Genomic DNA, 144,179 nt, shown 5'->3' with positions numbered 1-144,179 from the left:
CCTCGCCAGAGACACTTCCTCCCCAGAGGCTCCTGTGTCTCACTGTGTGTGGGTCAGGGCTCAGGGCTCCCATGCACACATGTGGTCAGGGCTCAGGGCTCCCATGCACACCTGCAGGTCAGGGCTCAGGGCTCCCATGCACACCTGCGGGTCAGGGCTCAGGGCTCCCATGCACACCTGCGGGTCAGGGCTCAGGGCTCCCATGCACACCTGCGGGTCAGGGCTCAGGGCTCCCATGCACACCTGCGGGTCAGGGCTCAGGGCTTCCATGCACACCTGTGGGTCAGGGCTCAGGGCTCCCGTGCACACCTGTGGGTCAGGGATCAGGGCTCCCGTGCACATGTGCAGGGCTCCCAGAGTTGAAGTGCTTTCCCAGGACAGACGCTTCTGAGTGTGCATCACGGAAAGTGGCATCTGTGTTCCCTATTCAGCAAATATTTATTGAGCTCCTTTACTGCCGTTTCCTTTGGTAAATAATTGCTTCATATGTACTTTGCAGCTGGATCCACAGGAGATATGCATTTCCCACCAGGACCAACACATTCCTGAGCCTCACCCTGCTCTGCTGCCCGCTTTGTGGGCTGGAGGGAATGTCTGGATGAGGAGCACTGGTCAAGAGTGGAGTAGATGAAGCCACGGGCCACAGAGAGGTCGGGGTGGGGCGGGGGACCCCTACAGAAGAGGGACGTGATCCTGTGCTGAACGTGGAGCTGGGTGTCCCTCAGAGGCCCAAAGGTGACAGAGCTGCATCCTATGCAAAAGGAAGGCGCCGGGGAAGCTGGACCTAGGCTTGGGCAGCCCTCCGTGCAGAGAGCTAAGGAAGCAGAGGCGGCTGCGGGAGGAACAGCAGAAGGGGAGGCCCAGGGACAGACCAGGGCAGCAGGCACCCACCCTGCGTGTTGGAAACGTGCAGTGTCCTGGTTTTACACAGTTTTGTAGTTTCAGGGAGTTCGGGAGCTTGTCTGCTCACTCCGCAGCTGCAGAGGCTGAGCCTGAGCCAGACACAGGCCCACTGCTTCCTCAAGCTCAGCCGCATTCCCTGGGTCCTCACAATTTGGGGGAGGGGGAGGGTGCAGACGGGTGTCTCAGTGACTCTGGGGGGGGGGAGGGGGCGGGGTCTTTCAGGGGCCTGGCTTGCCTTGGTTCTCAGACCATGTGACTGGGTACGTCTGTCCAGCACCTCGTGGGGACTTGCTTGTGGAAGGAATCTCCACTTTTAACGCCTCCCAGCCTGGCCTCCCCAACCCAGACCCAGCGCAGCAGGCAGACAGGGAGGAAGGCCGTGCCAGCAAACAAGAGTGAGCACGGCCTACACGCGCACAGCCCACCGCATGGCACATCACGTCACACTCCGTACAGCCCTGCGGAGGGGGAGGGAGCCGGGACGGGCGCAGCCGGGCAGGGCCCCGGAGGGTTTTGATGGCCACACCGACGCTTACTCCCGGCCACTCTCGGCAGCACGGCAAAGAGGTCCAAGGAAGTGTGCCCTTCGCTGACCACAAAGGGAAGTGAACGAAAACCATTTTACGCCCCGACCCCTCTGATGGACACCGGCACTCACTGGCTGGCCTCAAGTGTGGCTGAATCTTCTGTCCAGTGCTGTCCTCACAAGAGTTTTCTAGAAACCAGCCCCAGTGACAGGGTGCCAGGCCTCTGCGCCCTCCTGCCAACGCCAGACGGGCTCAACCACGAGTACCTGCCGTCCTCCTACGAGACAGACAGCCGTGCAGGGTCCTGGGTGGGGCTGTGGCCCGTGGACTCAGACTGACTAGCATCAAATCAAACCCCTAACCCGCCACCTACTTACTGTGTGACCTCGGACAAGTTACTCAACCTTTCTGTGCCTTCGTTTCCTCATCCCACTGCCACAATGGGCACAGCGAGAAAGCCTCCCTCGCAGGATTATCGTCAGAATTGGATTAGTTAATCCACACAATGTCCCGAGTACACACTCAATCCATGTTGGGAATTATATGATTGCCTGGCTCGATGACGACAGACTCCAAGCCCCATAGTTCTCACCAGCACTGGCATTGTCCCAGCAGATGACCCCTGCTGATACGAGGGTGTCCGCAGGACTAGCCACTCCCTCTGGATTTATTACCTGCGACAATTAGGGCTCCGTGGGAAGGTGCCCGGGGATTTCCACGGGCCTATGGGACTGACTACTTCCAGTTCCTAGTTAACCTGTTTTCATGAGTGCCAGGCTGGGTCAGGTCCGTTTCAGGGGTCGTCCCCATGGATGAGAACAGGACGGAGGCCCTAGCGGCTCACTGTCCACCTCGGCGGGCGCGGCCCACACTGCTGCGGGGGGGAGGGGTGGGGGCTCGGCCTTTCTTTCCGGGAAACCCGCTTGACAACACACAGGAAGAACAGGAACGGGTTTACATCCTCTCACCCAGTAACGCCACTTCCAGAAATCTGCCTCCAGGAAATAAAATATGCAAAATGGGTAAGCTTGTCCATCATTGCGTTGTTCGTATTTTAAAGTAAAACAGGAACAAATGTCAACTGCTAGGGGCATAGCTAAAGGAGGAGCGTGCCCACGGCAATATTATGGCCGCCGACCATCTCTTCAGAGACCACTGAACAATGGGGTTAAAGTTCAATGGGGAGCGGGGGCAGAAATCAGGCCTAAAACAGCTGGCCGGAGTGCCTCCCTTTGCTCCTCTGTGAAAGGGGGTGGCCACAGGTAACGAGGCATCCCCTGAGCCGGAAAAGAGGTCGTGCCCCTGACCAAACAGTCAGGCGTCGCATGCTTTAAACATGCTTGCGGCACACCAGTTGAAAATCGCTGTCTTATCGTACGACTTCTCAGAACTTCTGATGTAACGTGCATGTTCCAAACTTCTGTGCCCAGGAAACCCTTTTTCCACGAAGCATGTCGGAAGGCTTTGGGAAGGTCTGATTCCGCCCAACCCTTCGCTTTGGGGAAACAGAGGCCCAGAAGCATTCAGCCACCTGCCAACCCAGGGCGGGCTGGGCCAGCACTGAGCGAGAGGTGGAGCTGTCGAGGGAAACCAGAGAAGCAAGGGCCGGTTTGAATGGTCAAGAACGTCTTACGCATAAAGGCCACGGAAGAAATCAGACAAAACGAAAGATAAACACGGCTGTTCCCATCAACGTTAACCTTCTGAACCTCATAAAGGCTTATTGAAAGATCAGTAAGAAAAAGTCCTGACTTCCATAGAAGAGTGGGCACCCCACACAGCTCAGGGACAGTGTGCCCACAGCCCCCACCCTGCCGGCCTGAGCCCCAGCAGTGAGCACCTCTCTGGGGTAACCAGGCAGGTGGCAGGTCCCCTGCTCCCCTCCCCCCCATTCGCTATGTCACCAAGGTGATCCTGAGTGTCAGTCTGTTGGAGTAGAAAGCAGGTGCCTGGCTCGCTTGGGAGTCGCCCTGCAGCCCGGAGCCCGAGGTGCAGGCCAACAACACAGGCCCTGGGGAGGGCAGGCCCCTCAGAGCAATCATGGGGCCACCATGTTCACTGGCCTGGGGCGGTCCCCACCCGCGCTGGCTGTCCCAGATCACGCGGAAGTGTCCGGCTTGCCCTGCGGGGGACATTGGGCTGGAAGACCCGCCCCACAGCTCCTGCAGCCGCTTCCGGAGACAGGGAACATGGTCTTCTGTGAGGTGGTCCCGTAGCCACTGCCCATCCCTAAACATCTCCCCACTTGCCAGCCCCGGGGTGTAGCATTCATTTTTTTCAATATATACAAGGTTCCAGGCACTGGGCTGGACCTCGGAGAGACCAAAGCAGTCCTCAGTCTAGCTGGGGCGCAGACAGGCAAAAAGGAAATCACGGTAGAGCATAACACAAGCATGACAGGAGTATGTGCAGGGGACGGGAGCATACCTGGGGTTGAAGCAAGGAGGATTCCTGGACGAGGGGGTGCCATCTTGGGTTGAGTGGTGGGGCTGCACTGAGGCCTGGGAGGCTGGCTCACACGGAGAAGGTCTTGATTGATTAGTGATGTCTGTTCCTGTTACAGAGGGAGGGTTAGAACAGGGATTGTGCCAAGTACTTACTGACCCTGTGTGAGGCCTCGAGTATGAACCAGTACATCAGATTCTTTCTAAGGAAATGACAGACGGAACTCAGATTATTTTGATTATAGCAAGCACTGATTGATTATTTCTTATATGTCAGGCATAACCCTGGATGATTTCACAACAGCCCTCTGAGGTAGGAACTATTGTAATCTCTATTTTCTAGATGAGGAAACTGATACCCCAGAGAGGTTGAATTAACTCGCCTGTAACCACGGACGTCAAGTGGCAGTGCTGGAAGAAACCTCAGTGATCCGTGGTCTGAAACTCTTCTTTTACAGACGAGGAAAAGGACGCCCAAGGTCATTCAGAGCTGGAGGGTGGCTGGCGATCCAGCTGGCGGGGGGCACGGAGGGCCTGTGAGGACAACTAGGCACTGTTCAGAGTGGGTGGGAGTAAGTCCGAGACCACTAACTGTCCCCAGTATCCATCCTCTCTTTTTCATTTGAATAATAAACCTTGCTGAGTTTAAGCTGGGCGTGTGGCTGCCCCACTAGTAACTACATTTCCCAGAGGTCTTTGTGGTGGGTGTGGCCACATGACAAAGTTTAGGCAGACAGATATGATCAAAAACACAAATGCTCCTGGGTCAGCTTCCTAAAGATCAGCTGCTGGTCCGCATGCCCTTTCTTCCCTGCCTGATGTCTGAGAGTTGGTGACAGAGGGGATGGTCGCCTTGGACACACCCTTATATGGAGGCCTCCTGTGGAGACTAGCGGAGCCCCCTACTACTGACCCCTGGGTGGCCCTATGGCCTTAGGGCACAGAACTGCCTGCTCAGGACAAGAGAGCGTCCTGGAGGGTCTCCTGGAGGTGATGAAATCGGCACTTGTGTGCCCAGCTCAGAGGGGTTTGCACCACCTCTGCCCTGAGCTAGCTCCATGCAAACACCCAGCACGGGGCCGGGAAAGTGCACCCTCCGGCGCCTGCAAGGTGGAGCGCCTTTGGTGTGCAGCAGTACTGAGCACCACTGTTTGCCCTGCAGTTCCGCCTGGGGCGGGTCCCGAGAGGGGCTGCCCTCCTCTCTAAGAAGTCCCGGAGCCTCAGCCCACAGAGGCCGGTGCAGACCAGTGCCTCTGGGTCCCTGGCCAGGATGCCCGTGTGCGCCAGAAGCTCCACACAGAATGCAGAGCGCGAGCTCCCCGCCTTCGCCTTCGCAGCACCCAGCCAGGGCCGACCCACCCAGAGGCTCAACCCCTCGCGATGGGTGGATGGAGGAGGACAAGGCTGAGCCTGCTCGAGCAGAGAAGGAACATGCCTCCCTCCCGGGCTCCTCAGCCTCCTCCCTGGTCCACACGCAGCCACATTTGCCCCTGGGTTTCTGCATCACGTGTCTTGCATTGTTCTAACTCAATTCCACAGACACTGAAGGTCTGCTAAACACCAGGCACTTTTCTAGGCTCTTTGAGGCAACAGGAATGGACCCAGCGCAGCCGCTGCTCTTGCTGGGGCTCTTGGTCTGGAAGGACTGAGAGACAAGGCCAGGAATGATGCACCCAGGTGCAGCAGCCTAAGAGCCACCAACGGGAACCAGCCTGTGCTTCAGCCAGGGCCGGGCCGAGTGGGGAGCAGCATTCCAAGGAGGTTATGGAAGGGAGCGATTCCAGGTAAGGGACCTGCTGGAGCAAAGGATGCAGGCGGGCGCGTCAGTGCAGCTTCGGGTCATGTGGGCAGAGCCGGAGGGCAGGGGCAGCATCTGCCTGCTTACTGCGACTGCCTCGTTTCCCGCTTCGTGGGAGAGGACCCTCCCTCTGCCTGAACAGAAGGTGAGGGGGGGGGGGGCCCCCGCTGTCCGCCTGCTGTTTACCTTACAGAGGCCCTGTTCTCTCTGGGCCTCAGGTTCCTCATCCCTGAACGAGGGGCCCCAGGCCGTGCTACACAGCAGAGAGCCACCCCAGGAGGAAGCTGTGTGGGGTGTGTCTGTTGTCCTTGGGGTTCAGCCCAGGTCCTGCTCTGTCCCAGGGGATTCTGACACCTGTCGGGCTGGCTGGCTGGTTCCCCAGGTCCCACCCCTGCAGGGGGGCTCCTCCTCCCCTAGAAAGGCGAAGTGGCCACGCCAGCCAGGCCCTGTGGACCTTTCCCACTCGCTCTTCCTCCTCTTCCCAGGGCGGTGACGGAGCTGGGCCCTGGCAGCCTGGAGAGGAAGGGCCTGTGCCCGGGGCGCCGGGAGGGGCTGGGTTTGATTTGTTGACTATAAAAATGTCAGCTCCTTTGGGCAGCTTCTTGAATCAATATTTGCTGTTCTGCGGCTGCGTTCAAATGCTCGCTGATTCCCGGGGCCTGGCGTCTTCCGCCCTCACCTGGGTGAGGACTCACGTCCGTCCGTCCGTCCTTCCATCCGCAGATACCTGGCCGGGCCCCTCACTGCCCAGGTGGGGAGCCGGCTCCTCCCTCCCGCCTCCCAGAGGGGCTACCCTGACCGCTCACGGGGAAGGAAGATTCTGGGAGGAAGGACGCTTCTGAGTTTCATTCTGAGAATCGTTGACATCGACTTGGCAGGGTGTCACAGTTCAAATAAAAGGAGGGATGTGCAGGGCTTTCATCGGCTGTGGAGCGTGCAGCCGAACCACAGCGACAGCCGTGACGAGGACAATGATGAAGCCCTTTGCCAGAGCCTCGCAGGCGCTGCTCTTGGCCCGAGCTGACCCCTAGCCCCGGGGCGGGGTGGGGGGCAGTGATCTGGGAGCAGACAGATTCTGGGACCCTTCTCCCTGGGAACCTCTGCACCAACTGCTAGTTCTCAGCATCCAGCACCACCACCTGGCCTGTTCCTGGAAGGGGGCCAGTGGGATGTTAGTGAGAAACACGGGGCTCTGGATGGATGGATGGATGGATCTCTGATCCCCCAGTTAGTGCTCTGTGCCTTTTGGCCAGTTACTTGACCTCTCTGAACGCCAGGTTCTCATCTCCAGGACAGAACAAGGCTTACAAAGCTGCAGAGTTGTTGTGGGGTTAGCGACCGTGCTCATAAAGGACCACGCGGGGCATCTGGTGCTGAGTGGTGCCTCCTTCCGGGCGAACACAACCCCCTCCCTCCCCGTGGGTCTGCGCCCTGGACAGCTCCAGCCACCAGCCCGGACATCACCGCCCTGGGAAACCGCGAGGCTTCTTGGCCGGCACAACAGAAGCTCCCACCGGAGAGAGTGCTTTCAAGCAGTTCCGGCCGCGGCCCTGGCTTCTGATCTGCTGCGGCTGCCAGAGCTGCCAGCAGCTGACTCCCGCCGGGGACAGGGCAGAGTCCACCCCGGGCAGGGGGAAGCCCCGTGTCTGATGCTCAGTGGCCTTGGAGTGAGGGTGCAGGCTGGGTCTGACTCACGCAGCGCCAGCCGGGGGCTCCTCGCCATCGCTGCAGGTGACACAGGCCCACTGCCGACTGCAGGAAGTTCTGACGAGACGGCCACTCCTTTGAGGAGCATCACAGGCAAATCTCCTGTGCTGGAGGATATAGAAAAAGGTACAATTACGTCAGAAAACTGGAAGTTTCCTTAGAAGTTAAACATGCATTTACCCTAATTCAATCTTAGAGTGAACAGCAACAAAACCACATTCTTGCCCTTTATCATAACTAGCACCGGAAATGCATTTTAAAATGTATCTTTTGAAGATGGGCAACAATGCAAAGCGGTGTGTCACCACGAGGAGCTGTAGCCGGTGGCATGACCAACTCTGCAGGTATGTTCATTTGCACCTGCAAGGTGAAACCACATCTTAGCATCCACCATGGAAGAGAAGAAGGAAAGGGAATTCATCTGTCTGCCTCCTTCCTGTCTCTGCTCTCTCATTTGGTAACGCTCTCTCACTGTGAATGTATTCCCAGGCATGTCCAGATTGTATTATCTGGTCTCTTCTTGGGCTGCCCACGTGAGATACCAGGTCCCACACCCCATGGCAAAGGGTCTCATCCAACACTGGACGTGATGGGAGGACACAAACTCTGGGGACTGCTGGTTGGCCCACTGTAGCAACAGCTAGAAGAGACTCATAGTGTGTCCGATACAATTTTCCTTAGCTAGCACTGACCTTAACCCTAACCCTAACCCTAACCTCAGCTCTCACCTATCCATCTAAACCCTTCCCCACTTCCCCTATCTTTCAGACACATCAGGTATTCTATCGAGTTCAACTTCCTGGAGCTCTATCTCTGGATCCTCTTGACCTGCTGGACTGGTTGCCAGCTACACCTGTTGCACAGCCGTGGACCCAAAGCCTCCTTTCACCATCAATTAGAGATTTGCTTCCTCCCTCCATTAAGTTGGACCTTGTGTTGCCTGAATGTCAAGCTTTCTTCTTTCTTGGTTTACACATTCATTTTGGTAGAAGACCTCCTAAGAAATGGGGCATAGCATGCATGGGCTGGGAACTGGTTTTGGCCTTGGTATTGAGCCTCAGACTTAAGAAGGCCAGAGAGCCACAGGCACACTTCAACGTCACTCCTGGCATCCATGAGTTTGTGACAGCCAACAATGGTGTGACCTTGAGAGTCACTGTCATATCTAATTAGCACAAAAATGTCAGTAATCATTAGAATATTTACCTTCAAGTATAAGTCATCATTTTAGATGTATTTTGGAGTATCTCCTTATGTATAGAATATGTTTTAATTCTATAAATAAGTTGAATATAAACGTATGTCTAATTCTTCAGCATTGAAATGCTGCCATAATTCATGAGTTATTTTATTTAAAAACTATTATGGAAAAAAAAACACATTTGAATAGTTGAATATATATAGGAAACAGATTATCAGTTGATATGAAGGGTAAGATAGGGTGGTTAGATAACTATTTGAAGAAATTTTTGAACTAAAAATATTCATCCAAAGCTAAGCTCCACAAAAAGGACAATAGAGGTTAAATTACAACATAATTTGAATCATCATAGAATGGTTTGATGTACCAGCATTCACAACACTAACAAAATAAACTTTAAGAACTACGTTTCGCTTTTTGTTATTTAATTCTATTTAGGCCACGGCTATTTCAAGACATTCTGCCATGACCTGCGAGGAGGTACTTCATCCCTTCAACATTTCATAAGGAGGAAAAAGCTTCAAACATCACCCATGATGAGTCACCTCCAATCCAGACATAATAAAAAATATATAAATAATGCATAAAAAAGGAAGATTTTAGGACAAAATGAGGCGAAGAAAACATTTTCTTCTCCCTTGGCTAGTGGTTCTTAAAGTGTTCTCTGTCCCTTTCCCTCTCCCCTCTCCTTCTGAGACACTAATAACATTCCTACGAGGCCCCTTCTCTGTTTCACGTGTATCGCCCACTCTTTGTCTGTTTTCCATCTTTTCTCTCTCTCTCTCCTCATTTCAGTATTTTCTACTAACCTGTCTTCCTCGTCATGAATTCTCTCTTCTGCTGTATAAGATGTGCAGCCCACGATGGGATGCTTAATTTCGGTTAATTTTTCAGTCCTGTAATTTCCATGTGACTCTGTTGATAGGTTTCAATTCTCTGGTGAAATTTCTGTCTTGTCCTCTGTTCCTAAAAATACCAATCAATTATTTTTTAGAATCATGTTTGATAATTTCAAAACCAGGATTATCCGTGAGGCTGATGATGCTGTACGTTTTCTCTCTTGGTGTTTAGTTGTGGTGCTCTAGCTGGGGAGGTCTCAGCAAGAGAACGATGAAACTGGTAGAAAACATATTCAGAGGACAGGAAACCAATCTTTAGGCTGCCAATAGGAAAATCATCGTGAAGAAAGTGATTTAGGAATCACACACACAAAAAATTCGTATACATCCTTAAGCTGTATGTTAAGAATGACATTATAACAGCATATTTGAACAGAATTACAGGCCGAAACAAAATAGTGGGCCATTTCCATCATTCTTCTTCTTTAGCCAAAGAGAAAGTACGTGACTCTGGAATTGTTTTGTCATTTATTTATGTAAGATAGTCAAACAAGATGAAAAAGCAGACTTGATTATTTTAAAAAATGACTTACTGTGTAGTAATACCAGCTGAGTGGGATTTGCTAACACCCACAAGCTGATTTGCAGAGAAACTAATTCATTTGCTAGAATCTGCTTAGAAGTAACCGGAACAATGAACCTTGACCGTGCCCCTTTTTCTTAAGTTATGCCTGTTAAAAAAAGACACACACACCCCTTTCTTTCTACTCTAGGGAAAATGCTGAATTTGGCGTGCGTGCAATAAAATCTTCGATGCAGATGGAAATTTCTAGATTCTGTTATTCTGAAAGCTAGTCTTGTTATTTTATTTCCATACCTGTTTATCCAAGGTTTCATAAAGTACAAATTTGTGTCAGAACAAAAATCTGAAGTTTCGTTATGAAGATATTCCAACAGTACAGAACTTCAGTTAAGTAGCATCTTCATCAGCAACCAAATCTCTAAGTAGGAGTTGAAAATGAAATAAACATTACCTTAGTTATGTGGAGAAAAGAAAAGAATAATTACTTGGGAGTACCCCTGGGGTCCCCAGTACTGGCAAGGAGACATTAGAAATACCTTTCTCTCCCCCCCGACCCTGCCCCCAAACCTCAGCGGGAAGTGGGTATCTGTGTGTGACAAACACAATGACCACAGGTGCCATCGAGCAGCCTCCAGTGCTGACAAATGATGGCTGCTGGTTCTAACTCCGAACTTCAAAAACCAACCTCTGAAACTTGGAATACTCAAAACATATTAAGTAGTCTTCTTTAAAAATAAAATTTCTGATGCAGTCACTTGTCTCAGGAGTTCATTGGATGATGGCGGCTTTGGGCTTCAGCCAAATATGGAGGTTTGCTGGCCATTCTCAGCATCTCTCATTAGGTGGCAAATACACTGAGTAGCCAGATTATTATGATCTCTGAACGCATAATAATCTGGCCACTCAGTGTATATCCTATATAATAAAAGGCTAACATGCAAATTGTCCCCTCGACCAGGAGTTCAACCAGCAGGCAGGCTGGCCAACCGCCCATGTCCCCTCCCCCTGGCCAGGCTGGCCGGATCCCACCCATGCACGAATTCATGCACTGGGCCTCTAATATATAGTATATAGTGTGTGTGTGTGTGTGTGTGTGTGTGTGTGTGTGTGTGTACTGAGTGGCCAGATTATTATACGCTCAGAGATCATAATAATCTGGCCACTCAGTGTATTTAAGACCTGGCTTGTCGGAAAATGTCCTTGCTTGAGAGTTGGACCAAATGTAAAATTCTAGGTTGAAAATGCTTTTTGCACAGAATATTGAAAGCAAGGGTCCATATGTTCTAGCTTCCAGGATTACTATTGAGAAACCCAGGTCCTCCTGATTCCTGCTCCTTTTTATAGGACCTTGAGCACCCTGCCCGTCTCTCTTTAGAAGCTTTTCAGACTGTTTTCTTTATCCACAGTGTTTAGAAACATCACCGTTCCAGATATGTAGCCTGTCACTTCTATGATGAGCACTCAGATAGTCCTTCCAACATGTAAACTGGTGTTTATTAGTTGGGGGGACATTCTCTGAAATAAGAAATACTTGGATGCTTTCCTCTTCTACTTTCTCTTTCACTAACTACTGTTGTGAGGATGTTGGTCTTTTTCTCAAGAACTGCCTTGTGACACTTGAGTTTGAGAAATCTGTAAAAATCGAAATGCAAGGTTCTATAGTCATCTCAGAATCTTCCTTATTTGTTGGAACAAAACCAAACCTCTTTACAGGGTGGGGGTGGATGGAAATACAGGCTTGAGTCGGCCGGTTTCTCTTCCGCTGCCTGCCTCTTAAAACCAAAACAGATTCACACCTGACAGCAGAGAGAGAAACTGGCCCCACCCCAGACAACTGGTTTCCATTCTCAGCGTGGCCGGCCGCTGACTGCTGCGGGACCGTGCGTGGGCAGGCCATATCCCCATCTGGGCCGCTGCCCCTCATCTGTAAATGGAAATGTGAAAAGTACTGCGTGCCTGACCTAATCCAACAATAGGATCTCCTCCCTCCTGCCGAGAGGTGTGAAGAACGAAGAGCAGGAGGTGGAGTCAGCCACGCTTCCTTCAAGTGGAAGGAATTTTTGTGGCAGTGACACCAGACTTGGTAGTTTTAAGGTAGTGCATGTGTTTCTCTCTCCTCCACCCAGTGTTTGTCCAGCTGCGAGGGAGGAGAGCTTCAAATGACAATTGCAGAGACAGGTTTTCAAGGCGACCATGGGACAGGCACCTCCCACAAGGGCAGGTTGCCTAGAGCATGGATGATGTCACCTGTGAGGGAAGACGGTCCGCCTCTCCCAGTTCCCGATGCCTTGATGTGGAGCCCAGAATCCAGACCTGGCTATGGGACGAGTGCTCCGGTCTCCTAATGTGAGATCAGAGGCCTGTGGCTGTCGTGTGTTTTGTGGTGTTTTTTTTTAATTTTTTAATTGATTTCAGAGAGGAAGGGAGAGGGAGAGAGATAGAAACATCAATGATGAGAGTGAATCATTGATGGGCTGCCTCCTGCATGACCCACAACTGCAACTCGGGCACATGCCCTGACCAGGAATCGAACTGTGACCTCCTGATTCATAGGTCAACGCTCAACCACTGAGCCACACCCCCGGCTGGGTGGTGGCTGCCATTTTGACTTGAAGAGCTTACCCATTAGGGGCTTTATCTCAGGATAACCAAGATGTCTTCCTCACCTCCCAGGCCTCTCTGCCTGCCCCCGCTGTCACTGACACAGCCTGGCCTAGACTGTGGTGAAGCGTCCTAACTCTCACTCAGCCTCCCGTCTGGCCCCTCTTGCACAGGTCTGACCAGTCACTCTCGTGTTGAACTCCTGATGGGGCAGGAGGCTTTTCCGTGTCCTTGTAATTCAGTCTTGCCTTGCATAAAGAGCAAAGCAGTTTTATTTTCACCTGGCGATTTCTGTCATCCCTCATCCTTGCCTGTTAAAACAATTGATCAAATACTTTCCTGTACTTCATTTTTTCCCTCTCTTCACAGTTGAAATGCTTGCAAGCTATTTTTATTCTTTTAGTGGTTGCCTTCGAAGTTTGTCACACATATTTAACCTAAAATCTTTTCTTTCTTTCCTTATTGATTAAGTTATTACATATGTGTCCTTATTTCCCCATTTCCTTCTCCCCCCCACCCCCCTCCCCCGCTCATGCCCTCACTTCCCTGGTATCTGTGTCCATTGTTTTGTTTTGAATTTATTTTATTGATTTTTTTTTTTTTTTTTTTTTTTTTTTTTTTACAGAGAGGAAAGAAGAGGGTGTTAGAATCATCAATGAGAGCGAAAAATCCATCAGCTGCCTCCTGCACATCCCCTACTGGGGATGGGCCCTTGACTGGAATTGAACCTGGGACCTATCAGTCCGCAGGCCTACGCTCTATCCACTGAGTCAAACCGGTTAGGGCAGTGGTTGGCAAACTCATTAGTCAACAGAGCGGCTAACCGAGGCTCTCGAGCCGCATGTGGCTCGTGAGCCACGGTTTGCCGGCCACTGGGTTAGGGCATCTGTGTCCATTGTTAACCTAAAATCTTAAAGTTGAACTATATTTTTCCTCCTCTCCTAGAATTTAGCTCAATTTCTCTCCCTCTGAACTCAGAGTGCTGTTTAGGATTTTTTTTTTAACTCAGTGAAAGATATTTTGAATTTACTGCTATAGTTACCATTTATTTGCTTACCATCATTTCTTGCAAATGACACCATACTGTTGGCATCATTTTCTTCCTTGAAGTTTATTTATTTTTTATCCTCACCTGAGAACTGTGCCACACTCAGCACGGCCAGGGGTGAACCTGAGGAGGGGCGGTGAAGGATTAAAGAAGACAGACAAGAGAATAAAGCTGGGGCTAGGTGGGACGCTGCTCTCAGATGGAGAGACAGTGCCACAGCCTACAAGCTGAGTCTTTATTTTATAGCCAGATTCCACAAGGCAAAGTAAGGGCGTGGTCAAGATGTTTACAATGTTCTCTCGGGTTTCGAATCTACTCAATTGCATGCACCTGAACTCTACCAAGCTTTGTTTTGGCAGCACTTGCTGCACCTCCTGCAGCCTATATCACTTAGCCACCTGGGACCACAGGTTCGGACCATAAGGTCAAGCTTACAACTATAGCCTTTGGCTATAATTGTGCTGGGAGGGCTTTGCCCTCCAAGCTGGGACTTGCATGTGGCTTTGCCATGAGAGGACCGCGCCATCTCATTAGTGCAAGGCTTGAACCTGTCCAAACGCTATAGCTGCTCTCTACAGAGAACACATTCATTGGTTTTTGAGAGAGAGAGAGAGAGAGAGAGAGAGAGAGAGAGAGAGAGAGAGAGAGAGAGAGAGAGAGATGTGAGAGAGAAACATCTATTGACTGCGCCTCCTACATGCACCCTAACCAAGGCTGGGGATCAAACCTGCAACCTAGGTATGTGCCCTCACTGGGAATTGAACCTCCCACCTCTTGGTGCACGGGACAATGCCCCAACCACCTGAGCCTCCCAGTCAGGGCCCTTGAAGTTTACTCTTTAGAATAGTTCTCTGGGTGGTATATGCTCTCTGTTTCACTTCCAGTCAGTTTGTTGCTCTTATTCATGAATGATACTTCTGCTGAGTACACAAGTCCAGGATGACAGCTATTTCCACTCAGTACTTCAGGGCTTGTCTTCTGGTTTCCATTGTTCTGTGGAGAAGTCAACTGTCATTCTAACTGTCCTTTTTAAGTCATCTGTCTTTTCTTTTTGGCTGCTTTCAAGGTCTTCTGTCTTTGACGTTTTGCCATTTCACTACAATGTGTCTAGGCATGGATTTGTTTTTAATTTATCCTCCTCAGGATAGTTTATCTTTCCTGGATCTGGGTTCATCTGCGTTTTTCATCATTTCTAGAATATCCTTACGCCTTGCCTCCATTCTCTCTATATTCTCTTTTTCAGAACTCCAATCAGATATATGAGGCCTTCTTATTCTTTCTTTGATGTAGAACTCTTTCATTTTGTACATATTTTTATATTTCTTTGCTGCATTCTAAATAAATTCTCTTTTGGTGTGTCTAATCTTCTGTTTTATCCATCAAATGTGATTTTCATTTCAGTGCTTCCATTTTTCATTGCCAGAATGTCCATTTGTTTGTTATTCAAATCTGTCAGTCATTTCTGTTGGTGTTCTGCAGTAAACTTATCTCTGTAATGGCATCCTTGTTGGAATAAGACAGAAGGCAGGTCAAAGAACAATTCAGGATGAAAATGTTAAATACTCAGAACTAAATGAGGGTGAAATCACCACATATCAAAGCCTGTGGAATGCAGCATATGCGATGTTTGGAAACTTTTATATCCTGAAACACTTCCATTAGAAGAGAAGAAACACTGAAAATTAATTAGGTAAGACTCTACCCTATGAGTTTAGAAAAAGAACAGAAAACCCAAAGATAGTAGAAAGAAGGAGACAAAAAAGAGTGGAAATTAATGAAATAGAAAACAAAGTAGAGAGTAAACAAAGCCAAAATTGTTGGCTCTTTTGAAAGAATAATCTCTACTCATTGTCTTCACACCCACAATTTGGCTTTTACCCTCATCATTCTACAGAGGTTTCTCTGAGAAAAGAAGTCGTAAAAATGTCCTGCATGCCAAATCTTAACGCCCTCTGTCAGGAGTCCCACCTCCCTTGCCTTCTGGGTGGCCGTGGGTATTTCTGACGCCTTCCTGAAGTTCAGACTCAACTATCCCGGCTGCCTGCTCAGTGTCTCCACTCAAACATCTAATGAGCATGTTAAACCGAGGTCCAAACTTGAGCCCTGAAGTCCCCCACCCCCAGCCTGAGTCCTCTTGTTATTTCCCTTCATCAGAAAGGTCAACTCTATTTATTTTTTCTCAAATTGAAAATATTTTACAAGGTGTCCTTGCTTCCTGTCTTGACCTTTTCATGCTTTTTCTCAACCCCACAGCCACAATCATCTATTAAAAACACATATCAGATCATTAAGCCCTCCAGGGGCTTCCATCACCCCTCGATACAATCCAAACTCCTCACCTGGCCCCCCCAGTCAGGCCCGCCTGCCTCTCCATCCAAGGTCTCTCACTATGCTTCGGCTCATCACGGTGCACCTGCCACCTGGCCATCAAACGTGTTTCTGCCTCAGGGCCTTCATACTTGCCGTCCCCTCTATCCTCTCCCCCCGGGGGCGCAGGCTCACTCTGCCTCTTCACTCGGGTCCTTGCTCAGATGTCTCCACCTCGGAGAAGCCTTCTCGAACACCGCGTGTAGAATGAATCACACGTGGCCTTCCCCATCCACACGCACTAGTTGTCTCCTTAGCCCTGTTCTATTTGTATTTGCAACATCCCTGACCTCTTATTTTACTCGTTTGTTGGTCTCTGTCATCCATCCCCACCCTACTGGAAGGGATGCAGATTGTTGGGACTTTATCTGTGTTACTCATCCTGTATCCCCATATTGCGAACAGCGCTGAGGACACCTTGGAGCTTAATCAATATTTAGTGAACGTCTGAATGAATGACTAAATGCATGAATAAACTGACTTGGCTGGGAAGAGCAAAGAGGCATAGGACCGATGGAGGCTGGGGAGGGTTGTTTTAACTCTTCATTGCCACCTTCTTCAGAAAGCATCTGGATTCCCAGCCACGTGGTCCTTCTCTCTCTGGCCACGGCAGGTCCTGCCTCTTCATGGCGCTTATTCCACTTGTATTCCGGATACGGTTAGACTGTGACCTTGAGGACAGGGACTATATTTCATTCACCTTTGCACCCCTGATGCCGGGCCCAGTACCTATCACACAGCAGATGCCCACTCAGCGCTGTTGAGGTGAGCTGAACTCATACTGGCTACACTAACTAACTTCAAATGCCTTCAGCCTAATTGTTAGCTGAGTCACTTCTGCCAAAGCAAACCAGATCTAAGAATTATGGACAAAAGCACTAGCTGGGATGAGGCCCTTTTGGGGGTCATTTTCCTGATAGGCCCCTGAGGGTAGGAACTAAATATAACTAATCTTTGTAAGCCTTCCAGTGACCCAGCACTAATGATTATAGAATGTACTTTGTAAATAAACAAATGTTGCTTGAATACATTTTTTTAAAAAAAAACCTCTTCCCTCTCTCCATTTTTTTTTTTCTTCTTTTGGGTTTCCTAATTTGCAAATTGTCTGTGAGGACAGTCTGTAGGATCCCTTCAAACTAGATTTGTTAAAAAATTCTAGCTTCTTTTAGGAGGATGCTGGTGGCTGTTCGGCCCCAGCTGGTGAGAGCCACAGACACTTCATTCTGTGGCTAGGGTGGCGGGTGGCTTTGCCCTGCGCATCCCCTACTCTGGGGACACGCTGCGAAACCAGGAAGCATGCCCACTGAGGTCTCTCTGACACCTACCGGCTCCGGAGAAGCCAAGGTGGACTTTTGCTTTTCGAGAAACTTTGCTGGCCCTTGAGGATGAGCTGCAGGCTCTGGTGGCAGCTGGGCGGCCCCTCTCCTTGGCGGTCTCCCTGGTCCTCCCACCGAGGGACACAGGCCCGGAGCTGAGTGTGCAGCTGACCTGGGCCCTCGGCCTGAGCCAGGCGGACAGGATCGTGGGTGGAGGAAGAAGGAAAGGACCAGAGTCGGGAAAGAGTACCGTGTGTCCTATAAATCACAGGCGTTTGCCAAGTGGAAAAATACCCAGTCCTCAGAAAGTTTCTTCTTGTGTTTCTTGGAAGCAGTTCCTCCAAGGGGTAAGATGAACCGAGCCATTCCTGCCCGAGCAGGTGCGAGCTGCTTCCCTCTGCCCTCCACGCACAGGGCTGCCACTTCAGGATCTGGTCTGAGGGGTGCTGGGTCCTGAGTGCCCAGAGGGAACTGCCCACCATCGTGTCACACTGGTGCCCCTTCAAGAGGATGTCCTCGCTCGGCCTGGAGGCTTCCAGGGGTCTAGCCTTCTCATTCTTGAGCGCTTCGGGGTCCCCCGTGGACAGCACAGCTCCTGTAAGCGGTAGCCCCAGCACAGACGACCCTCAGGCCCACGTGGGCCTCTCCCTGGGGCTGCTTCCTCTGAGAACCCCAGGGAGGGCTGAGGTTCTCCTGAGATCTCGTTAGGGGCAGACCCGTGGGGGCCGCCCAGAACTCCAGCCCTGGCACACGCTTGGACCCGGATGTGGAAGAACAGCCCCCCAACTGCAGGAAAGGCAGGATCCCCGTAACTTCTCAGGAAGGGTTGGCTTCCTGCTGTGAGCTGCATGGCCGGGGCCAGCTTGTGGGCGGGCTCAGTCAGCCATTGTCAGAGGTGGTGAGTCCCAGGGGTCAGGGGTGCGCTCATTTCACAGGACTGCGGGGAAGCAGCTTAGCCTCTCAGAGGCTGTCTGCTCACCTGAAAATGGGAGAGATCACAGTACCTGCCTCCCGCTGTCCCGAGGATGGCACGAGGCCGCTTGTGATGGGATGAGCCCGGTGCCTGGCATTTGAGAAGGGCTTGGAGTACAGGTGATTGCCGTTAAGGTGAAAGACAGGAACCTGAGTTGCCGAGGATTTATAGTCTCCGCACGATGTTCAGCAGCACCTTCCACGCGCAGGAGCCACAGTGGCGGGGGATTGAGCAAGGCTGCGGTTGAATGGCCGGTCTGTGAGCGAAGCCTGACCCTCAGCCGGGCTCCAGTCCACAGGACGGGGAAGGAAGCGAGGACGTCTGAGCCTCAGCTGGCCTGCCCTCGGGATGTGTATGGGGACACCACCTGTTAGAGGTGCGCTATCACCCCAGTTTCCGGTGAGAAAATTGAGGCTCAGACATGTTAGACTCGTGGCTCACGCTCACACGGCGAATGCGCACCAGGCCTGGGACTTGCATGGAGTGTTGGACTTCACGGGATTCCTGCCTCCTGGTGCTGCTGCTGCCAGCCCCTACCCTGACTTCTGAGTGTGAGAACCCACCCCGACCGGAGGAGTCTCAGTGAGCGGAAAGCGCCCTCACCCTGCTAGCCAGAGTGAGCAATCGAACCCCTCCTCCCTGTTCACCCCAAAACCCAAACTTCACACCCGCCACGCCAGGCCCCCTAAGAACAGGTCTGCGATGGTCCCAGGGTGAGGCTGTGCCTGGCAGCGGCCTCCTGCCTGGGGCTTTCTGGGGCCTGGTGTCCTGAACCCCTCGTTCCTGCCCCTTCTGCAAGCCTGTGCCTCCAGCTCTCTGCAGGGGCTGAGCCCCCGTGTCCTTCTCATGAGTCCCCTCTGCTTCCTGTCTGGAGGAGCCTGGTCCAAAGCCACGTGGGCTGCTCCTGCGTGCTGTGCTGGAGGCCCGGCTGGCCTGTGAGGACAGAGCCTCCGAGGTGCACTGTGGCATACCAGACCCTGAGGCGCTCCATCGGTGCCACACCCCCCCCCCGGGCCCTCCCGGTGCCCCACGCTGCTGTGGGCTCCTGAGGCAGATGAGAGGAAGGAGGGACCCACCTCCAGGTCACCTGCGCATTTACTCCTGGGCCTGAGCTGTCCCGAGCCCCTGGATTGTGGGCCAGAGGCCCTGCCCTGGTCCTTTCTGGCGGTGCCTCACAGAGTGCCACCCAGGGTGCCATTAATGCCTGGACACAGCCAGGGAATCCGGGTGGGGGACGGGCCTAATGCTCCCCTGGGCACAGCCGAGGAGCTCGCTGTCCCTCCCGGTCAGGCTTCCTGGTCACCATGTCCTCGGGTCAAAGGTAGCTGGGTCACTTCTTCCTTTGGGGTCACTCCTCCTCGAATCTGGTCTGACCAACCCCTCAATAGCCTGCAGCTCTTAAATGCCTTAAAAAATTAATTTTTCTTTTGTTTTTAAAATCTCATTTGGCTTTTTAAACTGTCCTCCACGCGAGGGTGCAGGTAACTTCAGTCCCAGGATAGTACCCCCCCCTCCCCCGCCTCCCCAGCTTCTCATCGCACAGACCTGTAGACGCTGGGATGGCTTCTCTCCCCTCTCTCCCCTTAGTGACCCAAGTCTCTAGGTCAGTGATGGCGAACCTATGACACACGTGTCAGCACTGACACGCGTAGCCATTTCTGAGGATACGCGGCCGCTGAGGTGGCCGCATGCCAAGGATGAAACATTTGCTGCTCCTGAGGATGAAACATTTGCGAAATAATGTTTTTTCCTCAAAGTGACACACTATCCGAGTTATGCTCAGTTTTTTGGCGAAGTTTGACACACCAAGCTCAAAAGGTTGCCCATCACTGCTCTAGGTGATCTCAACAAGTCCCAACTGCTACCTGCTGATCAACCAGATTCCTATCTGCAGCCCAGACTCCTGAACTCCAGGTTCATGCGACCAACAGTTTACGCTCCACACCGGTTCAGATGTCTGGTAGGAATTGCAAAATTAATATGCTGAAGGACAAATTCCCAATTGCGCCCCTCCTAAATCTTAAACGGGATGTTTCCATTTCCTAGAATGTCTTTGCCTTGTTTGTTACAGCCAATTCCTATCACAGCCGACAAACTTGTCATTCTTTGAATTTCAGTCAAGTTGCTTCTTCTCCAAACACGGGAATCAGGATGGTTGGGATTCTCCTGCTCTCTCTCGGCCACACCCTCCTGCCCCACCCTCAGCAGGTTCTTCTCCGAGTTCCAGTAGCTCTGGGAACATACCTTGACTAGGAAACATTTCTGGCTCACCCGTTGACCCTGGTCTAGCCCAGAGGACACTCAAGTATCATAGTTGGCTCTGTATCTCCCGTCTCCCGTCACCGGCGTCTTGCCACATACATGTTCAATGAATGTTTCAAGAAAAAAAAAAATGTCCAAAAGGACTCGAGCAGCATTGTATAAACAAGAATAGCTGTGAGTGGTGCTGGAAGGAGACTTGACTTGGGGAGGTGACGCACAACACAATATACAGATGATAGGTTACAGCATTGTATACCTGAAACCTATAAAATCTTAACCAAAGTCACCGCAATAAACTCCATAAAAATAAAAAAGTACTGTAATTACAATTTGATTTTTAAATTCCACTAAGTATGCTATTCCATAGCCTATCAGCTAAAATTATTTGTAGGGTTCAAATCAGACTTTTTTAGGTCTGGCTTCCGATACGAGATATTTTTCATCCTCTAATAACTTTTACCTATTAGTTCAAAGTCCTTTCAAAGGGGAGGTCATATTTGGAAAGAAATGGAAGTCTTTTTAAGGCAATATTTGTCTTCTGTCTGGCAAACATTTCATCACTGACTTGGTTTCAATGGGGCATGAGCCCGGGGTGGCGGAATCCTGTGCTGAGGTTACTGTAGGTCCCAGCAGGTCCTTAGTCACAGGCTTACCTGGCAGCCGAGCTGTGGCGTCCCTCTGTTAGTGAATGTCAGGGTGCAGCAAAATGTAAGCCAGAGATTTCACTGCATCTCTAAAATAAAGGGGGGGGGGGGGAGGGATGAAGGGGGGGAGGGAGGGCTGGAGAGGGAGTGGGAGAGGGAAAGGGAGGGAGAGAGAACAAGATTGATTGATTAGCGCCCTCTGGTGGCACACATTTCTTACTGCTAAACTTTCAAAACACTACCCATGCTAACTATTTCAGGGAGTCATCAAAGTTTTGATAAGTATTTTCAGGGAAGTCCCGTAACCTCTTCCAAAATGACACCCCCATCCCATTTTTTCTTGTAACTTATGGGCTATTTGGTAGATGTGGAACCCAGACTTTCCGAAGGGAGAGCCACTGCGGGGATCTGGGCGGGAGCCCCTGGGCCAAGGACACCGGGGTCTCAGGGCCTGAGGAGGACTGTGTGAGACTGCGTTTGTTGCAGGTCTCCGTGAAGTGGATGTCCCTTCTCGGGCTCAAGGCTAGTCTTCCCACCTTGCTTTGGACCTCATTCCCACTGCTTCTTCAGGTATCTGTGTCTTGTCAAATAGCTCCTTTCTCCCTTATCTTCAAACTCTCCCTCTTAAAATTCAGTTCACACGTCAGAATCTTGAAGAATCTACTCTCAGTGAGGAACCCATACTCTTAATATGAATGCTATTTGCATGTTGTTGACCGTCTTTTGTAACTCAGTGAAATAATAAAAACTTAAGCTACTGGCAGACAGAGAGAGGCCCAGATTTTATCAAATTACAGTCACTCAGGGATCCTTTTCTTTTATCTGTTTTAGTTGCTTCTGAAAAGGCAAGTCCACAATTAATTAGTCACAATGTCAAGTTCCTATTTAAAATTTTGATTAAGTTGAAATCCACTGTGCCAGGAAGAATTAGACCTGGAGGATATAAACTGGCTGGTATTTCAGGTTTTACCACTACTTTACTTGATGCTCCTCGAGTACAGGGTTTTAAATATCTGCATTTAGAGTATCTATAGATTATAAACCACTATCTACAGTCTAGCTGTTTCTATTCATTAAGCACAGTCAGGTCAGATTTTAATGTGAATGAGATCCAGTGAGTTCGGTATTGTTAAGCTTGATGATCTCAGAGGTTGGACTAGACTAGGTCTGAGGAGACAACAGGCACAGTAATACTCTAGTTTTCTTTGAGTAAGATGAAATAAAAATTACCTTTAAGCCCGGTCTTCACCTTTCTATAACATCAAGGAACGTGACACGATCAGCCGAACCAGAGGACATATTCTCTGAATGTGGGAGACGGAAGACTGTCAGTTATTGTAAGAGGCAAATGTGTTCTGTAATAGGAAGAAGATTGAACTGTGTTGTCATCACTGGGTACAAATGAAGGATAAACAAAGACTTTTCACTTAAAGAACATCTTTATTTGATCTTTAATATACAATATTACCTTTAATTTATAAAAATCACATACAGAGGACATGACTGGAAATCAGTTCAGGAGCGGTCAGTGGGTACTGATTCAAGAGATTACACTTACCCCACTTAAATAGTTTAAGGAAAATTCTATCAAGTGAATTTGAGACCAGTGGGATTGAGCCATGGCATTTCAACTTCCCAATCCAGTGATTAAAACGGGGGGTACTTTATTTAATTAATCCAACAAAAGCTAACTTCCAAATTTCCTAAAAAGTAACTTTCCCCGAGAGCTGAGCTTGTCTCCATGGAAGTTTCTGGTATGCGATCTGCAGTCCAATTCTGCAGTACTCCAATAGCCGCAAGACCTCTGCCGTTGTTTAAAATCCCGTGTGTGGGTTTGTGTGTCATCTCACTCACTCCCACCCTGAGCTGCGGTGGCCTGCAGTGTGTGGGACCTGAAGAGGCAGCTCATTTACAATGTGTGCTCCCTGTCCCTCTGACTACAGGCTTCTCCTCCTCTAGAATTTCCAAAAATGGTGAAATATTCGATGAACTTCTGAGAAATCTATTAGCTCAGGATGACCGGTGCATTGCAATGTGCCTACTGGGAATAGGGTGCTGTCATTTCATGAGTTCTGCTGGGCTCAAGCAAAGTTTAAAATGGACGGCTTGTTCAGCATCAAGTGTAAGGTTGAGATTGAGAGGTACCTGAACTTAAGTCTGATGCCTACTGGCACTGTGAAATAATGCTACTGAGTAGTGAAGGGCTTCAGGAGAGCGATGCAGAGGAGGAGGAAGGGGGCTATCCTTTGGCTACCACTTCTCAGATGTGGGCAGGTCTGGAGGGCGCAGGGGCAGGACCCTTCTGCAGTCTAAAAGGGCAACAGTGGCTGCCAAATGGCACATAACCCGTTTTCTGCTGCTGAAAATTTTTCGAGACTGGATTCTGCAGCACAAAGGTCAGCGGTCCAATCGTAGTTGGAGGGCTAGAAGCACTCAGGCGGAGGGGTTTCTGCGGCCCCAGTAATCCGGAGTCTTGGGCCAAAGGTCAATGAGCAGGCAGAACTGAGCGAGGAGGACTATTTCGACACCACAGAAACACTTCACTTTACCTGGGGACTCCGGAAGTGTGGCATTAAATGACAAGGCAAGGCCAGTGGCGTGGCTGACAGCACACCCCAGGAACAAAAAATGTGCCTCCCTCGTGAGAGCTGCATCATGAAACCTGAACAGACCCCAGAGGAGCATATCTATCTTCAAGACAACAAAATATATAGCCTTAGGTTACACAAATATATATAATCTTACACATACACATCTTTTCGCTTTAAAAATGAATTACAGAACTCAAATGCAAAGGAAAGATGCAATCAAATATTACAGGGTCTTACACAAATTAAACTTTGGGATCAACATTAACAACTGTGACCCGTGCGCAAAATCCAGCCCTCCACGTTTCTGTAAATAAAGTTTTATTGGAACACTGCTATGCCCCTTCATTTACATACTGCCTATATCTGCTTTCCTGTTTCAGCTGCAGAATTGAGTAGCAGAGACAGAGAGTGGATGGCTCACACATAAATATTTGTCTAGACCTTTACAGAAACGCTTGCTGAGCCATAAGCCAAAAGGAACATCCCCATCATGACCTAAATGAGCCAAAGCAACAGGAAATCACCACCACCAATGTTCTTGAACCAGAATAAGTGCATTAAAATACCTCCAGAACATACTGGGTTATTCCAATATTTTGCTTAGAAGTTGTGCAGCCAAACCCAGTTAACAATTGTGTTTATTAGTTAACAAATACACAGTATTAAAAATCCCTCTGTGTATACTTGTATTTGTGTATAAATCTATGTAAAGAGCAGATAAGATATGAGTTGGCCAATTTGAGGGGAAAGAAACCTAAGGAAAAATAAGATCTCAAAATACCATTTCTGGGAACTATTATTTGAAACTTAAAAATAGGTTAGTATATTTTTCTTTATATTTAACAGCATGGAACCACTAGTAGGACACACAACAGAGCAAAAACAATACACAACCGCAAGTTTTACCCATGAATTATGTGCCAAAATTTTTGAATAGAAAATAAGCAGCATTTCTAGAAAACATTAATTTTTAATTACCTAATTAAAGTGATTTAGCAAAATAAGAATGCTTATTTCCAAATATTTTAGTCAAAGTTGCATCAGAAATCAAATATTTCTTTGACATTTTCCAAGGGATGTTAGTTATTAACTACAATTATAGCTATTTGGATTATATAGTAACACATTGTTTAAAATATAAACAACTTCTATTACTCTCAATTTCAATGAGATATAAAATGCAGCATTTTGCAACGTGATTCATACTGGGAAACATTTGAAATGGTATGAACTCCTCACACAGAGAATGCCACTGGAACCACAAAGTGTTCTAATGCTGGAAATTGCCTAGCATGCTGCTGGCACGCAGTGGGCACTGCATGCTTGTTCATCATTCTCTCACTCACCCATGCATTCACTCAGAGAAATCCAGGCTTAAGGAGACACTGCCTAATGAGAACGGCAAGCACAATCTTTCACCGGCATACTTGTAGTTTTGACAAAGACTTTGGCAACAGAGAGTAACGAAGATGATCAAAATTTCAAACTGCTAGGTTAGAATCTACCCAACGAAGGCCTGGGTCGCCCTAGCTGACACCACAGAAAATCAGGGTCAACCTTCCACACAAGGAATACATTCCCTCAATACCCAGTTACATATCAGCATCTGCTCAGAAACAGGAATGAGCTGGTGTCAAGAGAGACACCAAACAACACATGCCCACCGGGAAGGAAGAACCCTCTGCCTCGGGACTTACTGTTCTGCACTGAGTCTTCTTTTTGGTCAGGTCCACATTCTCTTGGCCTTAACAACTTTACCCTGGTTTGAACAAAAGGTGTGATTCTAAGACTGTAAAAGAAATAAATGTAGACGGTAGAGGGGTGTTCCAACATGTTGTTGTTGTTTTTTCTTGGTGCCTACTCTTTGAGGAGACTCCTGGAAAACAGCATTTCTAGGTTCTTTGCAGAAGGTTCTATACATGTAATGAGTTATTTAACCTCAGAAATAGGCCTGCAAAATGCAAAGGACTATCAAGGACAGAAGGAAGTAAAGAATACTCTTGGAAACTAAGCAGAATATGGCATAAGGACTGATCTCGGAGGAAATGATTTTTAAAATCCATAACAAAAATCAAACATGACACTGGCAAGTCATTTGCAGCTGACTTTAATTTAATCGCCTTTGGTATCCAGAAGGAAAAACTGGACGCATTACCATAAGCTCACAAGGAGGGCAGGGGCGTGGTGAAGACCCTCCCACTGTCCCTCTCAGACTCTTTGCTTGTACACTTCTTTGCCTTCCTTTACGCTCAGTCGTTTGAGAAATACAACAGAGCACTTCGGGAGTGAGCGTTGTGTCTGATTCCTTGAGAGCTTCCTGGGGAACCCAGAAGGGCCCCTAACTCTGAATTCTTCTGAACTAAGCAAGGAAGGGTTCCTTGCCATCTACACAGCCATTCTGGGTCGTTGTCAACTCAAGTTTTTTATTTTTTAGAACCAAATACTTTCTTTCCTTTTCTCTTCTGAAGTAACAGTCATCTATCCTTCTCATTTAAAATCTTAATTTTCAAGTAGTAAAAGATATTACAATTTCAAAATATGAGCTAAAACCAAACTCTCTTAAAGACTTAAATAATATATCTGGCTCCACATCCTTATTTTCTATGTATACTGAAAAACTTGGGAGTGGTTATCATTATTGATCATTTGCTGAAATGTGAAGACTGACTATTTGTGGGATAAGATGATCACCCTTAGAAAATATTTATATGAATTTGTAAATTTTTTCCCAATTTAAATCTACATGCCCATGAAAGGTTAAAAAGAAGTATCAAAATAAGGGAATAGGCCTTCAGAATTCCAAGGTGGGCTTCTTGCACATTATTTCATGAAATCTGCAAATTCAGACTAGATATTAGACTAATTATACTACTCCCAACTTTTATTATCAATGGGAGCTGTTTGTATTAAATATAAAGAAGAAAAAGTGTCCTGCACTATGACATAAATTCAAGGGACAGAAAATGTATAAGCATTAGACATTTATCTTACAATATAGTTCTTGATAAAATTTAAGTTCTTCCCCCAAATATAAAGAAATAATTAATTTATTTAAAAAGAATTATCTTTGCAAAATCTATTGATGGCATGAGAAAATCCTTTAGCTCTATCCCAAATTCAGTGTAATATGATTAATTACATCTTACTTTTATTACTAAAATTTATTTTGCAGCTATTTTGGTTAACTCTTTGGATTCCTTTAAATATCCTTGGAGAAAATAAAAGTTAAGTTTATTTTTACATAAGAATATTTTTGAAAAGCTTAGTCATCTGATGAGATAATAAAGGATCCCGTGTCCCCATTTCAGATAGACTACGTAAGGACATTTTACTGTATGTATTTTGTTCTTGATTTAATAAGCTGTGAAAGTAATTTAGCTCACCAAGGAAATTCAGAGCTCCATAACAGTATAATGAATTTTTCCCAGCCACATAAATATAGTTGTAAGTTGAGGGATTCTACTAAGTTTATAATGAGGTTAAAATGTACTTGGTAGATTTGCTGGTTTGGAAAAATAGCCTCCTACCAAAAAAACCAACGCTTTCTCTTGGAACAGGTTTCAAGGCAACAAACTGGCATTTCCTCCACTTTTTGTCATGCTACCAACACTAGACTGAACGACATGCACCAAATCCCCAACCCAGGCTCACAAATAGTGGTCATGACAAACAGCTTCAATGACTCCATATGGAGACAAAGACTTGAGGAATAATTCTTTGTAAGATCACACCCCAGAGAAAATTAAATTTAACCAAGAAATTTCAATGGAATGGATTGGGACTTGAAATGGTTGCCAGTCTGGTCATCCAACGGGGAACTTGAAAATTCAGACAGGGGTATTTCTGTTTCTTTTCCGAGTCTTCTTGCTGCTGATCCAGTTACACTGTTTTTTGGTTCTTGTTTTAGTTCATTCCATTATTAAAAATGGAGAAAAGGGGGTTAAACAATGTGTAAATATTTGATTTGAAAGCTGCTCCACTTCGGGAGGAGACAAATGAAACTGGTGCCAAGGCCATCTCGGACTCCTGAAGACGCTCCACGCTCTGGCTTATTCTTAGAAGTCAAGCCTCCAGGTTCCTGGACTCGAAAAACAGTATCGGAGAGTAACTGGCCTAATTGCTCATGTGACCGTCTCGTTAAGAATCCAGGTCTCCGTATACCAGGTCTCCATCCTACACACACCGGAGTACGTTTTGGTCAGGTATAAAACGGAATTATTTCAAAGTTGAGATATCTACAAGTTGAAAGTCTGTGGGGAGCGAGTCATGTTTCACCCTGCCATGTTGACGTAGAGGTTCGGGTTTTCAGAAGCCCCTCTCCAGACTCCTCTGTAGGGTCCATGTAAACAAAACACAGGTGAGAATGGTCTTTCTGGAGCTGCTTTCATCGAACAGCAGGATTTCCTGAAAGTGTGGTGTTGGCTAAATGCAACACGGGCAGAGGGTGAGCCTCTGTATTGAACACCCAGTGGTCTAAAGGTAAAAGGTCATCACCGGAGAACAGCAGATACAAATACCTGCAAATAAAAGGAGCTCCAATTAGAATTCAACAAGAAGATCCCATGGTCCAATTAGAATGGCAGAGGACACCAGTAACTACTTTGAGCAGCTTTAATGAAAAGCACAACAGAGGACAAACCCCAGCCACTCAAATGATCTAAAACAAAAACACTGTGTTCCAGAATAGCACATAAGAAAACTCGTGAGCTACACAACCAGAGCTCTGAAATGAGAGGGTTAAGGAACAAGTTCACGTACCTGTTTGAAGCACATAAAACAATGCTGTAAAATGGCGTAAACAAACCACTTCATAATTTTCAGACATTCTTTTAAACATAACGTACATCAGTCATATGTTTTGGCAGCTTACACAGCATAACTAGAAGTCCATTAACTGACATTGGTAAATAAATACTGAAGTAAATAAGTACACTATTAGGACATAGCAAGAACTTTTATACACTAATATATTAATAGTTTTTGCAGGTGCTGCCAACTATTTAATAGAGGTTTCAGAAAGATGGATGTTTAGGAGGCTTAACAATTATTAATCTCCTTTCATGGGTAATAGAATTGTTTATAGGAAGGCAAGGATTCCTGACCTCTCCGTGAGAAGTGCAAGCCACAGTGGTCACTTAGAAATAAAAAATGATAGATCTGACACGCACAATGATTCTTACCTATTATGCTGGGCAAATTCCAATCTGAATTCTACTAGGGGGTCATGAAAGTGAGCATAGAAAACTAGTTATATAGAGTCAGGAAATCTGGGTTCTAACTCCTGACCTTAGTAGCAATTAGCTGGCCTTACAAGGCTTCAGTCAAGAATTCCTTTACAGTATTTTAGCTAAAATTTATTTTAAAAATCGGGACTTTAATATTTTTTCTGCTTACTGTTACAGTTCAGGATGACAGAGTAAAACACATAGCTGAGGTAAGTAGAGACTGCGTATCGACGTATAACTGGTAAAGCTGGAACGGGGAGTCAGAGGCTTCAATCCCACTCCGTGACCCGAGACCCGAGACCCGAGCCCTGCTTGACTGATTTGTTCCCTGGCTGCAGGCAGAGACATTAGAGCTGGAAAGGCAGCCCCAGAAGAGCCTCTGCTGGGTCTGCTCACTGTGTGGAGAACAGAAGCACGCTCTTGGGGTTCGTGTACACACGTCTGGGATGCTATGGACGTACTTCAGGTAAACATAAATGTTATAAAAATCAGTAAAATAACAAATGTGAAAGTTTTAGATAATAAAATATGCCATTATTTTAAAATATATTTTTATTGTTTTTTTTTTTTTTTTTTTTGAGAGGAAGGGAGAGGGAGAGAGAAACATCGATGTGAAAGTGAAACTTCCATGGGCTGCCTCCTGCACGCTCCCTGCCAGGTGCCCTGACCCAGAATTAAACTCGAAACCTTTCGGTGTATGGGACGATGATCAACCACCTGAACCACACCGGCCAGGGCAAGATGCTATTATTTTTTTAAAAGGACCTTCATATTACCATAATGGGTTGAATAGTGCACCCCCCCCCCCCCAATTCATTTCCACCTAGAGCTCAAAAATGTGATCTTATTTGGAAATAGGGCCTCAAGGATCTGGAAATGAAATCCTTCTAGACTTAGTTGGGCCCTAATTCCAAGGACTTACACCTTTACAAGAGAGAGGAGGGCGAGATTTGGAGCCAGAGACGCACAGGGAAGAGGTCACTTGAAGACAAAGATTGCAGCACTGCTGCCTGGTCCCAGGGTTTGGAGCAAGACTGACCCCTTCAGGCAGAGTCAAACAATGCATGGAGAGCTGGGGCTGACACAAGACTTAAATAACAAACAGTGTATACTTAAAAATTTATACCAAAGTCAATGTTTAAAATTAAAGTAATACAGCTAAACAACTCTTTTTAACTTCGGATTATAAATTCAGAAGAGGATGTCAAAGACGTGGTATACTATTACTGATTTAAATTTAAGATTTTTAACCCAGAGTTTAAAAATAGAACAATTGGAGAAGCATGATCTTTGCTGTGAAAATTGAGAAAAGTCTACAATCTAATTCAGCTACTAGACTAGATACTCTTTTCTTCTAATAAAGATTTTTTTGAAACTGTACTTCAAGGTTAGAGATAACACATTACGAATGACACTAACTGGAGCCTGTAGGTATATAAAAAGGTGCTATTAAGTACTTCAGTTTCACTGGGTGTCTTGGTTACATTCAGAGCTATTTTTAAATGCTGTTCACTTACATCTCTTTTAGTTTTCTCTTACATAAAGATGAGACACGCGCCCTAGCTGGTTTGGCTCAGGGATAGAGCATTGGCCTGCGGACTAAGGGGTCCCAGGTTCGATTCCAGTCAGGGCACATGCCCGGGTTGTGGGCTCAATCCCCAGTAGGGGGAGTGCAGGAGGCAGCCGATCAATGATTCTCTCATCATCATTGAAGTTTCAGTCTCTCTCTTCCTCCTCCCTTCCTCTCTGAAATCAATAAAAATATATATATTTTTAAAATGAGACACTCAAGGGAGGTGTTACCAAAAGTCATCAACACAGTGTTAACTGAACAGGAAACGTTTTCAGAAAGAGGTCAACCAAGTCTGAGGAGAAACATTTAAGTGTCTCTAGAGAAAAGGTAAGCCTGAAAGAACCCACCACCAAGTTAATGTACTCTTACTTAGTCCTGTTTATTTATCAAACAAGCCTTGATGACTCGTTTATTCTTTTTCACAACTACCAATGGCAATGTCTGGCATATTATGGAGAGATGTTACAACTCTAAAAAGGCTTGCATTAAGGACTACAAAGAACTCATAAGAAAATGAGTTTGAAAAATAACTTACTTAAAACTTCATTTATCCTTCTACTATTTAAATAATGTCTTTGGAATTGACTGACTAGGAATCAAATTAAATTGAAGATAATCAGTGGAAATTATATTCTAAAAGATGATGCAGTAAAACATAATTATTAATCTCTCCAAAAGATCAGCCCCTCTCCACCTTTCCCCACATCTTCTGTCACATCTTAAAGTTGTTTTCTGGGGGGGAGGGGGGAGGAAGAAAAAAGATGGGGAAAAACATGGGCATATTATGGATTCAAATGCAAAATACGCATGCAGTTTTTAAAGATTAACTGAAGAAGGCAGACATTTCTGGTATGCTGGGATGGATTAGGCTTGTCCTGAGATATCAGGGAGCTAAGGGGAATTCATGCCGCTCTGCTTTTAGGGGTCAAATAAGTTAGGATGATTTTGGCTATAAAAGACAGGATCTAAACCACACAAACAATTGGGGTTATCTGGCAAACAGCCCAGAGGCAGGTGGTAACAAAGGTTGGTTAAGTCAGCGGAACATTATCAGAGCTCCCCTGTTTTTTTTTTTTTGGAAGGGTTAATGACAATACATGAAACGCTTCCAGGTACCAAAAGACCTTATCTCTCTTTCAGTTTTTTGTGTGTTTTTTTTTCTGAGATCACAGCCTTGAGAAAACTTGTAATTATCCCTTTGATATGTACGTAAATCTTTTTACAAGCAAAATGAACCTCTTACCAGTTTTACAATCCAGAAAGGCCAGGGTGCTATGTCTTTGAAATGTAAACATTTAGGAAGCTAGCACCCCAATCACTTACTCACTATGGGAGGGTAGTTTAGATGTCTTTCTCAAAGCTGTAATTAAGATGGATTATTTTTCCTTTGGGTAAAGGTAATTAACTAACACGGATGACCACCCCAGTGACCATGTGAATTTAGAATAAGCTGTGTACAGCAAATGGTGCTGTGGAGAGAGTATTCTTATCACCTGCCTTCAGCACAGGTACCTAATGGATTGTACCTAACCTGGCTATGTGGAAAGGCCAGATTTCTTTCTGTCTTTGCAATGGGCCAGTGACGCAAATGGCAGTCTGGCTTAATGCTTATTCAACAGTAAAAATGTTTTCCTTCTCTGCTACATTTGTGGAAAGGGTTTTCTGAGTTGGCAGATTATGTTCTTTAATCCCCCCCTCCCCCTCAGTAATGAGGATCTTAGAAATATTCTTGACTTTTTCCTCAGAATTGTAAAATGCTCCATGCCTTACATCTCCACACAAAAAGGCCAGTCAGAAAGTAAAGGCAGACATCACTTCAGGTGTGGGTCTACTTTGACATCCTAATGGGAGTGTAGTGGCATCTCATTGTAGTGCTAATTGTACTAATGACACTGAGCACTTCTTTTTTATGAGCTCATTTGTCATCTTTATAATCTTCTTTAGTGAAGTAGACACTTCAACTCTTTTTCCCCATTTTAAATTGGATTTCATGTTACCTTATTATTGACATATAGTCTAGACACTTTTCATTGTTTCATTTAATTTTCTTTCATTCTTTTTCAAACATTTCTCAAAGAGATGTTTTTAATTTTTAGACCAATTGATCAATTCCTTTTTTTATGGTTTATGCTTTTGATGCAATATCTTAAAAAAAACTTTTGCCCACCATAAGGTCACAAAAATTTTCTCCTATGTTTTCTACTAAAAGTTGTATTTTTTTAGGTTTTAAATTTTGATCTATGATCCATTTTGAGCTGATTTTTGTATATATATATATATAGAGAGAGAGAAATGAAATTACTTCAGCACCTTTTCTTGAAAAGCCTTTCTTTTCTCACTTCATTGTCTTTGTACCTTTGTCAAAAATCAGTTGTCCATAAATGTATTGAGTTCTTCCCACCCAGGATTCTCTATTCTGTTCCACTGATATATATATATACACACTCTGATATTTGTATAATGATACCTATATCTATATCAGAATGCTTCAATCACTATAGCTTTATAGTAAGTCTTAAAATCAGGTAGTGTTAGGTTTTCAACTCGTTCTTTTTAAACTTGTTTTTGGTAATTCCAGGTTCTTTGCATTTCCATATGAAATTTAGAAATAGTTTATCAATTTTTACAAAAAGTCTCCCATGAATTTTTTGAGTTGTCTTTTTTTTTATTGAATCATTGGGGTGATGCTGGTTAATAAAATTATGTAAGTTTCAGGTGTACAATTCTATAACCATTATCTGTATATTGTATTGTGTGTTCACCACCCAAGTCAAGTCTCCATCCATCACCATTTATCCCCCTATACTCTCTTCTACCTCCCCCACCCCCTTTCCCTCTGGTAATTACCCTACTGTTGTCTGTGTCTATGAGGGTTTTCTTTAACCTTTTCACCTTTCATCACCCAGCCCCACAATCCCCACCCCCTCTGACAGCTGTCAGTCTGCTCTCTGTCCATGAGTCTGTTTCTGTTTTGTTTGTTAGTCCACTTTGTTCATTAGATTGAACCCTATATGAGTAAAATCATACGGTACTTGACCTTCTCTGACTTATTTCACTTCGCATAACCCTCTCCCGGTCCATCATGCTTCCTGTGATTTTGAGTGGAAATGCAATGAATCAACTATAAATCAACTTGGGCAGAATTAAGAAAGAACTGAAATACATATATCTAATACTTGTGTCAAAAATCTTTAAACTAAACCCGATCATAAGGAGACACAGATATATATCTGAGGGACATTCTTCAACGCCACTAGTCTAAATACTTTCGTCAATGTCACAAAAGATGAAAAGCAAGGAAACTTGTTCAAGGTTAAAGAAGACTAAGGAGACATGGCAACAAATGATCCTCTGGGGGTTAAAAAAAATTAGTTTTAAAGTACATTATTAGAACAATTGAGAAATTTGAAAATGGACTACATATTAAACAACAGTATTATATGAATGTTAAATTTTCCCAAGTGTGATAACTGTACTGTGATTACACAGGATTATGCCCTTTCCTTGAAACACTTGTGTAAGTATCAGAAATCTGGTAACTCTCAAACATTAAAAAAAAAAAATAGTAAAACTCTGTGTGTGTGTGTACATACATATATACAGGGGTGAGGAAATGTTAACAATAGGTAAATCTAGGTGATACACAAATACTCATTGTATTTTATTCTTACAATTTTTCTGGTCTTAAGAAAATAAAAGAAGAGCTCTTAAATAATTTGGGTCAAATTCCACAGTTTACAGATGCGATAACTGAAAGCAAAGAAATTTTATTTTGACATATTCATTCAGCAAGGTTGTATATAACTAAAGCTCCTGTGGTTTTATCTGCCAGTCCAGAGTTCTATCAACTACCTCAGAGTCTCAGGGCAATCACACAGGATAAATCAAAACAGAAATGACTGTTAGAAGTAGGGAACTGACTACCAAGCAGATGTTCTAAACCATCACAGCAGTAATAAGGGTGTGGCTTAGCATCAACTGCAGATATGGAAAGGAGAGGCAAAATAAAAAAGCAATATAACAGGAATTATAAATACTTAGTGATATATTAGAAGGAAAAAGGAAGTAACTCTATAATGCACAAACTGAAAAGATGGGAAAATTAGAGCAGTAGGAATAATAAAAATAGTTGAAATAAGATGGCCATTAGGATGACACTTTGTTTGACACATATAAATTTTAATAATATACCAAAATGTAAATTAGAAGTATACTAGCATGTAAACTTCAGGAGGGTAGGAATTTTTGTCCTTTTTGTCTACTGATTTATCCTCAAGTAACCTGAACAATATCTGAAAAATAAACATTTTTTTTAAACAAAGTGACACTTTATGGGGCATTCAGGTACAGAAAGACAGGAAATAGAAACATGAAGCAAAGAGAAAGTATCAAGAGCTATTTATTTTGTAGTGGACATATTTAAGGTCTCCACCTTCTTCCTGCATGAGGTTTAGAGTATAAGCCCAAATAATAAAGTTGTCCTTCTTGCTTTTTCATCGTTCTCTTTATATATATGTTTACGGGACTCTCCAATGAAAGGATGGGTGACTATGGTCAGTACTCTCTAGTACTATCAAAGCACCATGATCACTCCTAACAGATTTTACCAGCTAGAGCAACGAGTTCAGGTGTGGTTTCCAGACCAGCGTCATCCACATCGCCTAGGAGCATGTCAGAAATGCAAATTCTTAGGTTCTACCCTAGGCCTACTGAATCAGAAACTGCGAGGATGACCCAGTTATCTGTGTTTTAAGAAGTCTTCCAGGTGATTCTAATGCACACTAAAGAATTAGGAGGAAATAAAGGTACTAAACTCTTATTTGACTAAATATCTACCTCATAGTCTGCCATTCTTCTAGAGATGCAGCTAAATATTAAAGATGTAACATTTTTCAAAAGGCCTCCACTTACTTTAATGTTTCAGCGAGAAAGAAGCTCTGCTGCACATCGTCATGGGCAGGAGTCGAGGAATAAACATCCTTCACCCCAGAGAACCCCCCGCTGACTCGGCAATACTTCTCAATAGCCTGTGAAAGAGATCAGACAAAAGAATCAAGGACACAAATTTTAAGTTTGGAAGGTCAAGTTAAGGGACCCCGTCAAAAGTTCACAGAGCTCTATATGAGAATTTGACAGTTTAAGAATACAATGTATTATCAAATGAAAATAGTTCCTTCTGAAAAAACTGACTGAGGTATCCTGTTTCCTGTGGAATTTCTCCCTATTCAAAACTCTTCAATCTTTTTTAAGACATCTTGTACATTCCTTACTTAGGAGTCAAATTTAAGTCATTCACACTGGATTTGAGACCTGTCTGACAAAACAAAGTCTCACTAATTCTGACAAATCAAGAGGGAGGCCAATTTGAATTAAATTTTTAAAATGCAATTTTATACCTTCCAAGGATAAACAATAATCCAAACATGCTTTTAAAAAAGCATTACTTAGAAGCTCTACATAATAATAGCAATGAGATAATATTTACTGTTTGTGTCTCTGTCTATATGGGCTACGAAAGCAACATTCTAACGCCTGTTCATTCAAATTTGGACAGATATGGGTTCAAGTTTGAGTTTGTCAAACCTCTTTCTAATGGATAAGAGTAGGGCCATATGCTAAGAAGCTGTGTAGGGAAAAAGGACCTTAGAAACAGGACAAATTATCCTAGTGCTTCTCAATGAGGGGATACTTCTGTCCAAACCCTTCACCCCTAATTCAGATCTATCTTCCTTATTCCTCTAAATAAGAACCCTTAAATATTAGGGGACATTCAAGTCAGATACATTGCAGGATTACTTTACCTGTCTGTTGCCCCTATGGAAAATACTGTTAGATTTACATAAGCTTTAGTAAGCCACCGCTACCGACACAAGTGTGTGTCCCGTTCCTGAGCCACTGTGGCAACAGTCTGGCTATCTTCTCAACTGCAGCAGTTTCACTAGCAGCTACGTTCCCAACTCTGGACCCGGTGGAAAGACAGCACCAACAAATGCTGCCTCTGCTCCTGTTCTAGATACCCACCTTCCGTTACTATCCTCTGTCAAACTTCGTAAGGACTCTCCAGGTCTGGATGACCAATGACATGTGAGTGTCCTCACCTTAGTCCAAGTCTTTATCACATTATTCCCAGACTACTGCAGTGGCCTCCCAACCCACCAATCTGCAGGCTACAATCAGATCCTTGTGTTTTGTTACTTACAACTAAATGGCCTTCAATAGTCCTCCCACTTTGAAAAATCTTTAGTAGTCCTATAATGGATTCTTAAAGTTAGGGAATTCTGGTGGGTAGGAGATGGTGAAGAAAAAGAAGATATGATCGTTTTTTAGATAGGCAAAGGTCTTTCCATCCCCATATGAGAAACACCTATGTCATAACTGAGAGATGTGTGTGTGTGTGTGTGTGTGTGTGTGTGTGTGTGTGTTTGTGTGTGCACACACGCACGCGTCTTCTTCCTGAGTCACTGAGTAAAGTACATATCCCTTCACTGGCACATAAGGCCATCCTCACGATGGCTTCAAATTCCTCTCTCTCGTTGCCACTGTGAAACCTTTTTACATAAATTGGTCTATGTTCTGCCCTAGAATATATCTTGCATATTCTTGTCTGAGCAATTTACTGACATTACTTATCTCACCTAGAATTCTCTCATTCTATCTACACTACAGATTTAAGTCAAACAATTTAAATATGAATATTTATCATAGATAGTACTATTTATCATAATTAGTATATCTCAGAGAATAAAACACCCCCTCATTCCCAGGAATAGGCAATACTTCCACAAAAAGACTAGTGATTTTCTTCCTCCCTCGATACTGAGAGCCATGAGGTTCTCTCAAAGGCAAGTACTCTAAGAGTAAACCACTTGCTTTCTTTACTGACTAACCATTAAAAATTCCCCGTTTCCAAGTTATGTATTCGTCCATCAATCTGAAAAATTTGTAACAATGTACTGCTCTTTCTTATGGTGATCCACTAAGGAATTACTAAGAATACAAGCTAAAATGAAGAGGGGGTAATCCACCCAGGCTGTGAATCTGGGCAGTTTTACAATATTTTCCCTTTTTTTGGAGTTTGACCACTAGTAAGGAAGTACAGAAATTGTATAATCATAGTGAAAAATTGCCTTATAAATGACTCTGTAGTTACTCAGTAAGAATAATGAATAAACACTAATAGGAAAATACCTCTAATAGAAAACTAAACTGGATTCTAAGATTTACTTCTGCTGCTTAAGAAATGTAAATTGACTAACAGAGTTTTCCATTAGATAAACAGAGATAGTCCCACAGTTACTGAACATGAGGTAACAAGGAGGAGGATCCCAACACTAGAGAAGGACTTGAGGTAACACTCTGGCACATGAAATGAAAAATTAGTTTACCCACCAGAGCTGCTTCCCAGCCCCACTGCCTGTATCTTGGATCGTGAGTGAATCGCCACAGGTACCAGTAGGTTTCGATGACTTCTGGACGGAGGATGTAATACTTCTCAGCCTGCCGGACTGCCACCGCCTCTACTGCACCATCAAACTTGAAGGACTCAGGACCTAGCTTTAATGCTGTAACACGACCAAAGAAATAAATGAGCACAATAAGCCGTGTGTGTTTGTATGCTAGAGCGTTTTCTCCCCTGAAGGAATGGGGGGGGGGGGGGGGTGAAGTAAAGTTGTTTCTTGTTATTTGTTGTATTTTTACTGTTGCTGTTTTGCAAAATCAAGGACTTTAAAAGATCCACACTTGGCTTTCTTATAATAGACTTATAAATATTCCTATTATTCTGACATGAAGTCTCTCTCATAAATAATGTACACCAACATACTGCTAAATCTATTTATATCAATAAGAGTCCAGTCATCCTTTGGAAACAAATGCAAAGGTAGGCAGAAGCACATTACATATTCTGCTTTGGCCCAAAATAAAATGAGACAGAAAACTGTACTGCACAGAATTATTTTTTAAATAGTCAAGACAATTTTAAAGCCCTTTTAATGTAACACACAAGTAAGAAAACATGTTAGGTCTTTTATTTTTCAGTGACATTTTAAAGCTGAGACCTTGAATTAGATTTAGTTGTAGAGTACATAATTTTTAAAGCATATTAGAAAACTAAAACTTATAAAATACAGTATATGAAAATAATATATTTTAAAACTTAAATCAGTTTTTAAAATAAACTTTCTTCTCCTATATGATCAAAACACGCAGCAAGGAAGAGGTTGAAATTGCCAATCATCAAGAATTTCCCTAGTAATTTGCCCATTTGGTCCTAAAGTGAGGAATAACCAACAAATTATCAATTATTTTGTAAGAAAACTTCTATCCAGTTTGAATAAAACATGTCCATTTACACATATATTTCAGCATTACATACTATTCCTTGGATGATATGATTTCCATTCAGGCTGGAATATAGCACTACTTGAAAAGCTTTAAAAAACTTCTTTCTAATAACACTAGCACCCTAAACCTGGGCAATATAAAGTCTTATTTCCCTGGGATGTGGAAGTCGCACACATTACCACTCTTAGCGGCCACCTTTCTTTTCACAAGGCTACACTGGTGGCAAATAGTTTCAAGGTTTCTCACCTTTTTCTTTCTTTTTTTTTTTTTTTTTTAATTTCTTTTTTTTTTAAATATATTTTTATTGATTTTTTACAGAGAGGAAGAGAGAGGGATAGAGAGTTAGAAACATTGATGAGAGAGAGACATCGATCAGCTGCCTCCTGCACACCCCCTACCGGGGATGTGCCCGCAACCAAGGCACATGCCCTTGACCGGAACGAACCTGGGCCCTTGAGTCCACAGGCCGACGCTCTATCTGAGCCAAACCGGTTTCGGCCTCACCTTTTTCATGATAATGCTAAACATTTTTATATTTCCTTAGAAAAGAAAAGGCAGCACAAAAACTATAATGCTGGTGGACCATAAACAAAACCATGGCATCGATGTTGGCATGACGTGTTGCTGTGGCCCAATTTCAGGATTAAAAGGGTGACACCATAAGCTCCAAATAATTACAATTCAAAGGAGGTGAAAATAAAGCCTTTCTTACTATGCCCATCCCCCTAAAAAAATACAAAACTAAAAATACTGTTGTGATGGTGGATAGTTCTATTAAAAGCAAAACATGTAATCCAGAAGAGTTAACAGTTTGATACGGCTAAGTCTTGGAGAGCTGATGCAGAACTCAAGCAGGGGTTTTAACCTGAAGTTCACAAACTCTACGGGAGACTTAGGAAGAGGGAGACAGATTTGTGTCCAAAAGCCTCTGAAATTGTCGGCAAAACTTTATGGGGGTACAAAAAGCACTGACCAGATCCTCAATGGGATCTGAAGTTAGGAATAACCAACAAATTATCAATATTTTGTAAGAAAACAAATATCTAGCTATTGAAAGGTCTGACATACAATCAACTCTTATTTGGCATTTAATAAGTGCTTTTCAAATGATGATAAAAGTCAAACATCCTGAGTACTGATATGATGGTAAATCCAATAAAAATGTAAGGTAAGTTATTTTGTCTGGATTTCTTATGTTTTTCCTTTCTCAAAGACTATGATGCTAAGAAGTAATCGACTGGAGTTTTCAAATGTTAATCTTAAGGCTAACTTTAAATAACTTCTTAATTACAATGATAATATTGTCTGAATTGAAGGAGAAATTGGCTGCATGGAACTAATATTTTAAACTCACTAAAAATTGTATTTCATTTACTGGTCATTCATAATTCCACACATAAAACATACCAGAAAGATAACATAATTGTCCTGTGAGGAGTTGGTGAGTGTAAAGTGTATAAACTATCACATCTTTTGGCCAAATCATCAGTTTCATGTTTCTGAAGGCACTATTTCATAGGTGTTCTTTTATTTAAGAAACTAGAGGCCCAGTGCACAAGATTCAAGCACTGGGGGGAAAGGAAGGGGAGGGGGGAGAGGGGGGAAGGGGGCGTCCCTCAGCCTGGCGTGCACCCTCTAGCAGTCCAAGACCCCTACCTGCTTAGGCCCCATCCCAGGGCTCTAACAGTCCAGGACCCCTCGCTCCTTACTGCCCGTCTGCAGCGGAGGCCAGAGAGGCTCCTGCTGAGCTTCTGGCTCCCCCGGTGGGAGTGCACTGACCACCAGGGGGCAGCTCCTGTGTTGAGCATCTGCCCCCTTGGTGGTCAGTGTGCATCATAGCGACCAGTAGTTCCTCCATTTGGTCGATTTGCCTATTACACTTTTATTATATAGGATGTTGTAAAAAACAATTTCATTTACTTTCTATTCCCTATCTTAAACTTCCCACTTACATTTGATATTTCATTTCTAAAAAGAAAATAACTAATCCAACACTTAAAAATTGAATCAAAACCATAAACAATTTAGTGCCTGAGGATGTAAAAATCATATAATGTAGGTAAAGAGACATGCACAAATAAAAAAAAATTTAAGTAAAATATCAAATGTGATAAAAGTGAGTAGTAAGACAATAAAAGGTAAGTTTAAAGGAGACACATATTAGCTGGTAAAGTTACGGGGAAATGCAATTCATATGAGTACTCCAAGATAGGTAGGACCCATACAAATAGGAAAATAAGCACATTCAAGTCAACAAAAGAAATTCAACCAAAGATAAAAGCACAAAGAATATTCTAGGACAGGCAATTTGACTACAGTTTGAATGCGCTAATAATTAGGGAAGAACTTAAACTATTTTCCTGAATCCTTTCCTCTAAGGAAAAAATAGTTGTGGAAACTCTTCAAAGACATTCAGTACTCTATGTTCAAAGGGTCTTCTGTCCATTGGACGCTACATGCACCCAAACAGATTAAATTCTCCCAACCCCAACTGTGATAACACATGGTCTTGGGAAGACTTTATCCAGTTTCAACATGAAATAATTAAATTATATAACAGTCACTATTTTAATGATGCTCAGAATTTTTTTTTAATCTAAAATCTCAGAAAAACAATGTACTATATTTTGGAAGTCTTGGTACCAGTTTTGCATTATACCTCAGAATAAACTAAAACAACGTACCAATCTAGCTTTCCATGCAGCTAAGAAGTTTGAAACAACCACTAAATTACTGCTCAGTTTCATAAATAGAATTAGCAATGCTTCCTACAAACCCAGGTAAAAGGTAAGCAGTAGGCCATGCTCATCAATAAGGTGAAATATATGAAGATTACCAAATTTTGGACTAATGTTAACTCTAATTCCAACAACAAATGAAAGTGAAATTCCAAGGCAATAATTATCATATGAATTTAGCTAGAATAACTGCTAAGAAGTGAATGGATATTCTTAAACACAGTGGCCAAAAAATTATAGCATAGCTACAAGAAAACACAGCAGAAGATGTAATGACCTGGTAGGAAATGAAGAGAACTAGGATCGTACTTTTTAATTAATGTATCTAAATTGAGATTAAAGATAAGTAAAAAACAGTGGAAGACTTGAAAATATAGTACACAAATCCAACAGTAATCTTTTGCAGGATACCATGACAAAGAGGGTCACAGGTTCATTGACTGAATTTTTTTAAGTTAATTTATATTCACAACACAACTTTATGAAGAAGATAGGGTAGGTACTAATATCCCAATTTTTTGCAGATGGAGCAACTGAGGTTTGCCTAAGGCTCACAGATAATATATAGTAAAACAAGGGAATTTTGAACCCTAGTTCACAAGTTCTTTCCATAATCACAGTGTTTCATATCAACATTAGCAATGTCATTATGAAATGTGAAAATCAGAAATACAGAGAATTCTTTCATAACTCTAGTATTCTATGAATTTCTCAAAAGCAGGAAATACATCTTATTAATACTTTAACCTATAAGCATCCAGCATAATGCTTGGCATATAATAAGTGCTCCATGTTTAAAGGAGTGAATGATTAATTATAATAACTATGATATCATATTTTTACTATGTCTGCTGTATTATGAAATCTTATTATTCTTCATCTGTTATTTGATTTATGGTCCAAATCTGCATAACAAGCCTTATTATGGGTCCTAACATAAATAAACACTTAATGTTCATTCTGGTCCTCAATGTCTTACTGATCTGAGCTCTGTTTTATGTATATATTCTATATCAACATAATATAATTTAGCTTCTATTTGTATCTTAGATCACTGATTATACATGTATTATATACCAACACTTAAACTCCCTAAAGTAAGATCTGTTTCAATGTCCTTTTGACTTAGCTATATTTTGTTAAGAAATGAAATCCTTGATTTAGTTAATGAGGAAATTGCAGGGTCAATTTCATCATAAGTTCAATTCCTTATTATATCAAAATAACTTGGCAGATTTTGAACCATAATAAATTTTATGCCAATCGTATTTGTGTCATGGTACTTGATGGTAAATTATCCTTAAAAGAGAAATTCAGTTATTTAATATAAAAAACAATTCAACTTCTGAAATCACAAATAGAAATCACTGGTTTTTAGTCTTTCAGGGAATTCATCATCCATTATTTCATATAGAAACATGCACCTTTAAGCCAGAGAAAACCTTGGAAGGTCTAACCCAGTTTTTCTAACCATATTTTCAGGCTTTTTAAAAACCGATTTGCCTTCTCTTTTCATGAAATGTTAATAATACATACTGTTTACCTATCTATAACTATATGTATATCTATGCTTTATACATAAAAAATATATTTTTCATTCTCAATTATTGTCACCACTGAGAATCATCACATTTTCCAGGCAAGGACATGAAGCCCAGAAATATTACATATTTGCCTAAAGCAATGCTGGAGGATCTTTTAGTTAAAGGAACAAACAACTCAAAAATTATTGATGAACTGACTAAGAAACTACTGGTTACCTAGACACCAATTATATATTCAATACAACTACTATCATCTTTTTATTTTCACAAGAGGACAGGCAAGGCATATAACCTAAATTGGTCTATTTTGTGTCCTTTTATGTAACTTTTCATAGAAGCTGAAAAAAATGGCTAAATGGATTCTTACTATAGGAAAATAATGTTATCTCATACATCCCCAAAATGCCCTACCTCAACAAAAACAGTAGCAGAAAACAGTAGCAGATGCAGAACACATCTCCAGAACTAAAATTCAAATTCTTAAGAAAATAATTTACTCATTTATGGATAATAAAGAACATTATAAACTTGAACAAAAAGATAGATACAGAGGCAGTAAAGCATCAAACAGTCTGTCAAATTACAGCAGGAAGGTTAGGGAGAGGTGGGGAAGATAAGAGATCAATCAAAGGACTTGTATGCATGCATATAAGCATAACCAATGGACGCAAAACTCTGGGGGGTGAGGGCATGTATGGGAGTAGGGTGGAGGAGCAATGGTAAGATATGTACACATATAATACCTTAATAAAAAAATTGAAAAATAAAAATAATTTACTGTATTAGAATAACGATTTTGAAATAAAAATGCCTATATATTTTCCTTCTAATTTCTGGACATATTTTTAACTTGTAAGTTATTTTGGACTAAGTAGCCAGCATTATTAATATTCTTACCAGTTCTATCATATGACTCGTGGCATGTACGTGCAATTTCTGCCCCTAGCTCTAAATAATGACCAGCTTTGTTCCTGGAACCATCTGCTCCAAGTGCAAACATTCCCCCAGCAAAGCAGGCCAAATGCCCCATCTTCTTCTCCAGGTGCCCATTCTTCCATTCTCCAATAAAAGTAAGGCCTCCACGGGATTTCTTAATAAGATGTTTTTCTATAGCCTACAAGAAAGAGTAGATATTCAAAATTTCAGAAGCAAAATATTAGTGTTCAAACTTACTGCATCCTTCTGACTATAAAACCTTGTTAATATGAGACTCCATAAAGCAGTAACTTTTCCAAATTGGAAGGCTTAATTTACAATGAGTTTTGGAGTAATCAAGTTGTATATGAGCAAAGCAATACATGCCACATACTAGTTCAACTCCTGTGTATTTTTGTAAACAACTATAGAAAATTGATTCCCTAAAAGGTAAAGATATAAAATAGAAAATAATAACCTTTGTTTAATTTAAAAACAAACAACTGTAACTCTAGGTACTGATCAACGACTAGAGTCAGAATTATATATACTTTGTAGTATATACAAAATATACAACTTTTAAAAAGTGATTAAAATCATTAAAGGGGTAGGTTTACACTAGATCAGAAACCAAATAACATACTAAGTGGTTAACACACTATTTTATTTCACAGTTTTTGCTTGGAAATATCTTATGTAAGTGTTGCCAAGAATGAAACTTGCTCCAAATGTAAACTGCCACAATCCTGTGGTATGAGGTTATATAAACATAGAACCGTGGTTAAGAGCACAGGCTCTGGAGCCAGGCTGTTTAGTTCCAGGCTCCATCACTTACTGGTACAACCCTCATAAAGTTACTTCAACTCTCCGGGCCTTGAAGTCCTCGTGTGCAAAGTGTAGTAAAGATTAAATTACTTCACATATGTAAAACGGTTAGAACAGTGCCTGGCACATAGGAAGTACTATATACTGTTTTGCCCTTATTATTTACCCAGAGGCTCTCAATATACACCTTCAATGGGTCATCTGAAAGAAGAAATGTTAATGGAAATGCATGTAAAGTCAGAAGTTTTTCTAGTCTCAATAGGCAATAACTAAAAATAATTAAAATAAATTTTCATAAATATGCTACAGTAAATTTCTTCTATAATTTCTTTAAAATGCCACAATAAAGGAACACTTAATATTAAGACTTTTATATTAAAAAACTTAACAAACCCTACAATGAATGCATATAATAAAATGCATAGAAGATGTTCATCTGTCACTATCAAATACAATGTATATTCCTTATGTTAAATTGGTTAAGTGTTCTGAGCATAATTACCTCAATAGCATCATCATACATATTTCTTGCCTCAAGGTCTGTTTTATCTGACATCAACCATGCTTTCAGTAAGTATTCATAAAAACTGTCTCCCAGCCCGCCAACTGATGTATGATCTGTAACAAAGAGAAAAGAGAAGGATGGAGGTGAAGAAAAGAGAAGACAGAAGACAATTACATAATGTTTTTAAATTAAAATGACTATTTAAAAATTATGTTGACAGCTCTATTTCCAAAATACTTCAAATTTAGTCCAGTAAGAGCATAATGTAATCCCTCTCTTCTACATATACCCAATTTTCTAGATAAATCTTCTGCTGGATGTATTTCACATAGTAGTCTTTTTCTTCAGTCACACAATTTGCATAGTGTCACACATCCAAACATTTCCATTATGGAAAATAATTATCTTTCATATATTAATGGTTTTAACTATATAAGCTATAAGATTAAATGTGAGAGACATACTAAAATCTGATGTTAACCGAAAAGAGCTCATTTTTCTATAGAATAGTGAATGGTAAATTCTGTGCAGCAGGCAGTAAATTAAAAGAAATCTACAAAGAAAAAAGAAGCCCAAGAATTCCTTTGTAATATCACCTTGCACAATACATTAAGTTGTTGAATCAATATCCTTGATTACTATTTATATAGCTATTAGTACATATTTGTTTGCCCTAGGTATATTCTTATTTTTATTGATGACATATCATCCATACTTTTAATCTTATCCGATTTAACAATATAATTCCCAAGGCAACCATACTCTTTTATTCCTAATTTTCTATAAACCCTGCCCCACACCCTCAAGCTTTGTTTCAAAACTCACATCATCCCTGCTTGAAAAGAAAAATATCACATATTACATTAATATATTATTGGTTTTTCAAATTACTGAAGGAAAATGGACTATTCGGGTTTATGGAAACAACTGTCTATCTGTTTGGGAGAAAATGCATATTAATATTTATATCTTTAGCTCACAAAAATAAATTTGTGGTGGATTAATGATTTAAAAGTAAACAAAACTTAAGTATAACAGAAGGAAAACCAACATAGGGCACATACAATTAACAACAACAAAATGCAAGTTGATAATTAACCTAAGAAAGGAAACTCAACTCCACTAATGATCAGAGAAAAGCATATTAAAACAATGAGATTCCATTTTTGTCTATTTAATGGGCAATCATTTTAAAAGATTAATAACAATGTTGATAAGATATGGCTCATATTTGCTGGAATTTGAAAGGCAATTTTCTAGTAGCTATCAAAATGTAATCTAGGTTTCCTAGTTCTGGAATTACCCTACACTAACACTTACACAAATACACAACACCGATCTAAATGCATCACAGCACTATTTCCATTAGTAAAATAGTAAGATACCTCATATGTCTAAAAATGTGGCTAAATAAATTATGTATAAACATACATACATACTCTAGCAGACCATGAAATCATTAAAGAGAATCAGGCAAATCTGTAACCTGATATTGGAGGATATTTATTGTATGTTGTTGAGTAAGGGGCAAAAAAGCAAGTTTCAGAACAACATAGTTTGATACTACTAAAGAATTGTGTGTTTAAAGAATGCTATTGTACACATAGAAAAGGTTTGAAAAGATAACTGTCAACAATGATTACATCTAAAAAAAAGGAGCCCTTCGATTTTTACTTTATATGCTTACATTTTATCAAAATACATGTGTCTTATGTAATTAAGTCATCTTTTGTTATAGAAAGTAATAAATGGGGGAAAGTGCCCTCATTCACTTCAGGCAATATGTCTGCCTGTACTCTAATAATTCACTTACACCTTAAACAAGCCCATGTTCCCTATAATGATTTTGAACAAATACCTGCTTTTAGTTCTACTTTTCACTCATGTAATTCAAATACTTGTACCTATTGTTTATGAACCTCTGTAGTTACAACAGTTCCCCTTGGAGTATGTTCTCGGTCAGTGATGAGCAACCTTTTGAGCTTGGTGTGTCAAACTTCGCCAAAAAAACTGAGCATAACTCGGGGAGTGTGTCACTTTGAGGAAAAAACTAACTCCAAGACTCTAGTCGCAAATGTTTCAATCTCAAGAGCAGCAAATGTTTCATCCTCGGCATGCGGCCACGTGTGATCAGAAATGGCTACGCGTGTCAGTGCTGACACGCGTGTCATAGGTTCGCCATCACTGTTCTAGATTATACTGTTCTTAGATCTACTCACCCACTCCCAGCCAGAATGTGTTCTACGAGCTTGTTGAAATATCTTGTTCGTTATGATCTCTCAACTTGCCTCCAAATCTCTTTACTCTTATGTGATTACTAGAGGCCCGGTGCACAAAATCCGTGCACGGGGAGGGGAGGGTCCCTCAGCCCGGCCTACACCTTCCTCTCCCAATCCGGGACTGCTGGCTCCTAACCGCTCGCCTGCCTGCCTGATCACCCCTAACCACTCACCGCCTGCCTGATTGCCCCTAACCTCCTCTGCCTGCCTGCCTGATCATCCCTAACCGCTCGCCTGCCTGCCTGATCACCCCTAACCGCTTCTGCCTTGGCCCCCGCCACCGCAGCTTCGTCCAGAAGGACGTCCAGAAGGTCATTCAGCTGTCCGGTCTAATTAGCATATTACGCTTTTATTATTATAGATTCCTTTCTACATTTCTGTACTTTCATTTCATTGCAGTCTCAGAAAGGATGGTTGGCCACAGTGGTAGAGTTATAGCTCAATCTTCTACCATGAAGCAGAAGTCCTAATAAACCTTTCGTAAGTTTACTTCCTTTTGGATATCTCTGCAATTAGCTAATGTTATATATATTGAATTTCTCATTCCCTTGTCTCCTAATTTGTTCCCACTGCTCAATCATGAATAAAAACCAAAGCATGTGGGAGTCTAGAGAATCTTAGTTTACTCTAGTACTTCTTACTGGTGTTGGACTTTTAAGCTTGTAACCACTGTGTTATTCAAGATGATTTTAGGTGGTACAAAAAAAATCTTTTATAAATTGTAATAGTTTTATTAATTAACCTTATCAAGATGATCTTTTAACTGACTCTGATTTTGAAAGAAGCTCTACTGTGGATAAAATGCTATTACACAGCACCACATGGTACAGAGAAATCATTCATGAAAGGGAGATTCAATTGATGCAGCAAACTTCATTGTTATCTTATTTTAAGAAATTGCCACAGGCACCCCAACTTTCAGCAACCACCACTCTGATCAGTCAGCAGCCATCAATAAGAGGCCATTGTGGAGGATGTATAGATCAGGGGTGATATTAACTGTGGGAGAGAACTGAAGACCTAATTAACTGAAGGGAAGAAGAAATGAAGGCCAGACCCTCAAAGGAGTTTGAATTTTGGCATGTTGAGTTTGAGATGCCAGTTGGATATCTAAATTAATATGATAAACAGGCAATCAGATATGCAGAAATCCAGAGCAAGCACTAAGTTAGGGGTATACATTAGGGAGTCATCAATACATAAAATGGATTTGAGCCATGGGAGTTTACCCAGAGAGAATGGAGTGACTAAAGGATATAAATGGTACTCTGGCGTACAACACTTAGAGAAGAGTCATCAAAATAACATACAGGGTTTTGTAAAACTTTGTGCTCTGGCTATATTGTAGATCTATGAAAAGAACAAATGATCAGGAAAGTAAACAAGATTAAAAATATAACAGAATTAAAGGAGGTGAAATAGTGGGAGAAAACAGGGAAAAGCAAACATCATGTTTGCTTAGGAGAAATGTTTTTTGGATCTGTGAATTATTGCAAGAGTTTACGGTTTAGCTGTATGTTACTCAGGTTATAGGATGTAGTAACAGTCCTGCTCACAGGATCTCTCCAACTCCTTAAGCTATTGCTCCAGTGGAAGATCATCCTATATAATAAAAGCCTAATATGCAAATTGACCAAACAGCGGAATGACCAGTAGAGTGACTAGTTGCTATGACACACACTGACCACCAGGGGGCACTCAACACAGGAGCTGCCCCCAACCTGCAGGCCCCAGGCTAGCCAAGGCAGGTGCCAGCGGGGGGCCACCCCCCCATCGCCCTGCTGGTCGCCCTTCAGAGGGAGGCGACCGGCGGCAGCAGAGGAGAGTGGGGACGGCGAGTGGGCGGCGCCAGGCCTAGGGACCCTAACCATGCACGAATTTCATGCATCGGGCCTCTAGTATGCTTAATAAATGAACACATAGCAGAAGCCTGAGATCCATGATAACTATGGAATTTATCACCCAGTAGTCTGACTTCTTACTTAAACCACTGAACCATGCCTGCTAGGTGTTGAATTCAATGAAACATGACTCTCCAAGCTCCTCGATATTCAGAAATTGATAACACATTATAAAACACAAATAAATAACAATGATTCACATAATTTGTGTCAGCATGTCATGAAGTTAATGGCAGGTTTCTAACAGAAACTATTTACTCAAGTGTTTTATAAAAAATTCTAGATTAAAAACTAATATTTATATCATGTGCTTAAAGTTTATGAAGCATTTTCAGATATATTATCTTAAAAATATGATCCAAATGGCCATCCTATTAAATAAGTACAATTAGAACAGATGAAAAAACAAAGGCACAGAAAAGTTAAATAACATGTAAATTATTAAGTGGGAAATCCAGAATTAGTCTTCTAACTTCAAATATTTTACCCATTCTTGTTTTCCCACAGTTTTTAATTTATTAGTATAAAATTTAATAAGTTAGTAATGACCAATTTCCTATATTTTCTTCACTTCAATCATTAAATGGCATAGGCTAAGCATTGTACTTAGAAAACTAGCAAAAAAAAAATAAAGTAAAAAAAGAAAAAATACTAATGATGTGCCTTTAAATCTAGGTTTCTTACTATACTCTTCTATATCTGTTGCCAAGAACTTTTCCTGAAGGTAATTACCAGTAATTATTCTCTGTGATTGCTATGTGCATGTCACAAACATTATCATTATTCTAATTACAATATAGTTAGCCAAAGCTGAATTGTTAAATTTCAGTTCAATTCTCTGTTTTGCAGACTATTTATAGATATGACAGATGTATACTGCTCAAAGATAATAATGGAATTTGATGTACTTTTCAGAAGCTGATATAAAATATATGAAACATTAAAAGGAACAAATTGGACAATTTAGTAAGGGCTGCAGCTGCTAAAAAGGATATAAGAGCAACTCCCCTAGGATTTTAAAGACCCCTTGCCAATAACAATTGAATAGCTTTTTATAACATCCTCAAAATTAATACTGCTGAGAGTCAATGTATTCTGAAAAAGCAATTTCAATTTATTTGGGGGGATGAAAGGATTATTTTTATTGCAATTCTTTATTGTGATGAAATAAATATAATAAGAAAGTTGATATTTTAACCATTTTACAAGTAGAAAAACTGAAACTACAAGAGATTAGAAACCTGCCAAAGGTAACAGCACTCGTAAATGACAGGCTTAGACACTAACTGGGGCTTCTCGTTCTACATGTAGTATACTTACCACTACATCAAGCAAAAGTTCCCACACAAATAATCTTTTAACAAAGCATCAGCTGTACTAGAAATACTTACATTGACCCCAGCGACCTGTTCTTGGGTTCAAATAATTTGGATAAAGACCATTTGGACGATCCATTTTCTGAAGTAGCTTCCGAATGTGCATGACCTAAAGAGTGCAATTAACAAAAATAAATGGCTTTATATTTACCTAAGCTTTGTGTTTTGTCCTCACTCAGAACCTTCACCACCTCCTCCACCTTTTTTTGTGTGTGTAGTGGTCAAGTAAAGCTACTATTTTTAAAGTGCCTCATTTTTATGACGACATATGATCATTATATAAAATCAAGCAACAGTAAAAAGACAAAGCAAAAAGCCACTGGAGTTTTGATGACATTCAACTGATGGTGCAGTTAGAGATGAAAAAAATGTAAGTTCTCTGCAGATAAATCCACCAAAAGATACAGTTCAAAATTACTGATAGGCCCCAATCTGCTGGCCAGGGCGAGGGACCTCACCTGTGCACAAATTCATGCACCGGGACTGTAGTAACGTATGTTTTTGTAAAATGACACTTTCTTGCCTCTTGTAGCTGATGATGAGAAATGCTACTGATTTTTAATATCTATATTCAAAAATATATTAAGCTCTTATTTCTAATAATTTAAATGTAGACTGTCTTAATATTTTAGGTAGATAATCATGTAATTTGTGATTAATTACTGTTTTTTTCCTTCCTTTTCAAGTCAATTCCATTCTTGAACTTTTTGTTCATTTTGTTTTTCTTGCCTTACTATGCTGGCTAGGAATTTCAGCACAATGTTGAAAAGAGATGACAATGAGATTTTTAAAAAGCCTATCAGTCATTAAAACTTCTCAAATAACAGTAAATATTTTAAATATGTTCTAAAAAAAAAACACCCATCTCTTTAGGTAATTTAAAAAGAAAAAGAAGGCCAGAACTCTAATAAACATATTTCTAGAAAGGCAATCATTCTCTAAGCATCAGTCAAGTCTTTTTGTAATTGTTGAAGGACATTTTTTTTAAACTACGGAACTCTTCACGAATTTGCATGTCATCCTTGTGCAGGGGCCATGCTAATCTTCTCTGTATCATTCCAATGTTAGCATATGTGCTGCCAAAGCAACTCTTTTATAACAAAAGAAAGAGAGCTAACCTTTTTGTAGTAAACCGGATCCCCTGTCAAGTAGCTGAGGTGGACAAACTCCATATGCAGTGTCCCAAATTCAGCAAGAATGCTGCTACCCGCAGATGCCCAGCCCCAGTTCCGCCCGACTCCACTAAGTGAAAGCAAAGAGAAAAGGAGAATTGGAAAAAGACCAAAATAATTTTTAAATGAATACATAAACTTTAAATAAATATCTCAGAAATTATTGTATTTATAATACTGAATGTAAACTATAATTGAAAAATAAAAATTTAAAAATTATTGTATCTTTAGCTTATTTATATCTAAAATTTTATTTTTTTATTAAAATATTTTTTGGCCCTAGCTGGTTTGGCTCAGTGGATAAAGCATTGGTGTGCAGATTGAAGGGTCCCAGATTCGATTCCAGTCAAGGGCACATGCCCAGGTTGTGGGCCTGATCCTCGTAGAGAGCATGCAGAAGGCAGCCAATCAATGATATTTCTCTCTCATCGATGTTCTATCTCTCTATCCCTTTCCCTCTCTCTCTTGGGAAAAAAAAAGTTAGCAATACATGATCACTATCTCGCCTAACGTTCTTTAATTTTTTGGTGCAGTTTTTACACTATCTTTGAAAATAATATGGTACCAGTAACAGATTTTTGTGTGTGCTAGAAGTGAGAATCAAGGAAGAAATAAGGATACATATTAGTAACTATGTAGGACAAGTCATTTATTCCCAAATACTAAGTGCCTACTATTCTCCAGATGTGATAGTGAACCTGACACATACCATTCCTGATCCCAAAACAAATAAGACCATTTTATCTATCTATCTATCTATCTATCTATCTATCTATCTATCTATCTATCTATTTATTTTAGGGGGGTTGTTGCTATTAATCCTTACCTGAGGATATTTTTTCATTGATTTTTATGCAGAGTGAAGGGAGAGGGAAAGACAGAAAGAAACGTCGATGTGAGAGAAACACATCAATTGGTTGCCTCCTGCACATGCCCCACCAGGGCCCAAGCCAGGAGCCTGCAAACAAGGTACGTGTCCTTGATTGGAATTGAACCCGGGACCCTTTGGTCTGCAGGCCGATGCTCTACTGAGCCAAACTGGTTAGGCAATAAGACCATTTTAAATAGTGGTATTCGTTATGAAGAAAATTAAACAGAAAAACAGAATAGTGGGTACTACTGAAGGTGAGTTAGCAGGCAGGCTCTTTATGTATAATGTTCAGAGAAAGTGCTTCTGAAAAGACAATTTGACTGAGAACTGAATGATGTGAGAAGGAGCAAGTGATGACTAGATCTGATAGAAGATATTTCCCATCAGAGAAAGAGCAAATGCATAATTAAATAAAAACTCTAATAGATCAATTAACCTTTTGCACTCGGATGTCAAGTGTGACTCGACACGGTTATCATTAGAATAAAGGAATCGAGAAAAAGCAAGCGAGTGCAAAGGGTTAAAACAGAATTCTACAACAAGAATACCCAGATACAAATAGAATTTACCTTTTCAGATTCACCATTGCCCAGGGAATCCCAGTAGGTGTGTTAAAGGCAGGAAGGAGTTTCTCAGCCAATTGGACTGCTTTAATCTTGAATATCTTAGATAAAAACATGAATATTCATAAATTATAGTAATCAATTCATAAATTATAGCCATCACCATATGCTGGTCTCTCATACAATGCATACCTAAATGTACTGGATATATGCAAGTACAGGGTGAAAATGACATCTCTGTGGTACCATGTAGCATATATAGCAATCAGGGAAAATGTAAATTGGATACTGAGGAAAGCTACCCAATGTGCAATGGGCTGAAATTACAATTAATTGAAAGGTAAGAATATGGTTTTCGTGTTGATAGTATCTTTATTTTCAGCTGGCAAAGATCTAAGAGAAAACATTAGGCTATGAAATGTTCATCCATGGTATACAAGCTTAGTATAAATATCTAAACAAAAGAAAAAGACACAAACCTATTTGGATAAATACCTTTGAAGTACTATAAGTACATTTATGTCTCAACATTTTCCATCAAAGCTTAATCAATTTATTAAAGGAAAAGAAAACATTTGAGTTCACACTCCAAGTTTAATTTGAAATTTATAAATGCTTCATCCCTTGGTCCCAATTGCTGCTGTTTTTGGTACCTGAAACAATCAATTACCTAAATACCAGTGTTTCTAAACTTTTAAAATTGTGTACTATTACCAAGATATACATTGTAAGATTTCAAATATCCTTAGCATATCAAAATAGATAGGTTTGTGTACACTACTTTGTAACTATTGACTTACAGGCTCCAAACTGAGATTGGGTCATCATACCTCATTAGGAAAATGGCACGTTCTCCTATACGCCTCAAGTCTATCCTCTCAAATTGATGAGTTATTTACAGCATTCTAACTGACTGGATGTATGGAAAACACACACACACACACACACACACACACACACACACACACACACAGCAAGCACATTTTTCCTAGTTAAAATATATCAAACTTACGTTTATACTTGTACAGTATTCTATAGTAAGAGATGTATTAATTTATTCAACCATTCCCCCTTCATGGGCTTTTCAAATATTGGCTACTACAAACACACTACCGCAATGAAATATCCTTCTGAGTATACCTTACATATCCACATTGTTACTTTTAGGGAATATAATTCTAAGTAGATAAACTGGCTCAAAGAGAACTAAAAAATTTTTTGTTTTAATCCTCACCCAAGGATATTTTTCCATTGATATGAAGAGAGAGGGAAAGACAGAAATACTGATGTGAGAGAAACACATCTCTTGCACAAGTCCCGACCAGGGCACAGGCCAGGGAGGAGCCTGCAACCAAGGTATGTGCCCTTGACCCGGAATCGAACCCAGGACCCTTCAGAATGACAGGCCAATGCTCCATCCACTGAGCCAAACTGGCTAGGGAGAGAATTTTAAATTTTAAATGTTTACTTGACATTGCAAAATTATTTTTCAAATATCGTATCATGTGCATTCCCTCCAACAGCTTCTTTACATTTAAAGTGGGTGCATTTAATTGTATGTAAATTGACGTCAACAGAGATGCTTATAATAAGTAATCTGGGCCTTGAAGTTCTTCACCAGGCGGAAGTGGAAGGATAAGTGTTTACTTTAGGCAGAAAAAGTATGGCATAGCTCTGTAAAAATACAGGGAAATAAAGCAATGTGGTCTAAATACATAGTGTCACGTATACAGAACTGGGGGCTTCTCTCTTGCTCACTCCTTCCTGGATTTCACCCCTAAATTTCTAGCTCCTGTGATAGGTGACTCCAAACCCTTCTGATCTGTCAAACCAGTAATCATAACCATAGCCATCAACTATGAATTGGTATTAGTTCTGTGACTTTAAAGATGTAGAATGAGTACAAAAGTGTACATGAACTCTTACATTTAACAGGAAAACGTTGGAGAGTATATTTTAAAATGTTATCTGGGTCAGCAAAGCATAGTAGAATGTTTGTTCAAGTACCAGTACATCGGTAGAAAATGAAAGTGTCGAATTTTCAATGAAAATAGCAGCAATTTTTGGAGCAAAATCAGGTTTCCAAAAAGTAAAATGAGAATTAGTGCAGTCGGACAATAATGACTAATATTTAAACCAGGAAAAAATAATACTCTACATCTTTTTTTTTCTTTAACTCAGAATTTTCCTTAAAGGACTTTAGATTTTAAAAAATGATATTCTATTTGTCTTAGAAAACATCCCTGAACTTATTTAGAAATGACCTTACCCCATAGACAATACAGTACTATTTGTGTTTTGGTGGTGGTGTTTCTTTTATTTTGTTTTTATTATCTGTGAAATATGTATTAAACTCCACATAACCAATTTTCTACTCGTTCTGACAGATTTCAGATGCAGTTATCTACATAAATTATGTTATTACCTTATTCAGGAAAGAATGCCACTTTGATAACCATTAAATAATGAGAAGAGACAATCCTGAAAAAGGTACGCCATATATTTGAGGGTAGAAGTAAACATAATAAATCATCAAGATTTTTAAACTTGTGAATATGTAATATAAATAGCCTTGTTCTAAGAAAATAAAATGATAAAGTTTCACATTTATGAGATTAATAAATCAACAGGAGAGGAATGCTTTATCAGGATGACATATGACCCTCATTTGGTTCCTTATACCAGAACACAGAATGCATGTAAAATGTTCTATAAGAGAAGCATTTTGCCATTAAATGCATGTAAAATGTTCTATAAGAGAAGCATTTTATAAGTTATAGGTAATTTTCTGGCTTATATGAGACATAGGGATTTATTGTCTATCTGGTATTAGAATATTGTCATATCCAAATTATTTTTCTATGTTTTATTTCTTTTTAGCAGACCTCAGGGACTCATTGTTGGTTTCCTAAAACATATGGATTAGAGCTTTCCATGTAAAATGATCAAGGAGAAAAGTAAAATGGTCAGTAATTTTCTATTGTATGAGGAAGTCACAAAAGTAAAACATGTTCTCTTTATTTTATGAGTAGACTATATCCTAAAAAATTAATATATATCCATTTTTAAATAAATAAAAGGATTCCCTACTCATTAGAAACACAGAATACTTACCACACAGGAAAAAGTCGAAGGAGAAGATAGGCAAAGTAATATCTACTGAGTCAGGTACTATGCTAGGCACTGTCACGTAACTTAACCTCACAACTCTCAAGTGAACTCTCACATTGTCATAGATGAAGAAACTTCAATTATAGAAGGTAAATGCCTTGCCAAATATCACACGAAAGGGAGGCAGAGTAGGAATTCAACCTCTAACTCCAAATCATATGTACTTTCCTCCACAAAATGGCAAAAATAGAAATAATGGCAACATCATATGCCTTTCACCATGTTAGTGTTTTCCTATAACAGCAACCAAATTTCAACATTCTGCTTCGACTTTCAGTGTGAACAGCCAAGACTGATATTCCTCTTTCCTGTGCTGTTCATAATTAATTTTGAATCATATTGCCTTTTGGTAGGAAAATTAATCAAGTATGCCAATTACACAAATTATTTAGTACTTCTACATAATCAGATAGGCATAAAGGTAAAAAAGAAAAATGCGCTCCTTTCTCAAGGAAACTGAAAAAAGAATCTGATATTGAAGGCACCAAAATAGTTCATTTTCTTCCTCCCTTCATGGTTTAATATGTCACTCCAGAAGCTCCTGAAGTCAAGAGTCTGAGCCCAGAGGTATGACTAGAGTGGGCAGCAATGTCTGGGAGCGGGGTTGGAACCAACATGAGGAAAGACCTAGCAAAGGGAGTCAAGTCCCAGATCAGTCCACGTGAAGAAGATGCTCTCAACAAGGTAGCAGCCTGGCGAGGTCAGGAAAGTGTTTTCATACAGCAAGACTCAGCCAATAGGGAAATAAATGGATGTGTCTCTTTCTCTCCCTCCCTCCCTCTCTCTAAAAATATCCTCCGGTAAGGATTAAAATAAAAGAATAAATGTGAACTGAAGAAGTGGCTATAGAAAGATAAGTTGGCGGTGTAACAGAGTTACATAATAAAGTCTGACAGTAAATTAAATCAGTGTTATTTATCTAACATTTCTATTAAACACCGGCATCTTCAAACATATTGCTTCTAAAAGAATTGTAGTACAGGAATAGCTCACTCTTTACACAAGCATGCAACACAGATGAAATATTTAAATACAAGCATATGAAATCATAAAAATCCAGAAGGAAAATGGGAATTTTTGTTTTGTAATAACACAAACATGGGGTAGTCTTTCTAATAACATCTTGAAGCCATAAAGGTTCAAAAAATCTTAAAAATGATGACTTTAAAGTTCACCACAAAAAACTAAAGACAACACACACAAGAAATCCACTTTTTCAACACACATAACAAAAGATGAATTTTCTTAAATTTACAAAAAGCTCACAAACTAATTGAATATATGGGTGAAGTAGTTTCTCAGAAAACGAAATAGAAATTACTTATAGCTTCCTTCCCTTAGTTTTTCTTTCTCCCACTATCCAATCCCATTCTTTATTCCATCTGAGTGGTAGAATTTCCCACATCCATTTCTCTGTCACCATAGGACTCCAATGTGTCTGTGTGTATTACACCAAGACTTCCAGAAGGAGAACTCAGAGTTGTTGTATTTTAAGTTTAGAGCGAAAACTGCAGTCAATTTCCAGACAGTTTTAATAATTAATTTTTGGTCTTGGGAGGATCCATATTCAATCTTTATGATTCATTCCTTAATTATGGTCTTATTCATTCCCCCCCCCCCTTTGTTTCGACCATGTAATTAATTGTAGCAGCAACAACTGGAAGAAGGATCGTTCCTGCAAAGGAGACGTGGTGTATGTAAAGTTAAGATCTGAGATGAATTTATGTTCTCAAAATGAAAAACTCACTATTCCCAAGGAACAGTCCTACTTATACCCTCCAGTTCTTTCAGCAAGCCTTAATATTAGTTTAATATTTGACAATTAAGGAAACGTTATGCTGCTGGGGAAATCTTTCATTTTATTAAGTTCCATTCACAGCCCCTTCCCCAAAACAAACAACGTGTTACTTGATTTTGCTCACCTCCTCTCCTGAAAGGTAATATGCTGCGAGTAGGCCTCCAATAAATCGAATGTTGACTTCAAACACAGACACCTCTGAATTCTGTGAAAATATATTGAAAATATTCACATATACGTAAAACTTTATAGTTTTCAATACTTTATAAGTTTCTTGCAAACATCCTGTGGAGAATGTTTTTCCACTTTCTACATCTTCATCTCTCCCCTCCCATTTGGTAATGTTATTGTAGCTCCTCCACTACTGCCCCTGCTATTTCCTAATTGCCTAGAACAATGGGCCATTTTCCTGTCCCTTACATATTATTGTGAAATTATCAAAGTATTTGATACTGTTGACTATTCCCTCCTTGAAAGCTTCTGCTTCCTGTAATTAGCTACTTCTGGTCCTTTTCCTTGTTCTAATCACTACAGAATAATGCCCATTTTCACTCCTATCTCTCCTCATGAATTTTAAATATTTTCCCTAATATATAATAACTTAATAAATGTTAAAAGAGGGACACACACAAAAAAATAATGGTCGGGTGATGGATTATTCAATTAATAATGTTGAGAAAATGGCTCCTAAGTAAGAAATCAATGTGGATAACTATTTCACAAATATACAAAAATATCACAACAAAAAAGTAGAAGAAAATGTGACTATATGTAGATATCTTTGAAAAAGAAGGAACTTTATAAAAATAAAATCAATAGTATTGATAATAAATGATGACAGAAAGACTTGAATTTCCCCAAGATGCAAATTACTAATGAGAAAAAAATTATGAACAAAATTAATAAGGAGGAAATTTTGTACAAATATAGCAAATATTAATAACGTTACTATATAGAGTCTATATGTTTGCTATGAATATAGATACTGCTGAAAAAAATTCTAACATATGGAAAGAAAAGTAGAAATGGCAGAAAGCATGACCAATGAATTCACAGCATATATACAACTGACCAATATAAAGATAACGTTTATGATTTTTTAAATAAAAATTTAAAAGGAAATATTTATTACCTTAAAGTCCTCCAAATATTAATAGACAGAATACATACAGCATTTGATAACACAAGTGTGTTTCTCCAATATAGAATTTTCACAATACAATGTTATTTTTAATAACATAACTATCATCACACCTATCCTCAAAAGCAAAGTGCTTTATATATTCCCAATATATAGCACACTGCAATCAATACACATTCACAAATATATAGAGGAAGGGAAAGAGGAAGGAAGGCCTCTATCACCTTAGTAATCTTCTAACCAGTTTCCCTGATTTCATCCTTACCCTTCGGCTTATACTCTCTTTATACAGCATCCCATAGCTGGGTGAGCCTTTAAATCCTAAGTCAGTTTAGGCTACTATTCTGTGGCAAATCCTTATAATGACTTCTGACTACATTCAGAGTACAATGACTAGTAAGATCCAACATAATCAGATCCCCATTTCTCTGATAACATCTCCTTCCAATATTCCTTTGACTTGCTTTTTAATTACCAAACTAGAGGCCCGGTGCACGAAATTCATGCAGGGAGGGGGGGGTTGTCCCTCAGCCCAGCCTGCACCCTCTCCAATCTGGGACCCCTCAAGGGATGTCCGACTGCCCGTTTAGGCCCGATCCCAGTAGGATCGGGCCTAAACGGGCAGTCGGACATCCCTCTCACAATCCAGGACTGCTGGCTCCCAACTGCTCGCCTGCCTGCCTTCCTGATTGCCCCTAACTGCTTCTGCCTGCCAGCCTGATCACCCCCTAACCACTCCCCTGCCAGCCTGATTGATGACTAACAGCTCCCCTGCCAACCTGATTGCCCCTAACTGCCCTCCCCCTAACTGCCCTCCCCTGCAGGTCTGATCGCCCACAACTGCCCTCCCTTGCAGGCCTGGTCCCTCCCAACTCCCCTCCGCTGCTGGCCATCTTGTGGCAGCCATCTTGTGTCCACATGAGGCAGCCATCTTTGACCACTTGGGGGCAGCCATCTTGTGTGTTGGAGTGACAGTCAATTTGCATATTACGCTTTTATTATATAGGATGGGTGTACTTACTGTTCCAGAATTGCCAAACTCCTGTGTCAATCTTTACATTGTACTTTACCTGAAGTTCTTTCTGACAACACAATATAAAATAGTGACATAATCCCTCACCACTAATAGCTTTACCATCAGTTACCATCTGATTACTATATAATTCTTTATTTGCAAAATTTATACCTTCCCTCACAAGAAAGACAGAAGAGAAGTTCTAGAGAAGAATAGGGAGAGAATAGAAGATAGGCATTATTCAAAGGAATAATGACTGAGAATCTTCCAAAATTGATGAAAACATAAATCCTCAGGCTGATAAAACACTATGAGTCCTTTAAAGAATAACAGACACATGGTAATGGGAATTACACTACAACAAAGCCAAAAGTAAAATACTAAAACAAGGGGCAAAAAGACATTATCTTTGAAAAATTAGACACTTTTCAATAGCATAACAGAAACTGAAAGACAATGGAACTGTATCTTTAGAAGATGAAAAGAAAATAATCATCAACCTCTAATTCTATACTCAGCTATGATATCTATTAGGAGAGAGCCTTACTTATGTTCACACGGTTTCCCTTGGGTCTCCTCTCAGAAATGTCACCGTAAAAGTCCTTCAATAACCACCCCAGGTAAAACAGCACTATTACTCCAATCCTACTTACTCTTTATTGTTTTCCACAGCACTTATCACCAACTGATATACTATGTATAACTTAGAATATTTGTTTATTGTATGAAAGATGTTATAAATGGAGCCATTTCAAAATGGAGTCAGAGTTGTCATCCCAGAGGAACTACCTGGCATGTCTTACTCCTCAAACCTTTGGAATATTTTAACTGGACAAAAATAACCTCTGAACTGAGTTAAACCAACATTATATTCCAAACAGCTATTTGTAAAGCTAACAGGAAAGCAGAAATCCTGACTTCAAGGACTGAAAATTAAGGACATATTTTAGAATTAACACTACCATGTGTATATAGCTAGAGAATAACTCAGCTTTTTAGCACCAACATAAATTCCTTCCTTCCAATCATATAATTATTTTCCTTTCCTTTATCATAAAACCCCTTGCCTTCCCTTCTAATTGGAACATAACTTGGGTTTCTGCCTGAATTCTTTCTTATCTCAAGTAAACACTTGTTGCCTCTCACTTTAGCATTTTATTTTTAGGTTAACAACTGTTTTTCTCCCAAAACTAGAGTATAAATTCAAGAAAGAGATAAGACTATGTTTTGTTCATTAATTTTTTCATGAAATCTAGAACAGTGTCTTTTACAGAGGAGGCGTGGTAGGCAGTTAGACAGATGAGCAGAGCAAGGACGATGGGCTAGGTACAGAAGGTCTCCAAGGTAGAAAGCCCCAGGTGTCTAGCAAAGGACAAGTGTAGGGTGGGACCCTGCCCCCAGGGTGACCTTTCCTCCCCTAGCATATCACTGGTCATGCAGTTTGGGCCCCCTAACCTTTTGTCCCTAGAAATTATATCTAGGCCTCAGTTGTGTTTCAGCTCCAGGCCCAGAAAAGCAGCAAAACCAGACAAGCGATGCCACAGCTGATCTCAGGACCGGCTGCGTTGAATGACTCCCTGCCCTGGCACCGACCAGTCAATTAGTGGAGACCCTGACCCTGAAAGCACACACCTGGAAAGCTGATGAATATTCTACTGAGATCTTCCCCTGAGACCTCCCCTAAAATCTCTACCTTTAAGACCCTTAGGACAGAGCACCCAGCTTGCTCTCCCTCTCAAGCACACCTGAGCCTTTGCCCTCGTCTTCCTCCTCCCCTCATCTTCCTCCTCCCCTCATTTGCCAGCTGGCTGCCTTATAGGCTATGCCAATAGGAGGTTTACTAAGATAACACAAGGCTAGAGGAAAGAGAAGGGACTTGTTCCATCTTTAATTTCTGACGGTGTCTTCACCCAGGCAGTGGCCTTTAGTTCCAGGTTACAGTTCCCCTGCCATACATACACAATCTCCAAACCAGCCTCATTACAGCCCTTAGCAATACCAAACACTAGCTAAGTACCCCTCCTCAGAAGTCTGAGACCTAGCTCTGAGAAAGTCCTTCTAAGAGCTCCTAAGGTCCCACAAACAGAGTCCTTAACTACTAACTTTTAATTATCCTAATCTCTTCACACTGTTCTCAAAGTCCCAGGGGTAGCAGCTGTTTACTGTAGTTAATACTTCTTGTGATACCACAATGTCCTCTTTTTGCCTTTTCAGTTCCCCATAATTTGGTTAACAATACTAAGCAGTAAATTCTCTAATTAAAATAAATAGCATAGAGAGCCAAATGATAAAAACGATATGCTAGCAAATTATTGAGATTGCACCAATGTCAATTCTCCCCAAATTAATCTATAAATTGAATGCAATCATCACCAAAATTTCAACAGTATTCCAGAGCTGAAAAGAACAAAGAGCTGAGAATTAAGGTAATTTCATAGAGGAAAAAGATCAGCTATTAAGGTTCACATATAGATATCAAGCTTCTTACAAAAATACTGTAGTGAAGACAGTTTAATAATGGTATAGGGATAAAGAAAAAAGCCAATAGAAAACAAAAGACTAATATAACTAATGTGGCATGTATAAATAGTGGGGAAATAAATGGTACAAGGATCAACTGATAGCCTATCTCACCCTGCAAAAAAAAAAAAAAAAAATCAATTCCATATGAATTAAAGACCTAAATGCAAAAGCAAACATTAAATATATAGAATTAAATATAGTAATATATCTACATGACCCTGGAGTAGTGCCTTCTTAAACTACAATCTATAAGGGCTACATAGCCAAAAGAGGAAAAAAAAAAAAAAGTCTATTATTTCTCAGCCTCTCTTTACTAAGGTTGGGTCATATGTGTAAGAGCTACTCAATGGTATACAAGCAAAAACGGGGTGATCAACTCCCCAGAAGTGTTCTTAAAGAATGGTTGCATATCTTTCTCTATCCCTTTCCCTTTTCTGCAACTGGAAGGTTTATCTACCTTATCTTGAGGAGCCACCTTATACCATGAGTTTGAAGCTATATACTGAAGCTGACAGAGCAACAAGACAAAGAACCCCAGGACTTTGATGCTCAAGGAGCTACCCAAATCTGCCCTGAACAGCCCATCTCTGTACTTAATTTGACTGAAAGAGAAATGAACATTTATCTGTTTAAGCTATTTTATACTGGGTTTTCTGCCACTCATAGCCAAACCTAAACCTACCTGATAACAAAAATTGTTCTAACTAAAATATGTCTGAAATGCTAAAATAATATAAAAGAAAGTAATCAGTTTTTCTAGGTTAGTATCAGGAAAGGCATCAGAAAAAAAAATTTTTTTTTGGATTTAAATCACAACTGGAATAATGCAGGGTCTGCCAAAGAGAAAAACACAGAGAAAGAATGACTTCTGACTATAGTCAGAGAAACAGCAGACACAAATACATGGAAGATGATAATGAAGACAACAAAAAAGTCCACACTTCTTTGAGATGAAGAATGGTAATGAAAAAAATGCTACCATTTACTGAGCACATTATATGTACCAGATTATCTCAAATAATCCTCACAATATTGCAGTGGGATAGTACTTTATGATGGTTCAGAAAGAATAAGGAACTTTCCCAAGAAACACAGCTAGACTGTAGTTATGCTGGGCTTCAAACCTGAGCAGTACCATTTAACAACTGAGCCACCCCTACCAGGCATGTGCCCTGACTGGGAACAAACTGACAAGCCTTTGGTGCATGAGAAACGGCCCAACCAGCTGAGCCTCACTGGCCAGAGCCCAAAGAGTTAAATCTTTTAAAAAATAATAAAACACTTACTATTTACAGTTTATGCTTTCCTTGTATTTCTAGCTTAATATGTTTCCCCCCTAACTATTTATTGCCTTAACACAGTACCTCAAATGATAAGGGCAAGAAAAGTACAAGGAAGATGGTGAGAGTGTGTATTTTATGCAAAAATTAAATAACAACTGATAATCCCAAAAGAAAAAAAGGGGACTTTGGATTTTCTTAAACTGCTAATAAAGTGCTCAAAACTATTAGGGTTTGACACTGTGTCTTTTTAGTCAATCGAAGAAATGATCAACTGTGTACTCACCACACTGAAATCAAGACTGTCTTCAATCCATTTTTGCCCATCTCGGAATTCATCATGGAGTCCCATGATATAAAGGGTATCCAAAGCATCTACTATGGTAGCACCCATTTGTGAACTTCCTATATTTGGAGAGGAAAAACTGTCATTAAAAAGATGGCCTTCCCATAAGGCTTATTGTAATATTTTATACTAGAGGCCAAATGCACGAAAATTCGTGCAAGAGTAGGCCTTCCTTCCCCTGGATGCTGGCACCAGTTTCCTTCCAGCACCCGAGACCCAGGCTTCCCTTCTCCGGCCACCGGCAGGCACGGGGACCCAGGCTGGCTTCCCTCAGGCCGCCCGCAGGCACCCAGGATCCGGGCTGGCTTCCCTCCGGCCCCGGCTTCATCAGGAAGGACGTCCAGAATGATGTCCAGAAGATGTCTGGTCTAATTAGCATATTACCCTTTTATTATTATAGATATAAAAAGCCAATAAAAGTAGGAATTTAGGACCCAAAAGAATATCCAACATGGTTCACTTTCTCTAAGAATAGATAATATACATTGTTTAATATATCTTCCTGAAGATGGCACATTGACAACTAATGAGATTTTTAAAAAACCAAAATTATAATTATCCTTACTTTTCTTCTTGGTCATAATATGAGAGCTATCTATTTAAATAAATTAGGTTAAATAAAAAAGAGGATTAATTTAAGAAATGGGGAGGTTGATTCAAGATAACAAGGGATGAATGGGAGAGAGAAATCGTACAGTGGGGACTTGCTATAGTTCTAATAAATATTAATCATGCTATGTTAACCATGATTAAAGAAAGCACATTCTGACCTGTCTGGGAGTTGTAGGCCCCCCAAACCTGGGAGTTAACCTCAAAATGGGGTCTATTCTCCTTATCCAAGAACTGCCTATCATCATGAAAAGATTAGCAACCTTCTTGGGAAGCAATGGAATCCCAAGGCATCCCTCCCCCCACCCCCCTGCCTGTAATCTGTAACCATTTTACCCATTTTTATTCCATTTGGATACCCACTTATTCCTTTTGCCTACTTCCACACATAATCTTTGTCTTCCCAATATAAGTAGCAGGCTTATGGGGGAGGAGGGTAGAGCAGATTTCTGTGGATGACCCGCTGCTCTCCCATGCTGCCAGCAATATTAGAAAATAAATATTGGAAAATAAAAATGCTCATATATGATTCAACTCTATCTCTGCTTAACTGGCTTAAGTAGTGACAGGCAATCCAGACCTATTTGTTGTCCGGTTTCAAGACAACCGTGCTCTCCTGGTACAAATTCATAGAAAAGGTAAAATATCTTTTTAAAAATAATACAAGTACAACAAGGCTAGATAATCATGGAACAGAAATTGCAATAATCCTTAACAATCAAAAAGCAGGTTGATCATACTGAAAAAGGAAGTCATAAATCAAATGTGAGTGGAGAAAAACAAAATAATAAGATTTACCCATCTTCAGGAAAGAGATAATCCTAATCTTAAAGGAAATGTTTCCACGAGGGAGGAACTAATTCAAAAAAGCTAGCTGAGCCTGGCTGGCATGGCTCAGTGGTTGAGCATCGACCTATGGACCAGGTCATGGTTGGATTCCCAGTCAGAGCACATGCCCAGGTTGCAGACCCTATCCCCAGTAGGATGCATGCAGGAGGCAGCCAATCCGTGATTTCCTTTCATCCTTGATGTTTCTATCTCTCTCTCTACCTCTCCCTTCCTCTCCAAAATCAACAAAAATATATTTTTTTAAAAGTTAGTTGATACCAAAACTAGATATTAAAAACACGTTGTAAGAATCAAGCCAATCTTACTAATGAATATAACCACAAGATTCCTGAATAAAATATTAGCAAACATAGTAGCATAGAAAAAGAATAAATAAAAGGGAGTAACTGGGTCCTCCCCAACTCCAGGAATGCAATTATTATTTCTATCTTCTGAGAAGAAAAACCATCCACACAGCTTACTATCTACATTAACATGACTTTATTATTATACTGTCTTCATCAAGAGTTTACTGTTCCAGGAGTCTCTTGTTCAGAATGATGAAAGTTGCAAAATAATTTTATTGTTCACTCCAGGAACTTCCTGAAAGACCCATCAACTCTTCAACAGAAAGTATCACAAGATGGATTACATGCCAAAGCTCTGAACTCTTTGCCTCCAAATTTCCTGCTTACCAATCCTAAATTATTATATCATGATCCTTATCTGATCATCATAAACAAGCTTCCTCCAACTGAAAGGCCCATCTTAAAAAAACAGATTTTAAATCTCAATAAACATCTCAACTTTTTCCTTCCCCATCTGACAGGCTACTAAGGCTCTGCTGAGGTAGCTGAGGTAGTGATCTACTTTACAAAGTAAGCATTAAACAAAGATAAAGTTTTGTCTTAACAAGTTTTCTTGGTGATATTTTAGGAGTCAGCATTTGACATTACTTAATTTACTATTTTTTCTTTTCTTTCCTTTTTTCTTCTGGTCCTTTCTCTACTGGGTAAAGAGTGTTTTCTTCTGAAAGTTTATAGCTATACAACTGTAATAGAAAAAAATTTTTAGGAAATTAATTAAAGTATATCTGAAAATCTCAAAAAAAAAAAAAAGTGACAGGCTTGCATTTGAAAAAAATTAATGCTTTGATCTAGTAAAAAAAACAAAACTATACAAATTCATTCTTATAATGGTTGTCCTTCACTACACCACATTTTCTTATTCATGTGCTCCTAATACTTTCTTCAACTTATCAAGTATCCTATATAATAAAAGGCTAATATGCAAATTGACTGAACGGCGGAACCACCGGTCGCTATGACTCGCACTGACTACCAGGGGGCAGACGCTCAACGCAGGAGCTGCCCCCTGGTGGTCAGTGCACTCCCACAGGGGGAGCGCTGCTCAGTCAGAAGCTGGGCTCACAGCTGGTGAGCGCAGCAGTGGTGGCGGGAGCCTCTCCCACCTCCATGGCAGCAATAAGGATGTCTGACGGACAGCTTAGGCCCACTCCCCGTGGGCTCCTGGACTGCGAGAGGGCTCAGGCAGGGCTGAGGGACGCCCCCCCCCCAAGTGCACAAATTTCATGCACTGGGCCTCTAGTATCTTGATAACAAGACAAGTACTCCACCACATTCTGGTAAATTCCTTAGTCTTCTCCCAACTCCATGTTGATATTAACTAGAATGTTCTGGGTTATTACCGACATACTTTCCTTTTACTTTTCTTGTTCCTCAGCTTTTATTAAGATAATAAAACCTTTATTAAGTGATTTAATCACCCATATATCCCTATCTCTTCCATAATCACTTAAATATTTCTCTTTAGTATTTTGTCCAAAATATTTATCATGCTTATTTTAAATCCTTAAGAGTACTGTTTTTTTTCTTATTTCAAAGTTTATAGGTAGTTTTAGGTTTGTGCCATCGGCTAAAAGCCCCAAGGCACAGACAGGCAAAATTATTAAAAGATATACGCAGCTAATTTTGACTACTAAAACTTCTGCAGATTGCATTTTCAACTTTGTCTACCATTTCACTATCATTTTCTTCTCACACTGGATTTTTCCTGTGTGCCGATATTACCTTTTTCTATCTTGAAGGATTCCTGAAGCAGTATAGAATAGTGGTTATAAGCATGGATCTTAGCACTAGAATGTTTGGATTCAAATCCTGGCCCCATTATTTCCTAATTGTGTGACCTAAGAAAAGTTAGTTGACCCTAAATGTGCTTTGGCTTTCTCATCTGTAAAATAGGAACAATAATAACAGTCCCTGTCTCATAAGGTTGCTGTTAGTATTAAATAAGTCAAATTCACATAAATCTCTGAAATAAGTCTGTGGCATATAGTATGTTTATTAGACTGCTCAGGCTGCCGTAACAAAATATCATAGACTAGGAAGCATAAACAACGGACATTTATTTTCTCATAGTTCTGGAGACTAGAAATCTAAGATCAAGGCTCCAGGTTTTGGTGAAGTCTTTCTTCTTGGCTTGTAGATGTCTACCTTCTCACCATGTCCTCACATGGCTTTTCCCTGGTGCGTGTACATGGGGAGAGCGCACTCTGGTGTTTATTTCTCTTCTTTTAAGAGGCCCCACACTTATGTAACTTAACCTTATTGAGATTAGGGTCCCACACTTACCACCTCATTTAACCTTAATTAGGCTTAACTTCCAATGAGGTTCTATCTCCAAATATATACTGGGTGTTAGAGCTTCAACATGTAAATTTGTGAGAGACACAATTCAGCCTACAGCAGAATAAACTATATAAATACTATAGATGTTTTACTATTAATCTGTATATAACTATTGCTCTAAAGGAAAACAGAGTCTTATTCAACAAACCAAATTACAGAATCTAAAGCACATTACTGACCTCATGTCAGATTGGTAAAAGAAGGTAAAACATTTTTAGGAAATGTATACTTAATTACTATTCACTGAAAAAAATAATCCCTCTGAAATGGAGGACCACTGGGGAAATCCTGCTTCTATACCCAGTTAACCCAGAATGAAAGGGCTTCTTTTGTAAAACCTCCCTTTCCAACACTGGAACTTCCTTTAACTGTTATGATCTCACAAATAACCCTCAGTGTGCCCAGTAAACCAATTTAAGTGCTCCTAATGGCCAGCTAGCAAGAACTCTGCTGACAATAATCTGAACCTGCCAGGCCCCATCATCACTTACCAACCTAACCAAACAGTGATCTACAAGTTTACATTTGAAGAAGTCTGACAAAATTACCAAAAATTAAAACTGCCTTTCATTTTTTTAAGATTCTATTATTTTTTTAAAAAAACATTAAGTCAAAACTTCTCCATTAGGATTTAACAAAATTACATTCAGTTAAGAAACATCCCTTTTGCTCACTTAAAAGATTTGTATTGACTTCTAAGGAATGAAATTTTTAAAGTTACATGAAAGCTCATTTATCTTCTGAATTTAAATTCAGCAATCTTTCCTTACATAGTTATTGCAATGATTATATGAAATAATGTGTGGTTTACCTACTACCTAGGTAAATATGTTTACCTAGAACCAGTATCTAGTTGACAAATGTTAATACATTAAATGTTCTGAGAAAGAAGGTTTAAAAAAAGCAGAGGCCCTGGTTGAGTAGCTCATTTGCTTAGAGCACTGTCCTGATACACCAAGTTTTCCGGTTTGATTCCAGTCAAGACACATACAAGAATTAACCAATGAATGCATAAATAAGTGGAACAACAAATCGATGTTTCTCCTTCTCTCCCCCTTCCTCTCTAAAATTTTAATTTAGAAAATTAATATCCAACTCTTGTTTTCAGTACTTTTATACTCCAACCCTTTAAAAGGGCTCACCCTTTACCACTGAGTTTATTTTTTTTTTGCATTTAAATATGCTTTTATTGATTTTTTTTTACTTCCTCATTTTTTAATTTTTTTTATTATTTTTTTAAATTTCTTTATTGATTAAGGTGTCACATATTTGTCCTCATCCCCCCATTCCCATCCCACACCCCTCTCCACGGATGCCCCAACCCCCTGTTGATCACCACTGAGTTTAATTTAACGGGATATTTACTTGAAGAGAGGATATTTATTTATTTATTTATTTATTGCAACAAGGGTGGTCTTCATTAGGAGGCTGCTGAGGGGCAGGGGCTGGGGGACAGGATGGGGTGGCCAGGCCCAGGTGCAGGCTTCAGCAACCTCTTAGATCTGGGGACAAGGTCCAGCAGGCCCAGGCGACTCCGCCCTGGTCAGGGTGTGCAAACTCAGACCTGGTCAGGCCACTGGGAAGTAGTGGGGGAGCCGCTGCAGGTAGATGTTTTCGTCCTTCTCCAGAAACACACAGATGATCAGCCGGTCCACCTTGTCCTTGTGCTGCTCCAGCCACTCGCGCAGCGCGCCCAGCACTGCCTCTGCGGCTGCCTCGCTGGGGTAGCCGAACACTCCGGTGGAGACGCAGGGGAATGCGGCGGAGCGGAGCTGGTGCTCCAGCAGCAAGGCCAGGCTGCTCAGGTAGCAGCTGCGGAGCTCGGCCGCCTGGCTGGCGCTGGGCGCTCCGCGGACGATGGGCCCCACCGTGTGGATGACATACTTAGCGGGCAGCCGATAGCCACCGGTGATCTTGGCCTTCCCAGTCTCGCAGTGCTGCAGGGTCCGGCACTCCGCGGTGAGGAGCGGCCCGGCGGCCCGGTGAATGCAGCCGTCCACACCGCCTCCTCCCAGCAGGGAGTTGTTGGCGGCGTTGACGATGGCGTCCACCTCCAGCTTGGTGATATCACCTCGGAACAGGGAGATCTTCTCATTGAGATGCTCGTCCTTTTTGTACTTGGGCTCCTCCACCTTCGGGGTCAACCCTTCCGCCGTCTCCTTCCAGGTCGGGATCTTCTTCAGCCTGATGAAGTCCCGGCAGAAGTAATGCTCCTCCCGCTGCTTGTCACTCAGGCCCTTCAGAAAGGATTTTGCCTCCTTCCAGCTGGTGCAGGTGTTCGGGTCCACCTTCGCCGCCAAGGCCAGGGGGGCCCAGGTGCACACCCCAGCTCTCCGCCCCACCGCCAGCGCCTCCCAAGCCCCAACTCCCGCTGGGGTCCGCGTGCGGGGCCCGTTGGCGTCAGGGGACGCCGGGGGACCCCACGCACTGCTGCGGGTCCGCTTGGCACAGGCTGAGGTGCCTGGCCAGGGGCGTGGGGCGCCAAGCAGCTGTCCCGCCAAACACAGCTGTGCCAGGGGGCCAGGGACTCGGCTCTGCAGAGACATGAGCCGTCGGCCAGGAGTGGCTCCCGCCCATTTGGGAGTTCCGGTACAGGTGGCGCGTGCCAGCCCGCAGCTACACGCTCCTAGAGGATCTAATTTTAATTAACCATTTAATAGAATGGATTTTACTGCACTAATGTCTCACATTCTGGCATCTACAAAGCAATGGGAACTTTTCCATCTGTAATCTCTGCTGAGGAAATATACTTATTTCATTAAGTGATCTCTGCTAAATTAAATGTCATATAATGAGATCTCTGACATCTCATTATAATTTTAAATTTTAAATAACAAATATTTTAAATTTTTTTTCCATTATTCCTCCATCCCAACATCTTTCAAACCCAGGAAAAATTAACTTTCCAGTCATTTTCTTTTTTACAGAAAGCATCCAAGCAAAAAAAAATTGTAAGAGAATTACAGCATTAGAAAAATTCTTCCATAGTTTTACAAAGAAATATGCTGCTATTTGAAGTACTGTAGTGATGTGTTACAACTAGTAGAGACAACTATATTGTATATGACTAGTTTATGTGCCTTGTTACCCCATTAGTATTTTCACCTATTTTTATTTAAAAGATATCCCTCACAACAAGATTTAAAATAGTGAAAAGAAGTGAAGATTCTAAAAATAATTTTTATAATTCTCAAACTTATCATTGGACTAAGTAAAAGATGTTAATTAAGTTAGTTAATAAGTAAGTTAACTTTGAACTGAGTTTAACAAGTGACTGAACTCAAGAGAGGCAGAAGGTTAGAGAGAACCCAAGTCGAACACAGCTCTTCCCCAGACTTCCATCCACATCCACATTGTTCATTTTTCCTGTGTAGCTGTGAATGTACAACATAACCCACTCAGTTTACCAAGTAGATCACCTTGGGCATGTTCATTTTTTTATGTGTAGGCATCCCTCATTTTATTGAGCTTTGTATTACTGTGCTTCACAGATACTGTGTGTTATTTTTACAAATTGGAGGTTTGTGGCAACCCTCTGCCAAGCAAGTCTATCAGCCCCAATTTTTCCAACAGCATTTGCTCGCTTCACATTTTTATTATTCTCATAATATTTCAAACTTTTTCATTATTGTGATGATCAGTGGTTCTTAATGTTACTCTTGTAATTATTATATGGTGCCCATATAAGATGAAAAAGTTCATAAATGCTGTGTATGTTCTGACTGTTCCACCAACCAGCTGTCCCCCGTCTCTCTCCTTCTCCTCAGGCCTCCCTATTCCCTAAGACACAACAATTTAAAATTATACTAATTAATCACCCTACAATGGCCTCTAACTATTCAAATAAAAGGAAGAGTCGCATGTCTCAATTTAAATTAAAAGCTAGAAATGATAAAGCTTACAGAGGAAGGCATGTTGAAAGCCAAGGTAGGCTGAAAGCTAGACCTTTTGCACCAGTGAGCCAAGCTGTGAATGAAAAGAAAAAGTTCTTGAACGAGATAAAAAGTACTACTCCAGTGAACACACAAATATTAAGAAAGGAAAACAGCCTTATTGCTGATATAAAAATTTAGTGGTCGACAGATCAAACTACATATCTGTGTATTTCAAGGCAACCATAACTAATCTTGACTGAAACTTGAGAAAAAAATACATGTTGCTTCAAATTATAATCCCATTCCATAGAAATACTCAGGGTTTAGAAAGTATTTAAAAAGTTAAGTCTTGTTTTAAAAATGGACATAGAAAATGGAAATAGTAATCAGAAAAAGTAAACTTACCAAATATATTAGTAGAGTGTCCTTTCTTTGCAATAGGTCTGAGTTCATTATGTCCCCATCCATATATCCTATAATTATCCCAGGCATGTTTCATCATCTGAGAAAAGAAAAATTATAAACCATTAATTTACATTATTCACACTGTTATCTTTGTATTTTATGTAATTTAAGGATTCCATCCTATATCCTTACATATTCTCCTATATCTCCTACATTAATCAACCTTACTCAGAATATGTTATTCTATTAACATTTGTATCAGTGTGAAGTATACATGATAATGTTTAATCTCAGGGTCTATGCAACACAAGGAAAAATTGAGTGTAATAGTCAAGTCCTTTTATATTTAGAAGGAAGGTATCTGTTTCGCATCCTTTGCTTTTAGGAACTGCCAATCCTTTTGGGAACTGCTCTCTTCCCTCACTGTGATTATGATAGAGCTGTCAATCAAGAGGCTCTGATTCCACAACCAATTAACACAGCCTGACTAGAGAACCCCTTACCTTTAGACCAAAGATCAGCAAACTCTTTTCTTTAAAGAATTTTAGGCTTTGCAGTCCATACAGTTTCTATAGCAACTACTTAATTATGCTGTTGTAGCACAAAAGCAGCCCTTGAAAATACATAAACAATGAACATGCCTGTTCCAATTAAACTTTACTTTTAAAAAATAAAGGCAGAATTTGGCCCGCAGGTTGACCCAGACAAAGTGATTGTATACATGTGATTCAAGTAGGGATATTCAAGTCCTTTTATACATATTATTATAAATGATAGGAGACAGAAGGCCTCTCTCATTTTGCAATCTCAAACTCTAAGAAATATATAATCCTGGAGCTGATGGAGGCTAACTCTCTCCCAAAATGGAGAAACTAAGTAATGTGAGAAAGAGACAGATACATATTATTGACAATAACATCTACAGACTTGGATTCAGCAAAGCTCGAAGCTCTCAGAGCCATTAAGCTAATAAATATTTTTATATCAATAAGGTTGAACTTTCTTACAACTCAGAAGTCTAAGCAACACAATAACAAAGTATTTATTTATATACCAATTGAATTATTTAATAGTAGACTGTAGTATATCAAAAATCTGTTCATTTAACAGTACACTATTCATGAAAACATTTCTCAATTTGCTTTTTGCAGCCAGCCTTATTCTTCACCAAAAGTAGACAAGGACATTACAAGGGAACTAAAAACCAATATAAAACACAAATGCAAAATTACTGAACTAAAAATTAGCAATATATGAGGACATAATGATCAAATGCAATTTAACCCAAAAATATAAGATTAATTTAACATTCAAAAACCAATCAATATAATTCACTATGTTAACAGAATAAAAAGAAAACCATCCTCCAATAATCTTTATAGGTGTAGACAAAGCATCTGACATAATTAAACACCCACTCACGATAAAGACTGTCAATGAACTATAACTACAAGGAAACATCCTCAATGTAATAAAGGGCATTGTCAAAAAAACTATTTCTAACAACATATTTAATGCTAAAAGACTAAATGCTTAACCCCTAAAATTGAGAAAAAAATCAAGTATGTCCACTCTCACTACTTCTTTTCAAAAATGTACTAGCAGTCCTAGAGAGTGCAGTAAGGAGAAGAAAAAGAATTAAAGACATAAAAAGCAAAAAGGAAAAAGATAAAAGTTTCTCTAGTCACAAAGGACATGACTCTGTACAAGGAAAATTCTAAGCAATCTTTTAAAAAGCCACTAGAACTAATAAATTACTTCAGGAAAATAACAGGATAAAAGTTTAGCAAACTAAACTAAAATATATTCCTATGTAATGAACAACAGAAATAGAAATTTTAAAACAACTCCATTTTATAATAGCATCAAAACACATGACATACTTGGGAATAAATATAATAGAATATGTGCAATAACTATATACTGAGAATTACAAAATATTGCTGAGAAAAATTAAAGAAAACCTAAAAAAGTGGAAAGATATGGAAGACTATTGTTAAGATGACAATTTTTCCAAATTCATTTACAGATCAATAAAATCCCAATAAAAATGCAGCAACCTTTTACTTTCACAGAAAAGTTAATTATAGAAAGGCAAAGGACCTAGAATGGCCAAAACAATTTATATAAAGAATAAAATTGGAGGATTTATCTGATTTAAAAACCTACTATAAATCAATCAACACAGTGTCATATTGGCATTAAGGATAACTATATAGATTAATGGAATAGATATGAGTCCAGAAAGAGACTCAACACCTACTGATTTTGTCAACTGATTTTGAACAAAAGCATCAAGATAATTCAATCAGAAAAGAATAATCCTTCCAACAACTGGAACAACTAGAAAGCCCTAAGTGAAAAAAATAATGTAAGACCTTTACTTCTCATAATAAAAAAAATTAACTCACAGTATAACACAGACTGAAATGTGGGAGACTAAAACTAAAACTAAAACATGTGCCCACACAAGACTTGCACACAAATGTTCATAGCAACTTTATTCATAACAGCCAAAAACTGAAACAAATGTTGAGCAAATGTTCAACAGGTGAATGAATATAACCATGGTATATCCATAAAAAGAAATACCACTAAGAAAAAATTACCTTTAGTGCATCTGCACAGATAAATCTCAAAAACATTATGCTGAGCAAAAGTCCAGCAACAAAATATCACAGACTTTATTATTACATTTGAGTGAAACTCTAGAAAAGGCAAATCTAATCTATAATTACTAAAAGCAGATTAGTGGTTGCCTGGGCCAAAGGAATCAGGTGGACTGACCTGAGAGGACAAAAGAAAACTGTTCTGAGATTACGGAGTTTATGTTAACAATGTGATTTACGGTAGAGGCCTTGGACCACCTGGTATTAGCCTGACCTCTGGAGGAGCTGGAGAACGAAGCTCAGCCAAGCCTACATAACAAACCTCCAATGAAAGCCCTGGACACCAAGGCTCGGGTGAACTTCCCTGGTTGGCAGCACTTCATGCACACTGCCACACATCACTGCTGGGAGAACCAAGCACTGTCTACATCACTCCAGTGGGAAAGGACAACTAGAAGCTTGCACCTGGTCTCTCCTGGACTCTGTCCTATGGGCCTTTTCTATTACTAACTTTAGTTTTATTGTAATAAACTGAAGCAACAAATACAACAGCTTTGCTGAGTCCTGTGCGTACTTCTAGCAAATCAATGAACCTTTGGGTGGTCTTAACATACAGCTATCTATCTGAATTATTATGTACATGAGAAAGTATTTCAATAAAATCTAATGACATCTAAAAAAAGCAGGTCACCCATCTTACAAAATCAACAACTACCTATCAATGTCTCCCAAACACTGTCCAAAGAAAGTGCCTTAATAGTCTGGGCATAAGACAAAACATCAAAGGTGAGGTAAAATCAGAGTAAAGTTCTATTTTGATTCCATCAAGGTCATCTTATAATAATTCATAAGGTCAAGCTTAAAGTACCTGCTAAATCATTCATATTCATTACTAAAATATATCCATATAGATATTTGAGTATTTGAATTAAATTTATTATCTTATTTTATGATAAACAGTATCTTTGGAATATTGTTGATGCGATTACCCCAGACAAAATCTACATAGGCAGTACAACTGCAAACTCCACCCGAAATTAGCCAAAGTTTTAATTTACCAAGTTCATTTGAAATATTCACTAAATTACACACCCACACACACACACTATGGTATTCTCTTTATCTCCAAGTCATTCCTAAAATAACAAACTGAAAGACTTCTGTGACTAAATAAGTATAAAGAATTCTGAGGTCAATCCCTCCCCATTCTTCAGTCCATTGAGACTCTTCGGAAGGAATGTGTTCTTAATATGTTATCTAGTTATGGGGTATCATGGCACATTCCCTAAAAGATGACAGATATGCCCAGTGGGCATGGCTCAGTGGCTGAGCGTCAACCTGAACAAGGAAGTCACCGCTCAATTCTGGTCGGGGCACATGCTTGGGTTGCCAACTCAATCCCTGGTGTGGGGTATGCAGGAGGCAGTGGATCAATGGTTCTCTCTCATCATTGATGTTTCTATCTCTTTCTCCCTCTCCCTTCCTCTCTGAAATCAATAAAAATATAATTTTAAAAAAGATGACAGTTATAAAGCTAACTCTTCAGAAGCATGTTTATGAGGAGATATGCATAGTATACAGCAGAGTCCCTTATAACTTAACACTAAAGAGATTTCTTATTCAATAATAACTTATTTATAAATCTATTCTACATTATTTATAAAATGCTGACTATCAAAAGATCTCTGAACACAGGGAGAAGGATGTAACCATCCAAACAATATTATAGCAAAATTTCAAGTGACCAATACTTAGATTATAACACATATTAAAAGGGAGTTCTAGCCCTTACTGTCAACTTGGAAAATGAACTACAACTATGACCCAAAAACAAACAAGACCAAAGCATAAATGGTATGCATATATATGTGTGTGTGTATGTCTCCAGTCAAATATATGTATCTATAACCACTTCATATCATAAATCTCAGCTTACTATTACCTCTTTAATTTTTTCCCTTTTCGTTCTTATGTCATTATCTTCTGGATCTCCACCATTTATTCCTGAAAGGTTTGGTATAGGGACTGGTGGTAGTGGCTTTTTCTCTTTCATCTTCATTTCTAGGACTACCTTATTTTTCTCTGTCTGAATTTCTGCTCGTATTTCCTCTCTCGACTTTTTTAATTTTTCTTTTGCTTCTTCCAGGGCCTTCTCATGATCGGCTCGAATTTTATTCCTCAAACGTTCCTCTTCTTCCCTGTAAGAGGAGGAGAAAAAAAGACTGCTTAGAATGTTCCTTAAAACCTCTAAGCTTTAAACATGAAACTTAAAGTTTCCTCCACCAAACCCAGACAATTGATTCCTACTCCTACCATTGAAAGGCAGCAATGATCTATGAGAGACTCATATTTATCTGCCCAAAGAACAGGATAAATATAACTTGGTATGAGCTCTGGATGCCAAAGAGCTAACACTTTACACAATGGAGGAAGAGGGAACCTAGAAAGAAAGTTACAATTTCAGGGCCAATGAAAACAGAGAAAACAGCAATCAGTAACTTGTAAGTAGACACATTAAAAAAAAAAAAAAAAGGAGGGAGGGGAAGAGGGAGAAAGGAGGAGAAACATACCAGTGAAAAACTAGCGGAGAGAGAGAAAATTAAAAAAATAAAGAACTCAGTATCAAGATGGACAAAAATATAAACAGGGTCAAGGAAAGAGATAAGCAGAAAAATAAGATGATGGAATTTTTTTCATTTTGTTATATAGTACATCATACTCTTCTACAACTTTTGCATTTTGGAAATAACATGGAGCTTACAGCACAACAGTTCCCAACTGGTGTGGGCATGACTACTTAAAAGTCTCTTGAGCCTTTGTTAAAAATACAGATTCCAATTCAACAGGTCTGTGTGACACCCATGAATTTATATTATTAAGGGGAGGGAGCAGTACTGGCCCATTTTAAACCACTGCACAGAAAGTGCTAAAATGTACAGTCTAAGAAGACTATATCTACATTTCTAAATAGCACAGCACAAGTCAGAACTTCATCAATGTAATACAACTTAGGGTTCTTTGCAGTTTACTTAACATTTCTTAAGATGTTAATATGTAATCTCCTATCTAAATTCAGAAATTCACCAGTATATTAGTAGTAGAATCCCTTCTCTTCCTATAGAAGTCAAATGGCTCTGGGTACTTTATCTTTCTATTGTCTAACAGCAAGGCAAGGATGGCCCTGTGATCTACACCTAGGAAATCAGACGCTCTGGCTGAAACTACAGATCTGGAGTAAGTGGCATAAAGGAACAATAACTCAATTTTAGAAGTCACTCAGAAAGCAGAGGAATCTAGTGACCAGAGGCAGCGAAGCCATAACCAGCACTCAGTGAAAATGAACTACAACTATAACCCAAAAACAAACAAGACCAAAGTAAAATAGCATAAATGGTGTGCATATATGTGTGTGCACTGACAATGGTACATTAACTGTTCCTTAACTTCACTATGGTTCTGCATACCTGCCTTCCTTTAATGCCTGAATATCTTCTAAACCTAGTTCTCCAGATCTTATGTCAATTCTGAAAGCCAACCAATATCCTTCCAATAAATACCTATTTTACATGCATTACAGCTGGTTTCTACTATATGTATCCAAGATTCCTCTCCTTCAAGTCAATGCGCTAAAAACAAGAGAGTCATACAGCACCAGTGAGTAAACCAAAATTCTCAACTCTAATTCCGCTCTTCCATACTCTACTTTATGATGCCGGGACTTAGACTCAGCAAATTACCTCTGTCTCTTTTTGTCAGCTTGTTTCCTATTAGTTCAACCCATAGGTTTGATTCCTATTAGAATCAAACCTATGAACACATGAAAAAATGTTATACAGCGGAAATGGCATTACAAATCTATGGGAAAGGACACACTCTTCAATAAGGAGCACAGGAACAAGTGGACACTAGTATAGAAAAATATAAATTCAATCCTAACCTCATCATACACAAAAATCAAAACCAAGCTGTGAAAAACAAAACTTTAAAACTACCAAAATTTAAGATAAGACTATAACTTCAGGGTAGAAAAGCATTCCCTAAGCAAAATCCAAAAAGCAATCCTATATAATAAAAAAGTAATATGCAAATTGACCCTCACACCCCTGCAAAAGATGGCCACTACAAGATGGCCAGCAGGGGTGGGTAGTTGTAGGCGATCAGGCCAGCAGGGGAGGGCAGTTAGGGGTGACCAGGCCAGCAGGGGAGGGCAGTTGAGGGCGACCAGGCCAGCAGGGGAGGGCAGTTGGGGGCAACCGGGCCTGCAGGGAAGGGAGGGCAGTTGGGGGGGGGATCAGGCCTGCATGGGAGGGCAGTTAGGGGCGACCAGGCCGGCAGGGGAAGGCAGCTGTGGGGGGACCAGACCTGCAAGGGAGGGCAGTTGGGGGTGACCAGGCTGGTAGGGGAGGGCAATTAGGGGCGACCAGGCTGTCAGGGGAGGGCAGTTAGGGGGCGACCAGGCCTGCAGGGGAGAGGAGTTAGGGGCGACCAGGCTGGCTGGGGAGGGCAGTTGGGGGTTACCGGGCTGGTAGGGGAGGGCAATTGAGGGTGACCAGGCTGGCAGGGGAGGGCAGTTGGGGGCAATCGGGCCGGCAGGGGAGCAGTTAGGCATTGATCAGGCTAGCAGGGGAGTGGTTAGGGGGTGATCAGGCTGGCAAGCAGGCGAGAGGTTGGGAGTCAGCAGTCCCGGATTGTGAGAGGGATGTCCGACTGCTGATTTAGGCCCAATCCCACAGGGCCTAAACCGGCAGTCGGACATCCCCCGAGGGGTCCCAGATTGGAGAGGGTGCAGGCTGGGCTGAGGGGCACCCCCCCCCCGCCCCAGTGCACAAATTTCGTGCACTGGGCCTCTAGTAATACCATAAAGGAAAATATTGACACTTTCAATTTTATTAAAATGTGACACTTCTGTAAAACTAAAGATACCATAAACAAAGTATAAAAATAAGACACCCATTGCAAGAAGATACATGTAATGCATCTACCTAAGAATTCATCAGGATGTATAAATAATTCCTACAAATGAATTTCATAAAGGAGAATAAGCCGTAAGAAAAAAAGGCAAAAAAAAAAAAATGTGAGTGAACAAAGGCTAGGAAACCCAAATAACTAATAAATATGTTTTAAAAAATATTCCACCTCACTCAGTAATGAGAGTAATAAAAACTAAAATTGGCATCAGATTGGTAAAGATTTTTTAAATACACAATACCTTGGTTTGCAAAGATGCAGGTGTACAAACTGGTACAACTACCGTACAGACTAATTGAGCAACAAAATTTAGAGTCAATAATGCACATACTTTACAACTTAATAGTTTTATTACTAAGCTTTTACCCTGGAGGAAAAACTCAGCGGGGGGTGGGGGGGGCGCACAAGAATACATGTACAAGAATGTTTTTGTAGCAAAAATATGGACTTAACATAAATATTTATTAACAGGGGAATGTAGAAATAATTTGAAGTTTAAGCATGTATACCTAAAGTAGATAATTGAACCACAGCCCAATATATTAACATACATAAATCCTTAAAAAAGTTGAGCAAAAAAAAAACAAACAACTTGCAGAATTATATACATGTTTAAGAACATACAAAACAATATATATATTTATATGTAATTTATATCAATATATATATGCTGTAGAAACATAAAACCATGTAATGTCAAACTCTGAGGTTTACCTCAAGAAAGGTAATCTTCAGCTGAAATTTTCAGATTTGAAGTAGTTAATATGACATTAATATTATCTATTAAGACTTTTATGTATGCTTATAACTTTTTAATAAAACAAGAATGGTATAGAAAATATATACTAGATACCAGAACATACTATTATATAATTATGAAATTAAAATAGCATGGTGCTTTTAGGAATAGCCAGAAAAATCCATGGGGGGGGGGGGGCGGTTTAAAAAAGAAAAGAACTCTGCACATATAGTGATATATTATCATTTAGTTAACTAATCCCCTGTTGACAGACATTTGGATCATTTACAATATGTCATGTTTTGGCTTCAGGGAACATTCTTGTACATTACTTTGTGCACTGATGTGAAGATTTACCAAGAATAAGTTCTTATAAGAACTGCTGGATCAAAGAATATGTACTTTAAATGAGCTAATATTACTAAATTGTTCTTCACAAGAATTCTATTAATTTAGACTTACACCAACAGTCTAAGCACAGGATGAACCAGCTGTTCACTGCTCACCACACCCTAGGTATTACCAATCTTTCTAAGTACAGAGAAAAAAATCTAGGTCATGAAAAAGAAAATGTTTTATAATGGCATCACAAATTAACGGAAAAATAATTCGCATTTACTATAATATACATAACAGATATACACCAAAAGATACAAACTTCATATCCGATACCACCTTACTGCCAAGTATTGAAGGGGTAATGTATGCACACATTACTTTATAAACTTAACAAACATAACCATATAGCTACACAGAAATAGTTTTAGATACATAAATACATAGAATTGAGCCAGATCTCAATTTAGCACAATGATTAGCGTATTTTTTTCAGATGCCAGGGTCTAGTTCCTCATGGAAAAAAAAGCTGCAGGAGCACTGCACCTTACATCCAGATGGCCTAGTTCACATGCCAGAAATGCGTAAGTTAATGGCATAAATGCTTATGGGGGGGGGGGGGGGGAGGAGGAAAGATAAAACAGTAAGTTATCTGAACTCTTGAAAAATACCATGACCTAAATGCAGGCACCAGAGCCTCACCTAGGTAAGAAGAACCCCTAGAATCTGACTCCAAAGATAATAATATATGCTTTAAGAATGATGTTGAGATTTGAATCTAAGATTTAAATGTTTCAGTCATGTCTGAGTCAAAATTAATCATCTACATTATTCTCCAATAATCCCCAATACTTCATATAATGCTTAGCACATAATAACTACTCAAAACATTTGCTGAATAAATATGACCAATATTCTTTAAATGATAACAGCAATATCACTAAGGAGACATCAAGAAACAGAGGTTGATTTTATAGACAGGTAAATGTCAAAAATATAAAAAGAAAACAGCACACATATTCTTTGTAGTCTCCAGAATACTTCATATCTTTTTTTTAAAAAATGATATAACTTGTCTCTAAAGTTCTTGTTAAGATATGAAGAACAAAAGAGAACACTGTCAAAGACATCTCTCAACGTTAACGTTTGGAAATTACAGTCTTAAATCAAAGAAAATGTCACAAGGTCTGAGGCCTGAATTACTAAAGGACTCTTGTTTTTCACAAAATCTATCCTACTATCCTATAGTCTTAGATAAATTAAGAGATGTAATTGTTAACCAGGCTCAAAAGTGACACCTGGAAATACTTCTGTAAATACACCTATTACCTTCAGGCTCGTATATAAAATGTTCAATAAAGTTTACTTTTAAATTCGTATATGTTCAATAAAGTTTTTCTTTTAAACTTATGAAAAACAAGAATGTATATAACATTTCACTCATTTACTTTTTAAATTGGTACAGATTTCATTATATAATCATATGCAGTATTCTCCCCTTATCGGCTGAAGATACATTCCAAGACCCCCAGAGGGTGCCTAAAACCATGAATAGTGCCAAATCCTATACACATTGTTTTTCTCTATACACACATACTTTTTCACTTAAAGAAAGCATGTTATGGCTTTTCTTTGGCATATCCGAATTGTCAGTATCACTACTCTTTTGCTTTGGGGCTATTATTATGTAAAACAAGAGTGACTTGAACACAAACATTGCAATACCAGGACAGCGGATCTGATAACTGAGAGGGCTACTAAATGACTACAGGTAGTGTATACAGTGTGGACTCACTGGACAAAGGGATGATTCACTTTCCAGGAGGGACAGAGCAAGAAGGAATGGGATTTCATCATGCTACTCAGAAGACACACAATTTAAAACTTATGAATTGTTTATTTCTGAAATTTCCCATTTAATATTTTCTGACCATGGGTGACTTCAGGTAACTGAAACCACAAAAAGCAGAACCATGGAAAAAAAAGGGGGGTGGGGTGGGGTGGTGGAGTCTACTGTAATAAATAAATTCTAGCCATTTATAAAATGATTTTTTAAATCTTAATTTTTTTTCAAATTCACATAGAGCAAAGGCAAAATAAAAGAAATAAATACAAAAGAGTACAGAAGTCAAAAATGATGGCAAAAGTTCCAAATTAATTTAATTACAAAATAATGGCATGAAACAATTTTAGAAGTAACTACTCCATAAGGTTCAGCCAAAAGTCAAAGAACCAGCAAGCAAATAATAAATTAAGAAGATTGAGAAAAGGAAAAAACCCCTCTCATTACAACAGTGCGTTTTCCCAACTGAACCTACGCTTTCTCAAAAACTTTATGCTTGATAAAAAGTTAAAATAACGTCAGCCGAAAACAACTCAAGCATATGATTCTTATCACACACTGAAAAACTATTGTAAGAAAAGAAGGGAAAGATTTAGCAAGCTAAAAAAAAAAAAATGTAGGTTTGAGAAAAGTAAATACTTTCTCAAACTCTTCTTTTGATACAAATTACATAAATGATTTAAAGAGATTGTAACTAAAGCTCCCATTTTATCCCAATTTGGCCAAACTCTCCCAAGAGGTGACTTCAGATTTGGTTATCTGAAAGAAAGTGAACCCTTTAATTGATCACCTTATAATAGTTACCTGACACATTCCACCTCTCAACTAAATATATACCAGGGTAAAATTAAATTTTAAAACATAGCCAGATCTAGTCTACATGACTCTCAAAGCGAAACGACAAGATTCAATGGCATCTTTACCTTAACTGATTCCACATAGAGTACCCAAAGGCATCCCCTGAAAATAACAACAATCAGGATATTTTTGCATGTTAAGAAATGATGCCAGGCCAACGTGGCCCAGTAGTTGAGTGTCGACCTATGAACCAGGAGGTCACAGTTCGATCTCCCATCAGGGCACATGCTGGGGTTGCAGGCTGGAACCTCAGCAGGAGGCAACCTCTGATCAATGATTCTCTTTCATCATGGTTGTTTCTCTCTCCCTCTCCCTTCTTTCAAATCAATATATTCATACATACACACACACACACACACACACACATATTAAATAACAGGTATATTCTGCCCATCTCTGTCTTCCTAAAAAGCTAAGATTTACTACCAAGTTTTAATTACAAAGTCAGAGAACGAGAGCCCTTTAGGAGAGGACAAACCCACAGAAGCTGTCAGAATTCAGTATCTATTTCACCGGGTGGCACAATGGCTGAATGCAACACCTTCTTAATAAATGAAGACACAACCTATGTCGGGATTTCTTTAGGTTATCTCTGGACACACAGGTTTCTCCTGTATAAAACGAAGGAGCTGGACTTTAAATCGGGCTCTAGGAGCCCTTCCAGTCCATGGTTCCACTGAACCAGTTGTGAAATAACAAGTCTCACAACTCAGGGAAAATGACATTTGACTGAAAAAAAGGAAAAGCGCACACACGACAGATCCGATGCAGTAAATCCCATCTTGCCCTGCCAACTGTTAGCACCACAACTTCTGAAATAAACAAACCTGTGTCTGGGTTCATCGGGTCCGTGAATCAGGAAGACTCCAGGGTTTTTGGCCCCTTTGTTGGCATTTACGTGAGGAATGAGCACATCCTCCAAACCCAGATCGAAGCGTTTGTGCTTGGAAGAGTCCGGAAGGAAGAAGAATGCCCCAAAACACAGGGTGATGAAGGCACTTAGGATGAGGAGGAGGATGAACTTCTCGGAAAGTCTCAAGGTAGCTCTGTGATGCGGGAAGGAAGGCGGCCCCAAGTTCAGGGGCGGGATCCTCCGTCCAGACAGGGGCAGCAGGGCCGGGGCGGTCATCGTTCACGCTCTTGGACAAAAGATCTCATCAAGTTCTCATCTGATGTCGAGTGCACGATACATGGAACCACCTTCAAAATCTTGGCCAAAAAAAAAAAAAAACACGGGGAAATTCAAAATGCTCTCCTCGTCAAGGATCGCTGTGCTTTTTCAATAGGGCACCTCTTCACGCCTGCCCAGAAACATTCAGGAACATGCGTGGCCCCCCCAAATTCACCAGCGGACGTCCTGTGGTCGCTCCTTGGCCATGGGTGCCCAGGACCTCGTCGGGGTTCCCACCAGCGTCCTCCTCATGCCTCGGGGTGGATCAGGCGGGCAACGCCGCAGCAAGGATGCAAGGTGGGTTCGTCCATGCCGGCGCCCGGCGATGCTCCAACGGGGTCTCCCGCCCCCAAAGGCAGCCAGGCCGGACCCGAGGAGTTAGAAAAGGGTGCCCTTCACCTCCTCGGGCGCGTCGGTCCCGGAGTCTCTCACCGTCGGCGGTGGAAAAATCAGGGTCTCCTCGGAAGTCGGCCAACAGGGAGGGCGGTCTCCCACCTCGCCGGGCGGAGAGGCGGCGGGTCTCGGACGCCCGCGCCTCCCGACGCGGCCCCAGCTCCGCGGAGAGCTCGACGCTGCCCACCGGCCGGCCGGCGCGAAGGGCATCCGCGTCCCGAGCCCCAGCGCCCTCCCGGCCGCCGCCGCGTAGCCGCTGTCGCTACCGCGCGGCTCTGTCAGGAGCGGAACTTCCTCCTCGGGCGGCCACTGAGGAGCCCGGGCGTGTGCGCGGGGAGGGAGCGCGGGCCGCCCCGCCGGCTCCTCCTCCTCCTCCACCTCTTCCTCCTCCTCCCGGCGGCCGGGGGAGTTAACCCGGGCGCCTGCCCCCCGAGCGAGGCCGCCGCTGCCCGCGCCGCGCCCGGACGCGCAGACCGAGCCCCCGCGGCTCCGCGGCGGGAGGAGAAGCCGAGCCGCGGCCCCTCGCTCCGAGAGCGCGGGGCCGGCGCCTGCTCATTCCTCGCTCGGCTCCGAGGCGGCGGCGACCCCGAGCGCGCGGGAGCAGCGGCGCCTCGGGCGGGGGAGGTCGGCCCGGCCGCCGCGAGGGCCTCCTCCGCGCCGCCTCGGGTCCTCGCAGCGGCTCGCTCGGAGGCGGCGGCGGGAGGGGCGGTGCGTCCACGCGGGGCGGCGCGGCGAGCGGGCCCGGGTCCCCGCCGCCTCGGGCCGGAGAGCGCCGCACCGCCGGGGCCCGCACCCGTTGGGCACACGCGGGAGAGGGGCCGGGCGGGGGGCGGCGGGCACGCACTGGCCTCACTGCCCCGACTCGCGAGTGGGCGTCCCCGGGCGGCGAGTGCGAGGTGCGCGCGCACGCTCCCGGCCCGCCCCGCCCGCCCGCCGGCCGCGCTCCGGCCTCGCGCCGCTGCGGCGCCCGCGCCCGCGCCCCCGGAAGCTCCCTGCCGCCGCCGTGTGGACCCGCGAGGGAAGCCGGCCGCCCGCCCGCCGGCGCTTCTCCGGTAACTTCGCCGGTGCCGAGCGCGCGGCCATCGGGGTGGGGAATGGCCCCGGCGCTTGGGCGAGGGAGAGGAGGCTGGGTCGCGGGGGGTTCGCCGCAGTTGAGTGTCACTGGCGTGAAGGGTTCCGGCGGCTCAGGTCTCCCTTTCACGAGTCCTCTTGCCCTGGTTACCGACCAGGGGCTCCTAGGGCCCAACGAGAAGGTCTCAAACTTCCTCCACGCGGCCCGCGTGCGCGTAGCAGGGCACCCGAGGCCTCCGTATTGAGCACCAGCCCTTGTGCCAGGCTCTGTGTTAAAAATAAAATGGCCACCTTGCCCTTTCCATTAGGCTTCCTTTCCGAGGAATCTAGGACCGCAGCCTTCCCCTGGCCCAGTGTCTGGAAGACACCTCTGGTCATCTTCACAGCCCTCACCACCGCCCCTCCCATGGGAGAAATACGAAGTGTTAATGAGGAGGTGCCAGAAGCCCCGAAGACAACAGTGCTGTTTAAAATCAGGCTGCAGAGCTGTCCGAGTGGATTCTGTTATCCATAGTATTGAGTAAAAATATATACACTATATATATATATATATATATATATATATATATATATATATATATGCAATATATATATTCTTGCTTCCAGATTGTGTTTTATTCTGATATTAAATTGTCATCCTCTCTACAGGCCCTTACTGATGACTGGGAATTAGAGAGGAGGCCCTTAAATGGCAGCGAGGGGAAAAGTCAGCCGTAGGTTGAAAAACAAGCAAAATAGCCTCATGTTCATTGGCACAATTCGAAGTGCATTCCAGGCTGCACTGTTTCCAGAAGCTCGGCATATCTACCTACCTACCATATGACAAAAGAAGCCATTGTCATGGACCCTGCTTCACCAAATCAAAGACATCCATCCACGTGTTAAAGGGCCAGCGCTGATGCTCACCCAGTCAGGCTGGCAGTAAAGAGTGCCCAGCCCTAAGTGAGATTTCTGCTGGCACTTGGGAAGCGGCTGTAAGAAACTTCTGCCTTCCCAGCGTGCCTTTCTACAACGTGTCAATTTTATGAGTAGGCTTCTAATGCCGAGCCTCTCTGAAAACAAACACTTTGGTTTCCTACCTTCGAGGTCATTATTTTCCACAAAAAGAACAGGGAAAGTAAATATTGACCTCTGGATAAAATAGCAAGTTATGTGAGTCTTGAAAAGTAAATACTATCCAGGTTGACACCAAATCATTAACCAGGGAGATAGCTGAAACCTGCCATCACCTAGCTGACAACTGTGACTTAAGCAGGTTCAACCTATTAGCCAGAGAAGAAGGCTTATTTGTACCCCTTCCATTTTCTTGCCCTTGCCTGTTTTGCCAAATTCATTTTTCCTTCAGGAGAGTAAAAACATCCTTGTTTAAGTTGGGGGTTACTGCAAGAAGTCCAAACGCAGTCTGCAATTCTAAAGCCATTGACGATGGTATCAATTACTTTATTATAATCCTACACCAGCATCGCATCAAAGGGTATGGTGTGTGCGTGTGTATATATTATCTTCTAGAGACTAAGTCTGTCTGAAATGAGTTTTAAAATAATCAGTACTGTTTTGTGTGTGTTTTTTTAAAAGAAGTTGCTAATATGATTTATGAGCATATAAAAATATGCATATAAAAAACCAAAAGGGAATACTTGAAAAATACTATAGCTGTTATATTAAGATGTTGGTATTACCTATGATTCCCGCCCCCTGGTGCTGTTTGTGTTACTTTTATAATTAAATAAATAAATTATTTTAATGAAACTGGTACTTGAGAAAGTTAAGATCAGATTTCAAATAGGTGGACTCAGTTTTATCAAGGTGAACGCATGAATGGGTCCATCTGAGGGTAACCAACAGAAAGCAGGGAGTACATGAAATAAATCAATAAGTATATATGCAACCGGGAGAGATCTCATTCTAGAGCAGGGAGAGATCTCATTCTAGAGCAGGGGTCCTCAAACTTCTTAAACAGGGGGCCAGTTCACTGTCCCTTAGACCGTTGGAGGGCCGGACTATCCTACCTAATAATAGAGTAATATGCAAATTTACCGTACCTTCGCTACACCCACAAGCCACGCCCACCAGGAAACCATTGCAGGGACGCTGGGGTTCGGCCGAGCCCAAGGCCGGGAAAGCCTCGGACGGAGGCTTTCCCGGCCTTGGGCACCAGCGGGGAGCCTGCACAGATCGAAGGCAACCACCAGGGTCGGCTCCTGCGATCCTTAGCAGGGAGGCTGGGTGCAGCGGAGCCCAAGGCCACCGCCCGGGGCCAAGCCCCGACCCTGAAAGAAGGCAGAAGGCGGTGGCCACAGCCAAGGCCTGGGTCCCTGGTGCCGGCAGAAAACTGGTGCAGGCAGCCAGGTGGATGAAGGTCTATTGCACGAATCTTCGTGCAAACGGGCTGCTAGTAGTTTTAAAAAAACTATGAACAAATTCCTATGCACACTGCACATATCTTATTTTGAAGTAAAAAAACAAAACGGCAAAAACACCCGCATGTGGCCCGCGGGCCGTAGTTTGAGGACGCCTGTTCTAGAGGGTTTAAAGACAATTTGTCATCTTCCGAGAGTGGTTATGCTTTGATCAAAGGCATGGACAACATTCCAAAGTGGCCACAAAGCGGTGATTTCCCTTTTACAAATCTATACAAATTAAATAGCATTTTAGGAAAGCAAAAGTATTAAATTCCTAACCAAGCAACATTTACCCCCTACATATTTCAGTTTTATAGGACCATTCCTGAGATTCACTTATGTATTACAATATAAAAATTACTTGTATTTGTTCAATCCTATGTTTACTTTTCCATTGTTGAAACAATTTTAACACCCAGTACACACACACACACATTTCTTCTAGCTCTGTGTTAATGAAACTAGATTCATGGGCTAGAGGGGAAAAGATACAGTTGAAAAATAGAGTCTTTTGATGTATTTATATAACCTGTTCCTTCTTACTATCAACTAGTTCCCAATATATCCAAGGAAGATGTTAGAGAAGAAACTACCAGACATGACCATGTGTAGAGAAATGTAGGAAATGTAAAAAACATATAGGGGAAAAAGTGACCAGACTTTAGCCTTGCTCTTTCTGTGTTCTTCCATGCAGCGATTTTCAACCTGTGTGCTGCAAGAATTTTTAAAACAAGCGATGTCCAACTATTTAGTCAGGGGCACTGACCTCTTTTCCCCCAGATTTTCAAATACAGAAATGACAACAGCCCTGGCCAGTGGACTGGGCGTGTTCCCATGCACGGAGGGATTGCAGGCTTAATCCCCTATAGAGAGAGCAATTGACTTCTTGGGCAGCCGGGGGAGATCTAAAATGGAAAGGGCTGGACAGAGGTGACAGCAGAGGTATGTCAAACCTTGCAGCCCCTACACATATCTTCAAAATCGGATGCTCATGTCATCTTTATAGAGAGCAATCTGATGCCAAAGGAGGTGAAGCATTCTTTTTTTTTTTAATATATATTTTATTGATTTTTTACAGAGAGGAAGGGAGAGGGATAGAGAGTTAGAAACATCGATGAGAGAGAAACATCGATCAGCTGCCTCCTGCACACCCCCTACTGGGGATGTGCCCGCAACCAAGGTACATGCCCTTGACCGGAATCGAACCTGGGACCCTTCAGTCCACAGGCCAACACTCTATCCACTGAGCCAAACCGGTTTTGGCTGGTGAAGGTGAAGCATTCTTTATAAATCCTCATATTAAAGTTGTTTTTAATCCACTCAAGGCAGTTAGCCTGAGAATGTTTCACTGATTTACATATTCATCCATTAAGTGTTATTGAGCATGTCCAAAGATGAATAAAATATGGGAAGCAGCTGGATATAATGAAAAGAATATAAGCTCTGAAACTAGAGAACCCCAGATCTAATCCTACCTCCACCATTTACCTGTGTGATCTTGAAAACCTTCCTTATGCTTAATTTCTTTGCCCCTAAAAGTAAAATAAAATTCCATAACTTATAGCGTTGTTATGAGGATTAAATGAGGTAATGTATGTGATAGTGCTTCCCCGTAGTTGGGATTCAATAAATAGTAACTACTATTTTTAATCTAGGCATCAGGATGAGTAAGGGGTTGGCAGAGAAAGAGGTGGGGAGAACCTGTGAAAAGACTTGGATGAAGGAGAAAGAGCATGGCATGTGTTAGGGGGACCTCCTTTTTCTGGCCCCGTTTTCCACAGGGGCGGAGGAAGGTGTTGGGAGATTATTCATTAGACTTTCACTTTTGGCTCCTACACCACTAACCTTCACATTCAGAAGTGAGTTACTTGACTGATGAGTACTGTTACAGTCATTGGCTCATAGTTTTTGACTGGATGGAGTTAATCTATTAAAAAGACCCCCAATGACTGAGGATTCTTTCTCTTGTGCCCCAGAAGACCCATGCTGACAACGATCTTGGATAAATGTGTCTGCCCTGCAAACCCAACCTTCCCCTTTGTTGGGCTGTTCTCAGGCTAAAATCTGTGATGGTTGAGAGTTGCAAAATGTTAGCAAGCTCTTTTGGGTTATAGATCTTTAACTTTGTTCTTTATTAACTTATCTTCAATAAAGCCGACATTTAAAAAATCTCCACTTGCCTATCCTCTTTGTCTTATTTCATCCAAACTTTATGCAGAGTGATGGGAGCAGGACATTCAATTAATTGATCCTCTAAAGAAATTAACTATGGCTAGAACATAGATTGTAGAGGAAGGGATGGTGAGAGAGAAAGCTGAAGAGGAAAATACAGAAAGATTTCTGCTCAAGTTGGTACAGCAAGATTATGTTTTGATCCACTCCCTTTTCTGCACACAAATAACAATGATAGCTAAAATATGAAAAGAGAAAACCAAAAAGACATAACCAGGCTCAAAAACAAACCTTTTCAGAGATCAGAAATAGAACTGAAACAGCAAGTCTAAAGCCACATGACCCCAGTGGGCCTATTCCAAAAGCCAAGATTTTCATCTCCTGCAGGGGGATAGGAACTAAAGATGCTCCCAACAAGGCGGAGGATAGGTGCCATGCTTAGTTCTTGAAGTGTGGTGCTTGTGAAAGGAGGCTGGAAATAAACAGTAGCCAACCCACTGGCTGGGGAAGCAGAGGACAAAGATACGGACTTGGAGTCAGGAACCAAGCCAAGCAAATGGCCATGTGATTAGTTCTGCAAAATCCCCAACATCACTGTGGGGTAGGAGCATCAAAATGCCAACATTAGATCTGATTCTAGAGTGGAGGTCCAAGGGGTCAGGTGGGAGCAAAAGTCACTGAACATGGAGGGGCAAGCACAGAAGCAACGAGAGGGAAAACAGATAAAAGCATATAAAAATTTCCCATTCAGCATGAGTATAACCACCAAGTTCCAAACACATACAAATATCTAATACTAAGAAAGCCTAACAGAATGAACAGTCAGAACATTAATTTACTACTATGAAATGAAATAAACTATGGAACTGCCTGACAACGACTTTTTTAATATTTCTGCATTCTCAAAGCGACAAATGAAAGGGGATCAGATGCAAGCCGACTTGAGAACAGAAATATGAAAAATAACTAATAGAAATCTTGAAAATAAAAATATGATCACTGAAATGAAAAAAAAAAAGTCAATAGATGGAGTTAACTGGGGAACTTGTCAAAGTTTAAGAGAAAAAGTAATGAATTAAAGGGATGCTCTGACGAATTCACCCAGAACACAGTAGAGAATAATAAAGAGGTTTTTAAAATATGAGTAAAAGTTAAGATTCATGGGAATTCTGTTGAGTAATGCCAACATATGTCTCACAGGAGTTCCAGAAGGAAAAACTGAAAACAGAAGGAAAGAGGAGAAAAGCTATACTTTTTTTTTTAAAAAAAAAAAAAAGGAAAAAATGATTTGATTAGAAGGTTTTCTAATCAAAACATCAGAACATATGTGTAATGAGCAAGATAAATAAAAGTGAAATAACACTTTTATCACATAGAGAAACCTCAGAGCAATATGGAAAAAAGATAAAATCTCAAGTTACTGAAGGGAAAACATTGATTATCTACAAAAGGACTATACCTAGAGTGCTAAAAAGCAACAACAGAAACATGAAAGCTGAGTATCTTAGAAATATTGAATGGACCACTCTCAACCAAGAATTCGATTTCCAGATAAACTGTCATTTAAGGGAGAAAGCAAAACAAAGACATTTCAATCATAAAAGACTAAGAGTTTAACACTCACAGACCTACACCCAAAGAACTACTGAGGAATGTACTTCTACCAGTAAGAAAAATAAGCCCAGAGAGAAAGCTTACAAGAGGTTCTGGTGAGGGAAGAAATAAATAAAATGTGATGGTAGAATTAAAAATAACTACTCTGTGGAGAGCAGCTACAGTATTTGAACAGGTTCAAGCCTCAGACTGACTTGTGGCAAAGCCACATACAAGTTCCAGCTTGGAGGGCAAAACCCTCCCAGCATAATTATAGCCAAAAGGCTATGGTTGTAAGCTTGATCTTATAGTCCGACCCTGCAGTCCTAGGTAGCTAAGGGATGTGGGCTGTGGGGGGTGCAGCAAGTGCTGCCAAAACAAGGCTTGACAGAGTTCAGAGAATGGCAACAACAGGAAAGAAGCAGATTTGAAATTCGCAAGAACACTGTAAACATCTTGCCCTTGTTTTGTTTTGTGTGATCTGACTATAAAATAAAGCTTCAACTTACAGACTGTGTCACTGTTTCCGCATCCAGGCACAGTGATCCACCTGGCCCCAACTGTATTCTCTTGTCTGTCTTCTTTAATCCTTCACTGCCCCTCCTCAGGTTCACCCCTGGCCGTGCTGGACGCGGTTCACTACTCTACTGTTTAAAAAAATAAGAAGAATGGAAATACATAATGGGTAGTTAAAGCATGCTAAGGCCTTTGTTACGCTTGAGAGAGGTATAAAAATAATGACTTTGTCTGAATACTTTATAAGGAACTTTATATTAATAAAAAGCTGATACAGAACTTCTAAAACCTCAGTGAGAAAAATGTGGCCAAGGGTTAGGGAAATTTGATATAGAAAACTTATCATTCTATATAGAAGACAGAAGGAGAAAAAATGGAAAGAAAGGCATGCCAAACACAACACACACAAAAGACAATAGTAGAATTAAGTACCAATATAACAGCAAACACAAAACTGAAGAGATTCAAATTTCTTATTAAAAGACAGATTATCAGATTGGTATAAAATAATATTCAGGTATATAATGCTAGGAAAAGACACACAAAACTAAAACACTGATATACTGGACATAAAGGGATATAAAAAGAAACCAAAAAGAAAACCGATGAAACATGATTAATATTAGATTTCAAAAAGTCTTTTAAACCAAATGTATTAATAGAAACAAAGAGGGTCATTACCAAGAAGTTAAATGTTACTAATAACATTGCTTTCAATTACAGAAAATAAAACCACCAAAATTACAAAGAGAAATCGACAAGCCCACCATCTGAATGGGAGACTTTAACAATCTATCAGACACAGCTAGATCAAACAGACAAAAACAGAGCTAATAGAGATAGAAGCATGAAGGGCCTCCAAGGAGGCCACATTAAGGAGTTGGGTTTTATTCTGAGAGCAGTAGGAAGCCATTAAAGGATTTTTAGGCAGAGGAAGGCTTAGATCAGACATGCATTTTTAGAAGGATCACTTTGGCTATAAAATGGATAATGAACTTCAGAGTGGTCAGACTACTACACAGAGGCAGGGACACCAGTTTAAAAAGCTCTTTCTACCATCTAACCAAGAGACATGAATGGCCTGAACTACAGTAGTACCATTGGTGAAGAAGAAGAGTAAGCATTTCCAGAGGCATTCAGATAGCATAGTTGATTGGGTGGCAGGGGAGGGGATCAAAGGTAGTATCCATATTCCTGCCCTAGAAAATTTGATGCATGGTAATGAGGAGGGAGAGCAGGGCTTTGGGGAGGAAAGTGATACTGATCCCTTGTTTCTGATTATACCACTTAACTCTCAGCCTCTCAATTTTGACATTCAAACTGGCTCATTAAAAAAGTTAAATTATCCCTGGCCGGTAGCTCAGTTGGTTAGAGCATCGCCCCAATATGCCAAGGTTGCAGGGTGAATTCCTGGTCAGAGTATATACAAGAATCAACCAATAAATGCATAAATAAGTGGAACAACAAATCGAAGTCTGTCTCTCTCTCTTCCCCTTTCTCTCTCTAAAGTCAATCAATACACATTTTTAAAGACTTAAATTATATTCAAAATACAATGTAAATCAATTTGAAAAGATGTCTATCAAAAAGTTCAACAAGATGAACACTCAAAAATTCTATTTTAAACTTTTGGTGCTTAGGGGATGTTTTAATAATCTGAGGGAATTTATACTTTAAAAATATCCCCCAAAAATGTGTCTATTCTAAATAATCACTTCCACATAATAGTAATAGTTCTTTAAGATTATTTCTATTTTCCATATTTTCATACTTTTCTATACATAATGAATATTCAAACACACCTCTATGCCTACCTACTGAAGAAATAAGCTAGTCATGACTTTCCTTAGGGCACAGCTTGTATTAAGGACAAGTAAATCCAATCTGATGACCTGTGAATTCTTACAGAGAGCCATAGATTTCATAGCACACAGCTCCTTTTCTTTTTTTCTGCTTGTTATTAATTACCTTAAACTATTGTGTGAGTTTATGATGTGTGTTTATCCTTCCACAAACAATGATTCTTGCATTGACTGAAGTTGGGAGCCGTGTACCTATTATACAGCCAAACTGAGGTCACTTAATAAGTACTGAAAATTAAGGAGCTATTTTTACAAAGGCACTTTACCTAGTAGCTTCAAGCATGAAAAAGGTGGGAAGGACTTACGGACTTCCTATTATGAATGTTAAGGTTTTGTACTGTATTTTTTCTAAAGCCATTCCAAAATGCAAATAAGATTTAGTTTTAAAGTTCCAGACGTGCTGTGCAATTTCAGCAAAACATTTACCGCATCTAGTAAAGCCTTGAGCCTGGAATCCAGAACAGGGCTGCTCTAAGGGCCTAGAAACCTTTGGAATTGTAGAAGGAATCTGACTGGGAGTCAGCGGAGTGGAAGTTTCCTGAGAGTAAAAGAACCATAATGAGATATGCTACCCTAGTATTGCCTCTTAAATGATGGCAAGGATGTGTTTTTGAGAAGACGAAACCCTTTTTGAGAGCTAATATTGCATTATATTTCACACATGAAGTCAGTTGTGTATTGCAAGCCATTATTGTACAATTTCGCCTCAGACCACATTGCTTCTGCAGCCTTCTGCATTCAGGCAGGGGCAGTGCAAGCAAAACAGTGAGTGGGCTTCTCCTTCTGGGCCAGTTGCTCTGACGCTCAACCTAAAGAGTGATTTGGGTGCCACATGCTAGGTAGACATCTCTCCGTTAGTGGAGAAATGCTAAAATCACAGAGGGCCTGCTGTCAAGATGTGGGGTGCCTCTTCCCTATAAACCTATGTAATAAAGATGTAATATGCAAATGGTCATTACGCCGTGAAGTGTAACGACCAACCGAGTAACCACCGGATCACGGATCAGCAGGAGGGTGGGGCAGTGAACTACAAGTTGGCAGCGGAGAGCTACAGGAGGGGGCAGGAGGGCAGAGGGAGCTACAGGAGGGCAGGGCAGCGAGCTACTGGCAAGCTACTGGCACACGGATTTGTGCGCAAGGCTACTAGTGTAAGATAATAGAGCTGCTGCACTTTGCTTTCCTGATATTTTCTAAAATCATAACTTGTTAGTTTTAAACAGCATGGACAAAATTAGGCCATGGCAATAAAATTATAGTTCTTTATATTTCCAGTTAAACCACATATGTATTAAAGTTAAGGGGTTCTGTGTGTGTGTGTGTGTGTGTGTGTGTGTGTGTGTGTGTGTGTGTTTGATTGTAGGTGTTTCTCTCTTTCCATGTTCAGCACGGAAAAAGAGCGGGTCCGGGTTCCTGAGTAGAGGAGCTGGGGATTGAGAAATAAAAGAAAGAGACCAGACACGAAGATAGAAGGAAAAAGCTGGGAGCCGGGTGGGACCGCCGTCCTCTCTGATGGAGGGACAGGGACCCAGAGCCGATGCAGCAAGTTTATTTTATACCCCCAAATACCAGGGGGTTTCACCAGAACTTAGGATCAAAGGAGCTTATTTGCATTCTTGAGTAGGCCCGAGCATTCCTGGTGCTTGACTGGATTTACATATCAAAGTCACACTCCCCAACACCTGGGCAAAGGTAAGAGTCAGTGCTGATAACACCCTTGCCTTTTTGGCAAAGCATGTTCCCAGGGCGTGGCCTTGCCTGTTGCCTCGGTTTCAGCTGACAATAATTAGAGAAATGCCCATGTGCCTTCCCAGGGGGCCCTCTACATTTGATGGTAATTTTTTTCTTCAAATCTTTGTACTTTCTGAAAATATATATGCATGAGAGGAAGGAAGGGAGGGAGGGAGGGAGGAAATTGGTGAGGGAGGGAAGGAAGAAACCCATAAACCAGCAGATGTGAAGAATGCTCAAGATTTTTACACGCTACAGAGAAAGATTCAAGATTTGAAGATAGAATCGGCACCATCAGGAAAACAGTTAATTGTATCATTTCCACAGTAGCAGTGTTAATCATTATAATGACGTAATAACAAGGAACCTGGAAAGGTCTTCAGTGCTGTCTTTTATTTTTCAGCAAAACATCCACAGTGTCCCCACAAGACATTGATGACCTTGTTTTTATGAATTTCGGGGAAAATGACCCCTCACATGTCTGTCTTGCTATTTCATACAAAGTTGTTCTCTGCATCTGAACAGACCTTCTTTCCTTCTCTACCAGCGATTCTGATAGGCAGAGAGGAAAATGATCTCGTGGATCTCGGTCAGCCTCGCGACTCGAAGGTCTCAGCATCGCAGGTGCAGTTTGGCCCCATGAGGTTTCATGCAGACCAACTCCAGGTACTGTTAGTGTTTATCAAAGAAGATAGCCAGTGTAAAGGATTCCGAAAGGCGTGTGAAAAAGCGGGGTTTAAGTGCACGGTGGCCCAGGAGGTCCAGGCCGTCCTGACCTGTTTCCTGCTGCACATCACGACATCATCATCATCGACCACAGGAACCCCCAACAGCTGGACGCGCCGGCGCTGTGCAGGTCTATTCGAGCGTCAAAAGTTTCAGAAAACACAGTTATTATTGGTGTAGTACGCAGGCGGGATGGAGAAGAGTCTGTGATGCCCCTCATTAGTGCTGGCTTTACGAGGAGGTACGTGGAGAACCCCAGCCTCCTGGCCTGTTACGCGGAGCTGCTCCAGCTGGAGTTCGGAGAGGTGCGGTCACAGCTGAAACTCAGGGCTTGTAAGTCAGTGTTCACCGCACTGGAGAAAAGCCAGGACGCCATTAAGATCACAAGTGAGGACAACTACATACAGTTCAAGAGACCAGTTTTCCCATAGAGGATGATCAGAACAAAATCTACAAGAGATGTAATTTAAAAAAAAAAAAAAAAAAACAAGAGAAGCAGAAATTCCTATGCAGATAAAAGCAAGAGCTGGGGGGGAACCACTAATCTCAAGGTAAGCACGCAAACTACCTAGTGCGTAAATAGAGGAAGAAACGAACACTGGGGAGCAATCTGAGTAAAACCTGTAGGGAAGAGGGACCAAAAGGCACAGCGCGGCACGTTGATTATGGGAAAGGGACACAGAGGTCCCAGGTTATAACTTTCCATAAGAGATGGGTCTCTTGACAAGACTGTGGCACAGCAAAGGCAGGAAGCTCTGTTTAGTTCTCATGAACGAGCCTAATCGTCTGGGAGCATCTAAACCCCAAGGCTTCATGGAAGTATTACTTCATTCATTCATTTGATTTATCATCATCATCGTCACCATCACCATCATCATCATGACCGGTGTCAGGCATTCTTCACCTTTCTCTGTTGACCAGCATATTAACGAGCCCCATCTGGTGACCAGTTCCAGTGGTTCGATCATAATTACCCACGGAGTTGGTGTGGGGGATTTTTTTGAATCTGCATACCCCAGCCTTTCCCTGAGACACTTAATCAGAATCTCCTGGAGGAGGATGTGATCATGTCATGAACCCTAAGGTGCTTCCCTGGGAACAACAGGCTCTGCAGTGTCACCACCACCACCTGAGGCTGAGCCTTTCTGGAGCGATCGGAAGAGGAGCCAGGGCTCAGACTTGAGCGAAAAAAGCACCCACTTACAGGCAGTGACTCCACTTCCGTGGAGCCAGGGTTCAGCGTGATACCTTTGCTTACTGCTCCACTGAAAGTAACAAGCTTGACAACATCTGCTTGTTTGGCGAAGGTGTAGAAGTGATGAGTCAAAAGTCCTGGGGGCGAGTGTGGGTGGTGGTAGCTTTACCCACGAGGTGGCCCATGAATGGCTTTAATTCATATGCTGCTAGGGAATGGAACTATGGCTCATCCTCCATACTTACCATAGATGATTGCATGAACTTTTAGCAATTTGAATATACTTCTGACAGTTGGAGGAAGAGGATACAGGACCATGAATAAGAGCATAGACTCTAGGGCCATGCGACCCGGGGTTCAAATTCTGGTTCTGGCTCCTACTGGTGTGAAAGCATGGGCGTCTTAAGCTCTCCGGACCTCATCTTTCTTGACTGAAGCATCTGGGGTGATTGCTCCACCCTCATAGGGTTATTATGAAGACTCAGTGAGTCGGAACCTGTGCAGCTCAAGAACACAGCCTGGCACACGGTGTTAGGGGGGCAAGGTCAGGCCATGTGATTAGGAGACATGTTTTGCCCCTCCAGGACATCAGGACCTCGCCCTGGGCCTGCGTGCGCATGCTGTGTCTTGTTTCGGCCACTTGTCCGGTGAAGCTGATGTGCTGTGGCCCAGGCAGGGCTGCCCCTGTCTTCTGCTGCGGCACAGGAGCACGGAGCAACCCTGGAGAAACCTTCAGTCCCGTTCTGTCGTGGACAATTATAATCAGAGAAAACACATCCTCCTCCTCAGAGCCTATTATTACTGCTTTGGATAACACCAGAGTCAGACAGCAAATCTGTCAAGTAAACTCAAATCAGCCTGAGCAGAGATATGATCCCCTTCCCTGAGCACCCACAGTCCCCTGCCTGAGCCTTTATTTATCATATAACATTTAACACCTCAGTGAATTCCTTGCAGTTCCCCAAAGTGCCTTGTTCATCTTTGTCCCTGGGCCTTAGCAGAGGCTGGGTTTGCCTGCCTGGAATGCCTATACCACCCCACACTCTCTGTTGTAACGAATCACAATTGCCTGTTTGTCAGCCACCCTCAGGAGGCTGGGAGCTCAGTGACGACCAGGATTGGGTCTCCTCTCTGGCTCCACATTATGTCCCCAGCACCTAGAACAGTGAATCACACCTAGCAGACACTCCAAAAATATTTCAGGAGTGGATGGATAGTTGGATGTAGCTAATGATGGAGTAGGACCCTGCCACTTGCAGCTGTGTAACTTGGAGTAGGTTACTCGACTTCTCTGATCCTCAGGAGAGCAGGGCTCAAATAACTTCTACGGAGGCTCTTGCAACGACTAAAGGGCAGAGCATGAGGAAAGCAGCTGGCACGGGGCCCAGAACAAAGTTAATGTTAATAGTTAATGCACGTTTTACAAAGCAGCGCAGCCGATTGCACCCAAGCCTTTCATTTTCCTAATTTCGTCTCTTTCCTTATTAATAAAAATTGATGTTACAACCATAATTGTCACTCTCAAAACCCAGCCAACGGGGGAGACAGGATGAAAGGTCAGAGGTTACCACTCTGCAATTCTCTCAGGTAGACATTTACTAATGCCGCTTCATTAATATTCATTAGACAGCTTGTAGTGACCAGGTAGAGCATAAAGGGAAAATGGCCAACTGAGAGCTCAGACTGCCTTCATGCCAGCTCCTCTGCACAGAAATTAATCCAACACAAAATCAACATTTGCAGAACTGAAGCTAAGACATAATAGAAAGCCCAGCTAAACGTGCCCCTCTGCTTGTCCCTCCGAGAACCTGGGCTCAGGGACAAAAAGACATCAGCCACACATCAGATGCCATTTGGAAACTCTGCGTATGTTCACTCTTTTAAAAAAACTTAATGTATAGTTATTGTTTTTATTTATTTTACTCAATGTTTCCAGTTTTTTTTAAAATATGTTTTTATTGATTTGAGAGAGAGTTAAACGGGGAGGGGGAGAGAGAGAAAAACATTGATCAGCTGCCTCCGGCACATCCCCTACTGGATATTGAGCCCAGGTTGTACAAACTGGGCATGTGCCCTGACCTGGAATCGAACTGGCAACTTCTCAGTGCATGGGAGGAGGATGCTCAGCCAACTGAGCCACATGGGCCAGGACCAATGTTTCCAGTGTTATTGAGATACTAGAGGCCCAGTGCATGATTGAATCATGCACGTGTAGGGTCCCCTACACGCTTTTGCTTTCGATCGCGGGGGAGCTGGGTGCCTGTCCGCTGGTGCACCAGGCCTTTCAGAAGCCTCCAGCTCAGGAGAGGCTTCTGAAAGGCCTGGTGCCGGAGCAGACAGGCACCCAGCTCCCCCGCTTTTCATGGTCCGCGGTAGGACGTGAGCTCACTGCCCCAGAGGCCCCTTCTGTGCCGCAGCACAGCCATGGCGCAGACGCTGAGCTCGCACTGCTGCTGGCGACGCGAGCTCAGCGTCCCGCCGGCCCAATCAGCTACCCCAGCCACCCCGAGTCCCGCCCCCCAGCGCCTGCCACTGGCCCAATCGTGGGCGTAGCAGAGTGATGGTAATTTACATATTACCCTTTTATTAGGTAGGATAATTGACATACATCACTGTACAAGTGTAAGGTATACAGCATAATGGTTTGACTTACATATATTGTGAATCTAGTTTGCTTTTGATGACAATATCTAACATTTATTGAGTGCTTGCTACATGCCAGACCATTTGTACATGCTATCTCTTATAATTACCAGAACATAGTTTTTCCATTTTTGAAATAAGGGAACTCGGTGCTGCCACTGAAACTGTCGAGGTTTAGAAATGTGCCTAACATGAGTGGGTTAGTTAGGAAGCAGACTGTCGAACCACACAGCCTGGACTCACAACCACTGCACTGAACTGCCACCTAAGACGCCAGCCTCTCTCCCACTGGCCGGACAGGTCCAGCCCCATCTGCCTTCCGTTGCATTCTGGAGTCTCGTCCTCTGAAGCTGAGCTTTTCTAGTCCCTGAGCTAAGCAGCACCTCGAAGTGTGCTGAGCTGGGTGATACTGTTGATTCACATGATGCCAGAATTGTAGGGGGCCTGGCCCTGGACCATCCCACAGTGAAGGGAGCAATGTAATGTCATGGCAGGATCATGACGGGGGGACTCCTCTCTCTGCTCCTGTAGGCACGCCGGCCCCAGCACACTGCCCCACTGAGGGGACACAGCCATTCAGACAGGTGCAAGAGACTATTAACCGACAGTATGAGCTTTGGGGGAAAAGAGCAAGGAATAAGGCAGGTGATTAGGGACATGTATTCACTGTCTCAGGCCAAGACCTTCTATTTGGTGGCAGGCTGTCACTTCCATTCCATTGTGCCTGCTGTGTGTCTCACGTTGAGACCCAGCCCCTCCTGATCTCCCTCCCTAAGAGCAAGGGTGCTCGGGGCTTTATATTGTGGACAAAGGACATCCTATCTTGCAGAAAATGCTAGTGGTCTTAATCTAATCATCTCAAAACATCCTAACGACCACATTTCCTCATATCTCATCCAAAATATGCTTAAAGGATACTTCTCTCTGCAATGACAAACTTATTTGTAAAGCTTATATTCATCCCAAGGCTATTTTCAAAACGAGAATAATGAGGCCTATTCTCTAAATGTCAATCATTTATGACCTTCCTCTCTGCTCACCCAATCCCGGGCCTCACTGATAGCAAGGTGAAGAATGGTCACGGAATGTCTTTTCAGAATACTCTCTAAACCAAATTGTGTACTGATTCTGCATGTGGACTGTTTATTTGCTAAGAATAACCTTGTTTTATTCCAATCATATGTTGCCTTGGTTCTATTTTCTAGAACGAGGAGCAGAAAACGGAATAAAATATCACTGCGTTTCCCATTTTCATTTTTCTGCATGAGGTTAATGGTGACGTGGGAAGCTGCCTTTCAAAGCTATGGCCTCTGTGGGCCCCTGGCTGGCCTCAAGGTGGTCACCGGAGCAGTGAGCTGTGGGCAAGGCATTTTCCTGATATCGCTGCTATTCCAGAGAGAAAACCCCCACGAGAGATGATCATAGCGAAAGCACTGGCAACAGATTTTTTTGAGGGAAGAGGATAGTGGGTGTGGGACCAGGGATATAGAGCTTGAGAATTTTAATTGCAGATTTTTTTTCCCCCTCAAGAATCTCACAGCAGCAAAGTGGGCTGGGAGCTGGGTTGATACTGCTGTCAGTGAATCTAAGAGATCGGGGGCCCGCACACCCTCTCCTACACACATCCCCCTCTTTCCAACACCCAGCTATTTCTGTCCAAGATTTTGCTTTCACTTTGGGTAATATTTCCTATGCCAGGTGTATAAATGCAATTATGAAACACTGCCTGATTCTTTAGGCCCACAGGGAAGCTACCTTCATGCTCAAACAAAAGAAACCTGGTTTTTGTTTTTGTTCCCCCTGCAGGTAGATTAAAATGAGTTGCTGAATTTACTATTCTCTAAATTGTTTAATGACAGTGTTTTCTGGAACCTTCGCAAAAACAAACCCCATTTAGCCAGGATGCAGCCTCTAATTGAAGTAAATCCTAAATTGCCTGAAGTGATTAAAGATAAGTGAGTTCATAGTTTGACTCACCCTCTTTGAAATTCTTCTCTGTCCACCAAGTATATATAAATCTTTATGGAATGACCTGCTAACTGCCTGCCGCTGGGACCAAGCTCTGGGCTTTGTTTCAGTTATAAAATAAGGTCACTCTGCTTCGGGCAAAAACTGATGTAGAGGCTCTGATAATTAAAATCTACGGGGTCCTCAAGAGATGATATATTGAAACCTCTAAAAAATAATGTGGAAGCTATAAAGTTACAAAAGGAGAGGGGATTAGGGTCCCTGTTACTGCTCATCAAATTATATGCCAGTAATAGGGTATTTATGTCCCTCTTGGAAAAAGAATTTCAAGACATTCTTTGAAAACTTGAAATCCAAGCCCTGAATCGCTTCTTGTCTGGCGGGCCTGCCCTCCAGGAAAGGGCACCCCCAGCGAGGGCTGCATTTCAGAGGCTCACTGCAGTGTCTTCCGCTGTGTATCAAGCGCTCCACTAAACACACTCCCTGATGCTGCCAATCAAGGGGCGGGACTCAAAGGGAGTCATCCTGGCCCTTCACAGGGGTTTATCCACAGGCAGACCCCCTCCTTTCGCGCTTGGTTGCCCGACCTGCTGTGGGAGTTCTCTCCCCTCTTTTTTCTGCTGTAGTTCAGAGCAGGCTACTTCTGGCTCGAGTGTGAGAAAACCATCTCAGGAGGCAGCACCCAGAAATGCGATCGATCACACAGATGCTTTCCTCCTCATGAGGGCCCAGGGGGCCTGGGGCTAGGATTTAAAAATAAAACAGTTACTCTGCATCAAAAAACCTTTAAGCTAAATCTCTGAGATTTTTATGACAAAGGTACCCTAAGCTCTAACCAGTTTGGCTCAGTGGATAGAGGGTTGGCCTGCGGACTGAAAGGTCCCAGGTTCGATTCCGATCAAGGGCATGTACCTTGGTTGCAGGCACATCCCCAGTAGGAGGTGTGCAGGAGGCAGCTGATCGATGTTTCTCTCTCATCGATGTTTCTAACTCTCTATCCCTCTCCCTTCCTCTCTGTAAAAAAATCAATAAAATATATTTTAAAAAAACACAAAAAAAAACAAAGGTACCCTAAGACCAGCTCAGACAAGATGCTTGCTGAGCCTCATTTTAATCATTTATAAAACAAATAGAATCATATTTTATGAACCACAAGATTGTTATAAGTATTAAAAACAATGGCGCCTACAGAGAGACCCCTGAGCTTAGTGCAGGTCCCTGGTAAGTGCTTTTGTAATGGGACAACCAAGGGGTCCGGGCTGCCGGTCACTACTTGAGCCAATTAAGCAGAAATGGGGGTAAATCATATATGAGCGTTTATTCCAATCCTGCCAGCAGTGTGGGAGAGCAGCAGGTCATCCACAAAAATCTGCTCTGCACCCCACCATAAGCCAGCTGCTTATATCGGGTAGAAGGACGAAGATTACGTGGGAAAGTAGGAATTACAGGCATGGGGAAGTGGGCATGGGATAATGATTCCAGGTTACAAGTCATGCGGGCTGGGCAGGGGTGTGTCACAGGAGGGTGGCCACCCTGGGACCAAATTACAGGTAATAGGGGCTGGAGGTTATAAAGAGCAGGTGCCTCCTGGACTAGATTGTTTCAGCCACGAGGTTGTAAATCTTTCCATGATGACAGAGTTCTCCGGACAGGGGGATGGACTGCATTCCGATGCTAGCTCCCATGTCCCAGGGCATACAGTTCTCGGCGAGGTTAGCATGTGCTTTCTAATCAGAACAGAACCATCATGGTTAACAGAGCATAATTAAAATTTCTTACGATTGTAGCTGGTCCCCAATATTCTATTTCTGCCCCTAACAATTCTGCTTCATTCTGTCAATGTGAGGACAAACCAAAATTGGAAGGGACTTCGAAAATTCAGAAAATCACGTTTGGAACAGGACTTGAGAAACACTATTTTGAAGCTTAAAATATATATTTACATATATTATATTATATATATATATGAAGTACAGTATTACATGTTTATGTTTATTATGTTGAGTCACTGTTATAACCCAGATGGTGGGATTTTAAAAGCAACACAACACAGTTTTATGTTAGTTAGCATATGTGTAGCTTCTGATGTGATCTCCACATAGCTTTTACCTTGAGCTTTATTGGTCTTTATTTATTTACCCTGCTCTAATGATTAAAAATTATTTTCTGAGGCATAAATGGCTACCATAGGAGCCCCAAGTGGCCCATCTTTGCTTTGCTGTAAACTAGATTAGATAGCAGAATAGCTAAAGGTGCTGAATACCAATGGGTTTGGGTTTGGAATTTTATCACTCTCACTGGCCACTGAACCTACCAGTTATAAATCACCTTTTATTTCCTTTTAGAAAAACAAATTAAGTGATGGGCAAGTCACAGTCCACATGCAAAACAGCTTTCTGAGAAGTAAAACTCAGCGGAGCAAATTCCCATTTTTTTCCTCGGTGGGGGTGGGAGGCAGGGATACAGAATGTGTTTGTTCGAAAGGAGCTGAAATACCTGACTCAGCAACAAACAGGTCCTGCTGCTTCAGCCAGCTGTTTCAATCATGTGATGACCCGAGAGTAAGCAAGTCAGCGGTGTCTGTCTGTCGGCCATCCCTCCACCACCTCCCCCCCACCCCACCCCCCTCCCCCGCCATTTCCCCTCAATGAGTGACCGTTCTATGGCCTGCAGTTTGCCCACATGCTTATGTGATAACCTTCTGCATTTCTGCTCATGCTGGTCTTGACTGGAGGTGAGGTCACTTCCTGGCCACTTTAAGTCTTTAAAGCGCTTTGCTTCTTTTGTTAGTGTTCTTTGTTTAATGCAAACATAAGCTCATCCTCTCAGCTTCTTTCATGCGCTTGCTTTGTTTTGGCTTCATAGTTTTTCCAATCTGCTTTTTAGACTTTTTTAAATGCCTTCTTCTTTCCCCATCTGATGTCTTCTCTATTCAGGGTGAATGAGGTTTACATCTCCTTAGGATGGTCAGGAACTGTGTTTCCCAAAATGGACAGCACACCCACCGTGATTGGAGCATAAGTGGAAGTGGAGATGGCTCTTTCTCAGTGGTGCCCAGACACTGGCATTAAACGGCACTGAGTCACACATGAGTTTTCACTTCCAGTTCTCTCTCGGGCCTGCTGACACCTTTCCATGTGGTCTGTCACTTGCTAATCTCCCTTTTGAAAAGAGAGAGCTGGTCTCAGGCTGAGACTTCGGGATGTAGTATCTAGCTAGTGTTCTATAACATTCTTTTGGTTTTCATTACACAAGTACTTTTTATTGTTACCTCCGATTTATGTCAAAGCAATACTGGTTTTCTTTTTAGAGTCATGATACAAAGTTTTCTTCTTTAAAAGGGTGTGTATAAGTTTAAAGTGCACATCAGTTTAAAGAAAAACATTAAGTACAAAGAAATGGCCAAAATGTTGAAGGTGGTAGCATGGGAATGACTGAAGTTAGGGAAATACCAGCCTAGATTCATGCCATCAACCTTTGTTATTTTCTTCTTCTTCCTTTTTTTTTTTTTTTTTTGGGGGGGGGGCGTATTTTATAATAATAGTTTATTGTAAAAGAGACACAGAAATTATTTACATGATGAAAGAGTTCAGAGCTTCAGTGGAATGGACTTCACATGATGCCATTTCAAGTGATTATTTCAGTCTGCACTTTCCAAGAATGTCCCCATTTCTAAATAAGAAACAATCCTTGTTGTCTAGAACTACTTTAATGGCTCCATATTCTGGTAGAAGTTTATCTCCCATTTGTACTTTAACTGGTTGAGTCGCTCCACCCTTTCCTTTGGAGCCCCATTCAACAGTTATTACTGTTGCTTGCAATACTTCTCCTGGAGACTTTTCTGGAAGCAAAATGCCTCCTTTGGTTACAGTTTCCGCAGCACTCCTTTCAAGTAATACTCGGCCAACGAGGGGAAGAGACTTCCTAAAGGCCTGTCCTGCCGTGACTCCAGCTGTGGCAGCTGGTACTGGGCTCTCCTGCGGTTGCAAGGAGAGACTTGCCTCTGGACACGTGAACTTGGGAAAAGGCCACCCAGTGCACAAGCGAGTCCGCCAGGCCATTCGCCCCTCCCCTCCAGAGAGGGCGACCCCAGTGGCACCAGCTGGGATTGGTTCCCAGGGCTGTGGGCAGGCCGCTCCCTTTGTTATTTTCCTGCTTTATGGAATTATATGTTAGTTTTCAAAGTATATTTGTTAACAACATCTAGGCCTAAACACAAGTCATGCCGCTTCCACATTTCTCCAATTGAAATTTTATGCAGATTATTTCATGGTCTCCTTTTATTCCTTTCAATCGTAGGATTTTGACAATTCTCTCCTCAGACAGACACTGAATGTTCCAGCTGGCAGTCTGGGGCCAGTATTGTGGACAGTGGTCTGGTTTAATTAATCTATGCAGAATGCTAAAATCTATACCTTTTGTTAATCCCATTTGCCTGCCTCAGCCATGAGGAAGCATATAGGTCATGGGACCTCAAGACTTTGCTATTTTATTAATTAGGCCTTCTTCAAGGTGAGCTCATTCTTCCCAAGCAATGCGGTCTTCGCAAACATCCCCCTACAGGGCAAAGGGTCATGCAGCTCCCTTCTATGCTATTTCTCCCAAAGGCCACTCAGTCCCATTCACAGAGAGGGGAGATTTGGTCCCAGGGAATGACCTTCTCCTAACCCTCTCTTGTCACCTGGCAGTGGCACGCTCTGCGATTTTTCCGTTTATTCTTGGGGGTCCAGTTGGAACCACCTCAAGAGTAGAGGCCTTTGGCTCCTTCCCAGGCCTGTCCTCTGGGCTTCAGTCTGCACAGGTGGAGGCTGGGAGGTGGGTTCCAGATCTCTGCTCCAGCCTGCAGCCCACAGAGTGAATCGAGCACTCTGAATAAACTGGAGCAGGTTCTTACCCTGCAGCTGCTCTTTGTTCCTGCCCTTTGGTTTCAGGCACACAGTCACTGCCATCCACCCCCACCTCTTCCTTTCCTTCAGAACCTCAAGCCCTGCACCCACAGTTCGAGTGCCGAGGGGAAAGCCTTTATGCTAAAACCACATCATCCTATCCATCCTTGCAGAAGGAGTGGGTCAGGTGTGGGTCATGGAGTGGTGAGGGAGTAATAATTGCACGTGACCCACTGTCCTGCACCACTTGCCCACCAAGTCCCTCCTTCACGCCTCGTGACTGCCATGGTGAAGCACAGAGCCAATTCATGTCGTGGGCCACTTTGCCATGTCTGACTCTCCGTGGGAATACTAAGCATGGGTTTTCTTCTTGATCACAGTCTTTCTGTGTGCAGTCTTGATAACCCAGCTAAGGGCAGTTTTGCTTCCCAGTTTCCTGGGTACCACTCCCCGCGTTGTTTCTTGGGAGACAGCCTTGGGACTGGGCAAGAGGCCACCTGCAGGATCTGAAGTAAGGCCCTGGCCTTCCTAGCAGTTCCGTGGCTGTGCCAGGGTCTGAGTGACTCCTGGCTTCCTGTCCCTGGTTTGAGCAGCTGGAAGGAAGCAGGAGCCTGTTCTTAGACTGGCTGCTGGAATTTTAATTGAAGTATTCTGCTCAAGGCAGCCCCAATAATAGCCTGTTCACAGTGGACCTGATCTATATCTTCTTCTCTACCATCACAGGGTCTCCCGTTTTTATAAAACTTCTTGTTTTATTTTTCAGCCCACTACTGATTTAGCAATTTTGCTTGTATAGCTCTACAGCTGATAACACTCCCAAATAACTGCTCAAGAGTTCTCAAACATTTAGCCACGCTTACTGAAGTACCACGTGACTTAAGGTATATGTGACCTCAAATGTCAAGCCTCTAAGGCTCTCCATTCACCTGCCTCAATTTCCTACATGAGAGAATGCCTGTCAAGTGCTTTGCACAGTGCCTGACGCCTAGTAAGCCATCAGTAAATGGGAGCGATTGGCACGGTTGTGTTGGTGCTGTTATTATTTTACCTCTGCACCTGCTATTTTTCCAGTGTCCACGTGGTTTTCCTTAGCCAGAGTTTACATGTGTTTAAATTTTTTTGATTGATTTTTGAGAGAGGGAAGAAAGGAGAGAGAGAAATTGGTTTGTTGTTCCACTTATTGATGCATTCATTGGTTGATTCCTGTAAGTGCCCTGACTGGGGATCAAACCCTCAACCCTGGCACATTGGGATGGTGTTCTAACCAACTGAACTACCCGTCCAGGGCATGTGGCAATACTCTTGAGGAACACACCAGCTTTGGCCTCTGACCCCCATGGTTTCCACCCTTGTGTCCCAGAACATGAGCTATGTGCATACGGCAGGTGGCCTGCAGAGGTTTAGACCCATTGGGTGACCGCTGGCCCAAGGCCTCTGGTCATGTCTGACATTCATTGCCTTGATCTAGGAAGAGGTTCAGTCTCTACAGAAACTCAGTATCTAAGGTAGGGAAGGCAGGGCTAAAAAAACCACTCTCTAGGCACTTATCTCGCCAGGGGATGCAAAGTAATTAAGTTGTAGTGAGGCTGCATTTGCTGTTTCTCCCTTTCTGAAAAACTTGCCAAGCACTTTATCCCTTTCCAGGGTCTTTAAAGAAGCCTGTCGGGTGTTTTTAAGTCCAGGTTCTTCACTCTTCATTGGCACTCACAACCAAACTGAGGACCCACACCCATTTCCGTGCGTTAGGCCTCTTGTAATACCATTGCCATTTCCAAGTACCAACCAATTATAACGCTTAGAGGGAAGAACAGTCCTTGCTGCATATGTACGTATTACTAGGATTCACAAAAACCCTGGGTGGAACCATAACGCGCAACAATATTCAGACTTCACCAACCTGTGGGGCCTCATGGGCATTTGCACTCACCTTGCACACGTCCTGCCCTCACTCCCTCTCCTGGCTCATGTGCCATGAAGTCCAGTCTTTCCTGGGCTCCGCTCTAACTGTTCCCATGAATTCCTGAGAATGTGTGTACACATCCCCTCCAGCTTGCCACTGAAGCTGGCACTCTGAAACTGCCCACCTCAATCATGCGTGCTTGGCACTCTCCCTCCCTTGCCCTCTACTCAAGGATCCAGGTGTGATGATTCGCCCTGATCTCACTGTCACCTCCTGTGTCATGTCTCATTCTCAGGGTTCTATGACAGCTCAGGAATAATTTTTCAACTAGGAAGGAGGTTTCCTCAACCATCTTCCCAGGGTCACAACAAAGCTGTCTGGGCCCCAAGGTGCTATAGCTCTTTAATTGTGCTGCTCTTTCAACTCTCTCTCTCTCTCTCTCTCTCTCTCTCACACACACACATACACACACACACACAAACACACCACTGAGATTCCATTATAAAGCAAAAATTACTAGACTGGGACAGGTTAATGGCCTTTCTAAACACCTATCTTCTATTGTAAAGCTTCATTATTATTCAAAAAGTCTCATTATGATATGACTTAAATGACTATGGAAAATAACATGGTTATTAAAAAAAAAAAAAGTCCATTGCTCATCCCCAATAAGCCCAGGTTTGTCATGTCTAACAAATAGCTTACTAGAAGATATGCACTTTGCAAATTTAAATGTAACACAAATACACAGATATCCCCCCACAGACCTCTAACCCAGTTCCTAACGTTTTCTACATTAATACATTCCGTAAGTTTTCTAAGGGAAGTCACATAAACTCAGTCACGCCTTCCCTTCAACCAAATTTCTTTTAAAAATAGCAAAGTAGTACCTTGCACAGAAAATCCATTTCCGACAGGAATCAAATAGATGTCATCTGCCTTTTCACACTTGCTTTTCTTTCTTCTATGACTGAGACCCAGCTTCAAGGAGGGGCGGGGATGCTGGGGATCTGGTCACGCCGAGCCATCAAATCTGCCCTGTCAAACAGGCCACAGGTTTCAGTTTCACATCCATTCCTTCCATTTTAAAGCCTCAGAAAGCACATCACGTATTTCCCTACTTCAGGTCCCCAACTAGTAATTTGTGAATTACAGTTGAGTGTAATTCAGAGTTTTTTTCCAATTGACCTGTGGAGCTCAAACCCATGTTGTTCAAGGATCAACTGTAGTTGTAATTTGAGACTGGGAGGAAACAGATAGTCCAGGATATAGAATACGGACCCTGATCCTGGTTTTGATTGGCTGTCTACTAACGAAGTTGTCAAGCAAAATCTATGGGTGGGACATGCAGTCCTGTATTGCTAACAGGGATTTAGTTCCAACACCCTATGCAGTCTTCTGGTGAGGTCTACACTTTACCTTTTACTTTTGAGATTGAAATTTGCTATAGAAAACTCTAATTTTTATGTAATCAATTTTATCATCTTTTCCTTTATGACTTCTGGGTTTTGTGTTATATTTTTAAAAGTCTTGCCCATTCTAGGATTATAAAAATATGCATCCATGTGTTCTTCTAGTATGTCTGTGATTTCATGTTTTACATGTAAATCTTTGATCCATCTGGAACTTATTTTGCCATAAGAAGTGAGATCCAAATCCAGTTTTACTTGTCTTTCTCCCCCAAGATGGCAAATGAGTAAATCCAATTACCATTTATTGAATACTCTGCTTTTTATAGGAATCCTTTAAATAGCAACTTCCCTGTTTACATTTTAAACATGATTTAGTTTATATAAGTTCTATATATGCATTGATAAAAATTCTATTTAAAGGATAATGTGAGAAATAGCTATGTGATTATGGATAGTTGTTTCAACCCCCTCCCCGAGTCTGTTTCTTCACCTATAAAAATGGAGACAACAGTGTATACCTCCCAGTGTTCTTGTGAAGATTTTAAAAAGCAAAGTATGCAGGTATGTCTACCTCAGTAAATGTGAGTTTCTTTCTGTTCACTTTTCTGTAATAAAGCAATATGGGCCCTCAGAATACAGATCCAACTTGGGTGTAAGACTCGGTTTTCTAATTACTTCCTAAGTATATAGAGATAGCAAAGGTGGGGGAGGTGGTCATGGTTTTTAAATAGGGACACAAAATTGTTTTCCTCTCTCCTTTTCAGTTCCACAAATGTTTCTGCAAGGCGTGGTGTTGGGGACAACTAGTATCATGCAAATCTGAATTCCAGTTCTGCCACTTATCAAATATGTGGCCATTCTTGAGGGACTAGAGCCCAGTGCACAAAATTCGTGCATGGGTAGGGTCCCTAGTGGCTGCTGGCTGCTGGCCAGGGCCTTCCTTCATTCCATGCCACCCCCTGGTAGTCAGTACACATCATAGTGAGTGATCGAACTCCCGGTCGGTCGAACTCCTGAGAGGACACTTTGCATATTAGGCTTTTATATATATATAGATAATTTAAAGGGAGAGAGTAATAGCCCCTATGTCCCAGAGTCTTGATAAGATTAAATAAGAATTCCCAAAGGAATGCAAGCTCCATGAGGACAAGAACCTTGTCTTGTTAGTAACAATATCCCCAGTGTTAGAACAGAGCTTGGGATCCAATTGCCATTTATTAGGGAAGGAGGTAGGGAGGGAGAGGGAGGAGGGAGGGAAGAAGGGAAGGAGGGAGAGAGGGAGTTAAAGCACTTAGCCAGCTGCCCAAAAAAGTGGGCTAAACTGTTAGCTACAGGCAGAGGTCAGTCGTAGCAAAGATGTGGTCCTGCCTTCAGGGTTAGGCTCCTGATCTGAAAGCTAAGGTGTGCAGCATAATGAAACACGTGGTATAAGACAAGCTCAGTGCTTTGGAGATAAGTGGGAAGTGATGAGTTCCAACTGGAGGATTAGGGAAATACTGCCTGGAAAGGGGCTGTGTTGAAGCTGGACCTTGAAAGAATTGATTTTCTTAAAAAAAAAGAATAAATTTACTAGGCTGTGCAAAAAAAAAAGTACAAAATTGGGGAGTATTTGGCATATCCCAGGCCTGGAGCTGAGTACAAGGGACAGGAGTGTGAGTCAAGTAGGGGAAAGAGCAGCCGGAAGTTCAATTACAGTGGCCATGATTCTGCTATGCACAAACATGAGCTTTTGAACTGCAGTCAAAGGGGCAGGCTCAGATTACTATTAATATCATATATTATTTATTATTTATATTCATTATTCAGAAATCAGTATGAGACATGGAGTAGAAGGAGTAACATGAAAAAGCCTTTGCAATAGCTCAGGGGGAAAGTCATGACAGTCTAAACTAAGGAGCTGCAGAGGAAAGGGAAGGAGGGAGAGGCTTAATAGGGAGGGGGGGGTGTAGGGTCCACCCAGTCTGCTGTTGGGCAGTCAGGCTGAGGGTGCTATTTCCTGAGGTCAGGAATACCTGAGGACAAACAGGACCAGGTGAGTCTGGGAAGAGTTGAGCTTAAGGATGCTTTATGGGACACTGAGTTGGAAATAGGCCATTGGTGCCCAGCAAGATGTCAGAGGAGAGGCAGCAGAGATATGCCAGCATTTTCTCTGTCGCTTATGAGACAATTAGACAATCAGGGTTGCTTTTTTAAGATGTTTGCAGTCAACATAACATATGGAAATGCAAGTATCTCAGATCAATGGGAGAGATAAATTATTCAATAAATAGTGCTGGGGAAATTGACTGGCTATTTGATTAAAAAAAAAAAAAAGTGGTGCCCATCTCAAGCTGCACACAAAAATGAATGCCAGGTGAAGTAAATGTGAAATTGAAAATATTAAAAAGTCAGGAAAATAGTTAGGAAAAGCATATGTGTGTATGTAAGTATATACAAACACATGCATAGATACAGAGAGACATATATTAGACATAGATATACATAAACATATTTACATCTAAATTTCTTTCACATCTATATATATTTATTGAATTCTGTAAACTTACACTGATACCTCCAATATCAATTTAACACCATAATGTTCATTCTCATTTTCTCCCTTTCCTTATTTTTCCCTTATACAACAGTGAGAGACTTGGCGCCCATTACTTTTTAATATATTTATTTATTCAACCACATCCCCTGTATGTAGCCAGTTTCCTAGCATTGCCACTATCCCCTTCCATAAATAGATCCATTGCCATCTTCATCCTGCTTGGGCTCTGACACCCCACACCAGACCACCCATCTGAATAGATGTCCACCTTGCTCTGCCCCATATAATGGCTTTAGGACTGAATTGTTCAGAAAGCAGAAGAAAAGAGGAAGAGAGGGAATGGAAGAGAAAGAGAAGACCCTTCTGTTGTTTGCAGTGTGGGTTCTCTAAGGTAGCTTATAACACTGTAGTATGACCTGGCACAACCCAAGCAGTCCAGCCAGGCCTTTTTGATGTTGTTGTTGTTTAGAACATGTACCTAAGTGACCTGTTTTCAATGGGAGACTACCTTGATGTGATGGATTGAATTATCAATGTGCTGTCCATTGGTCTAAAGCAGAAAAATAAATACTCCAAATTGCCCAAATCTACCATTACATACAGATTTGATTCCATTCCATTCAACTACCATTCATCAAGCACTTTCTGTACTTAATGCATTCTGGGGGAAAATGAGAGTGTGTCCCACAGTGTCACTGATATCCAGGAGTTTACAATCTCACTGGGGAAATTAAACACAGAGACTTAAAACAGATGAATAACACAAATAAAAACAGTTCAACACAACACTGGCATGGGCTGGTGCCAAATCTTTGATTCTCATTGAGCCAAGTGAATGGAGACTTAATTTCTGCAATCCTGGGGCTGGGTGCTGACAGCCTGGTAGGACAAGTTGAAGACTCACCCTCTGTAAGAGGGAGACAGCCTGTCAGGGCAAGGGCTTTTCCCAAGGACATTTATCGTAACTGTTTCTTCCCTCCAACTGAATTGCTACCATCCCACATTTGTACAGAAAACATCATCTGTGAGTCCTAATAGATCATTGCCCCATTCCCAAACAGAGCTGGGTCTATGATTCTGGCATCTCTACCCCTCAGAGTCCAAGTGAGACCCTTTTCATGAAAAAAGAGCATGGGGACTCTGATAGCCTCCCCTTTCATGTTCTTACCTAAGTACATAAATTCTTTTTTTAGAGATTACACACAGACAAAAGAACAAAGAATTTTGGGAACAGATATTGCCAGAAATTTCCTTCAATGCATTTATATAACCTCGGGTAAGTTATCTAATTAATTGTGGTGCCTCAGTTTCCTCATCTGTAAGATGAAGATAATAACATTATCTATCTCATAGAGTGATTGGGGCAAAATGTGGGTTAATATACACAAAATTCTTCAAATAGTAATGGTGCATAGTAAGGTCAATAAAAAGAAATATTATTTATATCTATCTGGCATTTACTATTTAGACCCAGCTACCTATTTTTATAAAATGGTAAGTATTCATATTTCTTTGTAGCCTGTTTTTTTAATTTATTAATATAGCAAGAACTTTCCCCCTTGTTTGACAGTTTTAAACGTGCAAAGAGACCATTAGATCCTTCAAGCGATTTTTCAAAAGTGAAAAGTAGTGTACAAAATGGGCCTTCGTCTTTTGAGGGTCTTAATTCAAGATGATGAGCTAGGTTAGGGCAAGGCCTGGATCTGCCACATCTTGGAACGAGAAGCTTGGGGATGCTGCTTGTATATAATCTCAGAGTCTGAGCACTGAGCATAACCTTGAAGCTCCTCTAGCTCAACAGTTTTCAAATATTTTATTGCTGCTGTTTAAGCAGTAAAACCATGTTCCCTCCAACAAAATCTTTCATGGAGTTCTACCCAATAGGCAAAGCAATTTTTAAAACAAGTAAACTTATTTCATAAGTTCAAATGAATAATATTTGCATGCTATAAAACTTATCAACATGATGATTAAGGCTGTTTGATTAAGAAAAATTAGAACTCCAACCATATGGATGATAATCACACTTTTATGGTCAACATCAGCTTCCATGAAATGGAATAAAATGTTCATGAAATCCTGTAGCCCCACTACCGATGAATGATGTATTAGGACCAGCATTCTAGCACCCTTATTGTACAGATGACAAAATGAAGGCCCAGAGATGTTGCGTACTGCTTGGGCTTATAATATTGAAAGTCACAATAATAAAAATTATAAAGAGCTAATATGCTAATGGTCGATATGCCATAACGGGTAATGACCAGGTCATTAGCATAGTAGCTGGGGCGTTGCTCTGGAGACAGGGTGGAAGCAGGGAGGTGCCCAGAGGAGGCAGGACCATCCCGTGCCGGGGAGGGCGGAGGTGAGAGCCCATAGTGCCCCCCTCACCAGTCCTTCGCCACCCACCGCTCACACTCTAAGTGCCCTGCGGCCCACCTGCCAGGGGAAGGAGCACAGTGCAGCAGGCAGGAGGCTTCCACACTCTCCTCTGGCGCCATGATGGGGCAGAGCTGCCGCATTGCTCCGGAGAGGGGGAGGAAGCGGGAAAGTGCCCAGAGAAGGCAGGACCAGCCCAAGGCAACTTGAAGGACTGAGGGCAGGGCTTGAAGTGGCCAGAGAAGGCCAGAGGGTTTGGGGCCTGGGCCAGACACGCTGGAGCTCTGCATGGACAGATTCGGGTGTCAAGGCAGGGCTGCAGGTGGATGGGCGGTGCTGCACGATTTCGCGCGCTGGGCTCCTAGTATAATATAAACAGGATAAAAATAAGTGTTACCAAGACAATATCTGGTATGGTTAAATATGTTATCCACAAAATACAGTTCTTTCCAATTTAAGTAATTGCCATGTAGGTCTCCAATTAATAAAAATGGAAATGGTCAATTAACTTAGCTGTTGTTCTTTATTGTTTTGCATTATTCTCAGAGTTCATATGCTCTGAATTGTGCTGACTATGCAATTTGTATTTTATTCCATTAGTGGATATAAAGATTTACTGATTACCTCTAATAAATTAAATTGTGTATTTCAATTTATGAATCAGCATCCCATTTTCGACATATCAGCTCTTCATGTCTATTAAATATTCATCCCATCACCTCTAATTTCAGTTGTTTTCTCACTGTGAGGCTTGCATGTAAAAAGCAGGAAATCACTATTGGCAAACAATCCCCTTCTTTAATTAAACAAAGCCAAATTTTCACTGACAGAAATTTTAAAGGTTGATTCTATGTTTTACCCTGCCACTCCCTCCTACACCCTGGACGTCCATTGCACAATGCCATAGTGTAAATACAGTTATTTCACTCTCTTTAAATGAGGATGGACAACCCGTGACCTCCTTTATGCAGAACTTTACACTTTATTTTTTTAAAAGCTACTCCAAACCCGGTGGGTCCACCAAACAGAACATCGCTCTCCCTGGCCTCAGGGGATGCACATCACCTAGGTTTAGGCAGTCAAAGTATCCCATTCCTCTGACCACAGCGATTGGCCAAGACATGAGTGCATGACTTAAGCCAGAACCATCACAGTTGTTCCCTAAAGAGACTGGAAGAAAGAAGCTGTCTCTTTCCTCCAGAGTCGCCAAGGTGGGAAGATACAGCTTGACAATATCTGTGGCCATTTCCTCCCTTTCCCACTTGAGATTCGACCACTCCCACCTCCTCTGCATAGAAACCCTCTGTGCAAATTGGAAAGAATAAGGCAAACACCTAGAACAAAGTTGAATAAAGAGGGAGAAAAGGATCCAGAGCTGGCAACTGACAGCACTTTCTGACTCTCAGGGATCCCTGAGGCCAACTCCTTCCTGCGCGTCCTGGTTAGAGTGCCTGATCAAACAAAGGCTCCTTTTTGCTCAAGGGAGTGTGAGTTTGGTTTCTGTCACTCGCAATCTGAAATCCAAAGAAGCCTGGCTACTACAGCATGTTAAGGAGCGGGAAGAAAAGTCAGTTCACACGGACACACCAGGGCCTCCACCCAGAACTCTCTCTCATCTCTAGAAGCAGAGGTATGTGAATGGATGGGATGTGTGTTGCTGAGACTTCAGACCTCCCCCGCACCACCACCACAAAGAAATGTATCATGCGTAGACTACAGGCCCAGTGCATGAAATTCGTGCACTCAGGGGGGTCCCTCAGCCCAGCCTGTGCCCTCTTGCAGTCTGGGATCTCTTGGGGGATGTCCAACTGCTGCAGAGGCAGGAGAGGCTTCCGCCACGGCTGCTGCGCTTGCCACCCATGAGCCCGGCTTCTGGCTGAGCGGCACTCCCCCTGTGGGAACACACTGACCACCAGGGGGCAGCTCCTGCATTGAGCATCTGCCCCCTCGTGGTCAGTGCACTTCATAGCGACCGGTCATCCCACTGTTCTGTAGATTTGCATATTAGCCTTTTATTATATAGGATGCTTCACTGACCATCCGCACTCGCCCATGCCTCCCCTCCAGGGTATGCTGGTAAATTGGGGGTGGGAGTGGGAATGCTGATGTAACATTTAGCAATTTCTGTTCTCTAATTTTTTTTACCATGGCATATGGAGCTACCAATGGTCTGAAAACCAGCTAGAAAATTCCAGAATCTGGGAGAGGGTAAGGGAGCCTTCAGCACCCACTGCTTCCCCCTCTTTCTCCATAGAATCTCTCTCTTCATTCCGCCATGCCAAGTACTATGCACAGCTCCACCAGGGTTTCCCACCGACCACCCTTTCTTCTTTCCCCTGCGTCCCACCAGCCTTACCTTCCTGTCCGATGCCAACAATGCAAGGTAACTGGGACAAACAGAGGCTCTGCAGTCAGAATTAGATGCAGGCACTTGTGTCATTTACTTAATCCTGTTGAGCCCTGGTTTGCTAATCTATAAAGTGATAAAAACAATGCCTCCCTCCTAAGGGATATCATGAGGACGACATGAGACAGCAGATAGAAGAAATGCCGAGTTAAAGCTTTTGTCTTTCCCGTGGCCCTCAGAGAGAGTGACAACCCCTCTGTGTGCCTCAGAGCACCCCCCACGTGGGCTCAGGCACACAGCTTTCCCATCACTCCTCCAGTGTGGGGGTTCTTGTCTTATTTATCTTCACACCCAGATCCCAGCTTAGTCTCTGGAACATGGCAGAATTCCGGATACATATTAAATGAATGTTGTCTTTCTGATCCATTTTCTATTTGATCCCAAGAAGGGTTGGGACAGAAAGAACTGGGCTGCAGAAGAAAATGGGAGGAAGAGGCTTGGGGCCGGGGAGACCGGCTGGTGTGGATGTGGGCCGCCAGCGCAGCGGTGGGGCCAGGGCGGGGAGGACTGCGTGGAGAGCTGATGTGTTAGCATATGGATCATTGCGGTCTCCCACTGGCCCGGCTCATTAGTTTACTTGGTGCACAGAGCTAAACAGAGCCCAAGGGAAAGATCATTTGCTCCACAACATTCACTCCTTTTTCCGCTCTTGTTTATCTTAGTTGCTGGTACTCATGTCACATCTTGACGTTTCTTCCACTGAATGTCTTTTTGGTTTAAATCTTTAAGTTATTTTTTCCTTCCTGTCCTGGAGATGTATGACGGGAGCCAATAAAACAAGCGCTCTCCTTTTTCCTTTGCGGTTCTGAAAGCTTTACATAAGTGTTCCTTCACTTCTATTTTATGGCCAGGACCAGATGCAGAAGTGCTAAAATATTTTGATAGGAGCTGTCCTGGCAGTGGTTCTTGCTTTTACAGCTATCCAGAGGGGGAGAATTAGCTAGGAAGTCAGCCCACTGAGAGGAGAGAGCGAAGATAGGAAATCTCTCCACTGACCGAGCTTCTCAATTCGTTTTAAAGTCAGTTGGATGGGGAGAAAAAGAAAATGTTTAGGCTATATCACTCTCTAAATGAAAAACACTAAATAAATCTGAAAGCCATATAATAATCCCTAATATTTATGGAGGTGGTTTCCTCTGAAGTTTATACAATGCTTTAACATGCAAACTGATATCCTGAGACCTCTTGAGTTAAACATACACTCCCTGACCCCATAGTCCGTACTAGGTAGGAACTGTTAGTGTCCCTATGGGACAGTTGAAACTAAGGCTCAGAGAGGTTAAGTGACTTGCCCAAGGTCACATAGCTAGCTGGTCCATGGTGATGCTGGTACTTAACCAGTACATTCGACTGCCTTTCTTCTGTTATGCAGGGAAGGAGTCAGAGGTGCATGGGGTTTCACGTGATTTGCACAGGGTCACCTAGATCAGTCCTCTTTCCCACTCTGCAATGAGGTCATCACCTCACCCTGAGCGAGGTATTTGCCTCATATTCTCGTCCATCTTCTGTTTCCCTTCATTCTGCCCATTCCTTTGTTTCACTCCATCCTATCGCATTCATCTTTTGTGTGCTGTGGGGGCTCTGTTTTGATCCCTCCTGGGTTCCACACTCGTGGTTGTGTTTCAATTTGTGTGTCGGAGTCCTTACCATATGCCAGGTACCAGTCCACATGCATGCCAACTTTAGCTCACTTTTATTTCCCACAACAAACCTATTTGGCAGACACTGTGATTATCCTCATTGTACAAATGAGGAAACCAAGTCACCTCACTGGCCCAAGGTCACACAGAGAGCAGCGGAAAGAGCCAAGATCCAAGGCCGAGCAGTCTGACTTCAAAGCCCCATCCTTAATCATGTAGTGACAACTGCCTCTCGCACGGGCCTTGCCGCACGTTCATACCTAGGTTTGCGTGACATGGATGTTCTGAATGTCACTGTTTTCTACTCCTTTGAATCTACCTGTCGTGTAAATGTAGACAGTGTGAGCTGGGACCCTGGGAAGTGGCTTAGGGGAAAGGAATTTCCAAGGTCTAAGATTCTCTGCGCTGAGATGAAATTAAAATTCAGGTTTTCCGAGTCTCAGTCTAAGATTCTATTTATTCATTGGTTTGTTCATTCATCAGCCTGATGTTGCCTGCTACCTACTTAAGAAGCAGCAACAACAACAACACAAACTAAACAATGAAGCTACTTAAAGGATCGGTGCCTAATGATGAAATAAACTATTTGTTGAATAAACCATGGTAAGTTGGCAACCCTAGGAAACGTGTTGTTTTCCAAAGGGAGAGCGGAATCTAGCTGACAGAAGGGAGGATAACCAACATGGGAATAGTAATGAAATAAAAATTCGGAATCCAATTTCCTTTGGTGAGATGTATTAGATTTTAATTATCTAAACCAAATGGCTGAAACCCATTTAAAACCGGATCAGCTAAATTTTGCGGTGTATTTGCTTATGTAATCTCTTCCTTCATTTGCCACTAGACCAGTGGTCGGCAAACTCATTAGTCAACAGAGACAAATATCAACAGTACAACGATTGACATTTCTTTTGAGAGCCCAATTTTTTAAACTTGAACTTCTCACGCCACTTCTTCAAATAGACTCACCCAGGCCGTGGTATTTTGTGGAAGAGCCACACTCAAGGGGCCAAAGAGCCACATGTGGCTCGCGAGCCGCATTTTGCTGACCACGGCACTAGACTAAAAGTCCCTTGTGTATGAAACTGAAGGTTACTCGTTTTGGTCTCCTCCAAAATGCCTGGCACATAACAAATGCTCAATAAATGTTTATTGAATTAAACGAAAAAGAAAACATTCACTGCTTACCAATTCTGCCCTCGTCCCAGGAGAGAAAAGTATGAGTGCGAAGTCATGCTCTATTAAGTGCAAAAATGAGGACAAATGCCATCGCAAGGCTGGTAATTTAAGAATACGGGGACTCGGGAGTGAAGCCTCTCCACAAAGGAGAGCTGCTTACCAAGCACTTTCTATATCAAGGTTTGCTGTTACAATACCACAGAATAGCCCAAAGCCTTGCTATTTTAATCCCAACTTTTCCAGGATCAAAGGATAAAAAACTCTCTAAAAACCACAAATAGTCACTCATGATATTTGATCTCAAAAAGTTTGTCGTTTAACCTATTTATATTTCAGGTAGGAGAAATTGGGAATTAGAAGTAGGCTTGTTATATTATCTGGATCTGTTCAGGGTTTTGGCTGGGGGGCGGGGGAGAGAATGCCCCCATTCACAAGCAATATATCATATCCCTGTCCTTCCCACTGACAGAACCAATTATCTGAGGCACACGGGGGTCAGGCAGGTGTGAAGCAAAAATATAATCTTTATTATTCATGAGGAAGGTGTTTGGAGAAAGTGGTTTAGATCTATTAGCAAGTGTGCTTGCTAGTAGCCTGGCCCAGATTACATCTGCGCTTCCCCCCCCGCCCCCATCCTCTTACCGCTGATGTAAGGGCCTGACTCTTAAAACTGGAAGGCAGGGCAGAGTAGAGGAGACGGAGTGCATGCTGCCTGCAGGCAGGCAGATCTCAGGGGAAGAGTGAGATGGGCAGACATGCGCACACCCAGTTTGGTCTTCCAGATAGAAAGTCACTCCTCTTTCCTGGAATATGAAGGAAAGGGTCTGGAAATGTTACTCTAAGGGTGGTCCCTCCACACAAAACAATGAAGAGCAGGAACTAATTGTTCCTGTCAATATATGACATTTTACAACAGATGTCCCCTATTGCCAGTACCTTGTAAGTGATTTGAATTTTATCTCTTAGATTTATTAAGTCCTTTGTGCCAAGCACTATACTAAAAGCTTTACAAATGTGTCAGCTCATTTGATCCTGAAAATAACCTGATGAGGGAAAACAGTTTGGCATTTCCTCAATAAGTTAAACTTGGAATCACCATATAATTCAGCAATTTCACTCCTGGGTATATGCCCCAAAGAACTGGAAACAGGTGTTGAAACAAAAACTTGCACATCAGTGTTCATAGCAACACTATTTATAATAGCTAAATGATGAAAACAACCCAATGTACACCAACAGATGAACAGGTAAAGAAAATGTGGTATATTAAGAGGAAAGACATACTGATAAATGGTACAACATGGATAAACCTTGAAAACACTGTGCTAAGTGAAAGAAGCCAGACACAAAAGGCCATTCTATATAATAAAAGGCTAATATGCAGATCAACTGAACGGCGAAAGACCAGTCGCTATGATGCGCACTGACCACCAGGGGGCAGACGCTCACGCAGGAGCTGCCCCCTGGTAGTCAGTGAGCTCCCACAGGGGGAGTGCCGCTCAGCCAAAAGCCGGGCTCATGGCTGGCGAGCGCAGTGGCAGTGGCAGGAGCCTCTCCCACCTCTGTGGCAGCACTAAGGACCCCTCGGTGGACACCCCCCCAGAGGTCCCTGACTGTAAGAGGGTACAGGCTGGGCTAAGGGACTCCCCCAACACACACACACCAGTGCACGAATGCCATGCAACGGGCCTCTAATAGATTATATGACTCATATGAAATGTCCAGAATAGGCAGATCCATAGAGATGGAAAGCTGATAGTGGTTGCCTACTATCAGAAAGGGAGTTGAGAAGTCTGTCAATGTTGAACTAGAAAATCACAGTACCTTCTCACTTCAGTGGAATAATCAAAGCCTGCTATCAGAGGTCACGTGGTAGAGAGGAAAGAATGCTGCACTTGTTTCATCTCTGTCTCTGTATGACTCTTAGTGTGTCACCTTAACCTCTCTGATCCTTGGTTGCACCATCTGAAAAATGGGGATAATAGATACTTCGTCTACCTTACCCCAGTGGATTGCTGTTAAGTTAAAATGAAATAAAGTATATAGGTATCCTTTGAAAACTATGAAATATTATGTAAATATAATTTATCTCAGTTCTGTGTGTACTTTTTTGCAAACTGAAATGAGCAATATTACTTAATCTATTTTAAATTCAATTTTTACATATCAAGTTTATGCTATAATTATTTTCCTTGTTCCTTCTATGTTTACAACAGAAATGTTAACATTCTAGCAATGATTCAAGATTCCTTTATTAGTGCAGCTTGTGAGTCAGCTACCTTTTTTAAAATATCATTTATTCATTTCTCTCATTCCATTAGTTTTTATAAATTTCACTCAATTCATTAACTTTATTCAACAAGTCTTTATTGAGTCCCTACTATGAGCAACACAGTGTTAAGTGTGGGGGTGAAGGAATAAAAAGAGACACACAATTCCTGTCCACAAAAAACTGAGTCTGGTGAGGTTACAGACACACCCTTAAAGAGCCAATTAGGATATGATGTCATCAAAGCTTTAAAGGACCTGTTTACAAGGTACCACACTCGGGGGGGTGGGGGGAGTGGGGAGGAGCGTCTAAGGCTGTATGAGAGCAGGCTTCACAGAGAAACGTCATATCAGGTTGGAGAATTGCAAGAGAGTGTAACATGGTTAGAATCAATGTGGCCAGAGGAGAGATTGGAGAAGCTGGCAGGAACCAGGCCATGGAGGGCCTCAAAGTCACACAAAGGAGTTTGGTCTTTATCCTGTAGATGTCAGAGTCATGAAAGGTTTCCAAGCAGCAGAGAAATACAATCAGCCATACCCTGAGGGCTCTTCCAAATTATAGAGGCTTTGCTCTTGGAGATACTTCTGCTGGACACTAAGAACATTTGGGTTTTGGGGGATCAGGGGAGGAGCATGCCCTCCCATAATACATCTCCAGAATTTTCATGATAAAGCAACTTCTGGGCTGGTGGATGATGTTTGGGGTTCATGTGGCAACTCTATGTTCTTAAGTGTCTGAAGAAGCAACTAGGAGCTCCTGAAGTTTCCAAATGAAGTCCAACAGCATGAACCATGTTTCCGGGCCCTACCATTTAGTTTACAGTGTCCTCCCTCCAAAGCTCTCTGATACAAGCTCAGGGGAACTAGGATGCCCTGGCTCTCCTAGGAGCCAACAGGGCTCTATGCTCCTTCTGCTTAGAACAGATTAAGGATTCTGGAATTTTCCTTTGGCCCCTACATAAGATCCCAAAACTTTTCTCGTTTTCCTCCCATGACAGAGGTCACCTAGGCCTTAAACATGCCTTTAGAAAACATTATTCCAACCCTCTCTTTTCCCTGGTTGAGTTGAAATGGAAAAACCAAAATCTGCAATGTTTTCTCCCAGTGTCCTGGGTGGAGGGCCAGGTAGCATTAGAGACAACAACATTTGAAGAGAGATAAGCTGCTGTGTGACATACCCCTGAGAAGGAAGAAGCAGACTTTGGAGAAAGTAAGTTGACTGCAAAGCTATGCCTCGAGAGATGCCGACTGAAAGGCCTACAGTCATCAGACGCTAATTAAGAATTTAAGAGCTTTGTTAAATGAAATGTCCCCTTTATTTCTTTCCGACTGACATTTCTTGGGTGTTAATGCTGAAAAGCAGGGGCTTGTGGCTAATACATGATATTCTCATACATGAGTAATAATTAACTACCTCCAGCTTCCATGGTTACAACACCTGATCAGGACTTACCCCGCTCTTTTCAAAAATAGAGCAGGTCTGAAACTTACCCTTTTTAACCCATTTCCCTTTACTTGAAAGATTAGCACCACAGACCATTCAAGTCCGGAGCTCCTGGGAATCCTATTAAGACCAGAGCGAGCTCAGTAATGATCTGCCTGCAGAAAATCCAGGCTCTGCCTCTCCACCCCAGTCCCCTCCTCTGTGACAGGGCCTTGTCTAATGGCGTGAAATAATGTGCCGAAACATGGAAGGAACCTGAGTTCTCCCACAGGCTCTCTGGGATGAAGGGGCACTTCTCTCTCTTGGTGTCTCTGCAGTGGGGACCGCCTGGGACACTGCCCCGCCCAACAATTCCACGGGGCAGCAGGAAGGATGGGGAACGTGATTGAACCCGGGATAGTAGGACGCATCACCTCACTGGCTGCTCAGCACCCAGTCCAGAGATGTAATCAAGGTAAGTAAGGCTGTGGTCCTACAGGAGGAGATTGTAATTCAGTGTAGTACTTGGAGCCCGGTTATAATTATTAGAATAGAAATTCGCATACAATGAATTCTTAATTAGCTGATAACGAAGTTCAAGAGAGGACACCAGCAATGGCAGAGCACAGATAATACCAAGAGCTCATTTCAGATGTATGCTCTTTTTCATCCAGCATTTATCCAGGACAGTGAAATTACTCTCTAATGATAATAACAATTCATATTTGTCATCACAAGAACAAAAATTTTGTAAACTGTGTATGATGATGGGTGGTAACTAGACATATGTGGTGACCATTTCACAGTGTATACAAATGTCAATCATTATGTTGTACACCTGAAATTGGTATAATGTCATATATGTCGATTGTACCTCAGTAATAACATTGGTGTTTATGCATGGCCCTTTCATATACATGAGTGGTTTCAAGGATGTTTTTTTAGCATCAGATACATACTAGTAGTTTCAAACAAAACTTCCTTTGGAACCTCAGTAGATAAAGCAGATAAAAGAGGAGCTGCCCTGGTGTAGCCAGGAGGGTGCAGAGCCCCCGGGGTACACCTACCTTCCTCCCCCTTGTAGCTGTGGCTCCTGAGGAACTGCCATGGAAGTCTGGAGCCCCAGGAACACAGTTTGAGAACCACTGACATACCTTAGCTCCTGACTCTCACATGCCCTGTGAGGTAGACACGTCAGCGATCGACTTCCTTCCTTTACAGATAAGAACAGGTTCAGGGAGGCTGCGTCACACAGGTAGTAACCAGTGGAGCTGGAACTTGAACTCCATCTTCTGATGCCAGATACAATATTCTCCCTAAATGTAAACCCTGCCCTCGCTCACTTCCCAGTCTACCCTCTCACGGTGGGATGCCAAGAGAAGAGGCTTCGCCAGAGGAGAAGTAAGGGGTACGGTACCCGCAGTCAGTTAAACAGAGAGAAGCCTCCACATTGTTGAGCTGTCCTTTCCGCGTTCCAGGAGTGACGAGTCAGCCACCGCCTGACGATGGCAGTCAGGTTGGAATGAGAGCTGTTCTCTTTCACTGATCACCTTTAGCGATTGGAATTTCAATTTCTTAACAATTTCTGCCCCTGCTTGGTTATGTCTAAATATTTAGGCAGATCTGTACAGACTGGATGTGATGTCTGTTTGATGTGGTACATGTATTTATGCATTTTGATTGTCAGCCTGTGAGGAAACCAATGCCACAGAAAGCAGATGTGATCTGACAGTTCCCGAAGCATGGCTCTCCCTTTCCCCAGCACTCCCCGCCCCTCTCGGAGGCAGAGCTGGATTCTCCCTTCGGATCCCAGACTCCTGGAGAACTTGACATTTTACTTCCAGGCTCATTTTCTGTGAAATCTTAGGCATACCCATGGCTCCAATCCCTTTCCCAAACTCTGGTGATTCTCAGTTCTGTGTCCTCCTCCCTATCCTTTCTCTTAAGTTCCAGACTCACATTTTTAATTACTTAGACTACTAGAGGCCCGATGCATGAAATTCGTGCAAGAGCAGGCCTTCCTTCTCCCGGCTGCCAGCACCGGCTTCCCTCTGGCACCTGGGAATCAGGTTTCCCTCGCAGCCCCGGTTTTGTCTGGAAGGTTGTCCAGAAGAACGTCCGGAAGGACATCCAGTCTAATTAGCATATTATGCTTTTATTATTATAGATGGGGACTGATGGACAAGGATTGCCTTATGAGAAGGCAGCAATCAGGGATGGTCAAACCCAGACTCTGACCCATCGATTCTCTTCCATGAGGTGCTCTCCCCACTTCCCTCTAAAGCAGCAGGAATGACACAAATGAGAGGCTGAGTTTGGACTTCACCCCAATAGAGGCGCGTAAATAGACAAACAGCGGAAACCTCTAAGGCAAAAAGAAAAGAAAAAAAAATCAGAGATAAAAGTACCCAGACAGCTGAGGAAAGCCACTGCTAATAAAAGAAAGGTAATAAACTGAACTACCCATACTACCCATATACAGATTAAAAAAAAACTTAAAATAAGTATAATACTAGCAAAGAGGAACACATAGGATATTGTTATCATGAGGTAAATATAATAATTTTTTTAAAATATCAAGTAAAAATACCAGTTAGGAAAAGTATAACCATTTAATTAAGGAACTCAATTGAAGAGATCACAGAACAGATACATACAAATTTGAATTAGTGAACAAAAGATTAGGTTGAGGAATATCTCACAAGGTATCAGGAAGAAATAAAGTGGAGGGGGGGGGGGGGGGGGAGAAAGAACTGGAAAAGGTAAAAGTAATGAAAGCCAAAAATAGAAATTTTAACATCCAATATTAGGAGTCCCAGAGGAAAGAAAACAGGTTAGTAGAGGGAGAGGTGGTGGGTGTAATACCTGGGTCCCAGTGAATCACACCTCACAATGTATTGGTAGTCCCCTCTCACATGGACGCTGAGCTTGATTGCGAGCCTTACTTTGACCAATGGAACGTCAATAAACATGAAGCAAGCAGAGATGTGCTAAGTTCGTGTGCCTTTGGCGGGGGGGGGGGGGGAAGGGTGATACACATAAGACCATGTGACTCATTCTAACCAATGTAACATCAGTACATTTGAAGCAAGCAGAGACTTAACAAGCACTTGGGCACCCTTCCCGGACCATGTGAGAAACCTGGTCCAGCCTTCTTGAGGATGAAGGCCCGAGAGAGAGAGAGAGAGAGAGAGAGAGAGAGAGAGAGAGAGAGAGAGAGAGAGACGCTGGTCATCCCAGCTTCTGGCCTCCGCACTGTTGTATGGGGGGGTTACTTCCTGGACAGGAAGCAGGAAGAAGAGGCACCATAACCTTTGCTTCTGTGACTATCCATTTCACGCCTCCTCAAAACAGGCTTCTAGACTCACATAACATTTACACACCAAACCCTCTGTGGCCTGGATTCTATCCCCGCTGTCTCTCAGTAATGTCAGGGCAATCAGGGAGCCATCCAAAAAAGAGAAGTGAGCTTCTCTTTTTAAATCTTTAAAAGGTTTTTTTCACTTCTGACTCTCCCTCTGAAGGGGGGGGGGGGGGGGGGCTGGCTACATGTCACCAGGCACCACCGTCTGGAGCCTGAGCAGACCCCGCCCAGTCTCAGCTTCAACACCTCTGTGAAATTCCCTGTTTGAGGGCAAATACTTATTAGCAATTAAATTCTATGGCTCTTAGAACTGTCATCTGTTGTCTTCCCTCTGTGGGCATCTGCCTGGTGGCTTCCCCCTTGTTGGCTCGTTTTACTGTTAGTTGTTGTCTCTATTTTTGTTGGGGGGCATCTGGGTGATTAAAAACCACACCATCATAGCCACCATCTTGCCTCTATTCTCCTTCGAGTTCCATTAAAAGAAAAAATCTTATCTACAGGTCAGTTCTCTAATACTAAACAAATGAGATGGTTCCTCGCTCAAATACAGTCCAGAGCTTTCTTTTCCCTGTTGGACAACAAAATCCCAGAGACCCTCCACTATTTGGGGCCCCTTCTTATGCGACCTTGTTTCTCATGTCACACACAAGAGGACAGGTGAGGCTCCTTCCTGCCCCTGCCTCTGCCCAGCATGTTTCCATAACCCATCCCAGCCTTCCCCTCTAGCGGTCCACATCGGCACCATTCTCAGGGCCCGGTTCAAGGCTTGCCTTTCCCCAGCCTGCCCCTCCCGTCCTCTCCCCTCTCCACACCTCATCACCGTGAAGTTACATTTATCGAGCACTTATATTTAAATACCAGGCTCTGCAAAATGCTCTACATACATTATCCTAGTCAATCCTGGCAAGAACACTGTGAGCCACTACAATTACTCATTTTAAGAAAACTGAAACTTAGAGGCTAAATATAACAAGGACAAGGTCGCATGGTGGCAGAATTGGGATTTAAACCTGCCTTGTGTCTTCAGACTATGCTCTCCATCATTTTGCTGCACAGGTCTGAGAGATGGCAGCTGTTAATTTTTTTAGTGAACATCCTTCCAGACATGTCTGTCTTTCACTTTTTAGAAATGCATTCATCCTCTCCCTCTCTCTTTCACACACACACAGAAAAAGGTAAAAAAGTTTTGCATAAATTTTATGTAAAATTTGCATAAGTCACTCCCTTGCTTCTGAAAGTTATTAGCTATAGAACCAGGAGCAGTCCTGTCCAGTTCGCCTTCCAATTAGATTTTAAATTCCTTGGTGGCCTCCTGCTTCTGGATATCTCCCTTCACTGCAATGAACTCAGGACTGAGCACTTAGCAGGTGCATTATAGATGCTTATTGATGGACTAAAACACAAAGGATGCAACTGAAACAGGCCAATTGCAGATACAGTTACCAATAGGTTGTCACAAAGGCTAAGGGGCCGGGAGAAATGCCTGTTCTCTCTCCAGTCACACATTTCTAGGTGACTGTAGGCAGATACTTAGATGGGGTGGGAGGAGGGAGGAGGGGGGAAGAAGTGCAATTTCTGTTGCTGCAGCGGTCAAGGAAGGCCAGGTATGTCCATCACGGTGATCAGCCCACCCCCCAAGGATCGAGGTTCAGGGGAGAAGGGAGGTAGCATCTACCAGCTGCTCAGGGCTTCCTGCAGAAGCCAGACCACACAGGTACCCAGGATAATTGCTAGGGGAGGAGGGGGCAGGAACAGGCCGGTCCTTGTGCTCACCCAGCAGGATGTGAAAAATTCAGCTGGGTTCTTTTTATAGTTTCAATCATCCGTGGTAATGAAGATTCTGCAATTAGAACTCAGCTGGCAGTTGTGCTGGGGACGTGCGAGGCAGAGCAGAATCCCAGGTCTGCAGGAGGGCAGGCCTGTTTGCGGGAAGTCTTGAAAGCGCCGCTGGGAACGAGTGAGGTGATGTAAGGACGAGAGCTATTTTTATGGACCATTTTCTCGCCATAATCTCTCCTTAAGTAAGTTCCACGTGGGCATGATAGCGCTCCCGTTTTATTTTGACTACACGCAGCTCTCAGTCATCTGTACAAGCGGAGGGGAGTGTGAGCACAGGTGATGGAAACAGCAACACCGCGTTGATTTAAGCCGCCACTAATTTGGAACTTAGGATCATTTCCCCGAGGCCTGATTGGAGTTTACTTGTATGTATTTTATGAAGGAAGCATTTGTTGAAAATATCCAAGGTGGATTATTAGCCTACTTAAGAGGACATGCTGTTCTCAGATACGTAAGCATAATGATAAGGACATTTTTATTGAGCGCTTATTCTGTGCTGGGCGCTGTGCCAAACACTGTACCTGTATTATTACCCATGACCCCTTTGCTCACCTTAGTCGACAGGCACTGTTCTCAACCCCATTTTAGAGGCAAGGAAATGGGCCTCTTGTCCAAGGTCACCCAGTCAGGAGGTGGCAGGTCCTGGCTCTAAACCCAGCAAACCTGCCTAGGACTCTGGCTCTCAAGTTTGAGGCTCCTCGAATCACAAAACCGCCCTGTGGCCTCTGCATGGCAGTGCTGTTAGCACGGGGAGCCATCATCAATGATTCTCAAAATCTTCGCAGCCAAGGATGAGGGGGCGGCATCAGCTTCTTCTAAATTATGAAATGCCCTTCTCATTCCCTGCGTGTATATGTACCTCCTGGTTCCTTCTCTATTGAATTTAAAGCTCTCACTAAAACGCCTACACTATGACAACCATTCTGTCTTTCCAAATTATATTATACAAACAGAAAACACATCTGCTCAAATTGACATTTCTATCCTGACAAATTTATCTGGTGAGCTAGGCCGATTCTTCCTGTCCCTTCTTCAGCTATATCTCTGGGGCCACTTGTAGAATACAGACGGCCAAGTGCGGGGCACTGGAGGACCCGTGAAGATGAGAAAAAGAGAAAGAACACGTTCTGCTTCTCATTGCTCCAGGAGTAGGAAACAATGACCTGCTTTATACTTTATGTTTCTATTTTATTTTTTTATTTATATTTTAGAGGAGGATGTCATATGAACAGGCCCGTTCAGGAACAGGTGGACTTAATTCTGTCATACGAGGAGAGGTATTGTTCTATGGATCTATGTTACTCTGATAAAATGTGCCGATATTCTAGATCAGGCACAACCATCACAAAAGATGAACACACACACACACACACACACACACACACACACACACACACAGAGTTAGTGCACAAAATTAATATCTTGGAAAACCCCGTTCTCCTGCTACCCTAATCCTAAAAATCAATTGTCAAAATGTGAAATTCCATCAATGTTTGTAGCAATGATCATGCCGCAAGCCTTTCTAAATGGCATTTAGGCCCAGCTGGTGTGGCTCAGTGGATGAGTATCGATATATGAACCAGGAGGTCATGGTTTGATTCTGGTCAAGGGCACATGCCCACGTTCAAGACTCGATCCCAGTAGGGGATGTGCAGGAGGTAGTCGATCAATGATTCTCTCTCATCATTGATGTTTCTATCTCTCTCTCCCTCTTCCTTCCTCTCTGAAATCAATAAAAATATATTTAAAACTAAAAAATAAATGGCATTTAGTGCCAACCCTAGAAATTCATAAACTAATGATGCTTCCCTCTGAAGGTGAGGCCAGAGGAAGTGGCTTGAAGCTGACTTCAAGATTCAAGTGGTTACTACTAAAATAAGGGAAGATTTTGGGATGCCTTGTAAAATCAAACTCACTAATACTGCACACATACAAACTAATTTTATGAAAGATAAGACATTGAGAAGAACGGCTAGTTTGACATTAGTTTGAATATTTCATTTTGCAGAAAGGCTGCTATGTTATAGCAGAAAGAGAAGCCTAAGTGTGGTTTTAGACACAGTGAACTCAGCCCCTCCGTGCAGATTATCCAGAACCAATCTTTAGTCTCTGTGGAGTTGCTCTACCTTCCTTCAGTCTACACCATTCAGTAGATGAAGAACACAAGTTATTTCCATTCAAGCAAATCTATGGTGGGAAAAATCACCGATTACATTCTGCACAACTACCGTATCTGCAGCCCTCGTTTTGTGATCATCTGCTCTTCTGAATGATATCTGCCCGTAATCACTGCCATTTGTGTGACTCATCCAGAGCTGACTGCCCACAGGTCACACTGGTAAGTACTGGCATGCACATGCAGAGGTGAGGGAGAGGTGAATGTTTGCCTGACTTCACTTCAGGTAAGTCAGGTGGTGGCTTGAGTTCAGACCTCGGCTGGCTGTGGTGGTGGATGCGTCTGGAGTTTGACTGAGTCCTAGACTCGGGGTGGGGGCCAGGATGTGAGGGATGGTCTGAAGAGGTAGATTGAGGGGGGAAGGTGAGGCGCAAGAGCCAAATCTGTGCTGGATATAAAGGGCTGCTGGCAGGGAAAGGTAAAACGAACAGCCGTGCAGAGCTGCCACCAGCCCCCGTGGCGGCACGGTGGGAACTGGAAAAAGATGTGTGTATGCAACCTGTGCCAGGGTTCCCACCTCAGCTGGATCTCGGCCCCCACGTGTCCCCTGGGCTGGGTGCTTGTGTTCAGGATACAACCGGGGCAGCCAGAAAAAGCCTGGAGAGATCCTCTGAGGGATGGCCTTGGGAACTTTGGGAAAATGTTATAAAAATAAAATTAAGAGACATATATATGTAGCATTAAAAACATATAGGAAGAGCCTAGCCAGAGTGCTTCATTGGTTGAGTGCCATCCTGTGCCCTGAAAGGTTGCTGGTTGGATTCCCGGTCAGGGCACGTATGGAAGGCAACTGATCAATGTTTCTCTCTCACAACAATATTCTTCTCTCTTTCTCTCCCTTTCTCTCTAAGCATGTCCTTGGGTGAGGATATATATATATATATATATATATATCCCAAAAGCAACCACTTTTGATACTTTCATAAACATTCTAGAAAAAAAATTATGAATGTAATAAAATTTATGACTGTGTGTCTAATCGTCCTCATCACATATTTTGAATTTACACAAAGTGTCCTATTATACATACTTTCTGCACCTTGTTTTTCCACTTCATGTATTTTGAAATAATTTCCTATCAGTGTATGTTGACCAACTCCTTTCTTTTTACGGCTACATGGTATCCCACCACAGAGATGTACTCTTGTCTAACCAGTGTTTTGTTATTGGCTCTGTGGATTCTTTCTGGTCTCTTACTATTTTGGTACTTCAGCAAATGTCTGTTATATCTCTCTTGGTATACTGCTGGATGCGGAGAATGAAATGGAATCACGGTGCTCTGCCCACTTTAGGGCGCTGTGACCTAGCAGCCAAGGTGGGAAGCCGGCCTGACAGATCCCGGGCCTTCCTCAAACCTGACTTACAGATAGTGGCTGGTGCTGAGTGCTCAGTGGGCTCTGAGGACAGAACAACGTGGGCGGTGCATTGGAAACGCATATCTTGTTTCTCGTGCGTCTGCCTCAGTCTGCAGGTCCTTTTCTAAAGAGATGCATAGGTGGCACAGAGCTCACCCCTGCAGTGCCCACCCTCACACCAGTCATGGGATGGAGAAAGCCCTCCCTCTATTTACCCCACTGGATGGACAAGGCAGGTGAAGTTGCCAGAACAGCACTGAATACAGACCTTGAGGAGCAGCTGTGGACCAAGTTCCGCTTGGCGAACCTATTTCCATGAGATGGATCTTTTGAGAATCCTCTGTGGTTACGACCCATTTCAGAACTTCTAATACTTTCTGTGAAGGGTGGCTCTGTGGGCTGAATTATGCCTGGCGCTCCTGCCGGAGTTCCTACATTGAGAGATTGAGGGAGAAGTTACGTTAATGGCCTCCCTTCTTCCTGGAGGTTCAATCAAATGATAAGGAAGCAATCTGCATAGTAATTACAACACCCCTCCAAGTGAATCCCCGTGCTGCAGCGGAGGAGAAGAGCATGGAAATCATATCTGTAATGAATTTCAGACCCACCAGCTTCTAAATCACAGAGAGGTTAATTCAGCCGGCACCATTACAATCGGAGGTGGCAGAATAGGCTGGTCCCTGGGAGAGCTCACGTTGTTCTCAACAGCAGAGGGCAACAGGAAATAAACTGTCACCTGGACAAAGCTTGTGCTGACTGGGACCTGACCCTGGGATTGCTTGGTAAGGACTTCATGAATGTACCACTGACCACTCTCAGTTATGGATGGAAGCCTTGTCTTTTCCAGTATCTGAGCAGAAAATATAATGGCCAGGGTCCTTGCCCCAAATCCTCAAATCAAAGGATCATAAGACTACTGGATGTAATGGTGTTAATGGGTTATACTTTAGGGGAGTTAGAGGTGTTTGTGGGGAAAATACATATTTGTAGCCTTTTGAGAGCGTCCACCCACAGAGCTCCACTGGTACCTCCCTCAGCCATCTCAGTCTGTGATGCTGAGAAGACTCATTCATTCCCATAACCTAGCGTAGCATTTCTCGTGTTCTTATTGGTAGTGCCGACAAAATTAAATGAGGTCTTTCCAAGAGGAATCAGAAGTTTGAGGCTCAAGAAAGAAAATGTTTAGATTGAGGAAAAAGATTGGGAATTGCAAGAATAATAAAAAGATTGGACAACCAGGGACAGGGAAAGTTCTCAGACAGAGAGGAGAGGAGAGGAATCTGTTACCAGAGGACACAAGGATAACTGTGCACCCAAGTTCACCATTCAGACTGCAAGAGGTGAAGCTTACGCATCTGTGCGGAGAGAACTGTTGTCTGTTGCTCTGTTTCAAGCAGAGTTACCTTTGTGATAACAAGACTCTCTCACCACTTCATAGACCTGTTTCTTCTACTTCCTAGTTTGGTATGAAGCCCAACTCTCCCCTGACATACACTTTGGCTCTTAGCCTCCTGAATAGAGGCTGAAGATTTTTCTTAGTCCCATGTACCAAAGAGCAAGAAGGTGGGTGATCGTACTCTCCCAGTGCCCCACACTGCTTCCAGACCAGTACCACTCAACATTATGCCATATGCCTATTTTGTTCTGTGCTTCATTGCTGCTACCCCCACCAAAATCTTGATGGTTACCTCAAATTCACTGAATTCTTGGGCACCTAGCTTCATATAATTTGTTCTCTCTTCTCCAAACTCTGCCATCTTCCTAGAAAGTACCCTGGGGCAGGGGCGTGTAAAGGGCCATGTGATAGAGGAAGAGTCCATACACTAGACATCATGGGGAAGATGTGGGGAGCATGTTCATAATAGGAAGGTTTTCATTCTCAGCCAGAGCTAAACCAACCTGCAAGTCCCCACACCCCCATAGTAAGAGAGTCGTGGGGAATAGCAGCGTTACAAGGATGCGGAAGGTGCAGGGCAGAAATGGCTGCGGTTCCTGCTGGCATATCTCTTGCAGCTGGGAAGCAAGTCAGTTGCTCAGGGACCAGTAAAGAGGACACCAGTACAGGGGGTCCCAGCAGCACTCTCCCTCCATCACGTGAGTTCCCCCTCCACCAAGTGTAAACTTGTGGAGCTACACATTCACTCTGAGATGGGGGTTCTGGGAGACTTTTAGCCTTGATTATTTGTAGCCTCCGGATTGAATGTTTGCTATACATTTTCTCTGTAACGATCCCTGCCTACAGTTATACTAATAGAATGTGTCAGGTGGTAGGGCAAGGCACTGCTTGCCCCATTTAGCAGCAAGTCGTATCCGTGCTTGCTCGAGGTTGGTGATCATCCTTAAACTGCAGCTCTCTTAGAGAGCTATAACTTTGAACTTGAACAATGCTCTTCTTTATCCCCCTGTATTAATTTCTACCTCTATCTAGTATGTCCGCAGTATATTCATTTGTGTGTGTGTGTGTGTGTGTGTGTGTGTGTGTGTGTGTGTACAATATAACAAACATACAGAAGGGTTTTTAAAATAAAGATGTGATTTAACAATTAGTAAAGCAAACCCCTGTGTAACCTACCTGTCGAGACACAGAACTTCACTAACATCCTAAAAACCTTTTCTGATTTGTAAGTCCCTCCCTTCCCTACAGGCAAATACTTACTGGGTTTTTATAGTATTTACTTCCTTAGTTTACTTTATAATTTAAGTTCTAGAAAATGTCTAATTTTGCCTTTTAAACATTTTAGTGCCAATGACATCATGCAGTATGTGTCCTGTACTGTGAGGCTCTTTCCACTCAATATTATGGCTAAGATTCATGTTCTATGCGTCATTTAGCTGCACTTTTCCCCTCCTGTTTCTCACAGTACAACATTTCATGGTCTGAACATGCCATAATTGGTTACTTACTCCACTCTTGATAGATATTTTAGGGTGGTTTCTGGTTTGCAGCTATTATTCCATACTGCTATGAACATTCTTAAATATGGATCCTGGTGCACATAAGCATGTTTTATGGGAACTTGTACCTTAAAAGGGAATTGCTAGGACATAAATTATGCATTTCTTGTCGTTTACTAGATAATGTCAACCTGCTTTCTGTAGGAATTAGGCCGATTTACAGTCCCGCCAGCGGAGTATCAGAGCTCTTGGAGTTCAATGTCCTTGCAATGCCCGGTGCTGGCTCTCGGTGTTTATGAGTGTGATTTTCGTGTGCAAATCCCTGCTCACCAATGGGGCTGAGCACCTTTCTGTGCTTACTGTCTACCTGGGTTTCTCTTCTGTGGGATGCCTGTTCAGATTCTCTGCCCATTCTTTTATTGTGTTGTTTGTTTTTGTTTTCTTGTTGACTTACAGGTTTGTAGGACTTTTTTTATGTATTCTGGATACATACCCCTTTGTCGTTTAGACTCATTGCAAAACATTGTTCCCATTTCGAATCTTGTCTTTTCTCTCTTTAGTGATAAACTTTAATAAAAATATGTCCTCAATTTAGACACAGTCACCTTTTAAAAATGTTTTTTAATGGCAAGTGCTCCAATATCTTGTTTGAGAAATCTTTCCTGATCCAGAATTCATAAAGATATTCTCCTATATTATCTGCTAGGAGCTTTATTGATTTGCTTTTCCCATTGGATCACCTGGGAATGATTTCTGTATATAGTGCACTGTAAGAGTTTATTGATCAATTTTTAAAGGATTCTTCCATTTTTGATGAAGTTGAGCTTCTGCACCCTTGGTTCTACATGCCTTAAATTTGAGGTTAACCAAGGTGGCAAGTCCACCAGACACCTAGACAATGCAGTGATTTACCAGGTCTTTAAAATATCAAAAGAATTTACATATATAATACAATTTATACATGCAATACACACACACACACACACACACACACACACACACACACACACAACAGTAATAGTCATCTATCAAGAATAGAAAAAGGGCCCAGCCAACATGGCTCAGGGGTTGAGTATCAACCTATGAACCAGGTCACAGTTCGATTCCCAGTCAGGGCACAGGCTCGGATAGCAACTTGAGCCCAAGTGTGGGGCATGCAGGAGGCAGCCAATCATTGATTCTCTATCATCATTGATGTTTCTATCTCTTGCTCCCTCTCCTTTCCTCTCTGAAATCAATAAAAATATACTTTAAAAAAAGAATAGAAAAGGGTATCCTTTTACAAGGAGGTAGAAAGATATGATGGTGAAAATGATGCTGTTTTTTAAAAAAATATGTATTTTATTGATTTTTTTTACAGAGAGGAAGGGAGAGGGATAGAGAGTCAGAAACATCGATCAGCTGCCTCCTGCACACCCCGCACTGGGGATGTGCCCACAACCAAGGTACATGCCCTTGACCAGAATCGAACCTGGGACCCTTGAGTCCGCAGGCCGACGCTCTATCCACTGAGCCAAACCAGTCAGGGCAAATGATGCTGTTTTAAGAGAAGGCAAGAGACAGGAAATCTGAAGGACTGGTTATTGACAGAAATGTCAGAGGTCCAACATTTGGTAGGTGCAGTAGATGTCTATTGTTTTTCCTGAACAGAACAAGAAGCCTCCTCTTAAAGCCTCACTCAAATGTTTGCTTCATGAGATCAGGGCCAAGTTGGTCTTGTTCATTACTCTGTCTTCTCCACATTTGGCACAGTGCCTAGCACAGCACACATACTCAATAAATGTTTGTCGAATGAATGAATGAAATACTCCTTCTAATATCATGGTTCAAACTGGAGCTACCATTTTTTATAAGGCTACCTACATATCCTTAATGATAATAACTTTTGTTGCATACTTACTATGTGGTAGACAAGATGGTAAATGATTGACATTTATCATATCACTTATTCCTTGAAACCACATTCCAAGGTTTTCAAGGTTCCAAGCTGAACCAGTAATGACAGTAGCTAATGATTATTGTTGCATGTACCACATAAAATTCTTTACATGTTTTATCGCATTTAACCATCATATAAAAACCTATAAAGTAGGCACCATTATTATCCCCATTTTACAGACAAGGAAACTGAATTAAAAGAGCTTAATTAATTTTCCCAAGGTCGTAAGCTAGTAGGCAGGGGACTCACTGTTTGAACCTGTTACCCATCATGCTATCTGCCTCTCCTAAGACCCTCTATCCCTTGTCTCAGAATTAAACACCTCAATAAGCAAGGTCAATTAGAGCCCTTCTCTGGAATTTTTGAACTTGAGACTATTCCTTTCTGGTGAGGGATGTTGTGAGGCTATGAGCCAATGACAGCCATAACGCCATGGGGTGGCAGATCCCATCTGCCATAGGAGAGTGAAGCTGGCTGGCAGAGAAAAGCACACAGACAGAAAGAGTAAGAATTCTGGTGGCTCTTGCTCTCACTCTCCAGTTCTTCCTTCTGTTGTGAGAACTTTTCAATAAATTACTCCCATCACTCCTTTTTATTCTGCCTAAACTAGTTCAATCGGGGTTCTTGCCACTGGCAACCAGAATAATCTTACTAATACAGAAGGCTGGGGTGTTCACCCAAAGCATCAAAGCACTTTGGAGTTTAACACAAACTGTGTTTCCTGACTTTCCATTTGGTGCATGAATGGAGATGGTGACCTTTATAAAAGTGCCCTCTGTGGGCTTATAAATGAATAATAAGTCTGATCTTGTTTTGTCAGATGCTGCGACATCTTTGTAACTCTTTCCAGTGAAGGGGGTGGCCTGAGATATGCTCTTCTAAATATTCTTTTAAACTAAGTTGTGTGTGTTTTCTACCTGCTGATCTAATATGTCAAAATGTGGACTCTGCAATAGCTCTTCTGGGCAAAATGGTCATGAGTCCTGAACTCCCACAAATAGATATGATGGTTATATCTCTTCACTGGGTTTTTGAGACTATTCTTTACTTTCTTTATAGCTGAGTCTCAGTCACCTTATTTACAAAATGCAAGGAAACCCAGCTGGCTGTGGCTCAATGGTTGAGAATCGACCCATAAAACAGGAAGTCACAGTTCCATTCCTGGTCAGGGCACTTGTCCGGGTTGCAGACTCGATCCCCAGTGGGGGTGGGGGGAGGGGCGTGCAGGAGGCAGCCAATCAATGATTCTCTCTAATCATTGATGTCTCTATCTTTCTCTCCCTCTCCTTTTCTCTGAAATCAATAAAAATATATGTTAAAGAAATGCAAGGGACCTTAAGGACCTTTGGTGTCCTTTCCAACTCTGAGCTTGGTCATTGAAACTGAGTCTAATATTAACTCAGAGGTATTGGTCATCGTTTGCTTCATTGGTCTTGCTGCTGGCTTGGAAGAGATAATGCCTGTCATTTCATAGTGTGGAGATCTCTCTTTCCTAGTTCACCTCTTCCATGTCTAGTCCCTCATCCTCCTGCCCTCTGCAGTGTTCTGCAGGATGGAACACTAGCCCTTGGAATGCTCATTGACAACAGATTTATTGATCAAATGTATGTTCGATCCCCCACGGGGACTCACAATGTAAAAGCTATGAGAAATGTTTGTAAAGAAACCTGTGTAACCTACTTTACCCTAAGATTTTCCAAACATATTTGGTCACAAAATTCTCTTTTTGCAAAAAATGCACATTAACATCCCATTTTGGGAACTGCTGATTTAACACCTCTCCTCTAGGTCTATACAGTAGAGTAGACGTCATGACTCCTTAGTGTTAAGTGTACATGAAATGTAATGATGTTGTCTTTAATTGTCCCACTTCCTGGGTGTAGCTTTTTGTGAACTGAAAAGTGATTGTTTGGAGATTGTGATTTGGTTTTATTACTAGGAAGCATCGTATTACTCCTCTCCCTGAACTCTCAATGGCTATAAAGATTCTCTTCAGTTGACCAGAAGAGGGAAGCAGAGGATCTGGGATGGTATCTGAGGCCCCTGTCTCTCAGAGCTTGCCTTGACTCATTCATCTCCCACTCAGAGTGGGCCATTCACATTTCAATCATACCCTCTGCAGAAAGCGAGGCCCCATTGTGGGACACCACCATCTCACACCATTGTGTATTTCCCAGAGCTTCCACAGGAAACAGGTTTCCTTAAAGTTGGGGAGCACCAGGAGGAGACTGAGAGAGGCAGCAGAAAGCCCTGAGGCCCAGCCAGCTAAGGAGTAGACCTGGAAGTCACAGCAACAGTTCTCAAGAGCTGAGGCCTCCTCACAGCGGTGTGTTTGCTCCCACCGACCCCTATGAGAAGCCTCCGCTCAGCAGGGCTCAGAGCAGAGCAGTCACCTGCCAGCGCATTAGCCGTAGTGGTCTTAAATGGCAGACCTATGATCACCTCTGTTGCTGTTTTGGGTGACATGGTATTCTTTTGGGGTAGTATGAGGCTTGGGTCCAAGGTTCTGAACATCAAATCCATTCTGCCAGAGCTATGCCTTTGCCCACAGAGAGCATCATGCTCAGAGGACAGGGCCAAACAGATGCATGCATTTCACTATGGTATTTTGGCCTCAAACCTACTCTAAGCCACTGAAGGGTTACTCTAAAGGCAAAACTCAACATTATACGTAGACTGAGTGACCTCCTTGACACCTTTCCCCCTAAGTTTATACCTCTTTCTTAGGCTTCTATATTTTAACTTTCTGATGACAAGAAGAGATGAATCCAAGCATGCTAAGGAACTGAGAGAGAAAGCAACTTCTCCTAAAGACCTGGAGCAGAGATGTAAGCCAATAGACTGCAAACCTGCTGAGCACACAGAGAAATTCCCAAGACATGTACATTCACGAGAATGACGTGGCCAATAAAATCCCTTTGAACTTGACTCATCCTCATCACCCTTATTATCGCTGTCTTCCTTAGATGTGTAGGTGGGAACTAATGTGTGGGAGGAGGTGAGGTAAGGAAAGTGGAGTGAGGAACACAGAGGAGGCTATTTTCTTACTCTTCCTTCTTTCCCCTCCCACCTGCCACCTCCTCTCTTTCTATTCTATTCTCACCTGTCAGAGCCCCTTTAATACGCTTGAGGGTCACTGTGTTGAAATGTCAGCACCCACACTGTGTTCTCCTGTGCTTTCTGCTTTCCATCTCTTGGTGGTTCTGTAAGAATAAGAGGGGCTCTGTACTAGATGGTGTTACCTCTTTTCTCCCTCCCCCCTTCCCCCAGGGAACCCAGGAATACCTGAGCTCTGCCCTCTCAAGTGTCCCTTCTTTCCATTAGTTTCCCAAGGAGTCCTGCGCAGCAAGGAACAGCAGCAAATGAGAATCAATAGCTGAGTGAGCGCCTGATAATTCTCAATGCAGGGTTTCATGGACTGAAATGTGTCTGCCCCAAATTCATATACTGAAGCCCTAGACCAAATGTGATTGTGTTGGGAGATAGGACCTTTGCAGAGGTTATTAAGGTTAAATGAGGTCATAAGAGTGGCACTCTAATCTGATAGTACTAGTGTCCTTATAAGATGAGTAAGAGACACAAGGTGTGTGTGTGTGTGTGTGTGTGTGTGTGTGTGTGTGTGTGTGTGTATACACAGAGGAAAGGCCATGGAGGGCCCAGTGGCTGTCTACCAGTCAGGAAGAGGTGCCTCACCAGAAACCAACTCTGATGGCACCTTGATCTTGGTCTTTCTAGTGTAGAAACTGTGAGAAAATACATGTCTGTTGCTAAGTCACCCAGTCTGCGGTGTTTTGTTACGGCAGCCCTAGCAAACCAATGCAGTACCATAATTACTTATTTGCTTTATCCCAAATGCACACACAATAATACCATCGCTACCCACTAATAATATAATTACTATAGTTTTTTAAATTCTATAATTTCTTTTGTCCTTACAGTATATACTATCAGAGATATACAATCAAATTACTATATCTTAAAGTCACTTTGACTAATTTCTCTCCATGTAGTTATACAAGTTAGGGTCTTTTACTTTTTGCTTTTAGTAGTTGCTTTTTAAATTTTTAATTTTGTTTCATAATTATGTAAATATGACATGATTCTAAAGTCCAGTCTAGAACTATGCTTTATTTATAGAAGTCTATCAGCAGTACCCATATGCCCAATTACAACTGTGTTTTCCCAGAAGATTTAGAATATATTTAGGTAGACATACAGCAACCTTTGCCACAGTGGTAATTTGTGTTTTCTCTCTGTTTACTTTTAATTTTTTCTCTTTTTTTGTGTGTGTTTTATAATTTACCATAATGTATCTAATTGATTTATTTTTTTATCCTGCTGAAGATTTAGTGAGCTTCTTGAATCTAAGATTTATGTTTTTATCAATTCTGAAAATATCAATAATTTTCAAATATTTTATCTGTCATTTTCTTTAATCTTTTCTTTTGGAGCTAA

General features: G+C 42.3%; 4 protein-coding genes, 2 long non-coding RNA genes and 1 other non-coding gene across 8 annotated transcripts; 1 reads left to right on the top strand and 6 right to left on the bottom strand.

The window, feature by feature from the left end:
* Nucleotides 1–4,282: 4,282 nt before the first annotated feature.
* LOC129147906 (uncharacterized) lies at nt 4,283–13,981 on the bottom strand. The gene is made up of 5 exons (XR_008555128.1): nt 13,661–13,981; nt 10,297–10,420; nt 9,390–9,546; nt 7,368–7,486; nt 4,283–4,427 (listed from the first exon to the last, which is right to left on the bottom strand). It is a non-coding gene; the product is annotated as an uncharacterized LOC129147906 (long non-coding RNA).
* An 11,914-nt stretch (nt 13,982–25,895) lies between these two features.
* Nucleotides 25,896–86,649, bottom strand: MAN1A2 (mannosidase alpha class 1A member 2). 2 transcript variants are annotated; one of them, XM_008147227.3, is made up of 13 exons: nt 85,514–86,649; nt 77,885–78,140; nt 73,334–73,430; nt 64,849–64,967; nt 58,728–58,808; nt 53,641–53,735; nt 52,147–52,270; nt 51,044–51,137; nt 45,470–45,585; nt 44,125–44,341; nt 37,992–38,164; nt 35,514–35,629; nt 25,896–28,321 (listed from the first exon to the last, which is right to left on the bottom strand). In XM_008147227.3, the coding sequence occupies exons 1-13, from the start codon at nt 85,813–85,815 to the stop codon at nt 28,189–28,191; spliced, it is 1,923 nt and encodes a 640-aa protein (XP_008145449.1). In that variant the 5' UTR covers nt 85,816–86,649; the 3' UTR covers nt 25,896–28,188. The 2 variants fall into 2 exon arrangements, with proteins under 2 accessions (XP_008145449.1, XP_028009966.1); XM_028154165.2 differs by lacking the exon at nt 25,896–28,321 and adding an exon at nt 34,829–34,894 and having other exon boundaries at nt 85,514–86,643.
* LOC129147974 (uncharacterized) lies at nt 38,612–39,966 on the bottom strand. The gene is made up of 2 exons (XR_008555185.1): nt 39,450–39,966; nt 38,612–39,191 (listed from the first exon to the last, which is right to left on the bottom strand). It is a non-coding gene; the product is annotated as an uncharacterized LOC129147974 (long non-coding RNA).
* LOC114233653 (U6 spliceosomal RNA) lies at nt 52,014–52,116 on the bottom strand. Its single transcript, XR_003619807.2, has one exon. It is a non-coding gene; the product is annotated as a U6 spliceosomal RNA (small nuclear RNA).
* Nucleotides 70,424–71,835, bottom strand: LOC103291232 (ADP-ribose glycohydrolase MACROD1-like). Its single transcript, XM_028154167.2, has one exon. The coding sequence runs from the start codon at nt 71,597–71,599 to the stop codon at nt 70,622–70,624; it is 978 nt and encodes a 325-aa protein (XP_028009968.2). The 5' UTR covers nt 71,600–71,835; the 3' UTR covers nt 70,424–70,621.
* LOC114233627 (serine/arginine repetitive matrix protein 1-like) lies at nt 86,148–87,865 on the top strand. Its single transcript, XM_054712248.1, has 3 exons — nt 86,148–86,499; nt 86,589–87,302; nt 87,630–87,865. The coding sequence occupies exons 1-3, from the start codon at nt 86,148–86,150 to the stop codon at nt 87,833–87,835; spliced, it is 1,272 nt and encodes a 423-aa protein (XP_054568223.1). The 3' UTR covers nt 87,836–87,865.
* Nucleotides 87,866–107,761: 19,896 nt separating this feature from the next.
* Nucleotides 107,762–108,187, bottom strand: LOC103291356 (10 kDa heat shock protein, mitochondrial-like). Its single transcript, XM_054712247.1, has one exon. The coding sequence runs from the start codon at nt 108,185–108,187 to the stop codon at nt 107,762–107,764; it is 426 nt and encodes a 141-aa protein (XP_054568222.1).
* Nucleotides 108,188–144,179: the final 35,992 nt, after the last annotated feature.

The sequence above is a fragment of the Eptesicus fuscus genome, chromosome 22 (genome assembly GCF_027574615.1).
Source record: "Eptesicus fuscus isolate TK198812 chromosome 22, DD_ASM_mEF_20220401, whole genome shotgun sequence".
Classification (NCBI taxonomy): domain Eukaryota; kingdom Metazoa; phylum Chordata; class Mammalia; order Chiroptera; family Vespertilionidae; genus Eptesicus; species Eptesicus fuscus.
The sequence above is the reverse complement of the archived record's forward strand: the minus strand, read 5'-3'. Positions and strand labels throughout refer to the sequence as shown.

Coding starts and splice junctions, on each gene's coding strand:
- LOC103291232 (XM_028154167.2), bottom strand. CDS start 71,599: ATGTCTCTGCAGAGCCGAGTCCCTGGCCCCCTGGCACAGCTGTGTTTG.
- LOC103291356 (XM_054712247.1), bottom strand. CDS start 108,187: ATGGCCTGGCGGACTCGCTTGTGCACTGGGTGGCCTTTTCCCAAGTTC.
- LOC114233627 (XM_054712248.1), top strand. CDS start 86,148: ATGCAAGGTGGGTTCGTCCATGCCGGCGCCCGGCGATGCTCCAACGGG. Junction 86,500..86,588: donor GCCCTCCCGGCCGCCGCCGC/GTAGCCGCTGTC, acceptor GTGCGCGGGGAG/GGAGCGCGGGCCGCCCCGCC. Junction 87,303..87,629: donor CGCCCGCCGGCGCTTCTCCG/GTAACTTCGCCG, acceptor CCTTTCCATTAG/GCTTCCTTTCCGAGGAATCT.
- MAN1A2 (XM_008147227.3), bottom strand. CDS start 85,815: ATGACCGCCCCGGCCCTGCTGCCCCTGTCTGGACGGAGGATCCCGCCC. Junction 78,141..85,513: donor CCCGATGAACCCAGACACAG/GTTTGTTTATTT, acceptor CTCCTCTTACAG/GGAAGAAGAGGAACGTTTGA. Junction 53,736..58,727: donor ATTACCTTTCAGGAGAGGAG/GTGAGCAAAATC, acceptor TTTTTATCTAAG/ATATTCAAGATTAAAGCAGT.